Genomic DNA, 144,179 nt, shown 5'->3' on the forward strand with positions numbered 1-144,179 from the left:
CCTTGAATAATACTGTGAGCTGTGAAACCACGTCTCCTCAAGGTCTACTGTCTTCGTTCAGAATCTCATCACTTGTTATTCAGATTATTGTTTCTATATTTCTCTTTCTACTGCCATTAATTCATTATCCAAATGTCTAATCTCATGATGACTTCTGTTTTGGTTTTTGTATTTAATATTCAAGAATTGAAAAAACATATCTACAGGGTTCAAAGAAGACTGTACAAGTTACTCATATTCCTAACTTCAGAATCAACTGTCTTAAACAGTTTGATATATTTGCTTCTAACACTGTTTATTTTAATCCTGATTTGAACAGTATTATGAGTAATATTCAAAGACGATGTCTTTTTTTAAGAATTAGAACATTACAAATAAAGATGATTTTTGGTTTTTAACTGCCTTAATATTTCTAATTTGTTTTTAAGTTTATTTATTTTTGAAAGAGACAGAGAGACAGAAAGAGAGAGAGAGAGCACAAGGGAGAGGCAGAGAGAAAGACAGAGACACAGAATCCATCAGAAGCAGGCTCTAGGCTCTGAGCTGTCAGCATAGAGCACAACATAGGGCTCAGACTCACAAACAAGTTCATGAACTGAGCCTAAATAGGACACTTAACTGACTGAGCCACCTAGGTGCAACTCGTTTCTTTACTTAGCACTTTTCAGAGGCAAAGTAGGTTATCCAAGACTGTTAGCTGACACAGAGCACACATCAGCTTGCGTTCTTTATGTCCAGGCAGATTCTTAGTTTTATGCATTGCGCTATGATCCCATATACCTAAACTGCTCTCACCTTCTAAAAACTTGCTGCGTTCACAATGCTGAACATACCTCTGTTTGGACAGTTGGATTTTCTCCTTCTTTGCTGACAAAACCATGGTCAATTTATGTCCCTGGGCCTCAGAGATGCCCTATTATAGTGCCAAAGGATATGGGATGAGGTCAGCAAAAGTTTCCAATTTGATATGTGTTAACAATATTTTGTAAGATATTTTTAGATAAAATAATAGAAAGTAAAGATTAAAAATGTAAAAACACCTTTCAGGTTTTCTTCAGTGTTTGTCTAATTCAGTTGCTTTCCTGAAGTAAATGACTTGTTTAATAGATGAAATTAAGTTTCTAGCACTAGAAAAATATCCTATTGGGCAACATGATATTTTAGAATATCTTGAAAAGAAAGTATCTATTCAAATCTTGAAACTAATATTTGCCTTTACCAGAAGAAAAAAATAATAAGTGAATTGTCTATTTCTGTAAACAATTTGGCTTGGACAGTTCTGAACCCTGATCAAGTTATGCAGACTATTTTTTGTGTTCTCAGTTTTACGTAGCTCCTGTTGAATCTTTCAGTTTCCTTAAAGTGCAGATAAATATAATTTGTTGGTAGGCAATTAATCATTTGTGTTTTATATATACCCAGAATTAATCTGAAAAACTTACAAGCAGTCATGTTTCTAGAATTATAATGATTACTCTGGGAAATAATTTCAGGGTATACCAATGATTAGCAATACTATAGTAATTCACTTGCATGAAGAAAATTGACAGCAATCCAATAAAAGAAGATGCTATTAATTATTTTGTACTTCTAGCTCTTTAGAACTAATTAAACTACACTCATAGATCAATTAGATAAATATTGAAGGGATGGAATTGACTAATAACAAACTAAACAGATTAATAGGAATTTGTTTTGGCATTCTGTGTATGGATATAGTGAAATACTGGTTGATGTCTCTTTGGATAGACAGACCATCTTATCAACAGCAAAGTTACCCTGCAAAGTATCAGCTGACCAGCAATTTGGACCAACCTCATCCAAACCAGAAGTTTCCTTGAAGAGTTATTTGGAGATCTTACTTAGATCTTTAGCACATTAAATGATGAAAGTAATCTTATTGAACTTGCCTGTGGTCTCATTTTGATTGAAAGGGCTTTAGGAATTCAATGTGCATTACAGCCTTGCCAGTCACAATCTCACTAGGTATTGACTAATCTAGAAGATAAAGCACAAGCAGAAATGTCTAATTCAGATAGGAGAATTTTGATGAAAAAAATCCCAAAGATAGAATTGCTTACTATCTCTAAAATGGAGGTACTAATCAAAATGAAAATCTATTAAGTTGAATGAGATAGAGGTAACAGTGTGTACCTGTTAGCTTTTCTATACAACAAACAAACTCAGAAATCTCATAACCACAATATGTATTTATTTCTTGCTCATGGATCTCTGAGCTAGTGAAGTGTGATTGAGACTGTGGTTATGTTTTAGGCTGTGGGTTGAGTTTAGGCCTTTCAGTTATTCTTCATGCTGGGGACTTGGCAGAAAGCAGCTAAACCATTTTCTTCATGTTGCTGAACTGGGTCCTTGGGCTCTCCAAGCAATAGAAACTGACAAGAGCCCAAACTAAGGAAGAAGGAGAAAAAGACTAAAGAGATAGATTGACAAAAGTAGGGCTATTTTGGTTTTAGGCTAATCCTTAACATAAAAGTCAGTGAGTCATAAAAAGAGTCACAAGATCTGACATATGGAAAACCACAAGACCCTCTAGCAGTAAAAGGCATATAGGCTGACACTAGAAAACAGTAAGAAGTTTCCTCAAAAAGTTAAAAATAGAACTACCCTACAACCCAGCAATTGCACTATTAGATATTTATCCAAAGGATACAAAAATACTGATTCAGAGGGATACATGCACCCCAATGTTTAGAGCAGCACTATTGACAATAGCCAAACAATGGAAAGAACCCAAATATCCATCTACTGATGAATGGATAAAGATGTATATATACAATGGAATATTACTCAGCCATGAGAATAATGAGATCTCGCCATTTGAAATGTTGTGGATATCACTAGAATATTATGCTAAGAGAAATCTGTCAGTCAGAGAAAATTAACCTATAATTTCACTCATTAGTGTAATTTAAGAAACAAAATACATGAACATAGGGAGAGGAGAGAAAAAGAGAGCAAGAAGCAAACCATAAGAGACTCTTACCTATGGGGCACTTGGGTGGCTCAGTCGGTTAAGCATCCGACTTTGGCTCAGGTCACGATCTCATGGTTTGTGGGTTCGAGCCCCGCATCGGGTTCTGTGCTGGCAGCTCAGAGCCTGGAGCCTGTTTCAGATTCTGTGTCTCCCTCTCTCTCTGCCCCTCCCCTGCTCATGCTCTGTCTCTCTCTGTCTCAAAAATAAATAAACTATTAAAAACATTTATTAAAAAAATAGATTCTTAACTATAAAGAATAAACTGAAGATTGATGGAGGGAAGTAGGTGGGGATGGGCTAAATGGAAGATGAGTATTAAGGAGGCCACTTGCTGTGATGATCACTGAGTGTTATACAGAAGTGATAAATCACTAAATTTGACAACTGAAACCAATTTTACTATACATGTTAACTAACTAGAATTTAAATAAAAATTGGGTGGGGGGGAGGCAAATAGCTTGGATACTCTTTAAATTTCTCCCTGTGGGTAATTTTATAACCCTAAGACAAAGGAAGAACTCTCCCAATATGCATGATAAACCCAAAGTTAAAGAATAAGCCCTTCCTTATATAGTTAGCTAATTTTCAAAAACTTATAAAATCCTTCTTTAAAGGCAAAGTGAGGTTCTCTTTCTCACTTGAGAGGAGAGACTATTACTTTGTGTAGAAGCTCCTTTCCTACTTCTATGTACTTAATAAATGTTTGTCCCTTTTTCTAAATGGCTTGCCCTTGAATACTTTCTTACACAAAGCCAAGAACCTTCTTGGTAAGGGTCTGAGGTCCTCCGTCTTGGGATATCAGCCCCTCCCTCTTGGGGTATCATCCTGTCTGGCATCAAGTGGGAGTTTCAGGCAAGGCTTTATGAGGTGTATGCTGGAGCACAAAGGAAAGAAACCTCAGGCAGACTCCCTGAGGAGAGAGGTTGGGGAGTTTTAAAAGGCCTGGGCAGGAACAAGGGTGATGTTCAAGTATGTAAAAGCAGAGATTTATTAGCACCACTGCAATTAAAGGACATGTTTCCTCATGCACTGCATGTGTATTTAGCATGTTAAATCTCTACCTTGGGCATGATTTTTAGTATCATAATGGGGGAAAAGTCGGCAAAAGGCGAGCCAAGGGTCCGCCTTGGCACAACCTGGTTTGGTTCAGTCTTTGTTTGCCTCTGGAGTTGAATCCCTCCTTTGGTAAACTTCCTGCCTCCACATTCCCCAAGATATGGTCCTCAAGAGGCATAGGGTTTCAGCTATCACAGAATGCTGGATATTAGGTCAGGGGACCAGGGTATAGTCCCTGCTCTGTCTCACTTTCATGGCAGATTGGAACACCAAAGCTGAGCACAATTTGGGTCTCTCTTTCTGACAGTTCTACTACCACTATCATAGCCAAAACAAATCACAAACAAAAGTCAATATCCATGAAGTGAACAAGTAAATTCTACCCATAATGGGAGGGGAAAATGAATGAATATTGAGTAGTGCAATGTGTTAATGCATTTAGTAAATGGACTGAAAATAGTAAACTGTTTTTTTTTTTCAATGCCAATTTATACAAAAACTTACACAAACACTAGCTCAACTGCCCTACATGAGACCATTATTGCCTGGAAACAAATTTTAAGAGTAGGGTAGATAAGAAAAAAGAGTGCTTCTTACTCATTGAAGTAATAAAACTGTCTCTGATTTCACACACAAAAAATGGAACTGATCACTTGGAATAGTTTATAAGTATAAATTATGAGAGTGCGTGGCTGGCTCATTTGGAAGAGTGTGTGACTCTTAATCTCGGGATCATCAGTCCAAACCCCATATAGGGTGTAGAAATTAACTAAAAATGAATAAACTTTAAAAAACAAGTACAATTTATGTCTGTTTTAGTATTTTTTTCTGTTCTATTCATATTAATATTATTACTGATTATTCTGTGGAGAAAAACACTAGATGTATCCAAATAATTAATATTTACTTTCAGAATAAGAGAAACCTGAATTATTGCTTGGGAATACGACACACCTGCATAGACTGCACTGCCCAAACTTCCTTGCAGACAGCTATGGACAAGTGCCAAGTTCCCGTCATTGAGATGTAAGCAGTAAAGATGTTTGGGAGTTCCCAGAAGTTTTCTCAAAATATAGCAGATACATGAAGGCAGAAGAATATGGTAAAGCTAGGGCTCCCGAGAATTATGTTGAGGAAAGCCCTGGGCAACATCACATATGAATTTTATCGGAAGAGGAATCAAACATACCATAAGTAATTGAGTTGCCAAATGTCAGGACCAGAACTCAGGAGGTCTGACTCCTAAATTTTTATTCTTTCCTCTCTACTTCTTTAATAAACTAGAGATGTGTTGCAGTATATTTTAGAGCTTTAAAACTTTTAATTTTTTATTATTTTTTTAAAATTTTTACGTGTATTTATTTTTGAGAGACAAAGATAGAGCACACGTGGGGAGGAGGCATTGAGCGAGGCAGACACAGAAACTGAAGCAGGCTCCAGGCTCTGAGCTGTCAGCAGAGAACCCGACTTGGAGCTCAAACCCACAAACCGCGAGATCATGACCTGAGGCAGAGTCGGCCACTTAACGGACTGAGCCACCCAGGAGCCCCAACTTGTGAAACTTTCAAGCTTTTCTTGCTCACTTATTGCCTTTAGCATGTAAAGACTGTACCTATAACCCCATGTTGATGGATTTTAACATATATGTATATATGTATGTATATATATATATGTAATATGTATAAAATTATGTTGGCCTCTGAATGTGTTATATTTAGATTTTAAAAAAGAGAACAAAAGCATTCTATTTTCTTGTAGTATAATTGAGGGAATATATTAGATAGTATTTGTTTTGGGAAGTAATTAATTACATTTCTCATGGTCAATATGTAATGGAAATGACTAAAAGATTTATGTGTGGTGGCTCCCTAAAATCATATACAACAGTTTCTTGCAAATCTTGTAACACTTCTACTTTGCTGCCTTCCCTTTTCACCCAGCTAACTAACTTAGTTTTAGTGACCTCTGGAAAGGCTACCTAGATTTCCCAAATCTAGGTTAGACGGCTCTACTATTTGCTCTCATGGCTCATTGTACTGCTGCTATCAGTACTCACTCTACTGTGAGAGTATCTTCCACCTTTTGTTTCATATGGGTAGAAATTTCCTTCCATCTATTTAAAATAGTATCATCGAGGGGCACCTGGGTGGCTCAGACAGTTAAACATCTGACTTGGACTCAGGACATGATTTCGAGGATGTGGGTTCCAGCCCCACGTAGGGCTTTGTGCTGAAGGCTCGAGACTAGAGCCTGCTCCAGATTCTGTGTCTCATTCTCTCTCTGCTCCTTCCCCACTCACACTCTGTCTCTCTTCCCTTCAAAAATAAAAACTAGAAAAATAATAAAATAAAATGTATCACTGGGAATGACATAGAATAAGTGCTTAATAATACTTTGCAGAATGAATAAGCCTTATATAAATAAAAGTTAACTCCAAAAAAAAAGAAAATTAAAAAGAATTATGTATAGAATACCAGTAAGTTCTATAAACTAACTAGAGGCAAAATTATTTACCTTCATTTCGCACACGAGGAATTGAAATTTAAAGAGATTGAGTAACCTGACCAAATGGCAGTACTATGGAGTAGTAGATATAATCACAATTTTAACCACTAAATTTTAGACTTCCATTAATTTTTTTTCTCTCTCCACATTATCTACCAAATATATGCTTCAGCTTATACCATCATGTTCTTTTCACGCCTAGTTTTGCTCTTCTCCTTGATTGTTAGTGCTGTATTTTCAATTTCATGCTAGAAATTTCAATTTAGATGCTTCACATCATCTCAGGCAACATTTAAAATAAAATTTATAAAGTCAGTTTTTAAATGATGGAAGAGGGTGCAGATAATGAAAGGATGGGTTCTTTAGTCATTGTATTTGGAGAATATTAGTCAAAGAAAAAAATTTATCTTTAAGTTAGATGGGTCCTCTTTCACAGCCAGTATGACTAAGATCCTGCTAGATTGATATCTCTACACATATCAGTTAGAAAACATGGAAGGAATACGCAGAGCACATGCTGGGAAGCAATGGAGAATAATGAGAGGCATACCGATTCTTATGGCAAGCACACACACTAAGAGAAGTTATCTGGACTAAGATTCCATTTTTGTGGTGTTTAGGCTGAGGACCCAGAAGCTGGAGGAAAAGAGTAGTTTTCCTGGCCTTTGAGGAGAGTAGTGAGTCACAGCAATCATAGTTGCTAGAAAGAGGGGGTAATCTGAGAAGAAAAAGAATTAGGGAATTCCTAAATTCTATCTGCCCATACTTCTCATTTATGGCAGAAAAATGTGTGCTTGGAAGAGACATAAATACAATAATGGAGGGGTGTCTGGGTTGTTCAGTCGGGTGAGTGTCTGACTTTGGCTCAGGTCATGATCTCTCGGTTCATGAGTTTGAGCCCCGCACATGGCTCTGTGCTGACAGCTGGGAGCCTGGAGCCTACTTCAGATTCTGTGTCTCCCTCTCTCTCTCTGCCCCTCCCTTCCTTATGTTCTGTCTGTCTGTCTGTCTCTAAAAAATACATGAAAGTTTAAAAAATATATATAATAATGGAATAAGCTATGTGATTCTCCCAGGGAACAGAATTCCGGTCAAATAAAAAAGACCAGAGAGAAGACTAGAATTTGCTTATTTTGAGTTTCAGAAAGGTTAGCATGGTTATTTCACAGTGAAAGAGGAAAAGAGAGATACAGAGTAAGGTGAGAGTCAAAAAGTCATATCACTGTGTATAACAGGAGGCCATTGGATGATCTTGAGCAGGGTAGAATGTAATTTGATTTATGTTTTACACATCAGGATGAAGTTTGAAATATTTAATATAGAAGGTTAAATCTGAAAACAGGAAGGCTTTTAGGAATCTGTTCTCATGTTCCAGGCTGCAAGCTAAAAAGAAACTTATGGGGTGAACATCAGACTTCAGTTCAGGTCATCTCACAGTTCTGAGTTTGAGCCCCATGTCAGGCTCTGTGCTGACAGCTTGGAGCCTGGAGCCTGCTTTAGATTCTGTGTCTCCCTCTCTCTCTGGCCCTCTCCAACTTGTGCTCCTTCTCTCTCTCAAAAATAAGTAAATATTAAAGAAATTAAAAAGAAAGAAAAGAAACTGTTGAAAGCAATGATAACTTGTTGAATTTAGGATATTCTTTTCAATTTCTAATATATAAACATAACTTCAGAATGTGTTGCAGTAAGTAACTTCAATGGAGAGATTACCCTGCTGGTGCTCTGATATTTCACCAATATTTTAGCAGACTAAAGTGCATTCCAATCCAAAGTCAGCTTTCTCTTTAACACTCATTAACTCTAGAGTGCCATCTTGGGAGACGTTCAATAAATGCTCATTTCTGAATGCTGTTTTCATTGTACAAGTATGCAGGCTACGTTACAGGAATCCAAATCCCTACTTATGTTACTAGCTCTATAATTTGGAGCAAATTAAATAACTTTTCTTTTTCTAATGTGTAAAATGGGGAAAATATCATATACGTCAGTCATTGTCATAAGCATTGATTGGAACCACGCATGTGAAACACGTGACATAGGCACTGGGTAGACATTCAACAGTCAATGGGTGATTATTTTTAGTCATTGGATACTGTAAGAATTGTTATTGAATATTCATGACACAAATCACTTCCAAGACTTTAATATAAAACATTTTATGAAGGAAAGTGGCTCAGTGATGTGCCCAGTGGTTAAATCACTTGAAAATTATCTTTTAAGCAATTGATAGGAGGGCTGGAACAAGAAGAGATGGATATGAAAGAAAAGAAAAACTTAATTTCTGCCATTTTGCTTTTTTTTTTTTATTAAACACAAACTCCAAAGGACACAAGATCCAGACTACACAAAAACCCCACATCACTCCTAGATACCACAATAAACAATTTTTACAAGTTCTCTGCTAAAAGTAGTCATCCATGGGGTGCTTGTATGGCTCAGTCGGTTGAGCGTCCGACTCCGGCTCAGGACACCATCTCATGGTTTGTAGGTTCGAGCCCTGCGTTGGCCTCTGTGCTGACAGCTAGCTCAGAGCCCAGAGCCTGTTTCAGATTCTGTGTCTCCCTCTCTCTCTGACCCTTCCCTGCTCACTCTCTCTCTCTCTCAGAAATAAATAAAAAACATTAAAAAATTTTAAGTAGTTATCCTTATTTTGAATCTTTGAAGAAAGTTTTATGAAACTTGACTCTTGTATACACTTGAGGCATTACTGGAAAGATATGTGTTAAGGCTTAGGGCAACTCAGAGCCTCAAGGCAGAAGCTGGTAAAGTGACAATGATGTGGTTAGAGGTGGCAAGGTGAGAATCCCAGAGCACCTGCGCATGATGTATTTGGGAAAATCAATGGCAATATTTGTATCTCCTTGCTTTTAGAAATTTCATTAAGAATAGTTTGCTGAATTCAGTTAAATAATAACAAATTCCCCACATTCTTGTTTTCATTTTCTTCCCACAAGTTTGGGTATCAATAAAAAATATAAATCTGAGACTCATAAAATTTGTAACAAAGTCGGGATGCTGGGTGGCTCATTCGGTTGAATGTCTGACTTCCACTCAGGCCATAAATCCTATGGTTTGTAAGTTCATGCCCCACATTGGGCTCACTGCTGTCAGTGCAGAACCCACTTCAGATCCTTTGTTGCCCTTCCTTTCTGCCCCTCCCCAGGCTTGCAGTCTCCTGTCAAAAATAAAATAAAATAGTTAAAACAAATTGAAATTTATTTTACATTATAATAAAGTCTAGCTCATAGTTATAACTGAAATGAATCTTGAGAGGAATAAGTGTCTTAGTGTCAAGCCAATTGATTATTTTTCTTTTCAACAAGCTAAAGAGGAAATTCAGGGATCTTTACTTTGGATTACTATAGACATGAAGACTGTTGGAGACCAGTCAGGTGAGGCAAAGGTTGTATTTAAGTGAAAGCATGGATGATCTTTTTCTTGTTGTCATGATAGTTCATCTTAACTACAAAACTTCATCTAATCCTTAGAGAATATAAATAAATAATCTGTAACTTCAAGGTTAATGCAGAACACAAATCTTGTGAGCATATGTATTATAGGAAATGTATCTCTTTATCTGCCAAAATCATACTTGCTTCAGGAAGGTGAGTTTATACTCTTCAGCTGGAATAAAGAATTTTTCAAGAAAACTCTTATCCAAACCCAATATGAAATGTCATGTTTAAGAAACAGCAGCAGTTTAAATCGTATACAGCATAACTTTCATAAGGCAAAATTTTACATAGTATTAGAGGGAAGACTGGTAGAAACAGGCAGTCTCAAGGAGAATTGAATCCCTGATTTACAAACTTCCTTTAAATTATTTCTGTACATTACTCAGTGCTCATCATGGTAAGTGCACTCTTTAATCCCCGTCACCTATTACACCCATCCCCTGCCCCTCACCTCCCCTCTGGTAACCATCAGTCTGTTCGCTGTAGTTAAGAATCTGTTTTCTGGGTTTCTCTCTCTCTCTCTCTCTCTCCCTCCCTCAATGGACACTTGAGCAGTTTCCCTAATTCGGCAATTGTAAGTAATGCTGCTATATATATAGGAGTGCATGTATCCTTTTGAATTAGTGCTTTTGTAGTTTTTATGTAAATACTCAGTTGTATGATTACTGGATCATAGGGTTGTACCTTTTACTTTTTGAAGAAACTCCATACTGTTTTCTAAAATGGCTGTACCAGTTTGCATTCCTGTCAACAAGGCACAAGCATGTTTATTTTGCCACATCTGCACCACCTCTTGTTTCTTTCTTTCTTTCTTTTTAATTTAGCCATTATGACTTCTGTGAGGTGATATCTCATTGTACTTTTTTTTGTTTTGTTTTTAGAAATAGTTTATTGTCAAATTAGTTTCCACATAACACCCAGTGCTCATCCCCACAAGTGCCCTCCTCCCTGCCCATCCCTCCTCCCCCCACATCCATCAGTCCTCAGTTTTTGTCAGCAATCAAGAGTCTCATGATTTGCCTCTCTCCCTTTCCCCCACCATTTCCCCCCTTCTTCTCCCCCGCGGTCCTCCGTTAATTTCCTCCTAATCCTCCTATACGTGCAAACACATGATATTTGTCCTTCTTTGCCTCAAGGACAATTTCGCAAAGCATAACACCCTCAAAGTCCATCCATGTTGCTACACATGGCCAGATTTCATTCTTTCTCATTGCCATGGAGTATTCCATGGTATAGATAAACCACATCTTCTTGATCCATTCATCTGTTGATGGACACTTAGGCTCTTTCCATGTTTTAGCTATTGTGGAGAGTGCTGCTATGAACATTGGGGTACATGTGCTCCTATGCCTCAGCATTTCTGTATCCCTTGGGTAAATTCCTAGCAGTGCTATTGCTGGGTCATAAGGGAGTTCTATTGTTAGTTTCCTGAGGAACCTCCACACTGTTTTCCAGAGGGGCTGTACCAGTTTACATTCCCACCAACAGTGTAGGAGGGTGCCCGTTTCTCCACATCCTCGCCAGCATCTAGAGTTCTCTGATTTGCTCATTTTAGCCACTCTGACTGGCGTGAGGTGGTATCTCAGTGTGGTTTTGATTTGTATTTCCCTGATGAGGAGGGATGCTGAGCATCGTTTCATGTGTCTGTTGGCCATCTGGATGTCCTCTTTGGAGAAGTGTCTGTTCATGTCTTCTGCCCATTTCTTCACTGGGTTGTTTGTTTTTCGGGCGTGTAGTTTGGTGAGTTCCTTATAGATTCTGGATATTAACCCTTTATCTGATATGTCATTTGCAACTATCTTTTCCCATTCCGTTGGTTGCCTATTAATTTTCTGGGTTGTTTCCTTGGCTGTGCAGAAGCTTTTAATCTTGATGAGGTCCCAACAGTTTATTTTTGCTCTTGATTCCCTTGCTTTTGGGGATGTGTCAAGTAAGAAGTTGCTGCGGTGGAGGTCAAGGAGGTTGTTTCCTGCTTTCTCCTCTAGGGTGTTGATAGTTTCCTGTCTCACGTTCAGGTCCTTTATCCATTTTGAGTTGATTTTTGTGCATGGTGTGAGAAAATGATCTAGTTTCATTCTTCTGCATGTTGCTGTCCAGTTCTCCCAACACCATCTGTTAAAAAGGCTGTCTTTTTTCCATTGGATATTCTTTCCTGCTTTGTCAAAGATCAGTTGGCTGTATACTTTTGGGTCCACTTCTGAGTTCTCAATTCTGTTCCATTGGTCTATGTGTCTGTTTTTGTGCCAATACCATACTGTCTTGAGGATGACAGCTTTGTAGTAGAGGCTGAAGTCTGGGATGGTGATACCTCCCGTTTTGGTTTTATTTTTCAGTATTACTTTGGCTATTCGGGGTCTTTTGTGGTTCCATACAAATTTTTGGATAGTTTGTTCTAGTTTTGAGAAGTATGCTGGTGCAATTTTGATTGGAATTGCATTGAATGTGTAGAGTGCTTTAGGTAGTAATGACATCTTAACTATATTTATTCTTCCTATCCATGAGCATGGAATGTTTTTCCATTTCTTTGTGTCTTCTTCAATTTCCTTCATAAGTTTTCTATAGTTTTCATCATACAGATCTCTTGTATCCTTGGTTAGGTTTATTCCGAGGTATTTTATGGTTTTTTGTGCAATTGTGAATGGGATCAGTTTCTTGATTTCTCTTTCTGTTGCTTCATTATTGGTGTATAAAAATGCAACCGATTTCTGTACGTTGATTTTGTACCCTGCAACTTGGCTGAATTCTTGGATCAGTTCTAGTAGGCTTCTGGTGGAGTCTGTCGGGTTTTCTATGTAGAGTATCATGTCATCTGCGAAGAGTGAAAGTTTGACTTCCTCTTTGCCAATTCTGATGCCTTTGATTTCCTTTTGTTGTCTGATGGCTGATGCTAGGACTTCCAGCACTATGTTAAACAACAGTGGTGAGAGTGGACATCCCTGTCGTGTTCCTGATCTCAGGGGGAAAGCTCTCAGTTTTTCCCCGTTGAGGATGATGTTAGCTGAAGGCTTCTCATAGATGGCTTTGATGATGTTTAAGTAGGTTCCTTCTATCCCAACTTTCTCGAGAGTCTTTATTAAGAAGGGATGCTGTATTTTGTCAAATGCTTTTTCTGCATCTATTGACAGGATCATATGGTTTTTATCTTTTCTTTTATTGATATGATGGATCACATTGATTGATTTGCGAATGTTGAACCAGCCCTGTAACCCAGGAATGAATCCCACTTGATCTTGGTGGATGATTCTTTTGATATGCTGCTGGATTCGATTTGCAAGGATCTTGTTGAGAATTTTTGCATCCGTATTCATCAAGGATATTGGCCTATAGTTCTCTTTTTTTGCTGGATCTCTGTCTGGCTTGGGAATCAGAGTGATGCTGGCTTCATAAAATGAGTCCGGGAGTTTTCCTTCGACTTCTATTTTTTGGAATAGCTTGAGAAGAATTGGGATTAATTCTGTTTTAAATGTCTGGTAGAATTCCCCAGGGAAACCATCAGGTCCAGGGCTCTTATTTGTTGGGAGATTTTTGATCACTGATTCGATTTCTTCACTCGTTATGGGTCTGTTCAGGTTTTCTATTTCTTCCCGTGTGAATTTTGGTAGTGAGTGTGTGTTTAGGAATTTGTCCATTTCTTCTAAGTTGTCCAATTTGTTGGCATATAATTTTTCATAGTATTCCCTGATAATTGCTTGTATTTCTGAGGGGTTGGTTGTAATAAGTCCATTTTCATTCATAATTTTGTCTATTTGGGTGCTCTCTCTTTTCTTTTTGATAAGCCTGGCTAGAGGTTTGTCAATTTTGTTTACTTTTTCAAAAAACCAACTCTTGGTTTCATTGATCTGTTCAATTGTTTCTTTGGTCTCTATGTTGTTTATTTCTGCTCTAATTTTTACTATTTCTCTTCTTCTACTGGGTTTAGGGCGTTCTTGTTGCTCTGCCTCTAGCTCCTTTAGGTGAGCTGTTAGATTTTGGACTTGTGCTTTTTCTAATCTCTTGAAATAGGCCTGGAGAGCAATGTACTTTCCTCTTAGGACTGCCTTGGCCGCATCCCATAGATTTTGAATTGTTGTGTTTTCATTTTCATTTGTTTCCATATATTTTTTAATTTCCTCTCTAATTGCCTGATTGGCCCATTCATTCTTTAGAAGGGTGTTCTTTAACCTCCATGTTTTTGGCGGTTTTCCAGACTTCTTCCTGTAATTGATTTCAAGTTTCAAAGCATTGTGATCTGACAGTGTGCATGGTATGATCTCTATTCTTTTATATTTATTGAGGGCTGCTTTATGTCCCAGTATGTGATCTATCTTGGAGAATGTGCCATGCGCACTTGAGAAGAAAGTAAATTCCCTGGCCTCAGGATGTAAAGTTCTAAATATATCCGTCAGATCCATCTGGTCCAATGTGTCTTTCAAGTCCATTATTTCTTTAGTGATTTTCTGTCTGGTTGACCTATCCATTGCTGTAAGCGGAGTATTAAAGTCCCCTGCTATTAGCACATTCTTATCTATAAGCTTGTTTCTGTTTGTGATTAATTGTTTTAGATATTTAGGTGCTCCCATATTCGGTGCGTAGACATTTATGATTGTTAGTTCTTCCTGATGGATGGACCCTGTAATTATTATGTAGTGCCCTTCTTCATCTCTTGTGATTGTCTTTAATTTAAAGTCCAGTTTGTCTGATATAAGTATCGCTACTCCGGCTTTCTTTTGATTTCCTGTAGCATGATATATATTTCTCCATCCCCTTACTTTTAATCTGAAGGTATCTTCCCGTCTAAAATGAGTTTCTTGTAGACAGCATATTGATGGATTTTGTTTTTTAATCCATTCTGCTACCCTATGTCTTTTGATTGGAGCATTCAGCCCATTTACATTCAGTGTTATTATTGAAATATGTGGGTTTAGAGTCTTTGTATCTTTTGTAGGGTTCATGTTTGTGGTGGTGTCTCTGGTATCTTTGTTCCTTGCAACCTTTCCTTCAGAGCATCCCCCTCAGGATTTCTTGTAGGGCTGGCTTCGTGGTGACAAATTCTTTCAATTTCTGTTTATTTGGAAAGGTTTTTATCTCTCCTTCTATTTTGAATGACAGGCTTGCTGGATAGAGGATTCTTGGCTGCATATTTTTACTGTTCATCACATTGAAGATTTCCTGCCATTCCTTTCTAGCCTGCCAAGTTTCAGTAGATAGGTCTGTCACCACTCTGATAGGTTTCCCTTTGTATGTTAGGGCCCTTTTCTCCCTAGCTGCTTTCAAAATTCTCTCTTTGTCCTTGTATTTGGCCATTTTCACTATGATATGTCGTGCAGAAGATCGATTCAGGTTACGTCTGAGGGGAGTCCTCTGAGCCTCTTGTACTTCCACATTTACTTCCTTCCCCAGGTCGGGGAAGTTCTCTGCTATAATTTGTTCCAGGACTCCTTCAGCACCTTTCCCTCTCTCTTCCTCTTCTGGGATTCCTATGATACGGATATTGTTGCGTTTGACCGTATCGCTGAGCTCTCGAATTCTTCTTTCCTGTTCCTGGATCAGTTTGTCTCTTTTTTTGTCAGCTTCTTGTTTTTCTATAATGGTGTCTTCTAGATCACTTATTCTCCTTTCTGCCTCTTCAATCCGTGCATTGGAGGCCTCTAATTTATTATGGATCTCATTTATCGCATTTTTTAATTCTTCATGCCTATTTTTATTTTCCATTCTATCTGTAGCCATAGTTTCTTTGATGTCCCCTATGTTTTTTTCAAGCCCAGCTATTCATTTTACCATTATTATTCTAAAATTTTGTTCACTTATGCTGCTGATATCTGTTTTGAGCAGTTCATTAGCTGCCATTTCTTCTTGGAGTTTCTTTGGAGAAGAGCTCTTTCATTTCGTCATTTTAGTTAGTTTTCCGGCTCTTGTTGGTTTTAAAGACCTGTTATGCTCTCTGTTTCAATGAGTGATGCTCTATCCAAGAAGACTCTTTGACTTTCCAGGGCCTATCCTTTCAGAGAGTGTTTTTTGAATGGTATCTCCTGGTCTCTCTTGTTGGGACCTTGGTTATTTTATTTTCCTGTTCGTAGTGATATTTGGGACTCTCCACCTTGTGTACTCTGGCTTGTTTCTTGAGGTAGCCCTGGAAAAGAAAAGGCAAACACACAGGGAGCAGGAGCACACAAATGCACAGGCTAATTCAACTAACATTCAAAGCGAGAGGGAAAACGAAAAAGTTAAGAGAAAAGATGGAGGAGGGAGGGCGAATAATATGGAGTATAAAATACATAAAAGCGTCAAAAAGGGGAAAAGAAAAGGAAAAAAGAAGAAAAGCGATGGACAAAGAATGCTTTAAAGCATATACCTGGATTTCCCAGCTACAGTTAAATAGCCGTGTGTATACAGTGCTGGTTGAAGAGCATAGAGAAAGAGAGAGAAGGCAGGGTTGGATGAGTCAGAATTGGAAATAGAATGAACAGGCAGAAGGGATAAGAAGCTTTTTTCAAAGAGGTAAAGGGTAGAATATGGTTGGATAGGTGAGAGAAGGATGCTGGAATTATCCAGAGAAACTATATAGTCTAATTAGTCTTGAGAGAAGGAGATGAAAATGTCGGTAAGTGTAGAATTTACATTTACAGAATGGACTCGTGATTGTTTAAGCAAGCTGGCGACCAGAGTTAATCAGGTCAGTGTTTTGGGGAAAAAAGAGAGAAAAGAGAAAGAAGAAGAAAAAAAGAAAGAAAAAAAGGGGAAAAAAAAGGAAAAAAAAAGGGGGGGAGGTGGGCAGCTCTCAGGCAGGGATGGGCGTGGCGTGTTCCAATGCCTCAGGCAGGAGCTCTGCCTTGGAGGTTGTGGGGAGGAGAGTGACGGTGCTCCAGTCCCTTCTTGAACGAAGCGCTGCACCTCGCTTTTTTGGGCGTGTAAACTCCCTGTACCGGGGGCGCAGCCGAAGTTGGTTGCACTCTTCATCCCAGGCCAGTTCCAATCTCCAAATCCCAGTCCGCGGGCCCCGCTGAAATTGCCTTGGACACAGCTTCCCAGGCAATCCCCTCGGGCAATTCCAGGCCCCCTGCCGAGCTCTGGGGCGGAGTCAGAATCACTACTTCCCTCTCTGGGTTGGGCTGGCGCGCATGGGCGGGGGGTTGCCTGCCGGGTGTTCTGAGCCCGAGCCCGCTGGAGTGAGGAAAACCGGGTCCCTCTATGGCTCGTCACCCAAAACACGAACTCACAGGCTAATTTCCCAGTTTTTGGTTCTTTGCCTTCCCTCTCGAGTTCCAGCCAGGAGCGCGGACACCCGGTGTCCGCGCGGCTCTTTCAGGGGCCCCAGCCGCCCGGGAGCTACAATGGCGGCAGGCGCCCCGCCACTCTGAAGTCCAGCCGCCAGGAGGCAGCACAAAGAAGCAGTCTGTGCGCTCAGCCCCCCCGGGACCAGTTGGTGCGAGGGGACCTGGTGTGCAGGTATTTGGCAAGTACAGTCTTTCTATGCATCGAGCAGAGGTTTTTTTCCCCCCGAGCGGAGGTTTTTCTGTTTCGGACTCTCTCCTTTTCCCCTCTCACTCCCCGTAGAGGGTAGAGGGGGATTGCCTCCAACCCTGGAGTCTCCGATCCCGGCCCAATTTTATTTCCCCAGTTCACACTCACGTTAGAGGTCTCTCTCAGTGGATTCTGCGTCCTTTTTCTCCCAATCTCTCAGGTTTTGTAAGGTTTCCAATGGCTTCAGATCTTTTCTGTGTGATGTATGGGCAGGAGTGCAAGTACGGAGCTCCTTACTTCTCTGCCATCTCGCCCCCTCCTTCTTCATTGTACTTTTGATTTGCATTTCCCTGATGATGAGTGATATTGAGCATCTTTTCATGTGTTTGTTGGCTGTCTGAATGTCATCTTTGGAGAAATGTCTGTTCATGTCTTCTGCACAATAATGGGCTAACTTGAATGACTGTGGCAGGTAACTTCGTGTCAATACTGTTTTGTAAAATGATGACAATAAAGTCTGGAAGGTCATGAAGATTTCATGAGAATGTATATAGTGTTTGGAATAAAGAGAGTAATAGAGGGGGTCTATCTCAATCAAGAATAGATTATTCACACAGATATGAAAGGTAGCAAACCAGGAAGGAAATTATTTTCTTTTATGTCACACAAGAAATCTAGAGACAAGTGATCTAAGATTGAAAATTGTCCCCAATCCCTGACAACCACTGACCTATTTTCCACCACCATAGATATGTTTCGCATGTTCTAGAATTTCAATAGGTGGGATCATACAGTAAGTTTTGTATATGGTGTAAGATAGTGCTCCAATTTCATTTTTTTACATGTGACTGTACAGTTTTACCAACACCATTTGTTGAAGAGGACGTCTTTTCCTCATTGTATATTTTTGGCTTCTCTGTTGTAAATCATCTGACCACATACAGGTTTATTTCTGCACTCTCTATAAACTGTTGTTCCATTAACCAAGGTGTCTGTTCTTATGCCAATGCCATACTATTTCAGTTACTGTCACTTTGTGAAAAAGCTTGAAATCCAGAAGCTTTATTCTTCTTTCTCAAGATTGCTTTGGCTATTTGGGTCTTTTCATTCTATACAAATTCTAGGGTTGTTTTTTTTACTTCTGTGAAAAATACCTTTGGAATTTTGATAAGGATTGCATTGCATCTGCAGATTGCTTTGGAGAGGATGGATATTTTAACAATATTAGTATTCATATCCATGAGCATGGAATATCTTTTCATTTATTTCCATCATCTTCAAATTCTCTTACTAATGTCTTATAGTTTTTAGTGCACAGGTCTTTCATCTCCTTGGTTAAATTTATGCTTAGATATTTTATAGTTTTTAATACAATTGTAAATGGGATTTTTAAAAATTTCTCTTTCTGATAATTTATTATTATTGTATAGAAAAGCAACACATTGTTCTATATTGATTTTGTATCCTGTCGCATAACTGAGTTGGTCTATTAGTTTTAACTTTTTGGGGGGATGGATCTTTAGAGTTTTCTCGATATAATATAATGTGATCTGCAATTTAGATACCTTTTATTTATTTTTCTAGCCTACTTGTTCATCGTAAGACTTCTAATACCATGTTGAATAAATGTGGGTATCCTTGTCTTGTTTCTGATTTTAGAAGAAAAACTTTTAGCTTTTCACTGTTGACTGTGATATTAGCTATAGGCTTATCATATATGGCCTTTATTATGTTAAGGTGCAATCTTTCTATACCCATCTTGAGAGTTTTTATCAATAATGATGCTGAATTTTGTCCACTACATTTTCTGCATCTAATCAAAATGATGATATGATTTTTATTTTTCATTTGTTAATGTGGAGTATCACATTGATTTGAGAATGTTGAACCATCCTTGCCTCCCTGGAATTAATCCCACTTGATCATGATATATGATTACTTTAATGTATTGCTGCGTATGGATTGCTAATATTTTGTTGAGGATCTTTGAACCTATATTCACCATCGATATTGGCCTGTAATTTCTTTTCTTGTGGCACCCTTGTCTGATTTAGATATCAGGGTTATCCTAGCCTTGTAAAATGAGTTTGGAAGTGTTCTCTTCTCTTCTATTTTTCGCAAGAGTTGGAGAAGAATGGGCATTAATTATTCTTTGAATGTTTCAGTAGAACTCACCAGTGAAGCCATATGGCCCTGAACTTCTGTAATCAGTCTGTTAAGATTTGCTGTTTCTTCATGATTCAGTCTTGGTAGGTTGTATGTTTCTAGAAATTTATCCATTTCTTTTAGATTGTCCAATATTTGGCATATAACTGTTCATTGTAGTCATTTATGATCTTTCTTTGTATTTCTGTGGTATCAGTCATAATGTTTTCTCTTTCATTTCTAGTTTTCTTCATTTGAGTCCTCTTTCCTTTTTTTCTTGGTGAATCTTGGTGAATTTCTTGTCAATTTTGTTTATTTTTTTTTAAAGAACTAGATACTACTTTTATTGATCTGTCCTACTGTCTTGGTAGCCTCATTTCATTTATTTCTGCTCTAATCTCTGTTATTTCCTTTTTGCTACTAACTTTGGGCTTTGTTTGGATTTTTAAAAATATAAACTAAAATAAAATATTTCCTTGAGCCAATGGCTAATTACCTGGATTGTAAAATGGACTCTTTATCCAAATATGAATTTGAGGTGGTAAAGCAGACTTTGAGTAAATAAAGAATATCTATATAGTTAGTGCAAAAGTGGAAAATGATACAAAGTTAGAATTACAAAGATGTCTTTATAACATGGACAAATAATTTCAAGGGCTATGACATTGGGCATGATAGATTATTTAATTAACATCTAGTCTCCACTCTCAAATTAACTAATGGAAAACCTGAGGTTCAGAAAAAATTTATCACTTTCAGTTTCAACCAGTCAGATGTTTGCAGAAATGGGATTATTTCCACTGACTCTAATGTCAGTACACACCTCTTTGCATCATACAATGTATTCTTAAATTCCAGAATTATAAGATTTGTTATGAGTTTGTCTACAACAAGAAAATCTAGTAATTCCTATTTTAAAAAATCAACTTATTATGGATGTTACACCAGAAAAGTTTGAGAATGTAGCTGTTCTGTGATAATTCTAATGTTTCATCTTTTTTAAGTTTAAAAAGTAAAGTTCTTCTTATTTATCCTCTCTCTTTACATGGCCTCTGCTCTGAAACTTGTATATTTTAAAGCTGAAAAAAAAGTGTAATTAGATATTAAAACTAAATAGAATGGCATTTATTTTATGTCTTGATTATTAGCAATGACTATCATTTTAGAAACAGTATAAAGGAAAATGAGTTGTTTAAAAGTTTCTGACATTATGGGCCCTATACATTTCTTTGTTTTTGCAATTTGTATTCAAATCAATAGCAGTAGATAATACAAAGTAAATGATGTCACTTACCACAACCTAAACTCAAGAATATGATAAATTTCTTTTAAATTTTTTTAATGTTTATTTATTTATTTTGAAAAAGAGAGCACAAGCATTGGAGGAACAAAGAGAAAGGGAGACAGAGAATCCAAAGCAGCCTCCACGCTGTCAGCGCAGAGCCCAATGCAGGGCTCAAAGTCATGAACCATGAGATCATAACTTGAGCCAAAATCAAGAGTCATTCAACTGACTGAGCCACCCTGGTTCCCTGAAAATGCTAAACTTCTTTAATGACCCAACAAATTTATGTTCATAGAACAAGTTTCTAATATTTGTGCCCATAGTTAACTTGTGAAATTGCATTTTCACATCAAAGGCTCTCTAGACCATTAGTTCTGAGGAACAATCACTTTGTTTTTTCACAGCATCATAAGACATAAAAGTATTATTGCAATGGGGAACTGAAACACAATTTTCAGAGTGTTTGATGTCAATAGCAGGCAAAATACAATATTTGTGATTTACCTGAGACTATTACTAAAGATATAATTTCATAGTATTTCCTTATCATCTTATATTTTATATTAATTCAAAATTTAGATCTATGTCAATAATGATTGCTATTTATCTAAGTCACAGGAAATACTGTGTTGGTAGAAAATTAGGTACCTTCAAATTTGGAACAGATGAAATGAATCTAACACTTGTTTACTGTAATAGAATGAATTGACTCTTAAGTTGGACCCATGAAATGTTCCAAGAATTTTAATTTGTTTGTTTTGCTGGTATGGCAATTGTATAAACATTCACATGTGTGGGGATACTTTTATAACTTATAAAATATATGCATAAACTCTCTCTAGAATGTTACAAATTGAAAATTTTTCACCTGCCTTCAATGTAAGCAATGAATTCTAAAGGTAGCAGTTGAGCCCTGGACTAGAAGCCCTTCACTCTTCTGTTCAGATAAACCTCCTACCCTTTTCTGCTCTGCATGGTGCCCAGAGTGGAGTCCATTAATTACTTACAGGTTTCTAGCTTCCCTTTGGTTTAGACAATGAAGAGGAATAGTAGATAGGACAGAGAGAAAATAACAAGGCCAGGGTATTTATTCTCATGATTTTCTCCCCTGCAGGGTTTTCCCAGGAATCTGCATTTCTTTGGCCAAAGACCATAATCCCTCTTTATACATATCTGAATCTCCATGCAGGTAAATGTTTCATCCCTCACTTCTAGGAGTGGTCATGTGTCCTGTACTAGCCCTTTGGGTTTATCTTCATCCTTCACACACCTTTGAAAATAGTTTTTTTACTATAAACTCTGAAAATTACCTCATTTTCATGTGCCCTCTGTTTTTTGCCATATTTGTGGCTAATCCAACCCATTTTCATTGTTTTCTTATTGTTTAAACACAAACAGCATTCACCTTATTGCCCTTTTCCAGATACCGTTCAACTTCCTATTATACATCCACATCCTATCTTGAAATATAGCACTATGCAGGTTAAACATCTAAATTTTGGGAATCATTGTAGATTCCTTCCTCTCTCTTATCCCTTAAAACCAGCATCTAATTTTTGGTGGTTTATTGAATATACCTTTGCAAATGTGGTTCTTTATCTTAAATGTCCTTTTCTTGTTTTCTTGGAGAGCTCATTTCCCTCCCCCTGTGAATAAAGAGCCCTGTCTTCTAAGTTGGGTTACCACTTGAGCTGGAAAGGAGAGAGTCATAATTGGCACTATCACTCTGCCACACTATGATTTTTAATAGATTTTTGTACCACAAATGAAAAATGGCATCTTTCAAAATTACAGCCTTATTCACATTCATGAAAATGTAAATATTACTGGGGAAAAATAAATGAATCATACATTACTAATGTCCAAAGATTTCAATGTGTTATTTGAAGCATTCATAATTACATTTCAGTTGGTACTCACGTTGTGCAGAACAGCAATATTGTATAAAAAGAAATAAAACAGAATAAGAAACAACAAAGCCTCTGTAGGTTAGCACATAGAAGTCTAAGAAAATAAAAAGATAAAAATAGAACAAAGAAAGACACATTACTTTTATTTAAATAGCAGATGAGAAAGGATCACTCAGAGACAGCTCAATATCTTGAACCAGGTCAAGATGCTTTAAGTTGAGAGTGTGGTCTGCTCTATATATTTTGCAATTTGGAAAACTAAATTCTAACCAACTGGGGTCTTGGTTTTCTGTTATTTAAAAATAAAGAATATAGGGGCGCCTGAGTGGCTCAGTTGGTTAAGTGTCTAACTTTGGCTAAGGTCATGATCTCATGGTTCTTGAGTTCGAGTCCCACATCAGGTTCTGTGCTGACAGTTTTGAGCCTGGAGCCTGCTTCAGAGTCTGTGTGTGTGTGTCTCTCTCTGTGCATTCCCTACTTGTGCTCTGTCTCTCTCAAAAATAAATAAACATTAAAAAATAAAGAATATAATCTGTGCCATTAAAATCTCACTCATTTGATACTATAGCAGATAGTAGCAATTTGTAAAACTCCTGTGCAAAACTAGATAGTGCTACATTTACATAAAGTTTCAGCATTGAGACTGAGGGGAAACATGACAAAACAATTCTGTAGGTGGTTTTTGTTCAGCTCCCTTCAAATAACCTGAGATCTCATCCTTTTGACCCCACAGAAAAAATATAACTTGAAGAAAGAAAATCTGATGATCATCTTTATTCCATCTTTTTGGTTACACAGGTTAGAAATGTGTAATTTAGGCCCAGAAATGTGTAATGTTTGTCCAGAGTTGTTATAATGATGAGTATCAAAACTGCAATGTGGGGCACCTTGGTGGCTTAGTTTGTTATGTGTCCGACTCTTGGTTTCAGCTCAGGTCATGATCTCATGGTTCGTGAGTTTCAGCCTGGAGTCATCTAGCTCTGTGTTGACAGTGCAGAGCCTGCTTGGGGTTTTCTCCCTCTCTCTTCCCCTCTCCTCTCGCTCTCTCCCACTCTGTCTCAGTCTCAAAACAGATAAATAAACTTAAAAATAACTGTGATGATTAATTTTATATATCAACTTGACAGGGCCGTGAGGTACTCAGATATTTGGCCAACCTTACTTCTCTTGAAATTCCTAGCCACTCACTCTCTTGCAGCTAAACAAAAACTGCCAAAGTACCTAAAGACCAATTAGAACATCTTGCCTGCTTCTAGCACTCTCACTTGAATAGGACAGTTTTATGTTCAAATTTACATTGATTCAGTATTTTAAAAATATTTTTTATACACTATATCTCTCACTTTCTGAGATTCCTATTGTAAACATATTAACTTGTTTGACATTGTAGGCCAATTTTAGATGTTGTCTTATGGTTTTCATACACATTTTTCTCTTTGTGTTTTGATTTGGAAATTTTTCTTTGAACTTTCTTTAAGCTTAATGACCCTTTCCTTGTCATCATTATTTAGTACATTCTCTTTTTCCCCATGCTTAGCAGAATACTAGGAGCACAAAAAGATGTTCAAAAGCTTTCAAGAACAAATGAATAGTGGGAGAGAAAATGAATTTGAAACAACTTGTAAGAAGATTACAAGCTTTAAAATTATTCTTTTATAAGAGGTTTCCTAGTCCCTCTATAGATAGATCTTACAGACTACTGTATTGATTATATATATTTGCTTTCTGGCATTTTGCATCTTTCTCTAGGAACTACAGTTATGAATTTTGATTATGCTTTTTTTTGCCCTGAGACAGTCTTCTAATAGATAATCCAGTTACATATTATATCTTTCTACAAAAGACTGGTATTTCTTTTAAAAATATCTATCACCACTAACATAAATCCAATTTAATATATTACACAATGGACAAACATTTAATTAATTTATAGTACTTATGAAGTCAAACATCATATTTTTCAAATGTATCTATTATAGATACCAGTTCCTTAAAATGATGAGTGTTAAGGATTTTATAGTCAAGTTTGAAAAGGCAAAATTATTATACCCTCCAAACCTTCTCTCATCCCAACTTGCACCCTCTGTGACAAAAGCCACCTCTCCCTTTTCCCCTCCCCCACCAACTGTCTTTATGTGTGTTAGCTTATTAAAGCTCTGAAAAATCTATAAGGAAGAAGCTTGTTTAATGGAATTTAAGCAAGATTTTCCAAACTGACTTAACTCTTAAATGTCTTCCTGATAGAATATTTATTATTATCTCATAGAATATATTCTTTAACAATCTACTACTCAGTGTGTGGGTTGGGACCTGCAGTGGAGCCATCATCAGGAAGCTAGTTAGAAATGCACATCTACGTCCGACCCTGGGTTTACTATATCATAATCGACATTTTAGTTAGATCTCTACTTGAGAAGCACTGTCGATTTACCGTATGTCTTCCCAAATACCAGTTTGTAACAACTGCTTATGTTACCTGTTTTTCATTGCTAAACCCAACCCATTAAGCTGGGTGACTTCTACAGCTTTTAATCTGATCCCAAAGGCTACAACCTCTGAATTTTGTCAACTTTGGACTCATATAAACAAGGCAGCAACTTATACTTCAACCTTAAATTAGTTCTTATTTGTAGGGAAAAAAAAAGCTAGAATTTCTAAACTTCTTACACCTCCAAAATCTCTGTACATATCTAACACTTTTCTAACTTGAGGTGAACTCTGAAATGTCTGTTCTCTAGTGACTCGACCTGAAAATTACTTCTGTGTTGCCTATTCACCTTGTATACTGGGAAAAAACAATGTAAAGAAACAGGGGTTTTGATGAATCCATTTATCCATTGGGGGTGGTGGTGAAGACATTCAGTTTGGGGCAGAGCACTGAAGCACTTTTGTGCCCAGGGCTCCATGGCAGGTGCTGCGTCTCTACTCTGACTGGTTAAGACGGTCTTGGTTGCCACATTTTCTTGTTTAGTTTGAGGGTTTTCGATGAGTGTACACGTCGTAGCCTGGACCTTAACCTCAACCCCTCAGAGAACTATGGTGAGCTATTTGACATCTTCTAATAAACTCCTTTTATGTTTAAACTAACAGTATAGAAAGTGCTGTTTGAAAACAGAAAATATGACTGGTACAGAAGTCAACATCTTTCCTTCCTATTTTCAAAGTCAATTAAATTTCCCCTTTAAGTAAGGTTTATAGTAGTTTTTGTGTGTTAAAGTATGTATTAGAACAGTGCTAGACATGAAATCAATGATAAATCCATAATTATAGATTGACTGATATTAATATTACTAATTATAGACTGTTTATAAATACTATCTGCTGAGAATAATGAAAAATTTCTCACCAAGTGACCAAGATCTGTAATATGTTTTAAAGTGTGTTTAGTTAGGTGTTTTATCCTCCAAACTCTTTTTTTTTTATCATGACTCCCTTATGTCTTCAAGAAATTAAGGCATCTGATATAATAAGAGACTGTGCAGAGCCTTATCTCTGACAGTTCATTTCTAATTCGTTGCCTATACAGTAGTTCCCATATCCATAACATTTCAGTGATTTGATGTAATTTTAGTTTCCAACTGGCCAATTTGCTTTTCAAGAAAGAAAGAACAAAACAGAGTTACTTTCAAATGATTCCAAAGCTTGCTTATCATTCTGCAAAACAGGTCATAAGGAATGTATGTGATACTGCAGATCAGTTAAGCAATATCTAGGCTGAGATACGTAAACTTCAAGTTTCAGAGCTTGAGAACAAATGAGCAGTAGTGGGTTTGATTCAATATATCTGAAGCTTTGGGACATTAAATTCATAGATGCCACATCCTTTTGGTCGATACTGCCGAATGTACAATTATATGCATGGGAAAGAAAAATGACAGTCCTGCACATATACTATATGCCATTTTAGGTCCTTTTTCCATTCTTCTCTACCTTATTCTGATTTGATGCAGTGCAATTTTATGAAACATATCCTTGGGATGCTTTGCACTTGCTCTGTGCTTGAATTTTAGCGGGGGGAAGGCAACAACAAAAGATTAGAAGGTTGGAAATGAGAGAGAGATTTAGGTCCTGATTCTGTCCTTTCTGAGTTATGGGTCGGCAGTAGGTGAGTTCCTTTCCTGGGGGCCACAGCTCCTGAAGACTGGTCCTTATCTCCAACTAGAGCTTCTTCACAATAACTCCATTTACCTCCACCTTTGCTGATTCAGATGTAGTGTTGGGGGCTGCTTCCCACAGCTTTAGTGGGGATAGTCTCTTCATTATGCTCTACTCTACTCTTTTTGAGAGTGCATCTATTTTTTTGTCTGAGATCCTAATCAATGTAGTAATTGGTACCAGGAATTAACCTGGGAAAACAGACCCTAAAGACAGGAATCTGGAATCGGGTTAGTTGTATATTTGATCGGCTCATGTGTATCTTTCTTGATAAAGTTATTAATAACCCATGGCTTGTGTTGGCATCATGATTACTCACATTTTTATCAGGGGATGGAGGGAAATGGTAGGAGTAGAGGACAAATTGTTGGCAAGTGAGATGACCGTGGTGCCTGGATGCTGTTATGACTAGGGTGATTGAAGAGAAATGTGGTATAGCCTGTGGCTTCTAGAAAAAGTAGAAATACATATACAAAGGAAAGGACAAAATAAAAATGTTTAATGTCCAACTTAAGGCACAGAGGAAAATCAGAGTTTATAACAGAAAAGTAAAAAATTCCTGATTTCGTGTAGATACAGAGCAGACATGACCTAGCAGTTCCAAAGTCCCAAATGTAAAGCTTTTCAGGATTGCAAAAAACAATTCAGTGCTCAGAAATACAAGTTCTCTTCTTAAAAGGGTGGCAGTGGTGGGGAAGGAGCTGGAGTCTGAGAAATGAAATGGGACATTTGTGTAAATGCAGACAAAATTGGGAACCGTGATGCCAAACCCCATGAAACTTCTTTTCCAGAAAAGACATGCTTCTATTCATCCCTAATTATGACCAAGCCCTTAAACAGGGCTAGATCCAGCCTAGCTAAGGCCATAAGAGAAGGTCTTATCTAACAGGGCCTAAGCTAAGGAGGGAAGAATGGCATGGCCTTGGCAATTTGAATATGAAGGGTGTTTGGGACACACATGAGAGTGAACTCTAAGGGTGCTGGAATGAAGAGGACAAAATTCAATCTGGCAAAAGGAAAGATAAACCAAAACAATTTGATAAGGGCTGAGTTTACCAACATCCTTGTGCTTGCCTGAGAATTAATAGTTGGTTCAGGCATGTGGAGTTGCCTTAACTGTCTTTATTCATGCCTTACCAGTCAGAAGAAGCTGGCTTGATGCAGCTGTGGAATCGTTTCCTAATCTTCATTATTATCGACAGGGAGAAAATACTAAGCAAGAGAGGGGCCCTGCCTGGTGGGATGCAACATGTGCTTTCAACATACAGACAATATATGGCATGGTCTTTCTTGTGGCTACAGTACACGTGTCCAGAAGTCAAGAATTGCAAACAAGGTGGTCACTGCCACCATTCACCTAAGAAGTCATCTCAGGAATTTGCTTCTGGTTTTTAAAGCTTGAGCTGGCTGAATTTGGAAGATCTAGCACTCTAAACAGGAATACTTCCATAGCCATGCTCACGTGGTGTTCCGTATGTATGCTGCTCACCCAGCTTGCAGAAAAAGCAATCCTTCTGGTCTGAGTGATTGGCCCTGACTGCCAAACAGAAGACAGAATGCTGTGAGCCTACTACAGGCACTGTATTAGAAAACCAGTAGGTTCAGTGGGTGCTTTTTGTGGGTTATTTCCTTGTTGCTATAGCTTCCCACTGTCTATAATCCCAGGATGTGTCTATAATCCCTTAAAATTTTAAACAAATGAGGACTTTGTGTGCTAGCATACTACAATTGATTACATGTGAGTATATAAAAGCACATAAAACCTATGAACTATATAAAGTAAAATTTATAAATTAGAACTTGCTGGCTCAAACAAAATAAAGAAAAAAATATTCATTTTTCATATCCTATTTTATGGCAATATCACCCACTGAGTTGGCCAGTCTAGAAACCTTGATTCCTTTCTCTCTCTCTTCCTTCAATTTCATTAGCCACACTTGTTGACCTTTTGCTTCTGCCTTAAAAATATATTCTAAATCCGATCACTTCTCATTAGCCTGTTGCTATTGATGACCACCTAAGTTTATTCTTTTTTAAAAAATTTTTAACATTTATTTTTTATTTTTTGAGAGACAGAGAGAGAGACAGAGCATGAGCAGGGAGGGTCAGAGAGAGAGGGAGACACAGGGTGTGAAGCAGGCTCCAGGCTCTGAGCTGTCAGCACAGAGCCGGATGGAGGCTCGAACCCAAAGACTGCGAGATCATGACCAGAACAGAAGTCAGACGCTAAACCAACTGAGCCACCCAGGCACCCCCACCTACGTTTATTCTTCACACCATATCAGAAGCAATGCTTTTTATAATAAAATCATATTATGTCAACCCTATGCTCACACCATCTGAAGTCCCTGCAAAACCAGGTGTGATCACACTCCTCTTTCTCTGACTTTCTTTGCTATTACTCTTCTCCTTTCTCATTCTGGTCCAGCCATTCTGATCTTCTTGCAATTTTTAGAGCATCTCAAGCTCATTTCCAACACAAAGTCTTGGACTAAAAGACCTGCTGCAACCCTTTGAATAAATTTGCTCCTTGACATCATTCAGGTAATGCTCATATTTCACTTGTGAAACCTAGGACCTAACTATCTAAAATGCAAGCACTTTCCTCATCACACTCCATTCTGTTTTACTGCTTTATTTATTTTATAGCTATTGCTTTTAGAAGTACAATCGTTATTTATGTGTTGCCTTGCTTTATTTCCTGCCTTCCTCACTAAAATATAAGCTCTGTGAATTCAAGAAATTTGTCTTGTTCACTTCTGTATCTCCAGCAGTTAAGATGGTGCCTGGCAATTTGAGACGTGCAATGTCGCTATCATGGATAATTTATTGTCTCTTCTTGGCTTGACAGGCATTAGAAATTTTAAGGCTTATATTCATTCTATGTTACTTTCTTCAGAGCATTAAATCTTCTCTGAACCTATTTTCTCCCCTGTAACAATGAGAAAAATTATCTTCCTTCGATATCTGAGTTGATACATGTGACAGCAAATAAATAATAAAAGTTTCATTTTACATATTTCAGCTTTCTCAATGCCACACATGAATACATAGCCCTTTAATTAAACCATACCATTTATAGCTGTAGACTTATTTACCAATTCACTCCACTCAATAACCAGAATGATTTTCACTATGTGCACTAAGCAATTTTTAGGGCAAGTGGTAATTTTTTTTTTAATTTTAAATCACCTGTTAGAAGTGGGAGTATATGTTGTTGCAAAGAGTCGTTCTATCTTCTACAGCTTATTTCAACTCTGAACTTTTTTTTGCCTAATCTTTATTAAAGCGAATTGATAAGAAACAAGATTTCATATCTCATAGTGATAGTTAATGTTCTATCGCTATTGGACTTTTTAATGATACAAGATTACCAATGAGAATCAAGATTAAAATAACTGCAGATTTAATCACCTGCTGAGATGATTAACCTTGTCTCAGGTAACTACTATAGTGATTGCATTAGTGTATCCAAATAAATATAATTGATTAAGAAATCCTATAAAATTAGCCATGTTTTATAATATATGCAATTTGTAATCAGTGAAAAATGAAGTAATTGATTATAGTTAAGAAAGAAGCTAGATGTAATGTAAAAATCCAGGGCTTTTTTGAATTTATAAATCTGAGCTTGAATCCTGGTGGTCTCATTTGCTAAAATGAAATGGTTAGGTGGATATTAGAGATTATATGAGATAATATTATAAGTTTTGGTACAATAAACAGTAGCTGATTTTAAAAATTTTTAAATTTACATCCTAGTTAGTTAGCACATAGTACAACAATGATTTCAAGATTTCCTTAATGCTCCTTACACATTTAGCCCATCTCCTCCCCCACAACCCCTCCAGTAACCCTCTGTTTGTTCTCTTTATGAGAGTTTCTTATGTTTTGTCCCTCTCCCTCTTTTTATTTTATTTTTGCTTCCCTTCTCTTATGTTCATCTGTTCTGTATCTTAAAGTCCTCATATGAGTGAAGTCATAGGATATTTGTCTTTCTCTGATTGACGAATTTCGCTTAGCATGATACTTTCTAGTTCCATCCATGTAGTAGGTTAAGTGCCTGACTTTGGCTCAGGTCATAATCTCATGGTTCATGAGTTCGAGTCCCACATCAGGTTCTGTGCTAACAGCTCAGAGGCTGGAGTCTGCTGCAGATTCTGAGTCATTATTTTTATTATTAAACCTAAATATAGCATATGACTTTTAAAACTGAAAGGCTATTTTTTAAAGAGTTTTTTAAATGTTTATTTATTTATTTTGAGAAAGAGAGAGAGAGAGAGAGAGAGAGAGAGAGAGAGAGAGAGATAGCAAGCCTGAGCAGGGCAATGACAGAGAGAAAGGGAGAGAAAGAATTGCAAGCAGGGTCTGCACTGTCAAGGCAGAGCCTAAAGTGGGGCTCAAACCATGAGATCATGACCTGAGTCAAATTCAAGAGTCAGATGCTTAATTGACTGAACTATGCAGGTGCCCTTGAAAGGCTAATTTTAGATGTTTTGGCATTTGTTACAATCAATATACCTAGAACCCACATAAAAATAAATATGTTGATTGAAATAACAGTATAGATTCAAGTACTGAATTGGCCGTTGGTTATTTTCTTTAGATTTATAAGTATTAATCTACATTGTACAGTAACTTTTCTTTATTTTTAACTTCTGCCACATACTTCATGATACTCTTTGCCATGAAAATTTCTTCATTTGATGCGTATTTTCCATGCTACCAGTATTTTGTCATGTATTATTATTAATATAAATACATCAAAATTGAGTGTCACCCATTGCATTCTTGAGCTCAATAGAATAAAAAAGAGTTAATTCATGATTCTCCATGATCCCTTATATTATTCTTAGGCAAGCCATGATAAGAAACCCCTCTCAAGCCTTTCAGATATAAAATCTAGGAGAATTATACTCATATGCTTTTATATCTGGAAGGCTTGACAAGGGTTTCTTATGACAGTGGACATAAATCAGTGTTTGCCATTTTTGAACTATTTTGTTTTCTTTATATATATTTCTCTATATTATATATAAAGGAGAAAAGCCCTTTCTGAGTTGTCTTAATGCCACAGGATCCATTTATTGTGATGAAGAAGAATAATAACCTATGAAACTTATATGCCACTTATTGTTTCCAAAGAAGGTTTACCAAATTATCTCACATGATTCTTGAAGGCTCATGGATAGATTTGATAAACATTTACTGGGGCACATATGTCTGCCCTTAAGAATCTCAAGTTAGTAGGGAAAACAAAGAGGTTAAACATAGTGTGATGAGTTCTGTTAAATGGTGCTCTTTAGCAGTACTCACAAGTGGCTTTGTATCCAATTAGGAGTCAGAAAAACATGATTCTCTGCAAAGATTCTACTTAGAAGTTGCAGGAGAAATCTCTCCAGCAAGGAGAAAACTATTGCAAATTCATGGGTATACAAAGACATGTAGGATAGTTAAGACAGCCTTGAACCAGAAGGTACAAGTGCATAAATATGTGTTAGGTTCATACTAGTTGTACGACCTTCCTCAAATACTTGCCTCCCTGTGATACAGTCACCATCTATAAAATGGAGATAGTCGTAGCATATACTCCCTAGGACTGTTACAAGTATTTAATGGGTCAGTATGTGGAAAGTACTTAGAAATGAACTGGCACAGAGGAAGCACTCAGTAAAGATTGTTAACATGTCTAGAGTAAGAGGAGGCATTATGGAAGTGGAGAAACATGAAACTCGAGCAGGGCAGCTTTTGTCTCTATCTTACACATAAGGATAAAAAAGAAATGATTTCTCGTATTTAGGTAATCCTTTGTCTTTTTGATATATATTATTGTTTTAGTCGATTTTAGGTTACTATTTTAGTAAAACATAACATAATAAACTTTTTTGTACCATAATTTCCTAAGAGAAAACCACTCACTAAATAACACTGTAGTTGCAAATATTCATTTATAAATGCAAAGCAGGTTACCTCTCTACAGCTGTTTGGCAATGAAGAAAAGAGAAATTCAGTCTTGGCTCAGATCTGCTCTAGCAGTTATAGGCTCCTTTAGATGAATTTGAGAATTACTAAAAATGTGACCTAGTTGAATATTTCAGACATCCTATGACTTGCATATGAGGATTTCCAAATAAGGACCTCTAAAGATAGGGCTCTGTTTCATGAGTAACACATTTTCATTAAAAAATGTATGCTTCCTTACATGTGGGAGTCCAAAATGACCTAGAAACTCCCTCATTGTTTTAATTCTATCCTTGGTTGAATACCACCTTTAAATCAAAATAGTTACTATTTTATGCTTTACCAATTTATCTAACCCTTGTCTTTCCATGCATAATATGATTATATTTTGTGATAAATCCCTGATTCTCAGAATAATTGGAATTCAATTAAATACATTTAAACATTGGATCATCCAGGTTACTACATCAGTGTAAATCTGTGAGAGACTTCATTAATGCTAAATTTTTGACAATATCATACAATGACCAGGTCTATATTAGCCATGGTGAAGACTATGAACTAAGTATACAATTTAGTTCTATTTCTTGAATACAATGTTGTGGGGGGGGGGTTGTTTTTGTTTTTGTTTTTTCTTTGTTTTTTTTTTTTTTCTTTTGAGATAGCTCTCAAATGTTCCATTCTGTAGTTACAAAGAGATAAGAGGAAATGTGAACATTCAAGATAAAAATTCATAGTGTTAGAGGCTCAGGGCAGGCTGCCCCAAGATGGGCCACTTTTGTCATAAAGGTTTTTTTCAGTTAAAAGTAATCAAAACTCAAGCAGATGAAGGGAAAATTCTCTGCCTAAATCTACATTGGAAAGAAGAGACTGCACCAGGAAGAGAGTTATTAACAGAGACTCCCCTTTACCTAAGGAACTTATCTGCATAATAAGGCAACACTGTTTTTCCAAACATCTCCTTCTTGCTAATGGTCTTCCTTCCCTTTGTGTCGAAGGCCCCTTCCCCTCTCATGTTTCCTCATTACCTTTGGAATCTCATGTCTGTGCAGATTCCCCACAAGTACACCTATTAAATTTGATTTTCTCCTGTTAATATGCCGCATGTCATTTTGATTCTGTCTAGCTACAATGACCATAATACAGAGGAATTTCTTCTGTAAATTAGTCTGTCAGCACAGTTGCACCAGAAAGATACAGGGTAGCTATTCCAATCAGCATCCAAAACATATATTATTAGGTCAGCTCCATTCAGGATGACTTTCTCTCAGAAAGCATCATAACATTCTGGACATCCTTTGGTCCGAATCATTCTGTTACAATTGCATTTATGTTATTATTTGTGGAATTATTAATGTCCATGTTTTACAACTAAACCAAATGACTTGAGATTAGGAATTCTAATAGTCAAATTTATTGTCATTTAGGTATAGGACTCAATTGCATAATAAACATTTGTTGGATGAATGAATGAATGAATGAATTTACTCAGCCTCTTGTCAATAGGTCTTGGTCTTCTCTTCAGAGTATGAGCACATAGTCATTGTCTAAATTTGTTTTTGTCAGCTTCTTTTACTTCTTTCAAAGAACCTTACAAAATCAACCATCTACAAAATCCTGCCATTCACATCCACTTATCTACGTTTTTCTTTTTGTTTGTTCTCTGAATCACTTTTACTATTCTTCCTAAGGCTGTTCAAATTGTGAGCACAAGATTGATAAAATAACTGGTTCACAATCTAATCTAGAATTTATTATATATATGAAAGTCTTCAAAGAGGCTTAGCAGGTTCTCACAAGGGAGGTATGTTGTTATTTGGAAAATTTTCTGTGATAGTTGGAAATGAGGGTTGCAGTTTAAATGATGGGCTTTGCATCATAATAACCCTTATCCACCCCTTAAGATTTATTGCATTAAGGTCAGAATCATCTAGTACCATTGTGGGTACAAAGTATATCCATCTCCCGATCTTTGAATGAAAAACAAGATGAGTCACTAGGCACTGCAGTGAACCCAAATGAATTCTTCATTGTTGATTAAAAACAAAGGGCGCAGATGTTTTAACTGCACAGACAGAATAAGATTTGGGAACATAAAAGCCAAGAGGACAGAGTCATCATTCAAAAACACAATTGTAGCAGATAATATCAAAGTTTAAGAACAGCTCTGCAAAATAAGATTTGTTAGCTGGGGTAAGTAAGGGTGACTGTTTCTCTCCCAGATTTTCTCTTTTGTGCTACAAGCAGAGAAACCTAGGCCTGTCGATGATATTAACAATCCTTCTGTGAACAAATCTACATTCTTCAGAGAGAAAAGGATGCAGTTCACATTATATGTACTGAGTACCTAAAATGTATTCTACATAGACAATTTCTGTACTTGAGAGTGAGAATGCACAATAAGCCTATGACATATCATAACCCAAGGCATAAAGTTTCCAATTGTTCTCACTAGATTAAAATGAGGCTTAACAATCCTGTGATTTATGCAAGCCATTTGTGTTTGGGAATAACTGATCTCTTATTTTTCTTAAGAAAAAACATTTACACTGGCCTTGCCACAATCTTGAATTATTTTTCCCCAAATAAAGCCTTTATTGTTAATTCTCAACATTTGGCCTGAATTCCCTCTCCACCCCTCTCCCCATATGTATAGAGAGAAGGGATTCATTCTCAACTAACAGACTTGGGTTAAGAGTTGGTAGGTTTTGCTTATCCCTCTTAGAGTTTTATCTGAGGAACTTTCTCCTTGTTATTACTAATGGAAACAAATTACTGGAGGATTACTGTCACCTCTATTCTTTATCACATCTGATCTTTCACAAACTTTTTCTTAGTTCATTTCTTAACATTAATTGCATTAATATTTATGGACAAGCCCACTGTATCATTCATTCATCAGAGTTTTTCCTTGAATCTCTAGAGCAGCATTTCTATCATTATTGGGTGTGAATCTACCTTGGATATGAAGACGCAGCTGGCCTGACAAAATGATGAAATCTTCAAACCCTTAAATGGAGTTTATGCATTTGCCTGACAGCCTAATTTGCTTTTCTCTTTATTTTTATACAAAAAGAGAAATAAATTTTTCTTTGGAGTCTTTGAATTCTCCTGAAGCTTTTTCTGATGATATAATCAACATTAGCTTAAGGATCAATTATCTTTTTAAATTAATTCTATTCTCATTCTATTCCCCATGATAAATAGGAGTAAATATTGAAGCAAAGGTATTTGGAGTCAAACTTTCAAGCCAGTCCTTGGCTAATTCCTGAATGTAGTAAAGACTAATAGCAAAGCCTTGAGGGAGGCTTTGTATGAGTATTCAAGGGAAGGCTTCATAGGCAGAGTAAAAACCCTAGAAGGGGATTAATGCTTCCCATGTGTAAAGAACACCAAGAAGAGAGTGAAACTGAAGAAAAACAAAAGATGAGAAAGTTGTCAAGAGTGGTCAGCAAGACACAGTCTTGTTGGTCATTATAGTGAGTTTGGCATGCCCTGAATGTTTAAAGTCCATTGTTGACCACATCTTTTAATTTTTGTGGTAAGCTCATTGATTTCTCTCCATCCATCCTGTCTTGAGGATGATACAAAGGACACATTGAAGATTCAATACTGATGTCAGTTTTGAAGGAGTAAACATTTCCCTTTTACTTGTTCCTTGCTCCTGTGGCTAATGTATTAGAGTTATATGGCTGTAGTTAAGAAAGAATGGTTTCCCTTGGTAATTAGGTTTATTTTTCATGAGAAAAAAAAAAAAAGAATGCGATCATCATATGATATTTGCTTATATGAAAAAAGCTAATAAATAAACAAATAAAAGTGAAAGTAATGAGACAATGGGAATCTAGGCTGGAGCGCCAACTAGAGCCAATTCATTTGATTTCAAGTGTAAGGATCACCCCAATGCATCAAGGAATGTCATCTCTTAATCTTGATCCTGATGACCTGCCTTCCAATTCAGTGGTCTTGCAGTCATTTATCCAATGCTTATACAAAAATCTACTACGTACTAGATAGTGTCTTAGGCTATGGCTCACATGTTTACCCACACAAAAGTGTACAATTGTAACTACATTGAGGCAAGTACATTTTCCACTTCTTTCTTTAGCTACTGACACCCTTCTAAATTTGATAAAGAATGAATAGAGTTGCAAATTAGAGGTCAAACTCAGGTTTCTATGAAAATAAAATATTTAGTTAGATATCACTGTTAAGTAATCAAAAGTTAAGTAAACTAAAAATAAGAAATGTTTTGAGACAATTTAGGAGAGATGGTCTGAGAAGTGGAGAGAAAAATATTTTTGTCCCATAATTTCTAAGAAATAATATATATTGTATATCTAACCACCTGAAACATCTCTAAGTGTCAATGTACTACAACATTTCTTGGATAAATTGGTTGTAATCATGCATTTAATATGATTAAGGAACTGACATTTTAGCCCCTTAACTATTGGATAGAAACTAGGGGATGATAAGCTAACACATTAATTGGTAGATTCTCCACATGGATGCCAAAACACCTATCCCCACTAAAATTGATAGAGGGATGGGTATAGTTAACAGGGAAAAAATAGATGTTAAGATATGAAGAAAGATTTATGTTTGGAGAAAAAAGTGTTAGAAACATCCTTTTCTGTAAGCATGCCTATATTACATTTGACTAGGCTGGTACTGGGAGATGGGTTCAGGTAGGAGTTATCCAACTAGTAGAAACAGAGCCTCGATGCTTCTGGGTTGCAATCATCATGAACTCTAATCATATTCTTCAAGACTTCCCAAGCCTAGAAAATTATTCCTCAAATGTATAATATTTGTGTTTCTAATGGACTTTGGCTTCTAGGGATTCACACCTAGAAATATGTGATTTGGTATTAATCTAAAAAAAAAATCACAGCACTTCAGTAGACTTCAAACTAATTCTGAAATTATTCATACAATTCTTCATTTATTCAACAAATACTTATTGTACATCTGCAGTAAGTCAAGCACTATGATAACACATCAAGGAATAACCAAGTTGGCAAAATTACAATATAAAACCTCATAGAATCTAACATGTATGTGGAACCATATCTGTATTATTCAAAAAACATAAACATATATAAATTTAAATCATAAAAATCTCATGAAAAATGCAATGTGTTAATAGACTATTTAGAGGGAGACCCACCCAGAGATGAAGGTGAGTCAGAGCTCAATGAAAGAGCTGAACAGGTTGAAGTAGAGAAAACATATGTAACTCCTGCTGTGGAAAAAAGCAAGAAATTTAAAAGTCAGTTTAACTAGAGTAGAAAAAGAAAGCGGAGTGGTGTAGAGAGAACATCCATTAGATAACACTTCTGGCCTCACTCTTTTTTAAATTTTTAATGTTTATTTATTTTTGAGAGATAGAGCATGAGCAGGGGAAGGACCGAGAGAGAGGGAGATACAGAATCCAAAGCAGGCTGCAAGTTCTGAGCTGTCAGCACAGAGCCTGACAGGGGGCTCCAACTCACAGTGGTGAGATCATGATCTGAGCCAAAGTTGCCTGCTTGATCAACTGAGTCACCCAGGTGCCCCAAACCTCTCTTTGTTTTTACAATATGCAAGTGGACTAAATTATCTAATTGTGATTTTTGAGAGTAGGAAATAAGTTTATGTGAACCAACCCTTTCCTGTCTGTTTTGGAAGCCAACTGGTCCTCAAGGAGTGCATGTGTTATTATACTTCTCCTTGTTATAAATTTCAAAGATCCAATCTCCCATGAGTAGGTCTGCCATTGTGAATAAATCCAATTTTGAGATGAATATTTGCAAGACCAACTGGAGAGTATATACATGCCACAAATACAAACCAATCTTAATGTTACTAATAATAAGATATTTTAATTGTCTTATTCTTGGCTCTTGTCTATCTCTTAATTATTCCAAATCTTAGTTCAGGGAAAAGAAATGTTATGTATTTACCCACATAAAATATTATGAAATAATAAATAAGAACTAGTTTATGAAAAACCTTGTAGACAATAGTAAGAGTCTAAGTTTTAATTCTAAAGGTAATGAGAAGCCATCAAAGGCTTTGAAAATATGGATTCAAGGGGAGCCTGGGTGGCTTAGTTGGTTAAGTGTCCGACTTTCTCTTAGGTCATGATCTCGCGGTTCGTGGGTTCGAGCCCCGCGTCGGGCTCTGTGCTGACTGCCAGTTCAGAGCCTGGAGCCTGTTTCAGAGTCTGTGACTCCCTCTCTCTCTGACTCTCCCATGCTCACGCTGTCTCTCTCTCTCTCTCTTAGAAATAAATAAAATATTAAAAAAAAATAAAAAGAAAATATGGATTCAAATGTTTGGTTCTCTATATATTAATGATTGCTCTGGCTGCTCGGTGGAGAATAGATTACAATTCAGGGATTAAATAAATTCAGAAAAGTTAATGAGAGGGATATCAGAATAGGTTAGGCAGACCATAATTACTGTGTAGGTACATGTAAATACTCCTGCTCTAGGTTCTGGACACATGTAAGAAATATATAAAAGTAGTTCTGTACCTAGCAGACCTGACTATAAGACATTTTTAATCCAATGTCCAACACAATTTCTGACACATAAAAAATTCACAATAGCTATTTGGTAAATGAAGATAAAAAGAAGGAAGCACTACTGGGAAAAGTTATACACACTATAAAGTCTTTAATTGAGATTATATATTTAAAAATACATTAATGTGCTTCTCTTCTCCATAATTGTATAAAACATTTCCCCCACTTAGCTAGAGACACCAAAGGAATATGGTAAATAGAAATAATCAGTCAATGTTTAAGTTTCAAATTAGAATATATACTGCCAGTCTTTAGTGTACATTTGCCTTGAAATCTCAATATATTTGAGACAAATGATTCCTAATTTGCAAAAGCTCTATTTTACATAGCAAGAGTTATTTAAATCATAGAAATTTACCATAAGCCATAATATAGGGAAAACAGAATTGGTTCAAGGAAAGTTTTCATCACTGAAAGGAAATAGGAAGTTACCACGGGAACAAGGGAAGACATTTGAGTGAGAAGGTGTGTCAGGGTGGGTCCAGGATTCTGATTACTTTGGCCTTGGTTAATGATGAAGATGAAGTTATTGAGACTCCAAAGTTAATTCCTATATGTGTAGAAGGAAACAGAGGCATCAAGATGCTCCACTTTTGTGCATTACTTGCCATTTGTAGAGGAAAAATTTTTAAGAAAAAAAATCTAGAAAAACGGTCATAAGGTAGCACCAAAATTCCTATAGCCTGTTCATGGTATAAAGGGGACCCCTCCTGGGGTAACTGCACTGAAGGATGGGAGAAGGTAAAAGTAATGAGGAGACATATATAATAGAGATTTGGTGCTGGATGAAGTCAAAGAGCCAAGGAGTCTCAGAACTATATATAAAATAAAGGAATCATAAACTTAATCCAGTGAAAACCACACTATGAACCCGAGAGAGAGGTGACATTACCAAACACTTGGCAATTATATCTCAAGACCTTGGAATCAACCATGTTACTGTTATCAAGTTTGTAATGTCCAGTTCTGGATCAGAGATCTTTCCTTCCATCTCCATGAAGATTTATATCCTCTCCATGCTTCTACACTATCTTGAGAAAGGGTAAGAGGAGAGAAAATCTTTGAGAAAACAAAGAAAGGGGCCCTGCAAAGGAATTTGATTTAGCTGGGATTTACCCCAAAGAGACTGGAATAGCCAGAAAGAACTTATTTAATACCTAAATAATCTGAATTTATCTTTTTTCAGCTAGATTTTTAAAATAAGTTATTCAATTGAAATGACCACCCTAGAGGAAGAAAAAGATCAGTTTCTTTTCCCCCCTCTTAATTGAGTTGTAATATAGATATTACATATTCAAATCTTTATCAAAATGCAATAATAGAATTATAATTAAGCTATACACTTGTAGAAATAAATACCACATAATTTCAGAGTAAAATTTCTCATTCAGGGTTAGAGTGATTTATGAAGGTATCCTCAGGAGGAAGGGACTTCAACTAAAGCTTGAATTTGGGGTTAGAGGCCAAAACAAATATTCATGTGCCACAATGAGTGAACTTATAAAAGCTCAGATAGAAGTGAAGACTTGTGCATGTCTAAGGCAGAGGACATTGGATAGTTCACTGGATCAGATTATATAGATACTTGAATTTCAATTTGAAAATTTTAGATTTCATATAATTATAAAGTAAAAACAGTGGTGTGTGGGGGTGAGTGGAAGGAGCAGAAGACATTCTAATTCTATTTAGTGAGATTTTGTGATTTTCAGAAGACTCATTATTTATTCTATATAAACCAAGGTTGAAATCTCTACCATTATTCATTTGCTTTCTCACTTGATAAAGTTAATTTTAGCCTTCTTTTTTCCATTTGTGGAAGAGGGATATTAATATATGTCCCCAAAACTTTTTGTGAGAATTAACTGCACACATTGCTTTATATAGTACATTGATTAATAAGCATTCCAAATCAATAGGTGCGAGTTACAGAGGGCTGTTTCTTACATCAATTCATTATACAGTATTTTGGGCTTCAGATTCTTCTAAATGGAAATTTCTTTCTTTTTTTTAGTGGATGTCTTTTTAAAATTGATTCCCTGGTCTTTTCCAGTTATCAGCTCTTTTACAATAACCTATAGTTGCTTTAGAAAACAATAGTACAAACTGCAAAAAACAGTGAGACAATTTTAAAAGACTGGAAAATATGGGAGTAAAGATTAAAATACTCATTTTTCTGTTATCTCACCCCTAAAATGTCAATGTGCATAACATTAAGGAATGCACTGTTTAAAGAGTCAAATGTTTGACCACTGAAAGAAACCATTTCCAACTGAAAAAATATATATTATTTGACTGTAATGGAGTTTATAAAGAATAGAATAATTGATGACTTAATGTTGGGTGTTCAGAAAATGTTACTTTATTTATCCACGTAGAAATATAACAAGAGACAGATTTAATTAGTTAGATTCTGGATCATTCAAAATAAATTGCACCCTTATCACCTATTACCTTTTGGCTTTGAATAATCAGTTCACTTCTGCATCACTGTTCACTAACTTTATTTATCAACGTCACATACTTTATGAAGATTTTCAGATTAATCACGAAGTCAATTTCTAAGAATATAATAGATGGACAGGGTTACTCAAATTTTTTATTCAGAAACAGGCTTACCTGTCAGATATATAGATCTAATCCACCAATATGAGCCACCAGTAAAGAAGTCTCATTTCACAAATTAATTTTGCCACTCATTTGACATGATTTGCACTGTGGTACAATTTAAGAATTTTAAAAGAAAGCATTTTCCCACTGTTTTTAAATAAAAAGAAAACTGTAATAAAGGAAATAAAGTAAACATTTCCAGACCTCACAGATTTACTTAGAGGCACAAAGGATTTTTATTGAAAAGCTAGATAATCTATGTCTCTTCATGGAAACTTTAATACTGTCCAGCCTAGACCACCAGGAACACACCTATAGTTGAACAAGTTGCAGTGAAGGTGAACACAAACCTTGGGGAAACAACTGGGTGCCTCTGGAAGAGGGCATTAGAAAGAATCTATTATAGGATATTCAGCTGGGGAATTTGAGGGATGGTCTAAGGAAGTGGAGTTTGCTTTAGATTGGATGCTATCAGCAAGTGATGGATGGTGTAGGGTAGAATATCACAATAAATCTCATTTATAGGAAGGACAGATTAGAGGGATAATAAATCTGTCATTGATAAAGAAATAATAGCCACTCATTTTAGCCAAGAGAGGGATGTGCAGTATTAGGTATGTAGCAAGTACCACAGATGCCTTGTTTTTATTTGTGCTTAAAATTATAAAATGACTCGGGCGCCTGGTTGGCTCAGTCGATTAAGCGTCCAGCTTTGGCTCAGGTAATGATCTCACGGGTCGTGGGTTCGAGCCCCGCATCGGGCTCTGTGCTGACAGCTCAGAGCCTGGAGCCTGCTTCAGATTCTGTATCTCCCCCTCTCTCTAACCCTCCCCTGCTCATGCTGTGTGTGTGTGTGTCTCAGAAATAAATAAAAACATTTAAAAATTATAAAATGACTTTGCTTTGTCTCATTTTATCATATTCTTAGAGCAACCTCGTCTAAAGTTGGTATTCTCTGAGATTGTTTATATCAAATGTGTGTGTGTGTGTGTGTGTGTGTGTGTGTGTGTTTGGCATTTATCCTGTTTAGTCTTTATCTCTGAGCTTCCTGAATATGTAGTTGGTATCTGATAATAATTTAAGGACAGCCTCAGTCATTACGGTCTCAAATATTTCTTCTTGTTCTTTGCTCTCTTTCTTATTCCTTCTGACTTTCCCATTATGTGTATGTTACACATTTTGTGTTTTATTGTTCTTGGGTGCCCTATTCTTTCCTTTATCAGTCTTTTCTTCTCTTCACTTTTCAGTTTTGAAAGTTTCTAGTGAGATATCTTCAAGGTCGGAGCTTCTATTCCCATTTATGCCCAGTCCACTAATAAGGTTGTCAGAAACATTTCTGGTACAATGTTTTCAGCATGTAGCACCTCATTCTCATTCTTTCTTCTACATTTCCATCTCTCTTTGGACACTGTCCACCTGTTCTTGCACATTGCTTACCTAATTCGTTAGAGTACTTGCCATATTTTAGCAATTGTTTTAATTTCCCTGTCTAATAATGCTAACATTCCTGGTAAATCTGGGTCTGGCTTTAATGTTTGTGCTGGGTCTTCAAACTGTGTTTTTAACCTTTTTGTAGGTCTTGTATTTTTCTTCTTAATAACTGGATATGATGTACTGGGTAGAACAAACACATGTAAATGAGCCTTTAGTAATGTGGTGGTAAGATGTCTGTGTGAGGGACACACTCAATAGTGCCCTGATTGGGTTTCAGTCTTTTAGTGAGCCTGTCCTTTTGAATTATGAACTTTACATGTGTTTCTTAGTCATACTAACCTCCCCTTAAGTGGGACAGAATGACTACAGTCACTGCAGTTCAGTATTTTCCTCCTTTAATGTAGAAACCTAGAGGAAGCTGAAGTTAGCTATTTCCCTTCCCCCAAGGTCAGCTAGGCTCTGATAATATCCTAGGAGGCTAGATAATGCTTAGTTAGCTTCTTCTGAGGACAGGCTTCTTAGGAATGGATGCTCTGTAGCATTTCTTCCACTTCTTGCTGGAATCACGAGATCATTCTTCTCCAATATTGGCTGTGAGGACCCGGTAGAGCTCTTGGATACACATCACAAACTCATAAGAACCCTGCTGTAACTAGTTCCCTTGGAATTTTTAACTCTCACAACTGTCCATATTGAGTCTCTATAATTCATGGATTACAGTTCAGGTTTCCCTACCATGACACAAGTTCCTGCAGAGGTTGCTTATAGGTTTTCAGTTCCTGTAAATTGTATTTTCTTATTGTACACTCCAATTTTTAAATTTTTAAAAATGTTTATTTATTTTTGAGAGAGACAGAGTGCGAGCAGAGGAGAAGCAGAAAGAGAGAAGGAGATACAGGATCCAAAGCAGGCTCCAGTCTCCGAGCTGCCAGCACAAAGCCCCACGCAGGGCTGTAACCTACGAACCGAGAGATCATGACCGGAGCCAAAGTCAGACTCGGAACCACTGAACCACGCAGCAGCCCAGCCCTGGACTCCAATTTTAAAGAAGCAGCTTACCCTGTGACCACATTTCTTTTACAGATTTAAGAAGCGTTGTTGGTTTTTCTGTTTGGTCAGTGTTTTACTTGTTTTCTAGATGGAGTGGCAACATCTAAGCATCTAACATGTTGGACGCAAACCGAAAGTCTCATTATTCAATTTTAATTCTGTGTTCTCTAATGGGCAAAGTGCTGTCTCTCATGAGGGAGAAGGTAACCAAAGGGGTTATCAGGCACTATTCTTTAAAGAGTTAGTTGTGCATGAAATCCTAATGATACTGCTTGCTCATGACACTTCTCTAAGTCATCACATCCATGGACATTCAAGGAATATTCTTCTGCTTAGAAATGTTGTTAATGTTATTTATTTCTCATAATAATTATCACTTTCGGGGAGCCTGAGTGGCTCAGTCGGTTAAGCATTCGACTTCGGCTCAGGCCATGATCTCACAGTTCGTGGGTTCGAACCCCGCATCGGGCTCTGTGCCGACAGCTCAGAGTCTGGAGCCTGTTTCGGATTCTGTGTCTCCCTCTCTGACTCTCCCCTGCTCATGCTGTCTCTCTCTCTCTCAGAAATAAAACATAACAAAAAATTTTTAAAAATTATCACTATCTTTTACTTAAGCACCCATTTCAAACATACAGAGTAAATTTTCAGCATTTAGGAAAGTGTGAGATATCACTTCTCACAATGAACAGAATCTCCCGCTTACTTCCTATTAGCTCTGTAATTTATCATGTTGGGACAACTCTGCCGCAGTGGCCCATGACCGTCTAGTGAGCATGGTTCACTATTTATACCTGGCAGCCGCTACCAGGATGCCATGCACTGGAGGACCGGGCTGTGGCAGGGGGAGTGAATGTTGTGTTAAATCTTTACCACCAGTAATTGAGTAGGTCAAACACCTGTATTCTTTGGTTTTTAAACTGATTTTATCTCTGGACCCTTTTGGCACCCGAGACTGTTTATTTTTAATGTTCAGAATGTTTCTGATGATTTGCTTTAAAAAGTCTTTTGGGAATGTGTGGGTGGCTCAGTCAGTTAAGTGTCTGACTTTGGCTCAGGTCATGATCTCACAGTTGATGAGTTTGGTTTGTGAGGTCGAGTCCTTTGTGGTGACCCACGTCCAGCTCTTTGCTAACAGCACGAGCCTGCTTTGGATTCTCTGTCTCTGTCTCTCTCTGACCCTCCTTTCTCCCTCTGTCTCTCTCTGTCTCTCTCTCTAAAATAAATAAATATTTAAAAAATGTCTTTTTACCATTCTTTGAGTTGGGAAATTGTTGGGAACTTTCAATTTAAATGTGCAAACAAGACCTGGAAAAGCCCTTTATTCATTAAATATTCTTAAGTGCTTATTTGTCAAGCTTCCTTTCAAGCACTGGGAATAAAAGAGCAAAAATGTTTTAATTTGCTAAATTGTATATTTTCTTATATATTATTTCCTTTAATTGTTTAGTACTTGTTCCTCTCCATTATTTTAACCTATCCAGAATACACATAGTAGTCAGAAGTTAGTTCTTTGGGATTAATTTCTTAAATTAAAAAAAAAATCTATTTCCTTCATCATTAAATTTCTGAAAGACTACTTTCTTACATTGCTGTTGATTTTATTTTTATGTATACATTATTAATCTCTAAATAATACTTTACTTTGGATATTCTTTTTAATTATGTTGATAATTTCTCATAGTTTTAATGGATATAATTCCTTATTTCTCTTTAATGTTATAAATTACAATGCTCCATTTTATTAAGAGAAAATCTTGCCAAATGTTTTTTTGTAGTTTCATTTCTTTTACGTTTTTGATTTAATTACTGTGCTGGTGTTACCCATCTGTCACAGCCGCTAACTGGGGGAAAAAATGGGTGAGCCCTGCTCTGCTGTGATGGTCAACCGCTCCATCCCAGGAATCCCCAGGGGGCGAACCAATGCCAAAACTGTTGCAGAACAAACTCAAACTCATCACAAGAGAAGCCAGTAATTCAAAAGACAAGGGTTTGGAAAAGAGAAAGAGAGATTTATTTTGGGTACTGGCAGCCAGGAAGCTGACAGCCTCAAGCCGTAACAACTGATCTCTCTGCTGACCAGATGTACTGCTAGAGTTTTATAGGAAGTGGTGGTTCAGAGGCGTATGTGAAAAAGAGCAGGCAGGGAGCGTGTGATAACGGGTAGGGGTTGGTATGCGTTCAGCATACGATTATGGGCACGGGGGAGAATGTGATTGTCTATCATTCCATGTCAGACATTGCATTGCTATCAGGCCTTTTCTGGACTGGCAGCTGGAATGTTCCAGTCATCGGAAATCACCTTCCTCAATGCCTCAAGAAGTAAGAACAATGAGTTTCAGTTAAAGCATAAGTTAAGCATTCTTGTCTGTTTCTAGTTTTCACTGTTAGTTGAGCAAGAGGGCTCTTTGGTATTAGCATTAAAATTTGTCCTAAAATATCTCATTGATTTTTACCTGCTGTCAACTCATAGTTTAGAACCACTGAGGTAGTAACATATATGCAATAAAGTGTACAAATCTTGAGTGTACTTCTCATTATACTTTTGCATTTGTAGATACCCATATAACTATCATCCATATCAATGTGTGAAATACCCCCAAGGTCCTAAATGCTTCTTTCTGAATATACACTAAAAATATAGCTACTCTCTATAGACAGATATATAATATTTACTTATAAGATATGATATAATAAGATATAATAATAATAAAAGATAATTATAATACATACTATAAGATATAAATAATTATGATAGATATAATAAGATATAATAATATAATTATAATTATATGTATGTATAATTATAATATTATGGATGTATGATATTATATATACATATATATACTGTTATGAGTTTACTTTGACATACATTTTGAAATGGAATTTATGTGGATAGTATACTTATTTTTGCAGATAAGGCCAGCAATATATGAGTTTCTACTTGCTGTATATTCTTACTCATTTGTTTAAATCTTTAAATACTCTAGCGGATAAGTAATAGTATCTTTTGTGATTGCAGTTTACATTTTTCTGATGACCAAGTAATGATGTTATGCACCTCTTTTTATGCTTATTGATCACTTCAATACCGTGTTTTGTGATGTCTGATGAAGATCATTGTCCTTTTTCTATTGAAGTGTCTCACTCCTATTTATTGATAGGAGATGCTCTCTTAGTACTTTCCAGGACACCATGTCAGGACCTGGCTGTTAGCTCTAGTTTGGTTCTTAGCGTATGATCTTAAACAAGTTATGTACATTTTTTAATTATCAGGTTTGTTTACACTTAACAATGGTATCAGAAGGTCAGTTCTGGGGCACCTGGGTGGCTCAGTCAGGTAATCAATCGGCCAACTTGGGCTCAGGTCATGATCTCCTGGCCTGTGAGTTCCATTCCCATGCTGGGCTCTTTGCTGACAGCTCTGAGACTGAAGCCTGCTTGGGATTCTGTGCCCACTTGCGCTCTGTCTCTCTCTCTCTCAAAAATAAATAAATATTAAAAATTAAAAAAATAAGGTCAGTTCTTCTTTCCATATAAAGTTTTTGTTAGACTTAGAATCAAAATAAGATAATGCATATGTAAGGTTAGAAAGCTGTAAATTCCTCTAAAAGTATAGGGGATAACTATGAATAAAAAGAATCACAAAATTTTTATTTCAATTTTAAAATGTGTGTTATTATTTTAAGTCTTGCAATCCTTACCCTAAAAAAATTTAAAATGTCAATAAAAGGTGATCTAGAGAATATACTCTATTTTAGTTTAATTGAAATATTGTCATTGTTCAGACACACTAATGCCTACTGCTTTACAAACTAACGGAAAGACATGCATTTTATTCAGACAGCCCATTTCTTGATATAGAGAAGGATGAAAGGCAGTCGGTATAGGTGGCCAGTTATATCAATGTGTTGGGTTTCAAAAGATAATTACCCAGAGCATGCTGTGAGCTACTGCTAAAATAAAATGCATACTGTGTGAAGCCCAAGCCTTTGCAGTATGGCTTCTTATGATGATGTTTAAGTTCCCACGTTTATGGGAAAGTCAGTTTCTGTAGTCACTTTAATTTGGTGTAGTGTAAGCCCTGAAGGTTGGTTCGTTCTCTCTTTCTCTCTGTAATGCAAGTTCCTGACTTTTGATTGCAGAAGCATCTACATCAAAGAAGCATCCACTTCAAAGAAATATTTACTTCAAAGATGGCTATTTTGAATAAACACATTGCCAGTGACAACAAGGTCAGGCGACTTTCTACTCCCTGCTCCCACAGCAGGATCTTTTGCTTTAAAGATCTTGGTTGATTCTGATAATTGACCATTTGGACCACTTTTTTTGTCCTCCTCCTGTGCTTTAAATTCCCAATTTTATATTTTAAATTCACCAGTGAAGAGTGAGCTCCAAAACCCTATGCCCCCACTCTAGACCCCAATATAAAAGCAGAACACGGGTCAATGCTCTTTCTCTCTCTTTCTACCTGTGACCTCATTGTGTGGCCCCAGGGATACCATGAAATTTCTAGGACTTGTAGGTATTAAACCTTTTAAAAAAATTTTTTTTAAATCTTTTATTTATTTCTGAGAGAGAGAGAGAGACAGCATGAGCAGGGGAGGGTCAGAGAGAGAGGGAGATACAGAATCTGAAGCAGGTTCCAGGCTCTGAGCTAGCTGTCAGCACAGAGCCCGACGCGGGGCTTGAACCCACGAACCATGAGATCATGACCTGAGCAGAAGTTGGATACTTAACCGACTGAGCCAGTCAGGCGCCCCGGTATTAAACTTTTATTTGTCAAAGTTTCTTGGTGATTATTTTTGAAGGGTGCCTTGCAATCATATTAAGAATCATGAGGGCTGGTCCAGTCACAGCATTGGTTATCGAGAGGCTGAGATCTGCTCAAAACATTTGGGAGGGTGCATGTTCATATCTTGAACACATTTAAAGCTTAAAAAGTTAAAATAACAGGACCACATTATTTATTTTATTTTCTGTATTTAAATTCATGTTAGTTAACATACAGCGTCATCTTGGTTTCAAGAACAGAACCTAGTAATTCATTTCTTACATAAGACACTCAGTGCTCATCCCAGGAAGTGTCCTCCTTAATGCCTATCACCCATTGAGCCTATTGCTCATCCACCTGCACTACAGCAACCCTCAGTTTGTTCTCTATATTTAAAACTATCTTATGATTTGCCTCCCTTTCTGTTTTTATCTTGTTTTTCCTTCCCTTCCCATATATTCATCTGTTGTGTTTCTCAAATTCCACACATGAGTGAAATCATATATTTGTCTTTCTCTGACTTATTTTCGTTAGCAAATACACTCTAGTTCCATCCATGTTGTTGCAAATAGCAAGATATCATTCTTTTTCATCACCAAGTAGTATTCCATTGTATATACATACCGCATCTTCTTTATCCATTCATCAGTTGATAGACATTTGGGCTCTTCCCATAATATGCTATTGTTGATAGCACTTCTACAAACATCAGGGTGCATGTGCCCCTTCAAATCAGCATTTTTGGATGCTTTGGATAAATACCTAGTAGTGCAATTGCTGGTTCATAGGGTAGTTCTGTTTTTAATTTCTTGAATAACTTCCATACTGTTTTCCACAGTGGCTATCCCAATTTGCATTCCCAGCAGCAGTGCAAAAGGTCTCCATTTTCTCTGTATCCTTGACAATATCTGTTGTTTCCTGAGTTGTTAATTGTAGCCATTCTGACAGGTATGAGGTGATAATCTCATTGTGGTTTTGATTTGTGTTTCCCTGATGATGAGTAATGTTGAATATCTTTTCATCTGTCTATCAGCCATCTGTATGTCTTCTTTGGAAAAATGTCTATTCATGTCTTCTGCACATTTTCACTTGATCGAATACACATTCTTCTCAAGTGCACATGGAACATTTTCCAGAATAGATCACACACTGAATCACATATCAACCCTCAACAGATACAAAAATATTGAGATCATACCATGCATATTTTCATATCACAACACTATGAAACTTGAAATCGACTACAACAAATTTTGGAAGGCCCCCAAATACATGGAGGTTAAAGGACATCCTACTAAAGAATGAATGGGTTAATGAGGAAATGAAATAAGAAGTTAAAAAATACATGGAAGTAAATGAAAATAAAAACACTATAGTTCAAACCCTTTGGGATGCAATAAAGGCAGTCCTAAAAGGAAAGTACATTGCATTTCAAGCCTATATCAAGAAGCAAGAAAGATCCCAAATATACAACCTAATCTTACATCTAAAAAAACACTAGAAAAGGAAAGGCAAATAAAGCCAAAAGCTAGCAGAAGAAGGGAGATAATAAAGAGTAGAGCAGAAATAAATCATATAGAATCCAAAAAACAAAACAAACAAAAAACAAAAAGAGTAGAACAGATCAATGAAACTAAGAGCTGATTTTTGAAAGAATAAACAAAATTGATAACCCGCTAGCCAGACTTTTCTAAAAGAAAAGAGGGAGGATCCAAAGAGATAAAATCATGAATAAAAGAGAAGAGATCACAACCAACACCACAGATATACAAACAATTATAAGAGAATACTTTCCTGAGAGACAAAAACCAAAGTATATGAGTAAATGAATAAGTATACCATGTGCTGTGTTAGTCAGTGAGACTGAACACCATTAACATGTTGACTCTCTCATGTTTATTTATTGTTTAGTTTACTACAATTCCAAACAAAATGCCAGTGAAATGTTTTTGCAAGCAAAAAATGATTTGTTTTGAAAGTTGATACAGAAAAATTATTTTTTAAAAATAGATTGGAAGTTAAGAGAATGCTGTTGTGGTAGCAGAACAATTCTAAATTCCATCAGTTAAAATTGGTTTTAGGGGCACCTGGGTGGCTCAGTAGGTTAAGCGTCTGACTTCGGCTCAGGTCATGATCTCGAGGTTCGTAGGTTCGAGCCCCGCATTGGGTTCTGTGCTGACAGCTAGCTCAGAGCCTGGAGCCTGCTTCAGATTCTGTATCTCCGTCTCCCTCTGACCCTCCCCTGCTCACGCTGTCTTTCTCTGACTTTCAAAAATAAATGAAAAACATTAAAAAAAAAAAACATTGGCTTTAGCTGAACATATTAGGACTCAAACAATAAGTTAAACACATTTTCTAGCATCTCTGTTTCAAGAACAAACTGACTGATTCTTCACTGGAGAAATCCCATCTCTGTTCCTGATGAGGGCATGAAAAACAGGAATACTGCTGCCAGAATCTGTCTCAATTTTTCAAGAAAACTGTAGCGATCATTGGAACTCTTTCTATTCCATAGTCCATAATATGATCACATGGCTACACCTAATAGCAAGCATGAATAACACAAGGCCATCCCAAATAAAGTTGGACTTTTGTTATCAAAATGTTTATTTATATTCCTGTATATGTATATGTGTATATAATCTATATGTTTTTCTATATATCTCACTATTTTACATTTACCTAACTAAAAGTGTTTATCTAAGAAATGATAAAAATTTCAAGTTTGGAAAAGACCTTATATATGTATTTATTCCAAGGATAGGTGATAGATACATGTATATAGATAGATAATAGAAATAAATATGTAGATTGATAGATATATAGAGGATGGTGATAGATAAATGATGGATATGATAGATGATAAACAGATAGATGATAGATGATAGATGATAGATGATAGATAGATAGATAGATAGATAGATAGATATAGATAGATGATAGACAAATCCTTGGGAGACAGATTGATACAGGCATTACACTCATACTATATGTTAGAACAGGAGTTAGTTAAATAAGTATTTTGTATTAGTTTTTTAGTGATGTTGTGACAAAATATCAGAAACGTAGTGACATGAAACAACACACTTATTGTGAAAACTCTTTTGAGATCAGAAGTCTGAACCTAGTCTAATAAGGCTAAAATAAAGGTGTCAGTGGGACTGCATTGCTTGCTCCAGGATAGAATCTGTTTCCTTGCCTTTTCTGGTTTTAAAAGTTGCCCACATTGGGGTGCCTGGGTGGCTCAGTCGGTAAGGTGTCAATGCTTGATTTCCACTCAGGTCATGAACCCATGATGGTTGTCAAGGTTCCACTCTGGGCCTGGAGCCTCCTTAAAATTCTCTCTCACTCTCTCTCTCTCACTCTCTGTCTTTCTCCAAAAAAAAAAAAAAAAAAAAAAAAGTCACCTACATTTCTCTGTCTGTGATCCCATCCTCTGTTCCAAAATCAGTGGCAGCCTACCATCTTCCAATCTCTCTCTGACCTCTGTTATCACATATCCTTCTGGGACCCTGACTCTTCTACCTTTGACTTATAAGGACCCTTGTGATCATATTGAGCCTATCTAGACAATTCAAGATTTCCTCTTGACAAAATCTTTAACTTAATCACACAAGGAAAGCCCATTGTCCCAGGCAAGGGGTTATTCATAAGTTTTAAGGATAAAGACATGGACACTTTGGGAGAAAACGTTACTCTGCTTACCATACATTTCAAACCAATGGAGAATATATGAATCATTTATCAACTGTTATAAGAGTATTCCAAATATTGATACTTAATAGAAAATAAGTCATTACCATGCACTATATACCAAAATAAATTTTAGAAAGACGAAACAGTTTTATGTAAAAACTGAAGTCATAAACATGTGGAAGAAGATATCACCAGTAACTCATCTCAGGTAGCCCAAGATTTTGCAAGCCCAAAGATTAAGTTAAAAGCTATACTATATGACTATATAAATATGTAAAATATTATCTCATAAAATATATAAATAAAAGAAAATGATGAGCAAATAGTTGCAGAATCTTTGACAGCTAATTGGTAACCATTCTTTGCAATCAATACCTGTTTGTCAAATAGTGAGCACTTACAATATACTCCATATTGTGCCCAGATCCCTGTTCCTCTCCTCAGGGGGCTTTCCTTCTACTAAGATAAGAGCTATAAAATAAATAAGTAAACCCACTGATGCAATGGAAAGCAGCTTGGGATAGTGACTTTTAGAGAAGGTGACATAGGAAAGTCTCTCATGCAAGTGATATTTAAATTGAGATATGAAGGAAGTGATCAGGATAAGAATGCAATATCCAGGCAAGAGCAGGCCCCCCAGACGTGAGATGAGAAAAACCCTAATTTGTTAAGGAACAAATGAAGACAAGCATGGCTGAAGGAAAGTGAGGAGGTGGGAGTGTGGTTTGGGACAAGGATAGGGAAGTACACAGAAGCCAAATCATACAGAACTCTGGATTATGTTTAAGATTGTGCATTTTGTGTAAGGTATAGTGACTATCGTAAATGACACTGTACTATATATTTCAAAGTTTCTAATAGAGTCGATCTTAAAAGTTCTCATCACAAGAAGAAATGTTTGTAACTATGTGCAATGGTAGATGTTAACTAAACTTATTTTGGTAATCATTTTGCAATTTATACATATATCAGATCAATATGTTGCACACCTAAAACTAGTACAATGTTAGACACCAACTGCACATCTCAATAGGAAAACAATGGTATGTTTTATTCTGAGAGTAATGGAAATTCATTGAATTATTTAAACTGAAAAGTTTCAAAAATGCTATTTACCTTTTATGAATACTTCTATGGTGGCTGCATGTAGAATATAGTTTACTGTAAGGTGATTTGGTCATGCAATACTGTTAATTGAATAAATTTCTATCCATAGAGATAATAATTCTTCTATAAATCTATCCTAGAGAAACAACAGACAAGCAATTTACTAAAGATTATTGCAAATATCATCGTCCCAATGTTATTAATCATGAAATCCAGAGGAAATCAAAATGTATTTTAATAAATGAATTATTACAAACATGATACATTCAAAATTCTATATTCTATAGCCATAAAAAAAGCTGTGTTTAAGGAATATGCAAAAAACAAAATTGGAAATTTTTCATAAATCAGTGTTACGAAGAGGAAGTCAGATCATACTGTTATATATGTATGTTGTAAATTCATTTTCTGAGTATGTTTACGTGAGAATATACACACATATATATATAATATCTATCTATAAATATGCTATATATATAGATATATATAATATATATATACAATATCTATCTATCATCTATCTATCTATCATCTATCTATCTACGTATCTATCTGATCTGTTAGTCTCTGTATTATGTTTAGCCATGTTTGACCTCCAACAAACTGACCTATTTCTAAGATTAATTGTTTCCAAATCTTTCCAAAACTGTTAAAATCATTAGCCAGGTTTCCAAATGTAGGTGTGTTTGCATAGTCAAAGTCAATTGAATACTTATGCAATTATCCAGAAAACACAGGTAAGTGGCGAGGGCAAATGAGATGCCTTGGGCAGTAAATGTAGATCAGCTGAAGTATCGCCAGCTAAAATACAAATACAAGGAAAGAAAACATATCACTTGTAGGGCCACTTTCCTCCCAGGGGCAATGTTTTCTGTTTCTTTCTTTCTTGTTTGTGGTTGTTTTTGTTTTTTTTTTTTTTAAAAAAAGAGCATTCCTAAAAGAGCATTCTTTGTAATCCTCCCAACGATGTCACACACCATTTTATCTAAATTTTACCCTTGGGGAAAAAAAGAGACCCAGAAAGATTAAGTCATTTGTCAGCTGAGGTGGTGGTAGATTCGGAGTGTGGACGTGGTTCTGCCTGACGGGGGTGCACTACAAATCTGGATCATCTGGAAGGACAAGTGAATTCCCAGAATAACAGCCTCAGTTCTGCTTCAAAAAATTATCGCAAGAAAAATTTCCAGGACACACGCTGACTCACACTAGAACTATTTTTCCCAACCATACGAAAAATGTATTAAAGGTCCTGTTTTGAAGGCCTGGGGACAGAAGACATCTTTACTTACCCATGTTGGATAGATAGCAAAATAGTTCTAATGCAGATGGCCTTGGGGTCCTAAGTGATGGGATTCAGCCTCACTGCAGAAGTCAAACACAGGGAGTGTTTTATCAGCCAAAGCTGGAGACACAATTGCGAGGGAATTCTGTACTCTTTCAGAACCTTTCTTCAGCATTTATACATGGTTTTCTATTATAAACCAGAGGGTGTTTAATTATGGCCAAATAAAAATAATTACTGCAGAATTGTCTGTTCCAAAGAACCCGTAGCCCAGGCATATTTGTCATATTCCCATCCTAGTGTTAATCGTTTTAACCGTCAGTATCTAGGAAACAATGGAAATAAAAATGAATGGCTTGTAATTTTCTTAACAACTCAGGATCTCTGTTCATCATTCTTAAGCCATAGTTCCATACTCTGTTTCTTTAGATATGTCCCACCCTTGTTTTGCATGTCTCTTGATTTATGTTTTCCTGTAAACAGCACAATCAATTATACTTTAAAGCCAAGTTCCATGGTATTTACATTATGTAGTTCAGACGAATTACAGTCTGTCTTTTAAAACATGGTTTCAAGGGAAAGGTTACCTGTTTATACCCTTGACTTTGCTTTCCAAATGCTCATTTATCATACTTTTTCTCTTCAATTTTGTTTTGCCTGTTAGGCATTTCAAATTCAGTCAATAAGGCAGCTTTAGGAAAAGAGCACCTGGCAGTGTTGAAGCTATAAACATGGTTTAAGGAGTTTTGTTCTCCAACCTTCCCAGTCATTTATCAAATATCACTCACTATGACATGATGTGTCATTCATCCTAATGGATGTAGCAGTGTTGCAAATGGAAATGCTAAATGAAACATTTATTTTCTCTTTTGCCTTGCAAGCAATTCATAACTACCAAAAGAAGAAAACACCTAAATTTGAACGTCTACATTTGGGAGTGTAATTTTCAAAGTTAAACGAATACAAAAAGACAAATGGCACATGAAGAAAAGCAAGAGTAAACATACATATGAGAAAATGCTTATGCTTAGAAATAATCAAAGAAATGTTTATTAAAGTCACCCTGAGTTACTATTATTAGAAAAAATCAATTAAAATATGTATTGCTAACAAAGTTTCAGTAAAACTGAAACATAGGTACAGATTCATTAGTACTCAAATAACTCAAATTAGCACTCATAAACTTCTTAAAAGTAACAAGATAAGATATTACAGTACTTACACAAACATACGTGTGTAAAGGCCTAGTGATCTGACCCTAGGAATTAATCTGAGGATATAACTCAACAAACATAATGTATTATGTTATAATGGGGCGCCTGGGTGGCTCAGTCAGTTGAGTGTCCAACATCAGCTCAGGTCATGACCTCGTGGTGTGGTTCAAGAGTCGGAGCCCCATGTCGGGCTCTGTGCTGACAACTCAGAGACTGGAGTCTGTGTCAAATTCTGTGTCTCCCTCTTCCTCTGCCCCTTCCCTGCTCATGCTCTTTCTCTCTCTGCCTCTCAATTATAAATAAGCATTAAAAACAAATTTAAAAATATATAATGTTATAAAAAATGCTTCCTGGGGTCCCTGGGTGGCTCAGTCAATTCAGCGTCCAACTTGTGGTTTTGGCTCAGGTCATGATCTCACGGTTCTTGAGTTGGAGCCACACATGGGATTCTGCACTGATACTGTGGAGCCAACTTGGGATTCTGTATCTCCCTCTCTCTCTGCCCTTCCTCTGCTCACTCTCTATCTCTCTCTCAAGATAAATAAACAGTTTTAAAAATGCTCATTGATGTAACAAGCCTGATATAACTGAAATGCAAAGTCATATTGAAACAGTATATTAATATCACTGATATTTACATAGCCATTAAATGTGTACTCACTATGAAGACAAAGAAGGACCATAGAGGAAACTTTTATAATGCTACATAAAATCATAAAATATAATTATATATCCATAATTATCACATGTGTAGACATACATGTTTTCTCAAAGGATATACAAAGTGAGGACCAAAAGAATTAGGGGTTATATATAAAAGGCTTTAGTTTACTATATCAAGGCTGTCCACAATGTGTGCACATTTTGAAATTTGGGGAGAGAGTAGGAGAGATACTCGTGTATATTTTTATTTCTTTTAAATGTTTATTTATTTTTGAGAGAGGGAGAAAGAGAGAGAGAGCGTGCAGGGCTGTGCATGAGCAGGGGAGGGGCAGAGAGAAAGGGAAACAGAGAATTTGAAGGGGGTTCTTACACTGAGAGTGAGCCCAATGCAGGGCTCACAAACCATGAGATTATGACCTGAGCTGAGTTCAGCCACTTATGCCACTGAGCCACTCGAGCGCCTCTACCTGACTATTTTCTAATTTGAAATGTGAGCACTAAATAAATCCAACTCTCCTTGGGTTCTGAAAAACACCTCAGTATCCTTCCAATAGATTTCTCTTTGTATTTAACTAGTCAAATAGTTTTCTCTAATCTGCAACCTGAAAAAGTTGGTATAACACAATCTAACACAACATTTACTTATTATAAATTAATGAAGAAGAGACTCAACACTACCAAGAAGGTCAAAGAAAATTAGTCAGTCGTCTTATGTGTTCACATAGGAATATCTTTACTCACATAACAGTGGGAGAAATTACAAAGAGGAATAGTATTAAACATGAGTATGTGAGTGATTGTGTCAGGAAATTTACATTTAAACATTTCTAAAATATGCAAAATGAGTTATTATGATCCTTGCTTTAGATATGTGGAAACTGAGGCTCACAGTAATCTATTCATTTTATTTAATGTTCATGTGTAGACATTGGTATTAAGTGCATCATTTCAAGTTTACTTAAATATTAGAAATATTTAAAATTTATAACATTGGCTTTCTAAACCCCTCTTGCCCAAAAAGACAGTAATAGCAATAAAATTGTAAATATAGCCCATCATGTAATTCAGGAACCCAATATAGACACATCTTATGATTAACCAACAGGGATCTGAGGTTCTTAGCCTTATGGAAAAAATAGTATTCAGATTATGGACTCAGACACATTTGAATTTGTAACCTATTTCTGACATATACAAGCTGTGTAACTTTGAACACATTAACCTCTTTAAGGCTATATTTCCTTGCCTATATAATAGGGAAAAGAAGTGCATAAAGTTCACAGATTTATTGTGAGAATTAAAATGAGCAGGTAATAATCTGTGCTCAACAAATATTAACAAAGTAAAAAAGAAATAAATTCCAATATTATAATTATGATGATAAAGTTAAATATATATATATATTACTGGTAGCATATGCATGCATAACATGAAATATATAATACATAGTAAAATTCTTACATGTGTCTGTGTGTGTATATTCTTTGTGAGTGTGTATATATGTGTATTCTTTATTTAACTTAATTTTTTTAATGTTTTATTTACTTCTGAGAGAGAGAGAGACAGCGTGAGCAGGGGAGGGTCAGAGAAAGAGGGAGACACAGAATCCAAAGCAGGCTCCAGGCTCTGAGCTGGCTGTCAGCACAGAGCCTGAAGCGGGACTCGAACCCATGAACCGTGAGATCATACCCTGCGCCGAAGTCGGATGCTTAACTGACTGAGCCACCCAGGCACCTCTCTTTATTTAACTTAGACTTGGAAAAGACTTTGAGGTAAAGTCACTGCTCAAATACAGTAGCCATATGGGCCTCGTTTTCAGAGATAACAGCTCCCTCATAATCTCTGTCCAACTGGTTCTGTCCATTTGTAAATTTCCTCAAGTTCCTTATTGGGAAGATTCAGTTTAAATTCTCAATAGAGAAATATTGCATATGGCATTACTTTTTCCTAGATAATTTATAACTTTTAGTATGGTAGAGATATTATTTTGAAATCAAAACATTAGCTGTCTCCTTATCTCTCTGAACCACATAAAATACGATGGATTATTTTTTTCATAAAACCAAGAACAATTTTTTAGAAATCTCTCACTAAGCTGTTTTTAATAATATTTCATGTGCCCTCCTCGATGTCATTCAGGCAAATTGACCATATTAAAATTTATGCAATCCCGCCAAGAACCTCTCTTTGAACAAGTTCAACTAAACCTCTAAGAGATCCCTGATGATCTATAGTCATGTTGAGGATTGCTTTCATTAAAGCTAATATAGACAATGCCTAGCAGTATTGGCTTAATTCACTATAATCAAAGGAACTTTTTGTCTGAAGTTTTCTACCAAATTGTACAGAGACTCTGTCTTTTAATGATGCAAGAGGATGGAAAACCTAGTCATAAAATTTCATGGCTGAGTTCTACAAAACTATTGTGCCTAATAGAGTATTGATTGAACCAAGTAGAAATATGGAGAAACAGTTGGAAATATTCCCAGGACATCTGAAAACTCAAGTAGCATTACATTTAAGAATTTAGCAAAACATGCAGGCAATTCTCTTAAGAATTGCTGTCTCCTCATTTCAGGCTGTTCCCAGGGAAGGCAAATGTTGCCATGCGATATGTGAAAAACAGCTCATGGGAACAGAAGTTACTCTGTTTAACAGAGTTAAGAGAGTATCAAATGACTGTTTGGACCATATTCATTTTCTTTTCTTTTGTTTGTTTTCCTTGCAATTCGTGGATGAAATTATGAGGCTTACGTGTATGACATTTCCTATGACATACACTAAACAGCTATTCTCTCTGAGTATAAGCTTTCACAAGAGCTCATTTTTTCCCCTACGTCGATGTGTCCACAAGGACTGCTACATGGTACCATATTAGCAATTAATTGAGCTAAAATTTATCATGTAACAATACTTAGTAAGTGCTTAATAAGGGATAACAGGGGTGCCTGGGTGGCTCAGTAGGTTGGGCTCCGACTTCAGCATAGGTCATGATCTCCTGGTTTGTGGGTTCGAGCCCCACGTCGAGCTGTGTTGACTGCCAGCTCAGAGTCTGGAGCCTGCTTCGGATTCTGTGTCTCCCTCTCTCTCTGACCCTCCCCTGCTCACACACTCTCTCTCTCTCTCTCAAAAATAAATAAAACATAAAAAAATGAAGGATAATAATTTTTGTTTAATTTAAATCATTTTGAGAATGTTTTAACACCTAAGTCTAAAGTTACTGCTTTTCTACTACTGACTCCAGGAAAACTTAGATCAGGCCTGTACACAAATTTAGAATTCAATGAAAAAAAGAAGAGCTAATGATTATTTATTTTTCAAGGCTCTCTTACACCATAGTTGGTAATGATTTTGTGGTGTTTATAGTTCTCATATTTTAGAGTCAGATGGGAAGTTAGACATACTACTTTGCAGATCTGGAGATTAAACAATTTATCTAAATCATGCAGTGAGTTGGTATTAGAAGCAAAAATTAAAGCCATATTTTCTGATTCCCAAGGATTATTCTATGAAATTGTATGTGTACTTCATCATAGTTTCTGCCAAGATTTTTATAGATATTCTCCTAATCTTTAAAATTTTAATATTAGCATCCCTAGATTTCAGAACATTGTGTTCACAAGCCATTGTAGATTACCATTTCCTTTGCTATAAAGCCCTTGAGACTTATTCTGACATTATGGGAAATGGAGACCTCACAAAATGATTAAATCTATGTTCAATTTCCTCTTACTTTGAATTTTGGAAATCATTCTATCTTGACACCTGTGGATTTGCTTCTGTCTCTAACTGGATGTAACCCAAGTATATATTTTCTTTTAATGACCCCAAATGTCATTACATCAAAGAATGTGTAAACTGTTAATTTTATTGAAGGTTTTAGGTACTGCCTTAATAGGGGGTAGATTTCATAATTATTAAGTCATATGTAGCACAACAGATAACACTAAAGAATATAAGATCAATTATTATATATTCCTCTCTTAAGTCCCCCAGTCATCATCCTAGCCATTGACAATTTCTATTTGCAACTCTGTCTGATACATTTTCTAAACCTCCTTCTGTTATGTTTGTGAGTCTTTATAGTTTTTTAATGCTTTATTATAATAAAGTCTCCTAACCAATAAATATTTACCCTTTTTATTGCACCTTTGATAAATACTACACTATGATGTTGGTCTTAATTTTAACATGTATATTTAATTTAACTATACCCAAGAGGAAGACTCAAATATTAATGGATAAAAAAGTTATATAGTACCAAAGAAGATAAAGTTTATACTTGACATATAAACAAAACAATTTGTTTGACATATAAAAAAAACATTATGACATGCAAAAAATCAGGGAAATATAAGCCATAAGAGGGAAAAAGCAATAGAATCAGAGACTTAACATATGGTAGAATTAAAAGAAATAATGTCTAAACAGTTAATATAATTATAATCAATATGGTCAAAAATGTAGAAGACAGCAAGAGTGTGATAAAGAGAGACACAAAAAGTATTAAAAACCAATTTAAATTAAATTTCTAGAGACAAAAAATGGGATGTCTGAGTTTTACAAAATAGACATGGAATGTCATTACAATAGATTAGACGCAGAAGAATAGAATATTTGTAATGCACATGAAGAAACAATAGAAAATACTTAAAATTTCGAAAAGAGAGATAAGACTTTTATAACCATAAACAAAATATTATTGAGCTGTAGGATATTTTTTATGTTTATTTATTTTTGAGAGAGAGAAAAAAAAAACATAAGTGAGGAAAAGGCAGAGAGAGGCGGGGAGCAGAGGAGCTGAAGCGGGCTCTGCACTGACAGCAGAGAACCCGATGTGGGCTCAAACTGATGAATGATGAGATCACAACCTGAGCTGAAGTCTGACACTTAACCACTGAGCCACCCAGGTGCCTCATAGGATATTTCTAAGCAGCCTAATAAACATGAAGTGTGAGTCTCCAAAATAGGGGGTGGGGGGTAAAAGGGAGGGCAGAATAAAACATTTTAAGAAATATTGGTTGAAAATTTTTCCAAACCCCATTAAAACTATAAATTCACACATCATCATCCAAGAGAAACTCAGTTAAAATCTCAACAGAGTTTGATTGAGAACTTTACCAACTGATTATAAAATGTGTGGTGAAGTGCAAAGGACCTACAATGAAACAAATTTTTAAAAAAAGACAGAATGGAGGAATTGCATTACTGTTCTCAAAATTTTAATAAAGAAAATAGCAATAGCATTTTTGTAATAAGCCAGACCAGAAAAAGACAAATACTGGATGGTATCACTTATGTGTGGAATCTTAAAAAAAAAGAAGATCCAACTAATAGAAACAGAGAATAGGATTATGCTTGACGGGGACAGGGGAGTGGAGAAATAGGAAGAGATTGGGAAAGGGTACAAGCTTTCACTTATAAGATAAACACGTTCTGAGGCTCTTATATATAACACAGTCACCATAGTCAATTATACTGTGTTGTGTACCTGAAAATTTTTAAGTATTTTCACCCAAATAAAAACATAAATTAAAAAGAAACTGTGAGGTAATGGATGTGCTAATTAATTATTTAAATTATCTATATATAAATAAATATATGTACATATATATTTGAAATGTATATACTTGTTTTGATCATGGTAAGTTTTTGCTTACATGAAAAATAAGTTATTTCCACGTAGATTATGAAGAACAAGAATTGTGAATAATCTAAAAAACCACCTTGGCATTATCTGAAAAGAGTATTTAGCCCAGATGAAAACGGAGGCCATTCTCTTTATAACCCGGCAGATTCTGAACACTATTGCAGACTATCATATAAGGTAGATAGAGGGTAGGTAGGTGATGTATAAAACATATGCAGCTTGGGGCGCCTGGGTTGCTCAGTCGGTTAAGCATTTGACTTTGGCTCAGGTCATGATCTCACAGTTCATGGGCTCCAGCCCCATGTTGGGCTCTGTGCTGACAGCTCAGAGCCTGGAGCCTACTTCAGATTCTGTGTCTCCCTTTCTCTCTCTCTTTGCCCCTCCCCTGCTCTGTCTTGTGCTCTGTCTCTCTTTCTCTCAAAAATATATAAACAACTTAACAACAAATTTTAATCTGCTTAAATATTTCCAAGAAGGAGATCATCTATGACCCTAAATCATTATATTGAAATAAGCTCCTAATTATAACGGGCAAATTAACTGTGATACATCAATGGCCAAAGACTATGAAAAAACAGGACTTTCTGTAACAGGGCAGCTTGTGGGTTTTGGGAGGGGTGAAGAAAGGAGTGGGTGGGATAGGATAATGCAATGCCTGATACATAGTAGGCATTCAATGAATTGGTATCTATAGAAACTGTATTTATAGCTCGTTTTAAGAACTTCTTGGAAATTCAAGCTTATACATCTACATTTTACTCCCTTCCTATCACTCATAATTCTCCAGCTCCTAATTTCAACTTTAAACTTGTTTTCATCTATTTTGTTGAATATATTTCTTTGAAAGTCTCAAATGCTTTACTATATGAAATAACAGTACGCAAATACATATATATACACAAAAAGATATAGGGAGAAGGGTAATAAACTAAAATTATACCTTTGAATATTACAAAAGAAAAGATATTCTAAAAATCACAGATTACCATACAGAAACCCAAAAAAGAAAGTAAGGGAAAAATCAGCCTTAATGGAAGAGGAGAGGAGTAGAAAGTGGATGGATATTTTCCATACACCTCTGACAAATCATCTCACACAAAGAAAGTTTCTCAGTAGCTGTATCAGCAGAGCTCATTTAAGTTCAAAGAAATATCATAGATCTATACAGATTCAAGATGAGAATGGCCTCCGGGGCCACATGGTCCATTTGATATGTGTAGTTTTTTTAGTTTGAGAGAGGGAGGGAGAGAGAGAGAGAAAGAGAAAGAAAGAAAAAGAGAGGGAAAGAGAGAAATAGAAGGAAAGACAGAGAATCCCAAGCGGGCTCAATACTCAGCACAGAACCAGTCTCCAGTCTCAGAGCTCAATTCCATGACCCTGGGATCATGACCTGAGCCAAAATCAAGAGTCAGACTCTCCACCGACTGAGGCATCCAGACAACCCCATTTCTTTATGGCCTGAACATTGTGTTCTACTTGCTTCACCATATATTTGCCCTTCTGTTTTTAAATGTCGAATAATAAGAACAAGCTAACTAAAATGGTCATCATAGAACATAATCAGCAACTCAGGGCTCAGCTGCAACCAGGGCTTACTCTCTGAAGAATCCATATAAATTTTCTGCATAATAATGTACATTACTGATTGACCCCAAAAGTGATTAAAAAATGCTTCTCACATAAATTTCTAGTTGCCTTCATAAAAAAAGAGCAAAATTTGTATCCAAGTTTTAAAAAATATTTAGTCACTAAGAAAAATTGCTTACCTTTGGCAAATTAAGAGAGATATGCTATGCACATTTCTGTTATTTCTAATGTGCTTTTTAAAATATTAAAAAATATTTTTTTCTAAATCCTGCTGGATGGTGAAGATTGTGCCCTAACTAAATATCTTCTTATACCAAAAACATTCTAAAAATGAACATTATCATTTACTAGAAGATGGTCCACACCGTATTCTCTCTGAGTATCATTCCTTGGTCTGCTGTACTTGACATAATACTTTTTGCCTTTATTTTCTTCTAGCTTAATACCTACAATAAATGAGCCTGAATTCTGAAGTCAGCTCAGTTCTCAGGCTCTTCACTTAGGGTCTCATAGCCTCTGTAAACTACATACTACCAATGAGATAAATGTTTATTTGTTAGAAATGTGTTTAGGTACATGTAACAAAATGAAATAGCTACTTAAACAAATATAGGTGTTTTTTTCTCACTAGAAATCCTTATAATTATTGATTCAACTATTCTATATTGCCAGCAGGAATACAACCTCTTTCATTGTTTCTTCTCTGTCATCTGTAGTGAAAGGGAGTTTTACCTCATGTTTGTTCTTAGCATAAAATGGCTGCTGCAGCTCCATATTTCACATCAGCATTCAAGGTATCAGTTAAGGCTTTGCTCCCTTATTAGAAACAAAAATTCCAAGACTCCAACTAACTTCTACTACCAGGTTTACAGTCAGATATCACTTCAACAGAGGCTGCAAAATTAGAAAGCATGGTTGACATTGGCATTAAACATTCATTCATGGGGGGGGGGCGAGTGGTAGGTTCAAAAATGTATAGAGCATAGTAGCACTTACTTTACAGAGTTATTCTGATTCTTATGTGAGAATGTGAGCAATTATATGTCACAAATTTGAGTATTAAATGTTTTTTAGTGCTATGATATCTGCTATAGTCATTTACTTGATTTGATCTTTCATATTATATTCTACTTGGGAGTAGAATTTAACTCATATATGTATATTTGGATACTTCTCACTATTTACAACAATGAGGATGAAACCAATATTTTGGCAATTGTAACTTTTACCCATAAATATTTTTCTTTGTTTCCCTTTTCTGTCTTTTAACTTATAAACTATCACTTTATATCAATCATTAACACTTTTTGAAAATGTATAAATAATCTGTAACCTTTGTAAGGCTTAGCATTAGGGGTATTCTTGTCTCAATTAACCCTTCAGATAATCAGTATTTTGTTTGTTTTTTGTTTGTCTATTTGTTTGTTTTTAAGGCAAAAGAGTTGGCCAGGTATGTCATATTATCTGGCAGAAGTTAAACTTAACATCTTGAAACAAAAATTTGTTTATTTGGATTCTCCAATTTTATATCAGCTTTATTTTTTTTTTATATTTTTATTTATTTCTAGGAGAGAGAGAGAGAGAAAGAGAGACAGTGTGAGCAGGGGAGGGTCGAGAGAGAGGGAGTCACAGACTCTGGAACAGGCTCCAGGCTCTGAGCTGTCAGTCAGCACAGAGCCCGACGCGGGGCTCAAACCCACGAACCGCGAGATCATGACCTAAGCGAAAGTCGGACGCTTAACCGACTAAGCCACCCAGGCGCCCCTATATCAGCTTTATTTTTAAGAAGGCAAAGATTTTAATTTCTTCCTGGCCGCATAGAAAATCTATTTGACTTATTAATTTCTTCAAACGTGTTCTTTCTCTGGTCACCAGAAAAAAACGTTTGCATGTGTGACACAGAAGGTGAGAAGGTGAGGAGTTAATTACAAGAAAAAGTAACATTTTTGTTGGATACCTGCCAGGTGACTAAAAGCTACATTTAGAAAATATTTCTAAGAATAAATCAAAGGAGGGAATATTAACAAAGTACATGCAGAATGAAAGGAATTTTTGATGAAAAAGAAGTGGTTAAGTATGTCAAGTCATAATAAAGCACACCCAGCATAATCAGAACTCTTCCAAGAATTCTGGCTGCATGAATTGCTCTATACCCTCTCTCTTTATTTATTTTGAGAGAGTGAGAGCAGGGAAGGAGCAGAGAGTGAGGGAGAGAGAGACAATCCCAAGTAAACTCAACACTGATATATCAGTGCAGAGTCCAATGCAGGGCTTTATCTCACAAACTCTGAGATCATGGCCTGACTGGAGCCGAAACCAATAGTCAAATGCTGAACGAACTGAGCCACCCAGGCACCCAAAAAATGATTAGAAGGCTTAAAATCCCTTCCCATTTTGATCTGTTAAATTGATTAATACATCAACTATAAGAACATAGAAAGTTTTGAGGCACCCAAAATAGTCACTTTTGGTGACTCATTTGGTTAAGTGTCTGACTTTGGCTCAGCTCCTGATCTCATGGTTTGTGAGCTCAAGCCCTGCGTCGGGCTGTGCTGGCAACTCAGAGCCTGGAACCTGCTTCGGATTCTCTGTCCCCCTCTCTCTCTGCTTCTCCCCAGCTCACACTCTGTCACTCTGTCTCTCTGTCAAAAATAAAATAATTTAAAAAATAATAAAAAGAACATAGACAGTTTTAAATTTATTTTTTGGCAGAGAGTAGGCATTTAAAAATATTGAATGTATTAATAAAATTTAAATGTAAAAAAAATCTAAATAAAACAGAGAAAAACTCTTACTTCTAGAGAGCTGTGTGATTTATATTTTAGTCCTTGAAGTATGCACGCCCAAACAAATATGTCAAACGCTTAAGCATTGCTATTTGCAAACTTCTTCATCTATGGGAATATTTCCAAATATATTTAGTGATACAACTGTATCTATCCTGAAATCACATTCTCCATATTTGCTTTTCTCTAAGCTTAGGTAATCACCAGTAATTATCATAGATCTAGATAAGATTCTGATACACACAAAAGGTAATTAAAATGCTAAGTAGTAAACTGAAGGCACACATTATAAAGGTAGAAACTCAATACAAGGGGCTCAAATCCCCATGTCTTAAAAAAGTGATCTTCATGTTTATCAATTCAGAATTAGCATTAAAAGAAGTACATGAGATTTTAGGCAATTACTGAGTTTAAGCTTCTCACTCTTGGTTGGGGCTAAACAGATCATTTAAATTGAACCCAAAACCTATGTACTTCATTAAACAGTTGTCAATTCTCTGAAAAATGAACACATAGCTTCTGCCCAAACACTATGCTTGAGAGATTTAATAATGGTCAAAATCACTATTATTAAAAAGTTTAAATCTGCCCATCTTTGGAAAGACTTGATTATTAGAGTCCAGGTTTTAAAGACTAGTGAAAGCAAAATCCAATAAGCAGCCCCATGACCTAATTCTGAGTTTGTGACACATCCCACTCCACCTCTCTAGATAGTTCTTTTTCATGAGAAAATTCAATTGTTTAATCAAACTGCTCTTAAAATCCTTTAGTTCAATGATGTCTCATCTATAAAAAGTGAGGAAAACAAGAAACTCTTGAAGACTGAGAGTTTTATTGAGCAACAGAGAAATCCACATCTTAAAAATGCTTTTTTTAATGAAAATTTTAACACTGGTATTTGTAGACCTTTAAATCTCTGGAAACAAACTTCAAACACAATTTACACAATGTTTTATTTGACTTTATAAGTAAAACCCTTTCCATATTTGCTCATTTTAATCTTAATTAATCATGAATGATCCCCAACCATCTGGGTAAGAGCCCAGGACACAAGGAGGTAATTAATAAACACAAATTCGTAAACTAGTGATTCTTATCAAGAAGCTGGGAGTCTATTATCAAAAAATAGATTCCAAATCCCCCATGGACCTTAACAATCAGACTCAGCAGATTTTACAGATTCACTGAATTACAGAATCTCCTAAGTACAAGGAAACTTAGTTATTACCTAATCCACTCACGATGGAATGCTTAAACCCTGCTTCCATCATCTCTACGCAAAGCGTCACCCAGTCATTATACAAGCACTTAACATCTATACTACAGACATTAGGTGCTTGTGGTGAAAATGGGCCGTATGGCAAAGTACTTATTAAGGGCCAATGGAGGGTAATGGGCTAAAGAACAGTAGAAACAGGGAATGTTTCAATTAATTTTCCTTGGAGATTTAGATTTTGAACTCATGCCACAACAACGACTTTATCTCTCTTTATTCAAGAAAATAACCTACAATTTCTTTATACTTTTAAAGAATGGCTTTCATCTACCAATATTCATTTGAGTATATATCATACATAAAATATTTTGGAGAACTCATTGTGTGGTATGAAATAGCAATAGATCATTTTAGCTACTGGCATTAGTTTCATATCCATAGAAAAATAGATTTTCAATTTTTTAAATGTTTATTTTGTTTTTGAGACAGACAGAATTTGAGTGGGGGAAGGGCAGAGAGAGAGGGAATCACAGAATCTAAAGCAGTCTCCAGGCTCTAAGCTGTCAGCATAGGCGAGCCTGAAGGGGGGTTCGAACCCATGGACTGCGAAGTCATGACCTGAGCTGAAGTTGGCTGCCCAACCTACTAAGCCACCCAGATGCCCCTAAATTTTGATTTTAAAATGAATGCTAAAAGTAGTGGAAAAGATGCTGTATAAACTCGCGATTTTATTAAGAAACTATTTTCCAAGTATTAAAGAAAAACCACTTAGAGGTACTTTCTCAACCAAGAAATGATTCAGTATTCCCTAACACATTCATATAGACAGAAATCCCACATATATTTTGAGAATTACACATAATCACATAATTGGGAACTTAAAATATCATATCCCAAATTGCTAATTAAAACATTTACTATAAAGACTAAAAATATACAGTATTCATGGACTTGTACTTAATGTAAAAGTTCTAGTAGATTTTTCCCCAATAACAGGCCCCTGGATCTTTATTAGATGAATGATGATTAGAAAGAATTAAAAGACAGGGTGTTATATACAGTGAGTGGGTCTAACATAAGTGATTTAAGTCCAAGTAAACAAGGAAGTGATCATGGGGATAGGAAATACACAAAGCAAGACATATGCTGAAAACTTCCTGAATCTGATGTAAAATAGAAAACCACAGAATAAAGATTATAAATAAAAATAAAATTACAAATAAAAAAATAATGCAAATTACAAAGAAAAACAAATCCAATGCATAATCCATTAAAAAATCATAGTGATATTTCGATAAATACAATGACAAACTATTCTTAAAAGCAATCAGAAAATAAATGGAGATTGTTTTCAAAGCAGCAACAGGTAGAATTGTAGATGATTTTATAACATAATCAAGGGGTCTGATAGTAACTTAATAATGCTGAAAGGAAAGATCTACCTACTAGAATTTCATACTTAGTGAAAATTTCTTTAAAAAACAAAATAGATGTTTAGAAAACAAAACAAAGCATATAGAGATTTTGAAATTAGCAAACCTGCACCAAGTTAGATACTAAAGAATATTCCTTCAGTGAAGGAACATGATGTCAGATGAGAATTCAGAGATATAGAAAACAACAACAAACAATGATGAGATCCTAAGAATATGGGGTTGGTTAATCTAAATGACTGTTGACTACTATGTTACTAGTAATATCTAGTAGTGTTTAAGTAATATGGATACAGGTCAGAGTCCAAGTGGGAGCCAGCATGGAGGGGTGTGGCACGAGGTCACCACAGCATAGCTGCAGCAGGTCCAGGTGCAGGAGGCAGTGGACTCCATGGTGACGAGTCTAGAGAGGAAGAACACCTGGAAGATGCAGGACCTCACGTTCCAGTGTAGTGCCAGCTGCTGTGAGAACAGCCAGGCGTCCATGCATCAGGTGCACCAGTGCACTGAGCGCAGCCGTGTGCCTCTGGTTTCAGCCCAGGCACTGGTGACCAGTGAGTTGGAGAAGCTCCAGAACCGCCTGGCCAGGTGTACCATGTATTACAATGACAAAGCCAAAGATTCAATAGATTAGGAAGTAAAGAGCTTCAGGTGAAGCAGCAGCTGGAGAGTTGACCAGGTGTGTGGATGACCACATGCACCTCATCATGACCATGACCAAGAAGATGAAGGAGTCTCTCTTGTCCATTGGGAAATAGAAGTGTTTGTAATTGGCCATCAGGGCTGATGGCAGGAATCTATTTAAGAAGAGAATTGGGAGTTTTGGTCTTTTAAGTGAAATTTATGAAGAAATTAAGGATGGCAGCAAGTCTGAGGCATGTGTCACCTCCCTCTGGACACTGGTTCCTTGATGTTTCAACCCCAAAAAGTGAAATGGAAAAAACTGGTGCTGAAATTTGGGTCAGAGTGCAGGAGAGTTTTTGATAGCCTTAATTTCATGTATCTGTGCTGTCACTAAGGCTCTCCCTTGTATCAGCCAGAGCCCTCCAAGGTACCAGATTCTTTTTTGGGCATAGGCATCAACAGGCTGGCTGGTTTCTCTAACCTGCTATAATCCGATGGAGTGCAAGCAAAGGTATTTCTGTTTGTTGCCCACCACCTGTTGACCAGAAGGATCACCAAATCATTTTCCATATGATGCAACACAAAATCTACAAGGTCACCAATTTACAAAAGAAAAGAAAAAGGTTTCTGGGCCTTTGTTTTGCTTTGTTTTGTTTGATATACAAGGGCATGACCTTGATTTAAGATGTAGAGTTTGGAGAGGTTGTTTAAACTTTCAACAGTTCCTTGTGGGTATGTTTCTGGTTATCATCAAGATGTGGAGATTCATTTCTTAAAATACGCATTACATCTTTCAGCTAGAAAACCCTGCAGAAACATGGGAGGTAACACTGGGAATGGGAGGCAGACCTTCCCTCCCATGGCTGCCATGATGGGCCCTGAAGCTATCTGCTACAGGACAATCTTACAGTGACACCCTCTCCTGAAGGGAAAGGGGGTTTGATTGCAATATATACCGGTATCCACAAATGAAAATTGAAGGAGGAACTGTTACTTTCTTAATTAAGGGAGTTATTAAGTACTGAATTTGGAAAAACCTGGTTTTTATAGGATAAAATGAAAGGAAAGCCTAAACTCAGCATTGCTTATTTAGCTCCCTGAAATCAGCATCCTACTGACACAATCCCTTGACAACATGAAGGCCAAAAGAGAAAAAGTAAGCAACTCAGGGGTGAGTTTAAGCAACTCACTTAAAACACAAGAGGGTAACCCCCACTTTACCGAATACCACGTCTGACTGGGAGCTTTGTAGCAAGGAGTATTCCTGCCCCAGCTCTGCACCTTATCATTTTGATAAAGACCATGTTGTCTTTTTAACCAAGAATTGCTTGAAATGATAATATAGCCTGTGTTTAGTGTTTCAAGACTGTGAAATATTTTCCTAGTGGTTCAGTTATAAAAAATAAATATGATTTAGTTTTTTCTCCTTAATAAATAGTAAGTGAATAAAAAATAAATAAATACAATAGATGCTATAAAATTACATCAAAAATAGCATATATTTTAGGATTTGGATAAATAAAGATCTTTTCCTTATTCAGGAAGAGAGGGTAAGTATCACTTAACATTAGTTTCATAAGATAACGATAGACCTTTGAAACTGTAGGCATTCCTGAGCTAAAATTATAAATGAGTGTATAATATTTGAATATAGAGAAAATAAAATTTTGTAAAGTGATTAATCAGAAATAAAGAGAGAAAGATAGGATAAATAGAAAACATAATTAGATGGTAGATTTAAACCCAAACATATCAGTGATTAAATTTAAATCATCTAAATTCTCTTATGAAAAATGAAGAATGTTAGATGAATTAAAAAAAACATCATATAGATGGTTATTATTATTATTATTATTGTACCAGAAAATGGAAAGGATTTGTTTTGAAAATTTTTTTAATGTTTATTTAATTTTGAGAGAAAGAGAGAGAAATAGAGCACGAGCAGAGGAGGGGCAGAGAGAGAGGGAGACAGAATCCTCCAAAGCAGGCTCCGGGCTCCCAGCTGTCAGCACAGAGCTCGACGCAGCCTGAACCCACAAACTGTGAGATCATGACCTGAGTGGAAGTCAGCCACATAACCTACTGGCACCCTGAAAAGGTTTTGTTTCATTTTGCTTTTTGTTTCAAGTTTTTATTTGTTTAAACATTTTTTATTGTTTTATTTATTTTTGCGAGAGAAGGAGAAACAGAGTGTGAGCAAGGCAGCAGCAGAGAGGGAGACACTGAATCTGAAGGAGGCTCCAAACTCTGAACTGTCAGCACAGAGCCAGATGTGGGGCTCGAACTCGGGAGTCATGAGATCATGACCTGAGCCAAAGTTGGACTCTTAACTGACTAAGCCACCCAGGCACCCCTCAAGTTTTTATTTAGATTCTAGTAAGTTAACAGATAGTGTAATATTGCTTTCAAAAGTAGAATTTAGTGATTCATCATTTATATCTAACACCCAGTCCTCATCACATGTGCCCTCCTTAATGTCCATCACCCATCTAGACCGTCCCACACCCACCTCCCCTCCATCAACCCTCAGTTAACTTCACTTAAGAGCTTTTTACAGATTGCCTCCTTCTCTTTTCTTCCCTTCCCCTTCATTCATCTGCTTTGTTTCTTAAATTCCACATATGAGTGAAATCATATGGTATTTGTCTTCTCTGACTTATTTCACTGAGCCCAATACACTCTATCTCCATCCACATTGTTGCAAATGAAATGATTTCATTCTTTTTGATGGGTGAATAATATACCACCATATATACATACCACAGATTCTTTATCCATTTATCAGTGGATGGATATTTAGGCTCTTTCCATAATTTGGCTATTGCTGATAGTGCTGCTGTAAACATCAGAGTGTGTGTGTTCCTTCGAATCCATATTTTTATATCCTTTGGATAAATACTTAGTGCAAGTGCTGGGTCGAACACTGTATAGATTAAAAGATTCAGCTGCCAGCTAAAGGATAAAGGATAAAGAAAGGCTGAGAAAGAAATGATGAAAAAATATATATCATGCAATGTTTATATATTATATGTATTATATTAATGTAAGATAAAGTAGACCTTCATATACCAGGGATATAAAACAATTTTAAATAGTATGCCTAAATTTGTCAAATCTAAATGAAAGCAAAGTGGTGGATTTTTAAATTCAAAAACAGAGAATTCTGAATCATTCCTGAATATCATTCTCCTACTCCTACATTTATTATCTTCCTGGCCTTGGTGGATCTCATTTTTGTTCCTTTCTTATCTGTCAAATGGGGACAGCAATGCTTATCTCATTAGGAAGCCAAAATAATTAAATGAAACATGTGAAAGCATCTAATAATTTAATATTGCACATGATATAGTCTAGAAGTAAACATTTCACAGCATGAAATAGATTTTTTAAATTGAAAACATAAGGAGTGCTTTCGGTTGTTGATCTTGGGGAGAGATCAAGACTGAGAAGACAGGGACCTGGCCTGTTGTCTTGGCTTTGCCTTGGCCTTGCCTGGTTGGAACATAAAATGCCACACTGGGTCAGCCAATCTGCTCAAAGAGCCCCAGGCTCCCCATTGTTAAATGTCATTTACACTTGTGAGTATCACCTTCTAGGCTGCCTCCTTCCTGCTACCTCCAGCTGAAAATGTTTCAGAGATTGAATGAGGGCATCTCAGTACAGAAAGACATGCGTCTCTATTACTTGCCTTAACATCATCCCCTTCCCTGCTACAGCCAGTGACTGCCCAGGCAAGCCTGTATGTGACATGTCGTGGGAGGCCGTCCACACCACCCTATGGGAGTCTCATATCAGCCCTTGAAGCTCACCATTTCTTTAGCAAGAATAACTTCCTATAGATGGATTATTTTATTACTACTAGGTTTGACTTTTCTGAATTATTTTCACTTGACTCTTTGTGATAAAAGCAGAAGATAAACACCTGCCAGGACATCTCTCTCTAGAGAATTTTCCCTGTTTTTGGAGGTCGGAATTTCCCTCAATCATTGTCAATTATGTTTGTGTTATATCTAAGTATTATGTCAATGCTCTTGAGAGGGTATCTAGAGATTCCTTCAACTTAAATATAGCCTCCCACATTCAAATCTCAATGAAGCACACTACGTTCTTATTTATAGGGTTAATAGTTCAGAAAAGTGAAAGAACAGAAAATGATTGAATAATTAGAAGATACATTTCTTCAATCATCAATAGTTTGGTATGTTTGCTTCTTTTAATGCCTGTTATCACAGTGCTACATCACTGAAACACATTCTAAATTAAAATTCTTAGTATGCTGATTAAAAATTAATGTTTATTATAGTGATTATTACATTCTTTAGGAAAATACATAAATTATAATATTTATATAAAAAGATGTATATACACACAGTAGTTTTAAAGTTTTAATTATTATTTTTTAAGTTTTAATTATTTTTAAATGGAGATTTTGAATAAGCATATTTAAATCTTTAAAGCGGTAATATAAGACAATTGATGCATATGTGTGCAAGTGATCTTTTGTTGGAAACCTATTTCAGAGTCAGTCACAGCTGGAGCAGTCAGAGATGAATAATTACTGAGTCCAGGAGGCCACAGGGCATTAGGGTGACTGTCAGATTCTGAGATATTTTGGGATAGCTTCAATTATATAATGAATACAATTTGCATACTTTTCTGTAACTTGTTAATAAAATTACAAAGAAATTAGCCTCTGGTATTCTCATACATATGAAAGCAAATTCAGTGTTAATTTAAGCCAGAAAATGCTTCCAAAATGCTTCATGGCCACACCTCAAAATATTGTAGAGCATTTTCTTCATTCATTAAAAAAATTAAGTACTTCAATGGATAAAAATAATGTAAATAATAATCATGTATTAAACATCTATACTGGACATTCCTGAAGGAGGCTTACTCATCTTTCCTTTTTACTTTTGTCTCCCGCCATGGCAATTTCATCCTCAATGTTCCATTTGCATGCAGTATTCATAAGTATATTTTTAATTGATTTGAACACACAAAGAGCAACTGTTCAACTGTTTAAATTTTTGTCATGTCATTTCTGATGTAGTTAGATGGCCAGGACTGTAAAAAAATAATAATAATAGCTGCTTCCATCATATATGGCAGTGAGTAAACTTCTTAGTTGTATACCACTTTGGCAATTAAATGCAATTATGGATTCTCTCTTGTGAATATACTTGCATTCTCTCCCTGAAAAAAAAAAAGTAGCAGTACACACACACATCATCACATAAACCCAAACATGCACTGTCTGCTTCAAATATCTTAGGGTTTTCTGACCCTCCATGCAACCATGGTCCCAAGTTTAACAACCGCTACTCTATGGGGGATATGTATGTTTCTATTTCTTTCAGCAGGAGATTAGACATCCCGTTTATTTAAAAGACATAGCAAATATGTTCTAAATGTGTGTTCCAGAGTCTAATAATTAGATGGAGATTGGATATAAGATGTTTAGTACGTGCTAATTCTACAAAGATTATGGAAACAGGGTCAAACAGAAGTTGAACTGTGATACAGACAGCCAAGCCATGGCCAGCCAAGAAAGGATCTCTGAAGTGAATACTGCCTGCTAGAGTTACCTTGCAATAGCCTAAAATTGCTAGGATTTTATGCTTCTGTCTCTCAATCACTATAGGCAAGATGCTCTGGGAAGTACATGATGTCAAGTGAAGTGACTCTTTCCTGATGAGAATGATCCTGAGGAACTGATACCTAGGTACTATCTACTTCTTACCCTCCCCACCACTGGACAAATACTTTCTTGAGAGGGGTAAGGTCAGTTTATTCTTTGTGCCATTGAGATCCACTTCTTTCTGTGCATTTGAATAGATGACCCTCCAGTATTCTGGAGGGCCTCTCTTCCAGAGGGAAAATAGAAAAGTTCTATTAGTACGACTCTACCTCTGACCAGACTCGTTCTCAGTGGTTTATTTGACATTCATCTTCTCCCTCCATCTTTTACTCTCTATCCTATCCCTCTCAAAGTCAACTACTACCTTTTCAGTTTCTTATCCCTGAGGGACTTAAACCCCTACTCACCCTGTCTTTCCTAGCCTGGGGTGACTGTGTCTGTTCATTTATGGTCAAATTGGACACACAGGGACCAAAAGACAGCTCAGTCTCACATGTATTCCTGCTTGCCTTATTGTAAAATTGCAGCTCTGCCTCTTCCCTATTACCGTGATCAATTACTCTTGCTAAGAAATAATTCCTCTTCTTGCCTATTACTCCTTTTATACAAAATGCCCTAGTAACAGTCACAGCTCGTAATTCAATACTTATTATATCATTTAGAAAAATTCTTCTCCCATTAAGGAATGGAACTTGTAGCATTACAGAAGCTAACAATGCAGGGATGGGAGGCACAGTGTTCCCAAATGGCTCTTTGAGAATTATGGAATGTGTGGGGCACTACTTCTTAAATCTGTTAGTTCCAGGATTCGTATATTCTCCCTATTACAGAAATAGTGACATAGAAAGGTCTTTGATTTAATATGTATATGTATCCTGTGCAGTGTCAACCCATCCTTATAAAGTACTACCTCTGAGCTAGTGGTTCGGCTAAGACTGTAATAGACAATTGCAATGTTGTATCTGGTCAGCTGATTTGGGGTGAAGCAACATATGATGTGATATGACCAATGGATTCCATGATCCTGGACTTTCTCACATATCTCCTTTGCTTCAAAATGTCCACCTGACCTGATGTGGTGTTATATGGAACCTCAGGCTAGTGGATCAAATACTCAATAAACCCTCAGATATTAGTGCTGCCTAAAAGCCCATGAGTAATTGTATCTACTCCTGGAAGAAAACAAAACCAAAACCAAAAACTTTTGATCTTTCATGGCTGGCAGAGGACCTGTATAATCAATGTGATACAAGGTGACTAATTAGTCACACCAAAGAGAAGTTTCATATTATGGCCTCTCTGGGCTGGGTGGTTAGACATTTGACAATATTAATAACTAAATTAGCTTTGGTAGTAGCACTGTATGCTGTTAGGCTAATGAAAAACCTTAATCTCTCCCATTTTGTTCAAATGGTTTACTTTGCCATTGTGCTGTTAATGGACTGACCACTGATAGTATCAATGATGTCTCTCCATCAGACAATTGTGTCTACTAGGATATTTAGTGCCTCTTTTATGTTAGATTCTCTCTGATGGGCATTACCATATGACATCTTTACACTTTATGCTAGTGTCCACATATCAGTCCACATGCCAATTTTCTATACTTTCTGGTCCATGACTTACAAGTCATTTTGCTTAGCCCCCTAAACAGCCAGACAAGCTATCTGCCAATCTTATGAGTGGGCATGTACTCTAAACTTGGGCCAGTTCTCTTTCCACGTAAGGTAGATTTACTACCTTTTGGGCTGATTTTTCTTTACTACAGTCTTTCTAGGCCATTAATTGTGGATATTTGTTTTTCAGCTTGTACCCAGATATAGAGAGTTAACTTATCCATAAAATGAGCTCAGGCTTTTTTCCTCTCCAGGTGGATGCATAGGATCCCATGTATATTATAGGCATAAATTCATGAAGTGCATTGGTAAAGAAGCAGTAAGCCCCATGGGGTCCTGGGCTACCTGCTTATGTCATTTGTTGGAATCCTCTGGTCTCATTCATGCTCAGTCACAGATGTATCATTTCTATCTTATAGTGGTTTGTTGCCCAGCTTAAAAAAACTTATGAAAAAAAAAACTTATGATATGGTAGGTCTAAGATATGGTAGTTTATGATGGATAGTTCTGGACACATGGCCAAGATCTAGAGTTATATTTCTATAAGGGCTTTAAAGCATATCAGGAGCTGTTTCCCACAATGTGCATTATCCTTTGCACATTAATCCAAATCCATATGACACCTGTCAGCTTGTATGGCATAACCATTAGGGCTGCTTACATCACATGCTGGACACACTGTGGATTATTTCCATATTCTTAGCCATGCGCAAAGTTGACAACATACAGGCCCCAATAGTATCCCAGTATGTGGAATATGTTTCCCACAAAATGTGAAAAAAACTTATGGAATTCTGTGTTTCTTTCTTTTTGGTGGAAGTTGCAAAATACAATAATACAAGTGATACTTAAACGTCTCATTTGTAGAGGATACCCTGACAAGAATCTGACCTTTGGGCTTTTAAAAATATGAATAGGGTTTATTTCATAACTTCATGACTACTTGAGTCTTAGTAAGGCCTTCAGCTCGGTAGTCATATTCTTCTTATCTGGCCAAATGAACACAGTATTAACAATGTAATGAATCAATGTGATATGTTGCTGAATATCCAAACAACTCTCACCTTTCAAAGTATCTTGTGAGAGAAGATAAAAGAATCATTATAGCCAAGAGGAAAAGTAAATGTATATTGCTTTCCATTTCATGAGAAAATATTCTGTGTCTCATTATTGATTTGGGTTGAAAAAAATGAATTTTTCATATCAATGACTGTGTACCATATATTTGAACTCACATGAATATGTCCTAGCATAGATACTATATCTTGTAAGGATGTTGAAAGTAGGGTTACTACTTTATTGAATTTGAAATATTCTACATTTGGGGGGCCTTGGTGGCTCAGTCGGTTAAGCATCTGACTTTGGCTCAGGTCATGATCTCAGGTTCGTGGGTTAGAGCCCTGCATCGGGCTCTGTGCTGACAGCCAGCTCAGAGCCTGGAGCCTGTTTCAGATTCTGTGTCTCCCTCTCTCTCTGACTCTCCCCTGTTCATGCTCTCTCACTCTCAGAAATAAGTAAAAAACATTTAAAAAAATTTTTAAAGTGAAATATTCTACATTTATATTCCAATATTACTCTTGTTTCTGTAGGAGCCTGACTGGTGAATTAAGAGAAGAGACAATGGGGCCACTGCACCTGGATCTTTCATATCTTGAATAGCAGTACAAATCCCTGTCATGTTCCCAGAGATACAATGTTGCATTTGATTTTCTAGCTTTGTAGTGTGTGTGGGCTGGGGGAGAAAGTGTTAATTTCTGAGACTTCTACTTGGTCTTCCCTTTTAGGATAATTCTAATCCCCACAGAAAGAGAATCCAATATTTTGGTTGCATTATCTACCAAATACGTCGAATCCAATTATAAATTATATGTCAAATCCAATGCACTTCATAAATCTATGCTATGTCAAATCACTGATTAGACTTACAAACCTAGTAAGCTCATTGCAAGCCACAATTTTTCTAGGATGCCAGAATTTTTCTAGGATTTTTCTAGGATTTTTTACCTGACTCCCATGTCATCTCACTTTAATGGGAAGGCCATAATGACACACTGGTCTCTTGGTTTCAAATTCAATTCATACCTGTGTTCAAAGATCCTGAAAATACTTGAGTATTTCCCTTTCCCTATCATGCAATTAACTGAAAAATGGCCTAGTTCCTTGGGGAAGAACTGGGAGGATGATTACATACACTTGCTGTGGTGTTGCCAGTTCCTACCTCCAACACAAACATATATCACTTCCATCATTGAATTATGGGCATAAAAACCATCTGAGGCCTGAATACTAGAAAAGAAATTATACTGATATCATTTTTATTGAGTTGACCATTATTAGGCTACCTGTCATGGATCCTTGATTTCTTCTTCAGGTACATCTGGATATCTGCAGGTAAACTTTACATCTGCAGGTAAACTTGATATCTGTTTATCAATTTTTGCTTCAGAATTCTGTGTCCATTTAACCTTCATCATAATCTCTGGGCTGAGCCCCCATGGCTACCACTCTATGTTGACAAGCATAATAATTGAAATCATCTGGCATCTGTGACTAAGTGCTACCACCTAGTCTCTATATATGAGGGAACTTGTTTTATCACCATGGCATCTTAATACCACAACTTGATCAATGAATGTGGGCTGCCTTGTGAAGTGCATGACCTTGGGCAAGGTGGCTATCTTCAGTTGAAGTCAGTCTTGAAAGTGCTTTCCATATCTGCCCAGATCACAACAGTTTATTTTAAACAGAAGGATTCTTCTTCTTCTTTTTTTAATGTTTGTTTATTTTTGAGAGAGAGAGAAAGTACAAGCAGGGAAAGGCAGAGAGAAGGAAACACAGAATCCAAACCAAGCTCCAGGCTCTGAGCTGTCAGTACAGAACCCAACTTGGGGCTCCAACTCACTAACCACAAGATCATGACCTGAGCCAAGTTGGACACTCAACCAACAAAGCCATCCAGGCACCCCTTTAAATGAAAGATTCTAAACCAGATAATACTTACTGAAATGACTGTCTTGGAAATTTAGAGATGTGTTCAATTTAATATCTTATTTAAATAGCTCTAAACTCATATGGAAATGAAATAACTTTGTCAGACATTGCAGGAGGTGCAGGGGATATAATCATGAAAAACCAAACCCCGTCATTGTTTCCATGAACTTTGAATTCCAGTGGTAGTAGAAGGAAATATATATTGAAAAGAAAATCAAGTATGTAGATAAATTAGATCTTTTAGATAATCATAAATTCAGTAAACAAAACAAAGGAATATCAAATGGCTTTAATCGAGTTACAAGATCAAGGGTTCAGAAGGTGTAGTTTTGGAGAAAAGTGTTGGTCCTCTAATTAAAAGCAGAAGGCTATTCCAGACACAAGAAACAGCAGATACAAAGGCTGTAAGAGGGGGACAAGTCCAGGGCATTTGATGAATGGAAATTAAGGTGATGTAACAGGCTACAGTGAGCATAGCATTACATAACTCACCATGAGGTTAGAGATGAAAGCAGTGGTTAGATCATAGAGAATGTCATATGTCACAAAAAAGTATTTACTGTCTTAGAATAGACTAGTTAACAGATAGGTTACAGAACAGGTAACAGAATAAATTGTGTTGCAATGGAGGCAATACAAAAGTACAGAAACAACAAAATAGAATAGGTAGAGGGATCTAACCACCATAGAAAGGTGAATATGTAGACGCATTGAGAATGAAAGGTACAATGAATGAGAAGGTGTGTGATGCATGAAGGAGAGAGTTAGTACTAAATAAATCTACACCATGTCCTTCAATATCCGGAGTCCCAATTCTAATTTTCAAGTGTTTTTCTTACCAGGATAAATCTAGGCTTTCCTGTTACAATGTGAATAAATGTGTGGAGAAGTTAGAGTCCAATCCAGAAGGGAGAATTCCAACATTTAGGGAGGCAGTGCAGAAGAGGAAGAATTAGTGAGAAAGATGAAAAATACAGTCAGAGAGATAGGAATAAAACTGGGAGAATGTATTATCATAGAACCCAAGAGAAAAAAATCTTTGAAACCAAAAAGACCTAAATTAAAAGTATAAATTCTTTAAAGACTCAAATAAGAGGAGGAAAATGTCTAAAATCACCCAGGGAGGCTCCTGTAGAAGATAAAGAGTTTGATGGTGGATACTAAAGGAAGGAATATAAACCATAGCCAGAATGCTGAACCTTTTCAGCATCCAACTAGCTACAAAGGACCATGGATTATTAAAATGCAATGAAAAGAACTTTAATATGCATCCTAAAATTAATGTATTATCTGGTATGTGAGTGAAGTCAGTGGAAAAGAGAGCATCAAATATTTAATGGCCACGAGCTTATGCCAAGCATTTTTCATAGCATAGGGAGTAAAAGCACAGAATCCTGAAACAATCTGTCTGATTGGAAGCGCAGGTCTGTCAATAACTGCTGTGTGATCTTGGGTAATTTAAATATTCTCTCAATTTCTTTATTATAAATTGGGGATAAGAACAATATTCACTGCATAGGTGTATTGTGAGGTTCAAATGTGCACTATATGGAGCTCATACATGTTATTATCCCTATAGTTTTTAATCTTTATAGTAAATCTCTAAGATGAGGAGTTTCATCTCCAGTTGACCATGAGGGGAAGGAGGCTCAGGGCAGTGACTTTTGAAAGATCTTCTGCTGATATATGGTAGTATAAATATTCATGTCTGGGTCTTATCACAAAACTTGAGTTTTCCTATTTTTACTGTCAGTCTAAGAAGAAAGACAGCATATATCCAAGCCATACTGACACAGGAGGTGTACACAATGTCAATGAGGCTTATATGTGAACAAATATTTCATCCAGGAAAGGCTACCAAGAACTTCTCTAGAAACAGTTCTGATACAGTCAAATTAAATCATACTTTCTGAGCAGCTACCGTATGCACAGCTATATGGAGCTTCGGCAAAGATGATACAAGGCAGTAACTGAATGTGGCCCATAATGATTAAAATTCAAAGAAAATCTGAAGAGTAGAGAAGAGTTGTTCACTTCCAGCGACATTATCGTGATAAATTCATTGCAATCCAAAATTTGTCCCACAGCCCTTCAAAGTTTGTATATAAAACTTTTATGGTATATCAAGAGTAGTAGTGGTTCTCAGGGGCAAAGTTGTCAAGATCTGAAAACATACAGAGCATCTCTATACACAAAAATTGTTTTGTGTGTTACTAGACCCCCAAGACCAGGTTCTTGAGTCTCAATGTCATAGAAATGACCACTGAACTTGAGAGAAAGAAATCAGGCAGAGTTTATTAGAGATACCTGTATACAGTGAGATGACAAGAAAGACAAATGTCATTCTCTGAAAGGGTAGTGTGCCGGTTTCTAAAAGCACTTTCCAAAGGGTGAGAGGCTGGTAGTGGGGAACCATCGTTCAGTCTCACAGTCATTAGTTTGTGGTCGTTACTTTTTAGTAGACACAAAACAATGACAGGATACCTTCCATCATGGTTGAAATTCTTTTAGGGCTCCTGGAAAACAGAAATAACTTGTGCAAGCAGGCTTTAAATTGTTATTTCTAGTTTTGCCAGACAACCATTACTCACCGTTGGCTGTTATCTCTGCTTTGTTCCCTGTCCCAGAAGAAGGTATTTGTCTCTAAATATATGGAAACTTTTAATCCTTGCCTGAGATCTGTGGCTTTACAGGAGTTAAGTCTCTTGCTTTCCCTGTACTTTCTCATTTGTACCAAATGCTTGCTTAGCAGTAGAAAAAAAGAAAGAGAGAGGAAAATGCTAGTGTTACCAGTTTTATATAATCCTCCAGCAATTCCCATTCTTTAATGACAAGAAGTTCTTTCAAGCTTTACAGAAGGAGTAGACAGCTAAATAGAATGCCTATATTTTTGTCTTGTGTTTATAATTTATGTATCAAGACATTTTAAGAAAAAATTCTCCTGTGATAAGGGAGGTCAGGCATAAGCAAATAAATAAACCTTGGTTGTGTTTCCATCTCAGACATTGAAGAACTTAGAGCAATTTGCATGCTGACTTGGGATCTAAAGTGTCCTCATGGTCATAAGATCCACCATGCACCTGGAGTGGCTCCCTTTCAGGATAGTTGAAAGATGTGTCATGAAAAATATCCTTTAGAAACCCAACAATATATAATACCTAAATAATTATCACTAGAAGAATGAAAAGAATTTGCTACCTTTGTGAAAAGAGAAGTATGAAAAATCATATTCTTATAATGACATTTAGTTGAGAATTAATACAGAGAGAAAGTAAAGCAAAAAATACATAAAGGCATACATTAACCATTAATTTTTCACAAAAAAATAATGATCTTTCTTTGCTAAAGGCAAGAACCGCTGTAGAAATGTTGACATAATTTTAAAAGTAATAGTGTGATATAGTCTCACAAAATGACTGTTTCTATCCAAGCAGCAAAAGTAGGAGACATAGACATACATCCATGCTTCATCAATCATTATGAAAATCAAGTAGACACACACATACACACACACACACACACACACACACACACACTTTTCAAGTATGAATATTATCATTTTGGGTGCCTGTGTGTGAAAAGAAAATGGCTTATAAGAAGCAGAAATGTACTAGGTATTATGCAAAATCTTGTGCAATTCAAATACATTTCATTACTCCTCATAAGGAGGAAATATGATCAGTTCAACAGAGAACTAGAGTCGGAGTGGTTCCTTCTAAAATAAAAGATGAAATGAAACGTGACATTATTTGAATTTGCGGTACAGATATTTCCATAAACTAAAATCTCAGCTTTTGGGAGCCTGGGTGGCTCAGTTGGTTGAGTGTCTGACTTTGGCCAAGGTCACAATCTACTAGTTTGTGAGTTCAAGCCCCACATTGGGATCTGTGCTGACAGTGCACAGCCCCCTTCAGGTCCTCTCTTTCTCTCTGACCCTCTTTCACTCTCTCTTTCTTAAAAATAAATAACATAAAAAAATAAAATTCCAGCTGTGAAAAAGCATACTTTTATCCTGAACTGATTTCAATTGTTCTTAGGTCTCAGCTAAAAAGAAAGAAATAACAATTGTTAAGAAATAATTTCTTAAAGAAACCAGACTTCAATCAGTGGCCAGAAAGGAAAAAAAAAATCATGAGGTATATCAGTAAGGTATATCAAAGTACCTCAAAAGTCTTAAAGGCTGTTTTTGGATTTCATAACAATTATTTTCAGGATTTCTTTTTTTTTATACTTTTTAAAAAATATTTTTTATGTCTTCGTATTTTAAATTATTTTGAGAGACAGAGACAGAGAGCCAGCTGGGCAGGGGCAGAGAGAGAAGGAGACAGAATCTGAAGCAGGCTCCAGGCTCTGAGTTGTCAGTACAGAGCTCGAGATGGGGCTTGAACCCACAAACTGTGAGATCATGACCTGAGCTGAAGTCAGACGCTTAACCGACTGAGCCACCCAAGCGCCCATGGATTTCTAAAATTTTAAATAGTTTACATGACATAAACTTATTTTTCAAACCGTTTTCCTATTTCACTGGTCCTATTGACTGGGAAATAGAATGAAGATGAATTAGATATTCTTTAAATTTTCTTATTGCAAGATTGCTTACATTTTCTTCTAATATTCATGGATCTAGTTACATTAAATGTCCTCTGTGTTTAGGGGATGCAAATTGCTATCTTTGCATCTCCAAAGGAAGCATCAGTGGGAAACTTTGCGAAATGAGACATGCTCTAGAAAACTCAAAACATTATTAAAGTTATGTGTTAACAAAAATTAAATCACATGAAAACAACATTAATTTGAAAATGTTTCTACTAGTTTCCAATTGAAATATACCAATGCATTTGATTTTTCTGACATCCTTAAGAAATAAGGGACTACAACCCAAAACAAGTAACATCAGCTTCTTTTCTCCCCTGACTTTGTAGTATAATGGAGACCAGTGAGCTGTATTGACAGTGATTGCAGTCATGAACTATAAAGATGCTTTATATTTAGTAAAGAGGATTTTGTCCAATGGTACTGGGATGAGCAGTTAATAGGAAAAAAAAAAACGGTTAAATCAGAGAACGATGATCAGATTCAGATCATATCAGAACATTCTGGGAGGAAATTAAGAAAATGATCCCATTTACAAAAGCAACAAAAAGGACAAATTATTTAAGAATAAACTTAAAGGAGGCAAAAGACTTGTACTCTGAAAAACTACAAAGCATTGCTTCAAGAATTAAGGAAAACACAAACAAATAGAAAGACATTTCGTGTTCATGGATTGGAAGACTTAATTTGTTAAAGTATTCATTCCACTCAAAGCAATCTATAGATTCAGGGCAATCTCTAGCCAAATCCCAATAGAAAAAAAATCTTTTTTTTTTTAAACATTTATTTATTTTTGGGAGACAGAGAGAGAAAGAGCGTGAGCCAGGGTGGGGGCGTGGGGGGACAGAGAGAGAGAGACACAGAATCTGAAGCAGGCTCCAGGCTCGGAGCCATCAGCACAGAGCTGGACATGGGGCTTGAACTCACAGACTGCAAGATCATGACCTGAGCCGAAGTCGGATGTTTAACCAACTGAGCCACACAGGCACCCCAGAAAAACAATCTTAACATACACATGGAACTACAAAGGATCTCAAATAGTCAAAACCACATTTTGAAAAAAGAGAAAAACCAGAGGCCTCACACTTCCTCCCTTCAAGACATAGTACAAAGCCACAGTTATCAAATGAATATTGTACTAGCATAAATACTCACATTATGGACCAATAGAACAGAGTAGAAAGCCCAGAAATAAATCTCTGCACATAAAGTCATATAATCTTCATAAGAGTGCCAAGAACACAAAATGGAGAAAAAATAATGTCTTCAAAAACTGGTGCTGGAAAAACTGGATATTCACATGCAAAAGAATGAAATTAGAACCTTATCTATCACCATACAAAAACAAATCAACTCAAAATGGATTAAGAATTTAAATGTAAGACCTAAAATCATAAATTCTTAGCAGAAAGCATGGAGAAAAATCCTCATGATGTTGATCATAGCAATAATTTCTTGGGTATGATACCAAAAGTACATTCAACCAAAACAGAAGTAGGCAAGTGGGAGTACATCACGCTGAAGTATTTCTACACATCAAAGGAAATCAACAGTGTAGAAGGGGAGCCTATGGAACAGGAAAACTTTTGCAAGCCATTTATATGATACTGGGTTAATAATCAAAATATATGAAGAATTCATGCAACTCAATATTAAAAAAAAAAATCTCATTTTTTAAATGGACAAAGAACTTGAGTAGATATTTTTCCAAAGAAGATATACAAATGGTCAACAGGTATATAAAAACATGCTCTGGGGGCCTCCTGGGTGGCTCAGTCAGTTAAGCGACTGACTTCGGCTCAGGTCATGATCTCACTTTTGTGGGTTCGAGCCCCACGTTGGGCTCTGTGCTGACTGCCAGCTCTCAGAGCCTGGAGCCTGCTTCGGATTCTGTGTCTCACTCTCTCACTGACTCTCTCTCTCTCAGAAATAAATAAACCATAAAAAAAATTGTTTAAACATGCTCTGTATCACTAATCATCAGAGAAATGCAGATAAAGAACACAACAAAATATCACTCCACACAATGAATTATCACACTGGCTGTTATCAAACAGACACAGACAAAGAAAATTTTTAGTTTTTTTTTTTAATATCTTTATTTCATTTTGAGAGACAGAGAGCGAGTGAGGGAGAGGCAGAGAGAAAGGGAGACACAAAATCTGAAGCAGGCTCCAGGCTCTGAGCTGTCAACATAGAGCCCAACACGGGGCTCGAACCAACGGACTGTGAGATCACGACCTGAGCCGAAATCTGTCGCCCAACTGACTGAGCCACCCAGGCACCCCAGAAAATTTTTTAAAATATTAGTAAGAATGTGTAGAAATTGGAACCCTGTGCACTAATAATGGGAATGCAAAATGGTGTAACTGCTATTGAAAACAGTATAGAGCCTCCCTCCCCTCCCCCCAAAATAGAACTATCATATTATCCAGCAGTCCTACTTCTGAGTATTTATCCAAAATAATTGAAAACAGAATCTAGAAGTGATATGTGCATTCTTATATGTTTTGAAGCATTATTCAGAATAGCCAAGAAATGGAAACAACTTAAATGTCCATTGGAGGATAATGGATAAGGAAGTACGGTAGAGGCATGCAGTGGAATATTGGTCTGTCTTATAAAAAAGAAAACAAGGAAATCCTGTCATGCTACATGTGAATAAACCTTGAGGACATTACGATAAATGAAATAAGCCAGTAACCGAAGGAAAAATACTCCATAATTCTACTCCCATGAGGTATATAAAGTAGTTTAACATAAAAGCACAAAGTTAGAATGGTGGTTGCCAGGTGCTGGGGAATGAAAGGTGGAAATGTAGAGTCTTTGTTTAATGGGTATAGAGTTACAGTCACGTGGGGAAAAATGTTCTAGAGATCTGTGGTACAACCACACGCATATATTTAACAGTATTGTACTGCACATTTAAAAAAATTAAGGGGGAGATTTCATGTTTATTTCTACTAAAATTTAAAAAAAAGGTTTATGAAAGAGTTCAATTTCACATTTCAACTCTCTAAACATTAAGAAATTAGTGAATCGTTGACATGCCTGGGTGGCTCAGTTGGTTGAACATCTGACTCTTGATTTTGGCCCAGGTTGTGGTTTCACCGTTTGTGGAACTGAGCTCTGCCTTGGGCTCTGCACTGACAGCATGGAGTCTTTTTGGGATTCTTTCCCCTCTCTCTCTTAAAATGAATAAATAAACTTAAAAATAAAGAGAGAGAGAGAAATAACTGAACTCTTGAAAAATCCAAAATAAGAGAATATAAGAGGATATTCAAAATATAAGAGCTATCCAAACTAATACAAGTCATTCTTGGTAGAAAGGTAAAGCTTAATTCTGAGTCTATAACATATATTACAGATTTTTGTCTTTCATTATATTTACTTGAGATACTGAAATATGTATTAGTTTAGAGTACATACCTTCTTATTTTCCAGGAAGACCTTTCTCTCCTCTTCAATCTCCCTCCGTAACTTTAGTAGCTTAGCTTTTTATGAGATCTCTGTTCCAAGTAAGGCTCACTTGGAAAGTAAGGTTTCCTTTGAAGAAGAAAAAAAAATCCATTAAAAAATGATTGAAAGTTAGTGGATTCTACTACTTTCTCTTACAGATGAGAAATACAAAGTCCAGACAGGCTTAAAAGTCATGCAAAGTCACATAACCAGTGATATAAAGCTGGTCTGTAACTCAGAATCTCCATTCTTGCCAATGTTCACAATGCATGTGATTTTTACCTCTATAAATCAAAGGTAGACCAAAAAAAACAAAAAAAAGGAAAATCAATGTCTTAAACCTAATATGTACTAGAGATTATGGCAGTTAGTAAGAATGAAAAGTAAGACTTGTGTCCTTTCTCATGAAGTTCCCAACAACATAATCTAATGGAGTTTGCTTAGTGTTAAAAAAAAAAAAAAAAAGATATGATATGCACAATTACTTAAAAAGCAATATAAAATGTTTATAGTATATTTTCCGAAGCGGTATAAGAATATAGTATTTAGTGTTTATTGTGACCTATATAGTGTATGTGTATATATTATGTAATTTTCATTAATAGAATGTGCAGAATGTAGGAGACAACATTTACTCAACTCTGCATTGATCGAAGGAGTATTGCTTTTAAATTGAGAGATCATACGTAGATTACCAAGTCATCAAGATGCATTTCATATAGAGCATCCAACATGACTGGGGAAATAACTACTTTGTAATGTGAGCACTGACTAAAGGAGCTGGAGAAAATAAAGGAAATGAGCAAGAAGGAAATTTAAGTAACAGGCTATCCTGAAAGAGAACCAAACCTTATTGTGATTGGCCCTTGAAGAATTTGGACCAAGTAGATATATATAACAGAGAAGCAGAGTTTTGCTTTAATGTAAGGAAGATCTTCAGAATCACTGAAGTTACCCAATAGAAATCAGGTACCTGGTGTATTGATTACCCAGTAAATGAAGATGTTGGATCTGGATAAGCATTTGGAAGAGATATTGTCAAGCAGAGTTTCTTAGACTAATATGTACTTGTATCACCTGGTGGTCTTGTTTAAATGAAGAATTCTGAAAAAGTCTACGAAGGTAGAAGTGTGATCTTACATTCCTAACAACTGTCTAGGCAATGCCCATGCTTCTGGCATATTGCTCACACTTTGAGTAGCAAACTTATAGAATAATTAAACATTTAATTTGTACCTTGAAATAGGTGATTTAAATTTTATTTGAGGACTGAGGATTTATTAGACTTTATTGCTGAGGAGGCTATAAATAAAGCTGCTGCCTGGTTAGGAATTATCTACTTCACCATGACAAAAAAGAAAAATCTTTGGAGGAATCAGCCAAGGAAAGTGAATTGCCTTGTCTAAAGAGAAGGCAATCCCAAATGCAGGGTGTGTTAACACAAACGTGCTGCCTAATTCCTGCCCCCCGTAATGATGCTTATGATGCACACACAATGGTTAATACAGACCTTTTGCTTGCAGCCTTTTCGTGGCATTCTTTCATTCTGTATTAGTCCTCTGTTGTCTTCCTTAATATTGTTAGAAGTAAAACCTATTCCTGAGATACTTGCATTAGAGACATGCTGAATTGTTATATGGATGTCAGCAAACTGCATGTGGCAGCTGAAATGCTTAAACATTTTTGACATCCAAAGTCTTCAGTCAGGATATTTTTTTCTTTTATGCCCAAGTTATAATAAAGACCAATTAAAACTCTGGCCATTTGGCTAGAGAGCAGCTGAGTTGTATAATTCTTCTAAATGAGACTGTCTGAGCACAATATCTTCTCTTAAACATGAAAAATTTTGAACACTATTTAGTTTGAGTATAATTAAATCTTTCAGTCCCTCAAGGAAGTGAAGGTTGTTTTTTCTCTACATGATTGATTTTGGTTATTTTACCTTCATATAAGGAATGTTAAAGAATAAAAGAGTAAACACTTCAAAATAGTTTTCAAAGTCTGTCACAGAATTGACATAACAACCAATTATTCTTCTTTCTCTCATTCTAAGAATTCAGATAATAGCGGGCAAAAAGTTATTTTCTCTGTAGTTCAACCTTCAGCTGTGGGTGCTAGTATCCAAGCAAAGAATTCTAGTTACCTTCAAAGAAAAAAGTTGTACCATCATTTACAAAAAGCAAAAAGAAGAAATTTAAAAAAAAAATCTAAGAGATGTTCTCATTCTGATGGAAGTATCTAGAATTTTTCTAATTAATAGCAAAAATATAAAGCACATTAGTGGGTTTCCTCTTATTTATATACAAATCATGATACATTGGAATAAGGAACTAAGTAAGCTTCAGGCTTTGTGCTCAGGGTAATGGAAACCATTCTACTGTTTTTGGAATGATAAAAAGAGTTCTTGACTTGGGAGAATTTAGGTGACAGTTAATCTTGATTCACCCTGTTGGTGGAAAATGAAACAATATTTCCTCTGGATTCAAATGTCAATCAATGAAAACACAATCCTCGTAAATAAATAAGGTTGCGTTATCTCATCTATTTCCTTATCTGCTTCAGAAGGAGCCTGTCACAAAACCATCATAGAAGATCAATTATGGAGAAGGCTTGTGAATCAGAAGTGCAAAATGGTCTCTCAAAAACAGATTCGGAATCAAAAAAGATTTAAGCATTTATGGCTGGGAAAATATTTCTCACAGAAACAAGTGGGGAAAAAAGTAGATACTTTGAAAAATAAATAAGACACTCTTTCTCTCATAAATTATATATATGTAAAAATTGATAATTTATAATATATAGTTACGTATTTTGTTATATATAATGTACATATGTACATAAATGATTATATATGTATAAATAAACATACATATGCATTGATGCATACGTATTTGTGTATTACCTACGTATAAGAACATATGTGTGGTTTGTTTATATGCATATGCATACAGGTGTATGTGCGTGTATATATTTGCATATACATATCACCCTCTGTGCATACAGGTGCATATTTACATCCAAATATATATATATGTATATATATATACATATTATATATAGGTATATATGATTATCATAGGAATTTTAACTTGAAGTTTTTAACAAAAAATTCAAAAAGCAGAACATGAAAATTAGGCAAACCAGATGCCACAGAAATTAGTCAGGAGTAGCACAATTCATGTTTTTAGGTTATGTGTGCTAGGATCAAAGACAGCAACAACACACTTAAATATCAATTTTATTTTCAAGAGTCTCCACTTTATTTAAAGAAATGCTATCTGAAAATGTTTCAGATCTGGCACCACTTTGTAATGACTTCACTTTACTGAAGATAGCATCCAGTGTATAATGTATTGCCTAATCCCTACTTCTACTGTGTAAGGCCAGCTAAAAAAAAAAAAAAAAAAAAAAAAAACACTTATTAAAAGGGAGACACCCATGGGGCAGAATGGCTTGCTTGGAACTATCCCTAAGGCCTTATGCTAACGGTAAATCCTCCTCTTAGCAGGCCCTTAAAGACAGCTATCAGCTATATGTTACTTGATTTGGCACTGGTATCAAATAGAAGTTGGTGATCTATACTGAAGAGCTTCAGAAATATGAACTTTATAGGCCGATTCTCATTTCATGTGTTTTTTTCTGCTAGTTTTTATTCTCCTCTTAAAAAACACAGAGTTGTCACAAAAGACTCTAATGAGATGAGAGTACATGGTTTGTTAACTACATAAGCTTTTGTAATTTTTATGTTATCACTTATTTTCTTTTATGAAGCTTATGTCTCTTTTTGGAATACCCTATTTGCCTCAAGACTACATTCATATACATAATTTTCTAACAATGCTTTAATTTTGGATATTTAATTAATGACTTATTTATTTACATTTTTAAAAAGGTAATTAATTGAATTCTAAGCACTTTTAATATAATTATAAATTTATTGCATTTAATTCTTATTTATTATTCTCAATCACAGGGCTTAAGCTCCTTTTACTGCCATTTCTCATTTTTAATTCTTGGGATTTTCTATGCATTTGGTTTAATATTTAGATTATCTTCATGCTTTTAAGAGCTGTATATTTTGGAATCTCTAGCTTTGAGTAGCGTTTTATTTGTTCCTTTTCCTGTGCAGTATCTATTTTGTCTCTCTCTGGTAAGAACATCATCGGCACATTGATTTTGTTCTACCTATCCACCTTTCTTTCCCCAACCCGCTATTGCATTCAGTTGTATTGCTTCTCTCAATGTCCCCAGCCAGCCCTTCACTCACAGGTGTCACAGTCCACACAATCAGTCTTTAACCTAGGAATTTGAACTTTCAAGGTTGAAATTGGATTGAAAACTGGGGGATCCGATCCATTCCACTTGTCACATCTTGAAGATCCTCTCATTAATTATGTCCATTTTTCTAGATTTATTTTTTTAATGTTTTATTCATTTCTGAGAGAGAGAGAGAGAGAGAGAGAGAAGAGAGATGGTGTGAGCAGGGGAGGATCAGAGAGAGAGGGAGACACAGAATCTGAAGCAGTTTCCAGGCTCTGAACTAGCTGTCAGCACAAAGCCTGATGCGGGGCTCGAACCCACAAACCATGAGATCATGACCTGGACGCTTAACCGACTGAGCCACCCAGGTGCCCAGCCATTTGTCTGGATTTCTGATCTTGCTCTGACATATTTCTCTGATGCAAGGATCTTGACGTTTTTCTTTGAGCATTTCCTCTTTTTTTCCTGATTAGTTGTCTCTTTTTTCTTCCCCTCCCCCTTCTTCTACTTCTCCTTTTTTGCTTGTAACCAAATAATTCTCTTAGGCATGAAAGATATGTAAGTAGTGATCATGTCTTTAGTTCTATTTCAGCTGTGATTTTTTTTTCATAAAAAGTGTGATTGAGATCCCTATGCATCGTGTAACAACTACCTACACTTCCTTTCTCACTAGTAGAAATCTGGATATAGTCTGACATGTACAGTCATTTGACTAAGTTCTACTCAGTAAAATGTAAGTATCACTAGTATGTGCAACTATAGAGAAATATCATTAAATGGAAAATATTAAGGGTGAATCACATACTCCAAAATTTATATGTTGAAGTGCTTATCCCTCATATCTCAAAATGTAACCACACTTGAAAAAAAGGTGTTTAAAGAGGTAATTAAGGTAAAATGAAGATTTTAGGTTGTTCCTATTTCAGTATGGCTAGTGTCCTCATAAGTAGAGAAGATGAACATTGAGGAAAAACTATCTGAAGTCAGAGAAATAAGAGGTCCATCTACAAGGCAGAGAGAGAGACCTCAGAATGAAATCAACCTAGCCATCACCTTGATATTGCACTTCCAGCCTCCACAACTGTGAGAAAAATAGTTTTTATTGTTTAAGCCACTCCGTCTGTGGTATTTGGTTACGACCCCCTAACCACACTCATAAGAAGGGGTGTGTCCTTGGTGACTTTTCATCCCTGTTTCCTAAAACGTGGAAACAATGTCTGCAGCTTGTGCAGCCCTCCTGAACCGAAAGGTGGTAGTTACGTATACAGGATGTACAAGGGGGAAGTGATGGTAAATTCACCATAACAGACTTGTTTATCTTTAACTTTTGTTTCATGAGAGTGAAATAAAATGATATGTTGTTAGAAGTCCTGTTATTTTATATTTCTACACACTGTTTGTGATTGCCTTAACCTAATATTAAGTTGAATCAAATGCCTATTAATATATACTTATTTTTTCATCTCTAAAAGGGAGATAACATTGAACATGCAAAAAACTTATAACTTTCTCTATAATATCTATACTATTGATTGTCCAGGATAGGACCACAAACACTACTCTTAACTTATTACTTACTTAGCAAATCTTAGTATTCTCCCCAAATTCAGGACTCTGCTACTCCACAAAGTTTTTATCCTGACAAATGTTGCCAAACTATTGATCCCAGGGAATACTGGGCAGTTACAGTAATAATAAAGACAGTAGGGAAGAAGTGTTGGGTCAAAGCATACGTAAGCAAGGTAACTACTGACAGTCCCTCACGTGACTCATTTATGATGCTAGTGAACTAACCCAAGTGCAGATCTGAGAGCATTTTCCTGAGCTCAGTTCTTCTAGTTTGTGGACAGGATGAGTCAAGCTTTTGTTTGAGCCTCCTCAGAAACAATGACAAACGGCGGGCAAATTGATGTCAAGCCATAGAATCTTGCACATATTTCAACCAAATCAGAGGCTCAAATTAGCAATCTACTGTGTAGAGAGAGAGCATTTATTTACCCAAATTTAGAATCAGAATTATGCAGTGGTGAACTCATCAGTGTAAATGCTGATTTATCAGCAATGTAGATTCGACTAATTTTTTCCTTAATTTTTATCATTGTGAGTATATCATCACAAGTGAATAAATTTGGTTAGTTATTGAGAAGTGATAACATTACACTTAGCGTAACTTAGTTAGTTACATAAGTGATAAATGTAAGGCAGTGGCAACAGGTACAGAATGGGAATTAGGATCCTGGGTTCTAGGATTTGTGGCAATTCAGATCCACACATCTGGCTCAGATGTGTTTTTTCTTTCTTTAAAAAACTATTTTAATTAGTTAACACGCAGTGTAATATTAGCTTCAGCTGTAGAATTTAGTTATTCAACACTTACATACAACATCCGGTGTTCATCACAACTGTCCTCCTGAATAGCCATCACCCATTTAACCCATACCTTGGCAATCATCAACTTGTTCTCCATAGTTAGGAGTCTGTTTCTTGGTGTGCCTCTCTTTCTCCCCACCCTATATTCGTCTGCTTAGTTTCTTAAAATCCCACATCTGAGTGAAATCATATGACATTTGTCTTTCTCTGACTGACTTATTCTGAATTATACTTTCTAGATCCATCCACGTCATTGCAAATGACAAGATTTTATTCTTTTTTCTGGCTGAGTAGTTGTGTTATTTCTGATGTAATCTGTAAAGCCCTTTTTAGCTCTGGAAGCTGTTTATAGTATCCTTAAGAGGAAGGAGTCCTATAAAATTATCTAAGGAGATGAAAATCACATTATTGTTCAGAGGGTATCTGGAAGTGGAAACCGTTAAAAATACACAGCTCTCAGCTGACTTTTTCTCTTGTTTTCCTGTCATCTGATAACATTTTACCATATTTACAGAGAAGAGGATTAAGTGTGTAAATGGAGGTATTTGGGAAAGCCACAGTCAAAGTTTAGGTTTTATTGATACACATGAAGAAATACAAATATAGCAAAGAAACAAAGCCTTCCGATGAGTGATTCAGTTTTAGAGCTATTACGGACACCCTCATACTTGTACACTAGCTTATGAGCAATCTATGTAAGAGGAATGGACAAAAATACTGCATATCATTGATTTTGGAAGCATCATTTATTTCTAGAGAAAATTGAAAGCAACGATTATCAAATGACCTGAGATATAATACAGATATTATTTTACAAGCAATATAAATAGCTAACTATGTTGTTGGGGGTGATTATTCTATTGGTCTCTCTTCCCTGCTCTTATGTGCCTTAGATGCCACTTCTTGAAAGTTATATCCTAGTTTCCTAGTTTTAGGTAGTCTTCTTTGACACTTACTATGACATATTCTTTGAAATAAAATTCTTTTCCTTTCTTTCTTTCTTTCTTTCTTTCTTTCTTTCTTTCTTTCTTTCTTTCTTTCTTTCTTTCTTTCTCTTCCTTGCCTGCTGTCCATTCTTCTATATTTCCACTACTCTTTACTTGTCCAAACAAAAGACTCAAACATCATTTTAATATGTGATAAGACAACTAAAGAAGATGGTTTGTCCAAGAAACAAATTGGAAAATTGCCATTTTTATCCTCCTATTTTCAAAGCCTTTTGTTATAGCATAATTAGGGCTCAAGTCCCAGGAGGGGACTGTAATCTTATCTTTGTTTTAAGATTACTGGCAGTCAGCACAAGGAATGTAAAAAAATTGCTTTTGTTCAACTTGAGAAATGCCATCCTGTCTCTACAAAATAATGATCCTGAAACACCATGTAAATATAGTTTTATTATAAAATTGTTCTCTTAAAATGAGGGAAAATATGTTCATATTAAAGATACAGGTGTACGTGATTGATATTAATAACATGAAATGTTTACCATATGCTTTATGTATTATATGAACTACCTCAGGTAATTATCACAACAATCCTATCAGGTAGTTACTATTATAAAATCCTCATTTTACATATAAAAGAAACGAGAAATAAAGATAAGTTGTCAAAGGTCACAGCTCATAAGAGAAAGAACCACAATTTGGCTCAAGGCCATCTAGCTCTAGCTTTTGCTCTTTTAACCACTGTATTTCACTGACTAACTGACATGGGATATTTAATCCTGCTTTTCTTTGTACATATGATAACATTTCTGAACTATGTTCGTGAAGCTGCAATACACAGGAAATTTTGAGAAGTTGACATTGATGAACTATATTAGATAGTACTCTACTGTGAGTAAAAATGAGTTGATAAATGATTTCCTGATTATTGCCTGTGTTATGTTGTTATTTGGAGGAATTTAAATATGGAGACCATATTAGTTAGGGCATTTTTAATAGAAATCATCCCAAGTTAGCTTAGGCACAGCAGGTGAGTTCATGGAGGTGTGGTGGGACAGTGGTTTTACACTATAGCTAAGAAAGAAATGAACCAAAGAAAATTAAATTAGTGACTAAAAAGTGTTGAGGAATATTTCTTTTTCTCCATACTCCACATCACACAGTAAATCAGTTTTAGATTTACTTTTCTCACTCCAGGACAGATTGATTCACTTTGCTTCTCTAGGTAGATCAGGATATCTTACCTCTCCTGAGTTTGAAATTCACTTTAGAAGGACACAATTCCCTATTCATCCTAACTCCAGTCTTCCAGAAGAAAGAATGTCATTGGCTCTAATTAGGTGCATATAATCAGGTTATTATCAGAGGAGACCTTATAAAGTGAAAATAACCTACAGAATGTGATTCCTATAAATCAGGAATTTATAAAGTATTTGCAGACTTGTGGGTATGATCAGAATAGCAGTAAGCATTGCAACGACTTCAATGCAGAGACTATTTCACACTAGGGAGCACAGATTTATCGCATATCAGTGTTATTAAAGAAAAATATCGTTAGTAGTTTTTAACATCATACACTAACTTTCTGTCCTCAGATCTCATCAACTATGGTCAATTATTCATTAAAACTCTGAGACAGATATTGTTTTGGCTATATTATTGGTAATGCATGAGTTACATATTCAAATTGGGAAGTGTGCTGGTTTTAACTAATGTCAACAAAGACAGAAGTTGCATTTTCCTGAACTATGACCCTGTAAATTCTCAGGTTAGAAGTGACCAAAAGAGAAGTCCCAATGATTTTTGAAAGATGTAAATAAAGTAGTCATCGTTAATCTTAGGTTTTCATCATCAGATATGGTGATAGGCAGTTGGAGAGGACCCAAGAAATCTTACCTCATCCTTTCTGTCTTCTTGAATTTGTTAATGTCTATTTATTTTTGAGAAAGAGAGCATGAGAGGGGAAGGGACAGAGAGAGAGGGGGATAAATGATCCAAAGTGGGCTCTGCACTGACAGCAATGGGCTCCAATTCATGACCTGAGCTGAAGTAGGCCGCTTAATTGTCTGAGCCACCCAGATACCCCCATCCTTTCTCTCTTCTGCTCATGTCCTCCTCATCTTCTCATTGTTTGCCTTGCTGGTGAATAGCGGCTCTCATTACACCACTGGACACTTGTCTGCAGATCCTCAGAGGTGACAACTAGCCAGTCAACAGCTTTCCACAGATGAATCCAAAGGCTACCCTTCATGATCATTCAACACATGAATGTGCTTGGCTCCTCAGATTTCCTGGCAAGCTCAATGCATCCAAGTGAGTGCTTAAGGAAGTCAGATTAATTATTCTTTTTCTAATTCTGCAACTCTCCCTTCCAGAACTTTTCAAATAACTTTAAGGTATAATTGCTAAACCTAAATCCCTTACTATATAATACACATAGTGATGCTGTATCTCGGCTTCTTTGACTGGAGCTTGACTAAAACAGGTGTTAGCACCAGGAGTGTTTCCTGGGAAACAGGACCTAAAAGCTAGAAATCTGGAATTGGCTCCTTGATTTGACAAGATTAAAAGGCATAATGGATTCTAAGGTTGCTAAGTCAAGATGAACGTAATTTTGAGTCAAACAGATATTGTTGATAGGAGTGCACTAATCAGAGAGTCTGACATCAGTGTGTTTGCTCAGACAGTTGGGAGTCTGCTTGGTTGGTTGCCTGAAACATGGACTCAGACAGAACATATACCCAACAAAGTTGAGATACCAGAGCTTCCTTTCTATACTATGAAGCTGTGCTTTCCAATGTGACAGTATTAGACACATTTGCTTACTAAAATAACATTACGCTACAATATTACAGGTGATTGCTATGTTAGAAAATAAAATAGAGGTGGATAGATACCAAAAATTGGATAAAATAATGAATAATAAATAAATATTATGGCCACAAAAAAGGTAAGGCACCAAAACAGATTGAACTTAGACCAGCATTTCACATATCTCTACCACAAAGAGTAAACTATGGGGTCTTTAAAACAACATAAATTCCATAACATTGTTTTCAAAATAAACACACATAAATCATATATAGTAATAGGATTTATTACTACTTTAATTTCATATTAGGAAGCACAATTATTTACTGTTAATAAAATAAATTTTAAAAGAAATAAAAAAATAAGGTTAATTAGAATTAGTAAAATTAAAGTTCTATTTTATAGTTGTTTGAACTATATTGCAAGAGTCCAATAGCCAAATATAGCTAGTGGCTACTGTGTTTGATAACACATATTTAGACTATCCCCATCACTGCAGGAAGTTTTATTAAACAGTCCTACTCTAGAGAAGAACATCCCAAAGCATGTAGAGATTGGGATACTAGAGCAGGTATGTCACATGACATCTGCTTACCCAACCCCTAACTTTGTCTCTTAGAGGAGGATAAGCCCTTAATCAAGGCTTGAAAGTATACATTGCAAGCAAGTGGAACACCAGTATTCTTAATGAGTTCTGCAATGACTAGTTTCTACAGGTCACCAGTGATCATGGAAATTGTTGTTATCAGTTGAATTACCAGAATTTAATGCAGCTGATAAGTATTGGAATTGTAGGAGGAAAGCGACTTACACTTAACTGCCCCAGACAGGTTGTGTAATGGTTACTGGGGGGCAGAAGCCTAAGGAGATCTATAATTCTGACAACTTATCATGGTATCCCTGGGACTGAAAGAGATGGGCAGCATATTAAATTTTTACTTGAAATTTCAAAGTTCAATGAATAGAAGTCCTACTTAAAAGATCACGGTAGAGGGGAACCTGGGTGGTTTGGCTCAGCCAGTTAAGTGTCTGACTCATGATTTCAGTTCAGGTCATGATCTCATGGTTCATGGAATCGAGTCTCAAGTCAGGCTTTGTGCTAACAGTGCAGAACCTGCTTGGGAGTCTCTCTCTCCCTCTCTCTGCCACTCCCCTGCTTGCATGTGTGTGTGTTTACCCTCTCTCTCTCAAAGTAAATAAACATTCTTAAAAAAATGTTTTTAAATGATCAGGGTAGAGACTTCTGGCTTCTGTTCCATTTTCTAGGCTTGAATCAGTTTACAAGTCATAACACTTAGAAAGAAAGGAAGATTGAAGGGCTCCTGGGTGGCTCATTCAGTTAAGTGTCTGACTTTGGCTCAGGTCATGATCTCACGGTTCTTGGGTTTGGGCTCCGTGTCGGGCTCTGTGCTGACAGCTCAGAGCCTGGAGCCTGCTTCAGATTCTGTGTCTCCCTCTCTCTCTGACCCTCCCCTGCTCATGTTGCCTCTATCTCTCTCTCAAAAACAAATAAAACATTAAAAAAATTTTAAAAAGGAAAGGAAGATTGAGCAACTGTGGAGGAAAGAAAACTGCCCTACCAAAAAAGATAATCTATAAATCTTTTGTTAGTCTCTCCCCAGTGAATCTTTATCATGTATCATAGTGGTTGTACTTTAGGAAAGGACAAATAACTAGAATTCAGAGATAAGTGGACATTGACTATGAACTGACACTAATTCCTGTAATCAAAGTGCTGCTGAGGTCCACCAGTCAGCATAAGGTGTTGTGGGAATCATGTGGTTTACAGAGTCACCTCAGACCCAACTCAGAGTGGATGCAGTGAGACCCCAACCTCATGCTATACTTATTTTCTTAATTCTGATACGCATAGTTGAAACCCATATACCCAGCAAATAGCAGAAACCTTAATTTGTTATGTGACCTGTGGAATTAAGCCACTATGAAAGAAAAGGAAATGTGGAAGACCCTAGATTTGCTTTTCTAGAGGGATTGATTAGTTTCGCTAAGGTAAACTTGAATTATGCAAGGTTGGGGATTCCAATCACGTTCCAATTTCCCTTGCTTATTTTTCTGTGCCAACAAGAAATGGATCTTGGAGAAAGAGTGGGTCATTGTAAACCTAATCAGGTGGTGACTTCAATTTCAACTGCTGCTCCAGATGTAATTTCTTTGCTGGAGCAAATCAACACATCCTGGCACCTGATATTCAGGTATTGATTTGGTGAATGTGTTTTATTTTCCTGTGCCTATTAGTAAGCACACCAGAATCAGTTGCATACAGCTAGCAGATCCAATAACAAAGCTTCATTTTCTTGCCTCAGAGCTGTATCAATTATGTCATAATCTAGCCACAGGGGCATTGATCCCTTATCTATTCCATATATCATGTGTTCCATTATATTGGTGCTATCATGGCAATTGTATTGATGAGCAGAGGCAATAACAAGCTTAAATACCTTGATAAGAAGCGCCAGGATGGCTCCATCAGTTAAGCATCTAACTATTGGTTTCAGCTCAAGTCATGATTTCATGGTTGTGAGCCCACATCAGGCTCTGTACTGACAGTGTGGAGCCACTTCAGATTCTCTCTCTCTCCCTCTCTCTCTGCCTCTCCCCCACTCACTCTTTCTGCCTCTCTCTCAAAATTAAATAAATAAACTTGAAAAATAAAAAAGAAAACTTACTAGGATGAATGTGTATGGGTAGGAAATAAATATGGAGAAATTCAATGGCCGTTTACATTGAAAACGTTTATAAATATAATATACATAGTATATTATATATACACTTATATATACATATATACTTATATATGGATATATTTATTATATTATAGATATATCTGTTCTAAGTGAAGAGTAACATACTCCTTAGCAAGCCTCTTTGAATTTTGGAGGATCATATGCCCTTTCTGGGCATTTGCTAAGTAACAACTCATTTGCTAAGTAACCCAAAAGTGGGACTCAACACAAAAAGTCTTATTAATGGATCTTGGCTTCTAGGCAAATAATTCTGCTACATGGGCCAAATGAACTTTGCAGATAATGAGGATTTTTGAAGTCTATATATTGAATAGGGATGCTGCATGGAGGCTTTGGAAGGGCCCTATGGGGGCAATCATAGCACAGGTTTTTAGGATTTGGGAACAATGTTATTATATTCTCTCAATATATCTGTCCTATGAAAAAGCATTTTTTGGTTCATATGGTCGTAGGAACCATGGAAAGTCTTAGTGCATTAAATTATCACGTGACTTGACCTCCTTATCTGGTTGATGTCTGATTTACAAAGATACAATGTTGGGCATGCACAGCAACATTCCATCTAGTGTAGCAGTATGCATGAGATGAGGTTCAAGCAAATTCTAAATGCATGAGCATCTAGCTCCGTGTCTTTGGCTACTGTTTTTGTTGTATTATATCCCCTTTTGTAATTGGTCCCTATGGCACCTGTCTTCCTTTCCCAGTTGTAGCTGTAGCTATCACTAGTCTAACCTAAATTATCAATCACATCTGGATGATAACTGTGAAGGGCAAGTATAGAGAATTACAAAGGAAGCCGGCACACACACTGTATTTATAAAGAAATATATAATTAATAAGATGAATATACAAATGCATGCATGTTTCTTTACTGGTGTTTTAAAAAAGTCAACATATCCTTACTGTTTCAAAATAGTCAATATATCCTTATTCTTCCAAGTTTGGCAAAATTGTCAGAAAAAAACAACAGTCCTCCCTTCTTGTAGAATCTATCTTCCTCCTCCCAGCCTCCAGAATTTTCTAGTTCTACATTATTTAGTAAAGACTTTGTAATATGGGTCAATTCTTATATTGTTGAAACAACACACACACACACACACACACACACACACATACAGTAAATGTCCAAAACATAAAAGAGTTTGAAATACAAAGTATGACAGATTATAACATATGACACATAATATGTCAAAACAAAAGCTATTATTCTTTCTTTTCTGTGAAAATATAATATCTAACGTTTTTGTTCAAGATAGAAAATCTATAAACAAAGATAAGCAGTGTGCACCATCTTGTGGATGAATTTCCATCAACCCAGCAGATTGTACTTCCATTCTCCACATTCTGAACAAAGGTTCAGTCCATCTTTACTGAGATATAATCTATGTCCTGCATCTTTTCTTCCTCCTACCTCTCAGCCAAATGTAAGCTTACAAGGCCTCATTTTTCAGAATTCCCATCTCTTACCAACATGGTCACTATGATAAAGTTTGGGATAAGTTTGGGATAAAGGAAACGGCTCAGTCATTTCCTTCAAAGCAATCACAACTGGGCTACTAAGGTATTGGGTATAGCCCAGGTATCAAAAAGTAAAGCAATGCAGATATAAGTTTGATTATAATTTGGGGTCAGAGTTGCTGAGATCAGAATCTGAATTAATGCTATAGTATAGACTTATGAGGTTAAAAACACTGGGAAGAAGAATTTGGAAGTCACATAAATCCCCCAAATGCATGAATTGCTATTAATATGAGTACAGGAAGCTGAAATTAAATGGAGTAACTTAAAGACTCCATTAGTATACGCTTCCAAAGGTGTAAGGAGAATACATATGATTATTACTTAACTTTCTATACTTAATACTTTCTTCTCATAAAATTAGTCCACTTCATCCAACCATCAATCCTTCAATTAAACACTATTCTTTTTTTTTTAATTTATTTGAGACAGAGAACCCACAATGGAGGGAGACGGGTAGGGGGATAGAGAGAAAGAATCCCAAGAAGTCCTCATGCTCAGCATGGAGCCATGGTGGGACTTGATCTCATGACCGTGAGATCATGACCCGAGCTAAAATGAAGAGTAAGATGCCTAACTGACTGAGCCACCCAGGCACCCCTAAGCACTATTCTTCATACTCATACTCTATCAGCAAGAAAATTAAAACATAGGGAATCTACATAACTTGCACAGACTACAAACCAAATAAGGCCTTGGAAACTATATTCAGACAGAAACATGTGCATTCCATAGTGTGTGCACTTAACCACTCTGCTATTTCACATTTCACTACCTTTTAGTGATTAAGTGGTATAAGGCCAACAAAGCTTTTGCTTTCTACCAGGTGTTACAAAGTTGGTGAGAGTGTCCTGGAAGATAAAAATGTGTAATAAAAGATGGAAAATAAAGAACTTAGAGGCAAAAGGGGGAGATGGATGGAATAGAAGGCCTCGCCCAGATCAGATACAGTCAAGAATTTAAAGGATATGTAATTGACCCTGATTCATAATACAGAAATACTATGATACAATATAGACTTGAGTCCATACAGATCTGGGTTGAAGTCATAAATATATCCAAATACTTCAGTATCTTAGACATCTAACAGTTTTTTAAGTTTATTTATTTTGAGAAAGAGAGAGAATTAGAGAGAGAGAGAGAGCAAGTGCGGGAGGGGCAGAAAGAGAGAGAGAGAGAATCCCAAACAGGCTCTGCACTGAGTGATGTGGGTCTCAAACCTATGAACCCTGAGATCATGACCTGAGCCAAAGTGAGACGCTTAACTGACTGAACTACTCAGGCACCCCCATCCAACAATTCTTAAAAAAAATTTATGTGATAAAAAGAACATAATATAAACCTAACAACTCTTTACAATCATTTTTCTCATTTGCAACAAACTGAGAACAAAACCACCTAGCTTGCTTAATTAAAATATAGATAAAATGTATGGTAAATTCAATTATTTCAATAAATGATCATTTTTCTTTTTTCTTTTTCAAAAATGTTATAATTGAAATCACTGTATAAACAAGTCTAATTAGAAATCTATCTCAACATGCGTTCAGATTTTTATTAACATTCAAAGAGGCTAATACAGACATCAGAGGGAAATACACAAAGCAGTAACAAAGCTTCCTATATTCCACTGTTTTAAAAGTACGGGGACTGGTAACTGGGAAACTTTTTAATTGAATATCAGTTTGGCCTGCAAAGAACGTGAGGTAATAATCACTTTGATTCAGGCAGTCAGAGGAGTCATTGACTCAAACCCTCAATTTATACAAATGAGGACACTGAGGCCCAGTGAGTTGAAGGATTGCCTGGTCTCTCACAGCTAGTTACTGATAGAAGATTTGTATAGCAATCTCTGGGATGTATGCAATGTGATTTTATTTTTCCTTAAGTACTAAGAATATACATCAGATGATAACCTCTTTAAAATAAGTAGAGGGCTAACAAATAAATGCATTAAATACATAAAAAGGGAACAAACAAAAACCAAAAATCTTCACAATATGAAAATATTTTCAGTGGGGTGGGGAATTAGCTACATAATCTCCATGGATACTCATTTGCTCCATGGTGTCACATAATTAAGTTCATTTTTATTCACAAATGTCCTCTATGTGACTAACAGTCTTTATACAGGTATATGTCAGTAACAATAATAACAGAATTATTCCAAGAAAAATAACTAAATAGGCAGATAAAACAAAGACAATCTGATTCCATATATTTATGAGAGAGAGAGAGAGAAAGAATTTTGAGTATTACTAATCTACTTATAATTCCAAAAATAGGGGCGCCTGGGTGGCTTAGTCGGTTGAGCGTCCGACTTTCGCTTAGGTCATGATCTCGCGGTTCGTGGGTTCGAGCCCCGCGTCGGGCTCTGTGCTGACTGCCAGCTCAGAGCCTGGAGCCTGTTTCAGTCTGTGTCTCCCTCTCTCTCTGACCCTCCCCTGCTCACGCTGTCTCTCTCTCTCTCCTAGAAATAAATAAAACATTAAAAAAAATTTTTATAATTCCAAAAATATGTATGTGTTTCTTACCTGAGTACTCGGTACTGTTTCCATTGCTGTTTGTCTTTGTTGGAATAAATGGTCAACAATGCAGTACTCCTACCTGATTTACCACAGATACTTAAAAATTACTGTCTCTATGTAGCTTTCACTCTTAACACCCAAATAACACCTGTAGTTCAGAATCCTTATCAATTAATCTCCCTTCATTCTCCCTGCAACTAATAAGAACAATGTCTAGAACCCAGTATATACAAAAGTCTTTTCTTCTTTTTTAATTTTTTAAATGTTTATTTATTTATTTTAAGAGAGAGAGACAGAGACAGAGAGAGAGTTCATGAGCAGAGGAGGGACAGAGAGACTGGGAGAGAGAGAAAAAATCACAAGTAGGCTCTGCATTGCCAGCACAGAGCCTGATGTGGGGCTCAAACTCACAAACCATGAGATCATGGCCTGAACCAAAATCAAGAGTCAGATGCTTAACTGACTGAGCCACCCAGGTATACCTACAAAAGTCTTTTCTAATTGAGAAGCACTTTATATAAGCTGAGCAACATGTTATCCATAAAATAATTTATTTTTAGGGTAAAGTTGATATGGTATTTGTTTCACAGTCAATTTGATTATAATTTAACTGATACAAAAATCTATCATAAACTATAAACCAATATTAAAAAATTAGACTAAGAATATACAGGTGATTAGATTCAAATAGAAATACCAAAAGAAATGGATGTACTAGTTTGTTTAAATGTGCAATTTGCCACACACATATATACATGTACAGTATATATTAATATGTATATGCATAAATGTGCATATATTTATAATTCCATAAAATGACAATAGTTTCTTCAAAATGCACATGTATATTTCATGCACAATACCTTTCTTATTTTCCTAGAAAATATTTGTAGCTACATAAATTATTTACAACAGATCAAATCTAGATATAAAGAAAAATATCTTTTGAGGAAGTAAAATAGACATTATGAGGGCTATACACTGAAATTCATGCACAGGGATGCCTGGGTGGCTCCACTGGTTAAGCGTCCAACTTTGGCTCCATGTCATGATTTCATGGTTTGTTGGTTCGAGCCCCACATCGGGTTCTGTGCCCACAACTCAGAGCCTGGTGCTTGCTTTGAATTCTGTGTCTCCTTCTCTCTCTGCCCCTTCCCTGCTCATTCTCTCAATTTCTCTCCCTCTCTCTCTCTCTCTCTCAAAAATAAACATTACAAAAATTTTTAATCCATGCATGTTACTTACAGGAGACCTTTAGTCTTCAGTTAAAAGCTGTTCAGTCTGCTTCTAGAAATAATTATAAAACATATGGCCATGTAGTTTCTCTTCTCATGGAAGATTAGAGTGGAGGAATTATACCGTTAGTGGCAAGAAGTAAAACTGACTATGGAAGACAAAATAGAAGCTTAATGGGAAAGAAAGAGACACAGGGACAGAGAAAGAGACAGAAAATGAAAACTGAAGAATAGAAGGATGGAAGGAAGGAAGGAAGGAAGGAAGGAAGGAAGGAAGGAAGGAAGGAAGGAAGGAAGGAAGGAAACAAAAAAGAAACAACTAAGGAATCAACAGAGTAAGACCTTAAATGAAACCAGTGAAGTCATCTGGGCCATGTAGAGAATGGCCAGTAGGAGGTATAGGAAAGGAAAAACTTTTCCTTGACCTTTTAGGTTCAGTACCTAAGGGCCTGTGAACTAAACTGACTACAGACCAAGTAACAGAGGTAAAAACATACAAATTTATAAAATTTTACTTCATTTTTTTAATGTTTACTTATTTTTGAGAGAGAGAGAGAGAGAGAGTGCCTGAGCCTGAGCAGGGGAGGGGCAAAGATGGAGAGGGGGACAGAGGATCTGAGGCAGGCTTTGTGCTGACATCAGCAAGTCCGAAGTGGGGCTCAAACTCACCAACCCGGAGATCATGACCTGAACTGACCGACTGAGCCACCCAGATGCCCCAAATTTATAAATTGTTAATTTTACAGGTACAAGGACATCACAAAAAGAGTTGAACATCCAAAGAAATGGTGACATTTGAGAACTGATAGGACATTTTAAAAAGACAAAGAAATGGGGAGAAAGGCCACTGAAGGGAGAACAAATGAATTTTAGAAAAGATAAATCAGTTCTTAAAAGAGCAAATGGAATATATGATAGCTTGTGTCCACGTCTGTCGGAGCGTGGCACCTCCTTCTCTCCTCTCCTGTAATGAGCCAGTCTCCCCCTGGTGGATGAAACTTTTCTGGAGAAGATTTATGATAACTGAGGTTTTCTTGAGGAAAGATCTGTTTTTAGGTGGATAAGGAGATCTTAGAGGAAAGCCTTTCCTTGTGTTTGTGGATTCTCAGCTATCTTCAAATCAGAATAATCCTTATGTCACTGTGACACATTTTGGACCCTTTCATTTGGCATTGTGCATGACATTGCCATTTGATACAGCATACGTGGACGTTGATGATGAGCCTGCATCAAACAGTCAAGACAGATCTGCTATTAATGTGTTTTGCTTAGGAAAGTAACGTATATTGTTATAATTAAAGAGTAATTTTCAAAACCAAATTGATCAGATATTTTAGTGATTAAATATTTAAACATGAAATCACTATCTAATAATACGTGGGTGCTAATGTAGTGGTTATCAATGCACATATGTGTATTCAGCAAATATGTTACTTATTGATTATTTGCACATGAATGAAAGTATTTACTATAATTGCAACCCTTTCACAGTAAGTTTTTGATGACACATAAAAGCTCTTAAATATTACATATTTAATGATATGCCCATAAAAGAAAAAAAAGGCCATATATAATTAATAAGATGATAGGAGTCCATAAAAGCAAACGTTTCCTGGATGACTTAATAAAGCAAACTGCTCATGGTTACGAATCTACTAAGGCCTTTCCATTAGTGACAGGCCAAACTCAGGACCCATCAATCCTTCCTCGTGGTGAAATGGAAGCTAAAACTGGCAAAAAAAACAAAAACAAAAAACAACAACCAAAAACCAGAAAACAAACAAAAAAACCTTTGTCTGGTTTACAAGGGTTTTCCATATTTTGGAGCTTGTTAAAAACCAGAGCATTTTTGAGAACAAGCAGATGTTTACTTCTTTTGCTAGAAACTGACTGCTTTTCTCCTCATTTTCTTCAGATATCTTTCCTTTATCTTTAAATAAATATTTCACAGTATTAGCACAAACCCACAGATTATAAAACTATGGACGGTAGCAAGAATTCAAAATGGAGTTCTGGATTGAAGATCCACACAGTTCTAACAGGGGTATTATTTAGAATAGAGTTGTTTTACATGACAAGTTCCGCCTCATCACCATTTGAGTGTATGTGTTGGGTCTACTTCTGTGGTAGGGTCCCCTCCCTAAGGAAAGAAAATTAAAAAACCTCAAGGTAACCTGGCTATGCACGAATGTGACAACATCCCCCATGACCTTGTAACATGAAACCATGTAATAAGACTACATATTTGTGTATGTTACCTTATATGGTTGACAAAGAAGTAGAAAATATATAAAACTACATCACGTGGCATCAGGGCCCAGTTCCTTGGGTACGAACCCAATGGAGCCATGCCAGAATGGATAAAGTTGCTTCCTGGAAAGAAAAGCCTCAGCGTCGATTCTCTGTGCAAGAATGTTTTGTTCATTTAACTCCTAAGAATCATCCACCATGGTTCTCTGAATGATTCATATTTCTTTTTCAGGAAAAGAAAATACTTCATAGTCTCTATACTCAACAAATTCTTTTACTAAATTCCCTGGGGGCTTTGCCTCTTTATTTGAAGCTGAGCATGCACCTTGAAAGCCTACTATACTCACCCCTTCACCATGAAGGTATAATTGTACTATAGCACTTTTTAAATAAAAATAACAATCAATGAGGAACGAGCCAGGGATAATTTTGTCCCAAATATCTAGAAAGACAGAGAGACTGATAATTGTTGTTTTGGCACCTGGAATCCAGCTGTTACATACACTCAGGAAAACTTTCTGAGCATGTCCCTATGTTAATTTCTTTGTTATGCCCTGGAGTTGTAGCAAAAGGTGGATAACATCCTAGACCCCCAGCGCTTGCACTACCAAGGGAACTGACAAAATTAACTGTTTCACAAGTCACCAGCTAATTACATGCAGCTTTAGTAGCGTCTCTGATAAAGAAGAGAAAGTTATAAGATTATAAAACAAAGTTGCTGGATTCTGGGAAATCTTACAGTAGACAGTGAAATTTAAAGTAAGATACGAGTTAGCCAGGGAAAATATTCCGGGCAGAGGTGTGAAGGTGAGAGGAAGCTTGTGGAGATGGAAGAATGATGTTAAGATGGATGTGATTGGGCTCCCAAGAATATAGTGTCAGTGGCTACATCAGGAGAAGTGGTAAAGATTTTGGCCTTAGAAGGAAAGCAATAGGAAGTCGCAGGATTTGAGCAGAGGATTCCAGGGCTCATTTTTGTTTGTGGTGTTGAAAATGGACTGGAGGGGCGTCTGGGTGATTCAGTCGATTAAGGGTCTTGACTCTTGACTTTGGCTCAGGTGGAGGTCCACGTCAGGCTCTGTGTTGACAGTGTGAGGACTGCTAGGATTCTCTCTCTCTCTCTCTCCTTCTCCCTCTCTCTCTGCTCTTCTCCTGTGCACATGCCTGCATGCTCTCTTTCTCTAAAATAAATAAATTAACTTAAAAAAAAAGTGGATTGGAGACAGCAGTGGAGATAGTGAGACAAAATGAGATGATGGTATCTTAGCCTTACACTATAGCAGAGGTAAATAATGCATTTATGACAAAATTACAAGTGCTTTTGGTAGGATATGATTATTGATTAAATATTGTAGTGAAAATGTGAAAAAAGTAATATCAACGATGATTCCCAGGTTTCTAGGTTGAGCAAATGAGCTGATGGTAGTGATTTTAAAAACAATTTTTTACAAATCTTGTGAGGGCACAAGTAACTAAATTGCCATTATCAGTCAGACTCACAAGAATTAAAATATCTTACTGTGTATCAATATTTATCCTAATTTCAAAGGTACAACTAAATGGAAGAGGCACACATAAAGCAGAGAATGTATGGGATCTCACCACTGCTCATACTTCATCTCTTAGCAAATTAAGACATTAATTAAGACATCTTTGATGCTTATTTAACAACTGTGTGTGTGTGTGTGTGTGTGTGTGTGTGTGTATTCACAGTAAAAGGAAAAGATTTTGGCCATGAAATAATACTTATTTTTATTCTGATATTTAAATAGCATGCATGTCCCAGGTTACAGGGCTTAGTTTTTGTTTTTATCAGCCATAAGTAATTCTATTTTTATATTTTTTACCATTTATTTATTTTTGAGAGAGAGAGAGAGAGAGAGAGAGAGAGAGAGAGAACATAAGTGGGGGAAGGACAGAGAAAGAGGAAGACAGAATCTGAAGCTGGCTCCAGGCTCTGAGCTGTCCGTCAGTACAGAGCCTGGTGTGGGGCTTGATTTCACAACCCATGAGATCATGACCTCGGCCAGAGTTGGATGCTTAACTGACTGAGCCACAAGCAATTTTAAAATTTTTTTAATGTTTTATTTATTTGTAGGAGAGAGAGAGAGACAGCGTGAGCAGGGGAGGGTCAGAGAGAGAGGGAGTCACAGACTGAAACAGGCTCCAGGCTCCGAGCTGGCAGTCAGCACAGAGCCCGACGCGGGGCTCGAACCCACGAACCGCGAGATCATGACCTAAGCGAAAGTCGGATGCTTAACCGACTAAGCCACCCAGGCGCCCCAATTTTAAATGAACCAGACATTTCATAGATGTGGACTCTTCTAATGGTACATACCATTTGTGTCTTTGCCAAGAGGTCTGCTATTAGCATTTACAAGAAGAACTGGTGGATTTATTTTTCTTCCTTGAGCATTTCCCATAAATGATGGTAGTCAATTGCAGGCCTGCTAATTCTTTCTCACCTACTGTGCATAAAAGCCTTAGAAAATATGTACTGCTTTCTTAAAGAATATACTGGAAATAAAACGAAGACTTTTTTTAAAACTTGCTATAGCTCTAAAGTATTCTTATATGCTTTCAGAGGCATTATCATTGATTGTTACAATAACCTTGTGCAAAACATAGTATTATCATTTTAAGAGGAATGACACCCAGAAAGGTTAAGTAATCCAAAGTACGTAAGGCATACAGTTCCTCAATCCATTTCTGAATCTTGATTCAATATCATTTTCTCATATTACATTGCCTTCATGCTTGTTGGTAACTTGTAAATTTAAACACTCACTAGATAAATGTAAATATATTATTTTTTGAAGGTTGATTTAGATGTATTTGAAAGAAAACAAACCCCTTAACTGCCTGGTTTTAATTGTCATTTTAAGAATCAAGAACCTGTGACTGATGTGTGCACTAAATGGTTCATTCACAATTATTTTCAACTTGCATGAAAACAGTGATGAATTTAGGACACCTTCTGTAAACTGCTGAAAAAGATGAGAACATAAATGGTGTTCTTAGGTTTCAAAAAAAAGGATGGGAAAATATAAAAATGGAATCTCATGTGCTAAAGACTACATTATTATGTTTTTTTGCTGATTGTATAATTGTAAATTCACTTGAAAAGTGTCTCTAACTTTTCCATATATCTTCTGAGGCTCCTTCTAAGTTTTTAATAGATAATTATTAGATACCATGGAACTCCAGAGTTTTATATAGTTATTTTACTGAAGTGAGCTCTTTAGACCAATATAATCACCAGCAATTTTATAGAAAAAAGAGGAATAATGTCTCAGAAAGACAGATTTTGTATGGTGTTTGGATTTATATCAAAAATCTGGAAGGTTCAAAGGATGTTTCAGCTCATCCCGGAGCCTCCTAGGAACAATTTAAGACTTCACTCAGCCACATTATTATTAGTCAAGGGAACCCACAGAGACTTCAAGCCAAACAAAAATCTTCAGAATAGATCCCTTTCTTCTTCTTATCTTGAGGGAGGGAGAGCACAAATGGGGATGGGACAGAGAGAGAGAGGGAGAACAAGGAGAGAGACAGAATCCAAAGCAAGCTTCATGCCCCACACTGAGCCCACATGGAGCTCCAACCCATGAACCATGAGATTATGACCTGAGTCAATACCAAGCATTGGAGGCTTAACCGAGTCACCCAGAAGTCCAAATTTCCTTCTTCTTTATAGAAGCGCCTTTATAGTACCTTTCCCTGTACCTCATATATGCATATGTGGTATATCCTCTGACAAGACTGCCCTTAACAAGAATATACACACACAACACACACACACACACACACACACAGTTTCTAATTCTGCTTGTGGGAAGACCATATCTACCTTCACTATACAAATAAGGATGTATCTGCAGAGTTAATTCTAAGAGTCATTTTGAATTACAATTCAAAAACCTAGAGCCACCACCAACTGATGGAAGGTAACAACATCTGTAGTTATAAACATGTAAACATTATGTATCTCCTGATATGATCCACAAAGAAGGCACACAATATCAGTCCTGTGGTATTTTTTTGCAAAAACACATTTTTTAAATACCTTTATTCTTTTTTTAATTTTTCACCGTTTTCTATATTTTAGAGAAAGAGAGAGGGAGGGAGAAAGAGCATTTAAGGGATGCTTAATGCACTTAAGGGAAGGAGAGAGGGAGATAGAGGCTCCGAAGCAGGGACTCCACTCTGCAGCAGACAGCCCAATGTGGGGCTTGAACTCTTGAACCATGAGATCATGACCTGATCCAAAATTGGACACTTAACCAACTGGGCCACCCAGGTGCCCCACAAAAACTTTATTTTTAAATATGAATAAATACCAGACAAACCCAAACTGAGTGGTATTCTAGGAAACAATAGACCACTACTTTTCAAAATGGTCAGTATATAGACAAATAAAGATGGTCACATTTTCCAGGATGAAAGGAGACTAAAAGAGACAGAAAAGCTACACTCAAGATGTTGGGACTCTAGATCATTGGCATTTATTCTGTTTACGTGAGATGTAATATTTGAGAAGTAGGTTGAAGGTCAGACAGAAGTGTATGATGTTTGCAATTTTTCTTATAAGCTTAAGTAATTTTAAAAGGAAAAAATGTCATTTTGGGGTTTTCTTAGTTCCTAGAGACAAATGATAGTATGAAAACATTATAATACATACTATTAGGTTATGAACTCAAACATTAGCTTAATAGACATGAGAATGTGTTGATATTTATGGGAAGAGAAATAAAACTCAAAGCAGTAATGTGCATAATTTTTGGACAAAATAAAAAACCTAAATATATCTTTAAAAGGGGTTAAAATTTCTTACATAATACGGTATTTGTCTATTAAATTATTATTCTCTAATGATCTTTAAAACCCACTAGAACATATATCTCTATAGTAGAATTGTCTATTTTATTTTCTCTTTCTTTTTACTCTAGGTAACCTCAAGATCTTAGCTTAACAATAGCTCTCTAGATCTACACCAAATACTTCTTTCCCATTTCCATGGAATATGTTACTCTCATGGAAGAATTAGAAGAATGTACTAAGTATCAAGAAAGGCAAATAAACCACTAATATATTGCTTATTACAAGGACCCTAACACTAACATGTACTTCATATATGTGTAAGATATTTTAGATTCTATAAAGGGCAATTTTCACAACTGTTGAATTTTTATAAAATTTTAAAGTAATCTCTACACCCAACATAGGGCTCAAACTCACAACTCCAAGATCAAGAGTCACATACTCTACCCATTGAGCCAGCCAGGCACCCCCACAGCTATTTGTTAAGAAAACTATGCTATTTTGCTAGCAATAGTAATCCCCATGAAGTGTTAGATTTGCCAAATACAAACAGTGTGCTGGTGACACGTAATTATTAATGGTGTGTGCTGTTTGGGAATGGTAGGACAATGGAGCAAATAGACTTTTTACAACATTTTTATATACTTTAAGAACAGTTGACCTAATGCAATTTTTACTTAAGATGAATTAATTGTCACCCACACTGACTCTTAAGGAGTAATACAATTAATTTTTTAAAAAAACTTAAAAAGAGAATTGGGGCGCCTGGGTGACTCAGTCGTTTAAGCATCTGACTTCGGCTCAGGTCATGATCTCCCGGTTCCTGAGTTTGAGCCCTGCGTCAGATTCCGTGTTGACAGCTCAGAGCCTGGAGCCTGCTTCAGATTCTGTGTCTCCCTCTCTTTCTGCCCCTACCCTGCTCATGCTCCCCCCCCCTCTCTTTCTCTCTCTCAAAAATAAACATTTAATTTTTTTTTAGTTTAAAAAAAATTGAATTAGAAAATACTTTCTGCTCTGAAGGAGGGCTTAGATATGATCTTACCAAGGAAAAAGTGCTTAGGCCAAGTGCAAAAATTACTACCTTAAAATCTTTCCTAATAAACAAGAAGTGTTTTTTGCCATAGGGCAAACTACTTATTACGGTAATAAATTAGGTTGTCTTAATAGTCATAGCATTCAGAGCTGAAAGCAAGCTTATATGTCATCCCACCCAGTTGTTTGGTTGTATAGATAAGAAACAGCCTCTGACAGATTAACTAATTTTCTCAGCTAGGCATCAAAATCTTTGGACTGTCATATCACACAAAATAAAAATGTTTCTAGTTATAATGATGCCTTATAATAATGCTTTTCAAACATTTTCAGAGTGCCCTCATCCATACTTTAGTCAGTGGCTATTTAAACTGTACAGCATGGGTCAGAACTCATTTTACATATTTTAAATAACTGGTATGAAAGTGAGGTTTGAAATTTAAGGTGGCAAATGTTAACTATGCTATTTTGATTTATGGAAATGAGATAGAGCCTAAGGCTGAGAGAGGTAAAACCTTTTTATTCATAAAGTTGAACAGTAGGGTTAACTCTCAGCTTTGACCTTCCTAATACTATTGTATTTAAGATATTCTGTACTATTAGGGGAGACTCATTTGTAAAATTCCAGTTACAATTCTTTGCCTAAATTTTCTGAAATCTTTTAATCTGTCAATCAACACCAAAAGATATTTTAAGCATCTATTTTTGTGCCCAGAATAGTGCTAACTGCCAGAGTTATAACAGAAAACAATTTAAACATGACCCCTGCTCTCTCAGAGTGTACAGTCTAGTAGGGGATCATAAAATCACAAAAGGCCATTGCTACATAGTTTTATTGGGGATATGATATGCAAAGGACATTATATATTGTGGTAGTGTATAGGAGTGTATAAAATCTTCCTAAAATGTTGATGCATAGCAAGCCATCACAAAACTCTATGGCCTGATTTCTATTCCATCTATAATGGAATGGCTGATTTTAGAATCGGTGGCCCACTTTAAGTACCCACAAAACTTTATTAAAAACATAATGAGGGACTTCTGGGGAGAAGAGCAGAGGTGGAAGATCCTAAGCTCGCATCTTCCCATGGATACAACTGCATAATACACACATCATGTAAATAACGCAGAAAATGACCCAAAGACTGGCAGAACACACTCCACAACTAAATATAGAGAAGAGACCACATAGAGAAAGGTATGAAGGGTGGAGATATGGTAGGGAGCCAAACGGACTCACAGGACTCTCCTGGGAGGGAGGGACATAGCAGGCTTGGAGAAGGGAGAAGAGCAGAGCCCCATGCCAGGCATTCCAGGCATGGGGGACCTACATGGAGGAGATATAACCCAGTAACATTTGGCTTTGAAAACCAGAGGGACCTAACAATCAGTGGAGCCTAACACCTAGAACTTTAAAAGTTAACTGGCTCATTTCTGGGAGAATTAGGAGGGCAGAGTCCCCACCTTAAAAAGAAAGCACAACAAAGAACCCCAACTAAGGTACAGCATAGAAGCAGCAGTTTTAAAAACACCTGGGGTACATAAAAGGAGATTTATTTACTAGTTTCAGAACATGTGCTGGAGGGGCTGGGATCTTTGAGGGACTTCTCCAAGAACAAAAGAGCTGGCAGGTGCCATTTCCCTCCCGCTCCCAACAAGTGTGGATGAGGATGTGGAGGAAAAGGAACGCTCATGCACTGCTGGTGGGAATGCAAAGTGGTGCAGTCACTCTGGAAAACAGTACGGAGGTTCCTTAAAAATAGAATTAATGGATCCAGTAATTGCACTACTGGACATTTACCTAAAAAATACGAAAAAAAAAAAAACCCACCTAATTTGAAAAGATATATGCACCTGTATGTCTATTGCAGCATTATTTACAATTGCCAAATTATAGAAGGAGTTTAAGTGACCTAGGATCAGTGATTGGGTACAGAAGAAGTGGTATGTATGTGTACACACATACATATATAATAGAATATTCCTTAGCTATCAAAAAAAAAAAGAAATCTTGCCATTTGCAACAATGTGGATGGATCTTGAGGGTGCAATGTTAAGTGAAATAAGTCAGTCAAAGAAGAATATTTAAATACCCTATGATTGGGGCACCTGGGTGGCTCAATCGGTTAAGCCTCCGACTTCGGCTCAGGTCATGATCTCACAGTTTGTGGGTTCGAGCCCCACATCGGGCTCTGTGCTGACAGGTAGCTCAGAGCCTGGAGCCTGTTTCAGATTCTGTGTCTCCCTCTCTCTCTGATCCTCCCCTGTTCACACTGTCTCTCTCTGTCTCTCAGAAATAATTAAAAATATTTAAAAAATTAAAGAAAAATAATTACCCTATGATTTCACTCATGTGTGGAAATTAAGAAACAAAACGAAGAAAAAAAGAGACAAACCAAAAAACTTAACTATAGAGAACAAACTGATGGTTATTAGGGGGGAGGTGGCGGGAGGAGTGACACAGGTGACGGGGGCCAAGGGCACCCTTATGATGAGCACTGAGTAATGTATAGACTTGTTGAATCGCTATATTGTATATCTGAAACTAACATAATAATCTATGTTAACCATAATAGAATTAAAATTTTAAAAACAGGATAAAGCAATGTTTTCAAAGAATTAGACGTTAAAACCAGACCCTGATAAGATCCAAGGAATCAAATAATATTTTGAAATTGTATCCTTCACATGTAGAAGGACTTGGGTAACATCCTAGCCTTTCAGAAATATACCCTTATGTTCTGCAGTGCAAATGAACTGCATACCATAATAAAACCTGACCCTTTTCTGAGGAATCAAAAAGACTGTAAAATCTGTATAATATAAATCGAACATTCCCAATGCACATTAAATAAAAGTTAAATGTGACAAAATAACAAATATAAGACATGGGCTGCCATCGTAAACAGTTAAAATAATTAGACAAAATATATGAAATTTCCGTTTTTAGATATTAGACAATAGGTAGCATTGACTGAAATCTTTAAAAAAAATTTTATTTATGTTTATTTATTTTTGAGGGAGACAGAGTGTGAGTGGGGGAGGGGCAGAAAGAGAGGGAGACACAGAATCTGAAGCAGGCTCCAGGCTCTGAGCTGTCCACACAGAGCCTAATGTGGGGCTTGAACTCACAAACTGTGAGATCATGACCTGAGCTGAAGTTGGACGCTTAACCGACTGAGCCACCCAGGTACCCCTGAAATCTTTGAACTAACAAATGAGATGACTTCTATTATTGTCGTATCTTTCTGTATGGAGGCACTCTGTGGCTTAAGGGGAGGTAGGTAAGAGCTAACTAAGGCATTGAAATCTTTCTGAAGTAAGAGGACAGATATCAGAGTTAGAGGGAGCTAGGATTTATAGAGAAAAATATCAAGGAAGAGAAAGCTGTAAGGAGAAATCTCCAGAAATTTTCATGAATGTCCACTTAAGTTTTGGCTCTAAAGGTGGAAAATAATGCCCCCTCACAATACACCATTTGGCTTGAAGACTTTTTTAAGTTGAAAGCATTTGATAAGATGCAGATACAAGAATAGTTCCTTGTCTTCCCCATATTTGCCTAAAATCAGGGTATAAATTTACAAAGCTATCCCTCTTTCCCTCTCTACCAGGAAGAGTAAAGGCTACTTACCAGAGATACTTTAGGGCCTCATCAATGGAGAAGGTACAGATGTAAGTGTGCATAACAAAATTTACTCTTGCTTCCCAAGTTTTTCCTCATTTTTCCATAGGTTTCTCCTATGTATACATGCACTATTAATAACCTTGTGTTTGTTCTCCTCTTGCTTATCTTTCTTTTGTTATAAAGGTTCCAGTCAAGATATCAGAAGAGTAAAAGAAAAGTATGTTCCCCTTACAGCTAAATAAGAGCTATGCATTTGTAGACTAAGATCACACAAGGTCAGATAAATAACTACTGGGTCATTCTACAAGATGACAAATTTTTAGCATTCACCCAGGGCTGTGACATGTTCAAATTCTGACTAGCTGGAGTGGTAGTTCAAATTCCAGAACCGTCACATCTTAATTATAGGGTGTATCCATCCCACATACTTTAATCAAGGTAGTATAATGATGCACAGGAATGTAAAGAGATAAATGAACATACACAAGAGAGAAATGGAAGCTACAAAAATGTAGAAAATAGAATTTCTTAAAAAGTACTTTTAAAAAATCATTGGATGAGTTTACCAATACTTAGGATCCCCCAGACCAAAAGATTAGTAACCCTGAAGTTAGAAAAATGAGAATAAAAATAAGATACATTTGTGAGATAATATCAAGCATTCTCATACATGTGTACCTGGAATCATAGAAGGAAATAAGTGAAGGTAGGTAGATACTTGAAGAAATATTGCTCATTTACTTTGTCAATGTTCATGAAAACAATAAATCCATAAATCCAAAAATCCTCAATAAAAGTGAAGCAGGATAAGCATAAATAAAAAATACAAGGTCATTCATATTCAAATCGATGAAATACAGTCATAAAAAGAAAATCATATGATTAGCTAGAAAAAGAGACAAATTATTTGCAGAGAAAGAAATTTTAAGAATTTTTGCTTACTTAGCAGAAACAATGCAAAGACAAAGAAAATGACATATCTTTAACTTGCTAAAAATAATCTGTCAATGTTGAATTCTTTATCCAATGAAAGTAACATTTATAAATGAAGGTGAAATAAAGACCCATTGCAGACCAAAAACTACCTAAAGAATGTTTGAAACATTTAAATGAAGCACCTTAGACTGAAAGAAATGAGCCAGTTGGAAACTTTGTAGTATATAAAGAAATAAACAGTACTAGAAATGGTAAAAATACATATGAAATATAAATATATAATTTCTTCATCTTTCTTTAAAAATCTTCAAATTCTAATTCAAAGATAAATAATTTAAATATATTTTGGGGCTTATATGCATAAAATTTTAATGTTTTGATAAATACAGCCCTAAGGTTGGAAGGGACAAATGGAATTAATTACACTGTTGTTAGTTTCCTACAATGATATCTTAAAAAGTAAACTGATATGATAAAAATATATGTTTCAAATTCTAGAGCAGCAGTATAAAGTATAGCAAAAGTAATATAACAGTGGAGATAAAATAGAAGTTAAAAATCTTAATGTAAATATTTTAAAATAAGGCATGAGAATAGGGAAAATGGAACGAGGAATTACTGAAGCAATTAGAATACAAAAAATAAGACTAAGAGTTTAACAGATCTATATCAATATTTAAATTAACTGTAAATGGTCTAAATATACCTTATTTACAAATTGGATAAAAAGCAAAATGAAAGTGTATGTTTTCTAAAAAAGAAACACCTAAATATAAATTCAAAGAAGAGTTAGAAAAACGTCATGCAAATAATCCTCATAAGAAATCCTTAATGACCATATAAATATCAAATACAAATTAGATACATGTATGTTTCAAAGGACAATGTTAGAAAATAAAAGGGCAGAGAATGGGTGAAAATATTATAGTACTGATAAGATACTTGTATCTAGAATATTCAAAGAACTCTTAAAATTCAATAGTAACATTACAAATAATCCAGTCTTTGGAAGTGGCCAAAGGATCTGAATAGACATTTCTTGAAAAAGATATACAGATTGCTAACAAACTCACGGAAAGAAGTTCAACATCATTAGTCATTGTGTATATGCAAATCAAAACCACAGGGAGGTCCAACTTCACACCACTATGGTGACTATAATGGAAAAGCCACATATTAGCCACTGTTGGCAAGGATGTGGAAACATTGGAACACTTACACATTGTTGGTGGAAACACAATGATGCAGAAACTTCGGAGAATAGTCTGGCACTTCCTCAAATAAACACTGAGGATCATGTAACATAGCAATTCTCCTCTTAGGTGAATATTTAAGAGAAATAAAAAATATATGACTGCACAAAAACATGTATGTGATATTGATAGTAACATTACACATAAGAGTCAAAAGATAGAAACAAATGAATTGTCCATTAAGTGATGAATGGATATATAACCCTGCAATAGAAATTATGTGCTCCTAAAAAGAAAGAGGTACTGAAATATTTTATAACATGGATGAAATTTGAAAATTTTATGATGTGAAAGAAAACCAGTCCCCAAAGACCATGGATTGTATGAGTCCACCTAAGTGAATAACTAATACTATAGGCACATAAAGTAAGTAAGTAATTGCTTAGGGCTACGGTCATGATAAAAGTTAAAAGAGTAATAGCTAAAGACTAAAGTCTTTTTTGAGGAAGTTGTACAGGACAACTTTGCTACAATTGCAAATTCCTATAGGAATTGTTGCTTCCTGTAGGAAGTTCTGCCAAAAAATGAAGCTAATAGAAAAGGGGGAAAAAGTGGAATGATATATACAGAAAAAGAAGAAGTGAGAATTTTACTGAAATTCTTTATATAGAAGTACCTGAGGCCAGGTATATCCTTGTTGACTCCTGGAAATTCCCAGTCACGTGAATTAACACTTTTGTCACTATTTGCAGAAGTTATTATTTTTAAAAAAGTTTATTAATGTTTATTTTTATTTTTCAGAGAGAGAGATTGACAGAATGAGAGCAGGGGAGGGGCAGAGAGAGAGGGAGACAGAATCCAAAGCAAGCTCCAGGTTCTGAGCTGTCAGCACAGAGCCCGATGCAGGGCTTGAACCCACTAACCCTGAGGTCATGACTTGAGCTGAAGTCGGATGCTAAACTGACTGAGCCACCCAGGTGTCCCTACAGAAGTAATTTTGAGTTGAAGTTTGTCACCTGTAACCAAATGTCCTGATATCACATTTGATTGATGTTCATTTTATCTGGTTAACAACAATTACAATGTGGTCACTTTCAAGAGAAACACACCGGGCTTCTGTCTGACCTGCATGGCATAGAGGGTGTCCCACTTCATGAGCTAAGCTTCACTTCCATCTTCCTTATTTTCTACTTATTTCTTCATGCAGAACAAAACCAACACTATTAAATTCCCATTACTTATATTGCTAAGCATAAAATCTAAGTTTACTCAAGCCAATTAGCCAAAATTATAGGATATCTAGGCTATAATCATTCCTAAACATTATCTTATAAGTAATACAGGTAGTTTTTGGTAAGCAGCAAAATGACTAAAGAATCCTTCACGGTTTTGAAACCTACAGTTTTTATTACAACTCTGCAATCACTCAAAGATGAAGAGGTCGCTTCCTTCTTTATGCATAGTTAGCTTTGGAGTTAATAGTCTTTATAGACCTTTATAGAAATGAACCACTTACCCATAAGGTTAGGGAACCCTCCAGGCACATATCAGAAAAAAATATCTGTACAATTATAAGGAATAAGAAATACTTTTCATAGTTATACGAATATATATGAGTCATAGTTTCTGTGACTTTACAATGAGTAACTATAAGAATCAAATGAGATACTTTGTAGAACTGTATATAAAACTGCAATTCATATCAAAAGAAAGGGACCATTAGGTATGTCAAAAACAAAAACTAAACAAGTATGGGAGCTAATGTCATAAAGTCTATTGCCATAGGGTGAGGGTATGTATCCGAAGATTAGAATGTCTTGGTGAGGTGGTTTTACCTTATCTTTTTATAGGAAGGAGTACACAAATGGTTACAAGAGAGTGACTCATAAGGGAATCCTTAGTCACATGAAAAGAAAATGTTTATCATTATGTCTAGCTGGTTAAAGGGGATCAAAACGCTCAGCTAGTCTTCTAAGAATCCCTTTCATGGGGTGTTAGAATTGCACTGTGCCTGGAGCATTGAGATCATTTAATATGATTTCTCCTTAATTATCATTGGTGTATCGTACCATAACTTTAGTAAATCAGCTCCTAAGTGAGAGTCTCTTCTTCTTCTTTTTTTTTTTTTTCTCCTAACTGACAGAGCATAGAATAAACTCGTTGTCTACTTTGTATGAATGGAGTAATGTCCTCCTCATGGATTCACTCCCAGGGTTTCCATGACATGCTATTGCTTGGCTAATCCTTATCTCCTAAATATGTGTCACCAGGGAGGTAGTTGCATATAAGCCTTGTTTCTCTTGGATACTCAAAGCATTTGGATAAGTGTCAGAATTGTCCCAAGATACACTTTCATTAATCACTGACCTGGTAATCTATCTATGCTTATTTCTCTGGGTGATTCTGTCAGTGAATTAGGAAATATAGGTGTGATAAGACAGCTTAACTGCCTACAATCAATGCAATAAATAAGTAAATTCAGCTCACTCTATAGATGTAAATCATTGCCATGATTCTATTTGAATGCACCTTGTTTGCCTTAAGTTGTTTAATCTAGCATAGACATGATTCAACCAGCCGGTTGCTCTTAAATAGCATAGAAATGCAGGCTCAAATTACTCTGCAGCATAAATTTCTCTTGATGTCTTTTATCCTAAGTAATATTCATTTTTACAACTTCCATTTTAAAAAATGGAAAATGTAATGTCACATACATACCATTTTCTCAGCTGTAATTTTCAGAAGAATGAGTTCTACAAAAAAAATTCCTCAAAGGGGTAACTATAGTTTGTTTAAATTAGTTTTAAAATAGATTTTAAATTATAGTTTTGAATCATTACCTGTCTCTCCATTGGCTCACATCTAGAATGACATTTAAAACACATCCCACATTAGTATAAATCAATTTTCTGCTTGTCTTTGGGGAATTATCATGGTTGAAGACACATTCTGACATGACCCTCATTCACAACAAAACAAAATTTATTAGCCCAAGTTTCTTCACTAAATCTTTAAATCACTTTACAAGTAGAATCAAAATTTGTATTTAAATAAAATTTCCTTTAGATATAAAGTTGTATTATGAACATAACTTAGTGAAATAAAAGCCAACAATGGTTCTATAATTAAGAAATTATGGGGGCGCCTGGGTGGCTTAGTTGGTTAAGCGTCCGACTTTTGCTTAGGTCATGATCTCGCGGTTCGTGGGTTCGAGCCCCGCGTCGGGCTCTGTGCTGACTGCCAGCTCGGAGCCTGAGGCCTGTTTCGGTCTGTGACTCCCTCTCTCTCTGACCCTCCCCTGCTCGCGCTGTCTCTCTCTCTTAGAAATAAATAAAAAAAAAAAACATTAAAAAAAAAAAAGAAATTATGAGTTCCATTGAAAGTAACATGAAAATTGGAATAAGATGTTTTCATTACAGTTCTGTTGTTTCCAGGTATTATAGCATTGGACATGTTAGTCATTTTTTTTTGTATTTCAATTTTTGGATGAAACATAAGAATATTGCAGTATAGGATACAAAAGTAAAATTCTCTTGGTAATGCAACATAATTGTAATATGAGTTGCACAAATAATGCTTGCTATTATCTCTCTTTCACTCTCTCTTTATATAGTACATATATAATATCTGTATATATAGTGTGTACAGTATATATAGTACATATAGTATGTGTGTGTGTGTGTGTGTATATATATATATAACAGCAACTCTTCTGTATATAAGTTATATGTAACAGTATGAGTAATATGAGTAACAAATCATGTTAAATGATTACTATGCACTAGGCACAATTCAATCTTATATATATTTATATATATATAACACATATAACATATATAGTTATTATAGTATATATAAGTAGCTATTATAAATTATATATATATATATATGATGTATATAAAACTTATCTTGCTTTTAGGGGGTCATATAATGTAACATTGGCTATTTGGGTGAAGTTATAAAAATTACTACTCTTATAAAACATTAGTACAGTGCCTCACAATCATATATATTCTGAACGTTTTTAGAAATAGACTAATTTGGCAATAAATATAACAAAGAAAATGGGTATTGTAAAGAAAATACAGCAGGTAGGTTAGATAATTTCTACTGGATGCATAAAGAGCTAAAAAAAACCAGTGAAACACAGACCTTTGCTTGGAATTCAAAAAATTTGAATTAAATCAAAGCATGTTAAGAGATGTAAATTTACACTTGTCAAAGAGAGAAAATTCTATTAGGTCACAGTATTTTATTTAAGCACTTGTGAGCTCTGACTTGAAGTTTCCCTGAAGACAGTGATGTTTATATCCCTATACATTTTGAGGGGAATCGGATTTCTGGCTGCTATTTATCAACAGACACTCATTCATTTACACATGGCAACTGTGGTAGACAAGATTTTTGATGTATAGGTCAATTTTAGGAGAATTCATATCTTTATCATTTTTAGACATCCAACGGAACACAATATGTTTCTCCATTTTCCTATGTTCTGTTTAATTTCTTTGATCAGTATTCGTATTTCTCAGCATACAGGCTTTACATGTTTTTTCTATGATTTTACCTAATATTGCTTTTTTTAGATATTTTAGCTGTTACTTTAAAATGTAAATACATTGCCAGTATATAGAAATACAATTGAATTTTCTCTGTGTTAACATTGTATCTATAATCTTCCTTAACTCACATTAAATTTAGGAGTGGTTTTTGTTTTTGTTTTTTGGTTGGTATTGGTTGAAATTGCCTAAGTATACATTCATAATATAGAAAATGTGAATAGAAAAAAATAATTTCTAATCTGTTTAACTTGTGTTTCTTTTTCTTGTCTTCTTGCATTGACTTCCAGTATGATGTTAAATGGGAGTGAAGTGGACATTTTTGCCTTCTTCCCAATTTATGGGTAAAGCAGTCACTCTTTAATTATGAAATATGATGTTAGCTGCAGGATTTTATAATGACTTTATCTACAAAGCGATGATTTCTTTGTATTCTTAGTTGCTCAGAATTTTTATCATAAATGAATATTGTTTTATGAAATGCCTTTTCAATATCAAAAGGATTGTGTATTTTTTCCTTCTTTTTCACACTATTATTACACAGGTTTTCATCGACTAAATTTTCACACATTCAATAACTGTTGCATTTCGGGGGTCAATTTTACTTGATCATAGGATATTTTTCTCTTCATATATTGCTAGGTGTGTTATTGTTGTTGTATTTACATATTGTTGAAGTCTTTGTGGCTATAATAACAAGAGATATTGGTCTGTAGTTTTCTTTTTTTTCCGCCTTTATCTAGTTTTGATATCTGTTATTCTGAACTCATATAATGAAATGGGAAGTTTTTATTTTTTATTCTTCAATTTTCTGGAAGAAAGTGTTTACAATTAGTGTTATCTTTAAATGTGTGATACAGTTTTCCAGTGAAATCATCTGGGTCTTGCTTTTAATCTGAAGGATTAAATATTAATTCATTTTTAGGAGCTATATGAATATTAATGCTGTCTATTGTTTCTTCAGTGAATTTTGATATTTTACAGTTTTTGAGGCTTAGGTACATTAGTAAGTTGTAAAATTTGTGTATGTAGAGTTGTTTATAGTTTCCTGTATTATCCTTTACATATCCTAAGGGTCTGTGGGAATATCCCTTCTTTCAGTAGACATAAATAATTTATGTCTGCTCTCCTTTCTATTTACTAGTTTTCCTAAATGTTTATCATTTTTACTTTATCTTCACAATAAACTGACTTTATCTTTTCAGTTATTTTCTCTTTTGTTTCTTTCTGCTTCCACCTTCATTGATGTCTACTATCTTGATCATTGTCTTCAATTTGTGCTTCTCTTCTAATTTGTGTTCCTTTTGCTCTTCTTTAGAGCCTTAGATTCTAGAAGCAGCTTTTAGAAATGGGCCCTTTTCTTTTTTATTTATTTTTTTTATTTCTAAGAGTGAGAGAATGAGACAGCGTGAGAAGGGGAGGGTCAGAGAGAGAGGGAGTCACAGACTGAAACAGGCTCCAGGCTCTGAGCTGGCAGTCAGCACAGAGCCCGACTCGGGCTCGAACCCACGAACCGCGAGATCATGACCTAAGCGAGAGTCGGACGCTCAACCGACTAAGCCACCCAGGCGCCCCTGAAATAGGCCCTTTTCTTTATCCTTGCTGATTTCCTCACCACGATTTTTATCTGTTACTGAAAAAGGGGTTTTCATCTCTTAACTATAATTATAGATTCATTTTTAATGCTTTTCTTTGCTATCTTACTTGAAGAATTCTGATAGTGGGTTGCTTTACAATTTAAATTCCAGTTGGCAGTATATCTGAATTGATGCCATCCTTCCATGAATACTGGGACTGGGTTCAAGGTGTAAGTTTCTTCTTAGCACAGACAAGAATAGATGCTAAGTGAAAACAATGAGTTGGTTGTGTTGGTATTCTCTGCTGATCTCCATATTATTTCACCTCTTCTGTGATGCAGAAAACTGAATTCTGTGGGCTGCATCATCTGTGCTCTCTTGCCCTCGGCCTTCCAGGGTGACTAATGGGAGAATGTGGAAGAATAATAATCTATGTAGGAGGAGAGATCTTGGGATATTGATTTCTGCACTGTTTTTGATGTTCCCTTCCTGCCTTGCTGAGGGCCTGATAGTTACTACATATTAAGATACCAGCTTCTGCGGGATACCTCCTGCTTCATTGTTCCCTACATTAACCCTGTTACCTTTCTTTTCTCCTTCAGACGTAGATTATGATCATAACAAGGCACAAGAAAGTTGCAAGAAATGCATTAAGTGAATGATTAATTAATGGAAGGCTGATATCACATATACAACATACTGATATTGAAACACAACTGATCAAGGAAAAATTTCTGCAAAGGTACAGAAGATTCCCTAAGATTTGGGAGTGTTCTTTGATAGTATTATAATATTAAAGTGGGTAATTAATGGTTAGGTTTAAAAATAATGATTTGTTTTTACCCTCTATTTCTCTCTCTCCCTCTGTCCCATAATCATACACTAAAAAATCGATGATTTTTATTGTCACTGCTTATTTTTCCCACCAATGAAGTTTTCTAACAGAGACAGCTGAGGTCATCCAGAGTTCCTGCAATATAAGATCATTTCATTTTTCTTTCTGTGTAATAAATCTCACTTCTCTGTGTGAACCGATAAGTGACTTTTTATACAGAAGTTATCACTCAAGCCAGGGATAGTCATTCTAGAGGTATTATAGTTAGAGAACTTAAAAAAAAATCAGTTTGGTTGTGAGCAAATGGAATTTTATTCTTGTAGTATAGCTGTGTGCAAAGTATTTACTTTTTTAGGTGTTTAATTACTTTATGTATAATAAATGAAATTCCCCCAACTGAAAAATTCAAACCTGCTAAAGAAAAAAGTATGGGAAACTGACTCTCAAATACATATAGTTTTTCAAAGCAGATACTGAAGTCATATTTAATTGGGCTATAAATTTGATTTCACCATTAAACCTGCTTTCTATATGGTACATAATAGTTTCTTATAATGTAATTTTACTTGCAATGCATTAATTATTTTTGAAATATAGTCTCCCAGTATCCTAATCACATTTGAGGTCTACAAATGTGCCTTTTCTACAAATCACCTTTTCACCTTTTCTGTTCTCATTCCCTCCAAGAACTTGAACGTCCAGTCCAGCTGTTGGCTACCATTCATGGATCAGTATACATTCAAACCTTTTTCTTTCCATGTAAAATGAATCACTAGATATATTGGTCAAGTTCTCACCGCGAGATGAATTTCTCTTCAAGATTTTCCTACAGGAGTGTCCCAGAAAATTCCATGATTCCCCTATTGGGATCTGCCAAAGCTTCCAAGAGAACCTCTGTCTGTCATTGACACTTTATGCTCCATTCTGTCAGTTATATCATATTGTTCAAGTGACAGAACAGTGAACCTGCTGTAGAGCCTTCCTTTACTCTGACTCATTCAAAACTAGCACTTTTTTGGTCACTTGTAAATGGGTCAGAGTTAGAACACCCAGATGACAAATATATTGCCTCTATAAGCCAAAGGGCCCCACTAGTTGTTGTGCTTTGGTTTTGTTTTTAAAAGCAGCTAGATGCAACAACTTATTTTTCACCTTACAAGGGATTCCCCACACCACTGGACTCCTAGAAATTCCACTAGGGTAGGGTAGAAGTCCTATGAATTTTTTTGAATTTATTTCTCAGTCTCTGACATGCAAATGTTTTGTCACTGAATCTAGAGAGTTGTTACTCCTTAATCACTACATAAAGTCAACCTACATAGGCCAGTATGATGTCCTGTGGATGATAAGGGCATTTAAGTTTCCTGTGGAACCAGTTATGATATAGGGCAGAAAAGCTGATATACCTCTCTGGCAAAACAGTGAAGCTGTTTGCCAGCCTTGCCTACTAAAAGGAAGCTGGTTTTGGTGGTCTTTACCAGCAAGTATTGAGAGAAAAGAACTTGACAACTCTATAGCTGCGTATCAAGTACAAGGAAAAACATTAATTTACTCAGGCTATGAAACCACATTTGGAAGAGCAGATGAAATTAGAGTTTACACCTAGTAAGGTTTACTATAACCCACTGTCAATTTCCAAGATACATCTGTTTTCTAAACAAGACAAATTGGCAGATTTGAATGAGGATGTAATGGAAATGCACCCTTCAAGTCCTTGATGGTGCCATTAATCTCAACATTTCTTCCAGGTACATAGTATTGCTTTTGATTTACTCTTTACCTAGGTAGAGGATTTCTAATGGCTCACACATGGCCTTTCCTAATGTAATAGCACTTACACTGCAGGTGAGAGAACCTATGTGGAAATTCTTACAATTGCTAAGTATGTCTATTCTAATTATGCCTCCTGGCACCAAGAAAATAACCACATGAGAGATTTGTGAACACGCTGGACTCATATTGAGATAAACTTTAGTGACATTTTGGATCTTCTGGATTTAGCTTCACTTCAGAGCCTGTGTCCAGTAATCCTTTAAAAATCTGATTATCTCTTCTTTTCCCCAGCACACAGTCACCTAGTAAAAGGCCATAGGTCTCTTTGGAAATGCTTGGAGAAAGATTAACAGTGTAAAATTTGGCAGGATCCTTCCTGAAGGGGACCTGACCTCCCTTCATTCAGGGGATTAAAGGTCTATAAACTGGCTCAACTCTGGAACTATCTGGATCCCATTCTTCCCCAGTGATCTGTACCTCTCAGAGTTCTTCAAAGAAGAACCAATAAGATATACATTTTTTATTTTAAATCTTTTTCTCTTTTTTAATATAAGCATTTACATGTACACATTTTTTTTGTTTTTATTTAAATTACAGTTAGTTAACATACAGTGTGATATTAGTTTCAGGTGTACAATATAGTGATTCAACACTTCCATACAATACCCAGTGCTCATCCCATATTCCCATCTACCTTCCCTTTGGTAACCATCAATTTGTTCTCTAGAGCTAAGAGTCTGTTTCTTGATTTGTCTCTCTTATGATTTTTTCCCTATGCTCGTTTGCTTTGTTTCTTAAATTCTACACATGAGTGAAATCAATCATATAGTGTTTGACTTTCTATGACTGATTTATTTCACTTATCTCTATGCATTCTTTTAGCTGGATCCCATTAGCTTTAGTATGTTGTTTTTTCATCTTAATCCATCTTAGCATATTTTCTATTTTTTCTTATGATTTTTTCCTTGATCTCAAGGTTATTTAAGAGTGTGTTGTTTAATTTTTACATTTTTTTTGAACTTGCCAATTTTTTTAGCTAATTCTTTTTTTTAATATTTTTAACATTTTATTTTATTTTTTGACAGACAGAGAGAGATAGACCACGAGCAGGAAGTGGGCAGAAAGAGAGGGAGACACAGAATCCAAAGCAGGCTCAAGGCTTTGCGATGTCAGCACAGGGCCTAATGTGGGGCTCAAACGCATGGATGCAAGATCATGACCTGAGCAGAAGTTGGGCCCTCAACCAATTGAGTCACCCATGCACCCCCTTTGCTATTTCCTTATTATATTATTCTATCATAGTTATAGAACTTTGTGTAATCTAACCCATTTTTAATTTATTTATTCTTATTTTATGGTTTAGCAAGCAGTCTAGCTACACTGACTGATTGATGTGCACTTGAGAAAAATGTATATTTTGCTTTTGGTAGTCAAGTGCTATATAGATACCTGTTAAATTGACCTGTTTTATAGGGCTGTTCAAATCTTCTATTGTCTTGTTGATATTCATTCTAGTTATACTATCAATTGTTGAAAATGTGGTACTGAGGTCTCCAATGACTATTATTTTTAATGACATAAATCTTCTATTACATTTTTCCTTTAAATTTTTTACTGTGGTAAAATACACATAAAATTTCCCATCTTTATCATTTTTAAATGAACGGCCCAGTGATACATTTATATTGTGCAAACATTACTACCATCAATCTACAGAACTCTTTTTCATTTTGCAAAACTGAAACTCTGACCATTAATAATGCCCCACTCTTTCTTCCACCTAAAACCTGGTAAGCTCTATTCAACTTTGTATCTCTGGGAATAATGGAATTATACATTATCTGTCCTTGTATGTGTGGCTTATTATGCTTAACATAATGTTTGCAAGGTTCACACCCTGTTGGATTATGTCAGAATTTCCCTCTTTTTAGGGGATGAATAAAATATTTCATTGTATGGATACACCACATTTTGCTCATCCAATTTTTGTCAATGAATACCTGAGTTGTTTCCACCTTTTAGCTACTGTTAAGAATGCTGTTATGAATGTGAATGTACAAATATGCCTCTGAGATCCTGTTTTCATATGTCTTGGATATATGCAGAGGTGGAATTTCTGTATCATTTGAATTCTATCTTTAGCTTTTTGAGGGCCCACCAAACTCTTTTCCATAGCAGATACATCATTTAACATTCCCACCAATAGTGCAAAGAGATTCCAATTTCTTTGCATCATTGTCAAAACTTATTTTCAGGTTTTTTTTTTTTTTATAGTAGCCATCCTAATGGGTATGAGATGATATTTCATGGTGGTTTGAATATGTCCAGTGATTATTTTTGAACTAACTATGCCTTCCTTCATTTATGTCCATTTTTGCTCTATGCATCATGGAGCTCTGATGTTAGATGCATGTATGTTTACAATTATTGTATTTTTCTGATGGCTTAACCATTTTATCTCATTCTAAAATGTCCTTATTTCCTATGGGGCACCTGGGTGGCTCAGTCTGTTGTGTCTGACTTTGGCTCAGGTCATAATCAACAGTTTGTGAGTTCGAGCCTTGCGTAGGGCTCTGTGCTGACAGTTCAGAGCCTGGAGCCTGCTTCGGATTCTGTGTCACTCTCTCTCTGCCCCTCCCCCACTCATGCTCTGTCTCTTTCTCTCAAGAATAAACATTAAAAAAATAATAAAATGTCTTTACTATTATTATTATTTTGCTTTACAGTCTATTTTGTCTGATATTAGTATAGCAACTTCAGATTTCTCATGTTTGTGTTTTGCATGATATAATCTTTTCCATCATATTATTTTCAAACTGTCTTTTAATCTAAAGTTCATCTCCAATAAACATACAGTTGGGTTACAGTTTATTTTATCCAATCTGTTGATCTTTGCCTTTTGGAGTGTTTAATCCATTTACATTTAGGGTCATTACTTATAATGTAGGATTTATGTGTAATTTTGCTAACTGTTTTCCATATGTCTCAGGTCCTTCTGTTTCTCCCTCTCTGAGTGCATTTTTTCATGTTAGATTTTTTCTAATGTACCATTTTAATTCAGTTGTCATTTCTTTTAGTTTTTTTTTTTTTACTTATTTTTCTTAGTGGTTTATCTAGATGCTGCAGTTAACATTGTAATTTGTAATAATCTAGATAAGACTAATAATTTTATGTCAATGATATACCAAACCGCTCCTGTATTGTTCCATTGCCTCCTCCTTCCTTTGAGCTACTGTTGTCATACAAATTACACCTTTATTCATTGATTTTCCATCAACGCAGACTTCTAATTATTACTCTATGCTATTGTATTTTAAGTCCGATAGGAGAAAATAAAGAATTATAAGAATAAATATATTTATATTTTTTACATTTAGTGTGGCATTTTATTTCTTTATGTGGATTTGAGTTACTATTTACTGCCTGTCCATTTCAGGTTAAATGTCTTCTTGCAGCTTTTTTTTCCCCTTGTAGGGCAGGTCTGCTGGCAACAAGTTTCCCAGTGTTATTTATATGCTAATATTTTAATTAATCCCTTTATAGCCATTTTTTGCTGGATATGAAATCCTTGGTTGACAGACTTTCCTTTTGGTGCATTGAATATGTAATCCACAGCCTTCTGAGTGTTGTGGTTTTGATGAAAAATATGTTGCCAATGCTATTGAAAATTCTTTGAATGTGTTGAGTCACTTTTATCTCTTTATTTTTGCTTTCCACAGTTTGATTATGAAGCGTTTAGGTCTGGATTTCTTTGACTTTAAATTCAAGAGAGTTCACTGAGCTTTTTACATGGCAAGATTAATTATTTTTAAGTCGAATTTGAAAATGATTTATGTCACTCCATTCTCAAAAGTTCTTTCTGCCCCTGTGTCACTCTCCTTTACTTCTAGAATTGCCACCACACCTATCTTGGCATACTTGATATTGTTCTGTACGTCTTTGAGATTGCAGATGCCAAGACTTCTCAGCAAGATCTGCAAGTGTAGAGACCCCGGGCAGAAGCCATTTGGAGTAATCAAGGAGCATCCAGAAGAACAGCATATTTGGAGCTCAGTGAATAAAGGAATGATGGGAGACAAGCGTCACCTTTAAAGTTAAGGGCCTGCATCTCAGCAAGGCTACTGCCTCCCACATGGTTTGATACTCTCCTGCCACTGTCATGAAACCATTCACAATTTTTTAACAGTTGCTCTACATTTTCATTCTGCTTTGGGCCCTGCAGATAATGTAGCTGATTTTATGGGAGAGGACAGGCTTAAAGGGATAGGACAGGAACTGGAACTCAAAGAACCCTTACACTGGATTCTGTTTTAAGTGTGACAGCCAGACATTGGTGTACATGAAGCAAGGGAGAGTTGTGGTTGTTGAGAGGCACAGTGGTTGAGAACAGCAACTCTGAAATCAGACTGCTTGGGTTCAAACTCATCTTTGCTAACTTCCTAGGTATGTGATCTTGGATGATTTATTTAAATTCTCTGTACTTCAGTGTCCTCAGGCATAAAATGGGAAATTGATACAAACTTATCTCACTGGTTGTGGTGAACATACGTATGATGTGGTTAGAACTGCTGGAACATTATAAGAACCATGTATTTGCTATTGTGATTAGGAGCACTGGTAGGGTTTTCCTAGTATATGTAGGCATGTTGTCAGCCATTTTGCCAGAGAGCAGTGAGAGAAGCAGTGAGCCAGTGGCAGGGGATGTGGTCAAATTTGAAATAACCAGAGGCCAGATCTTGTAGGGCTTTGTGGTTCTCGGTGAGAAGTTTGCACTCTAAGTAATGGACACTTGAGAATAAAGAGTTACATACACACACACACACACACACACACACACAATCATATTTCTGTATTTTGGAGAGAGAAAGAGTGTGAGTGGGGGAAGGGCAGAGAGAGAGGGAGACACAGAATCCGAAGTAGGCTCCAGGCTCTGAGCTGGCAGCACAGAACCCATGTGGGGCTCAAACTCACAAGTGATGAGATCACGACCTGAAATGAAGCCAGGTGCTTAATGGACTGAGCCACCCAGGTGCCCCAAGAGTGATGTGTTTGATTTGCATTTTATTCCCTTTGATCCCATCTTTTTACTAAAGATATAGGCTACTAACTTGACTCAAAGTCCACTCAAGAAAAAATAAAAGTTTTGGAATTTTTGCTGCTTCTTGAAGGATACAAAATAGCTTCTTCATTGAATTCAAAGCCAGCTGCACTTCCTAATCTTATTTAAAGGTGTGGAAGGGCCTGAGGCCAGCATTATAATATATTCAAGAAACAGTCTAAGTTCAGGTCCCTTAATGACCTACCCACCAGCAAACTTGCTGGAAATTGTCACATTATAATTCCTCTTACACTCATCAGTAATGACCAATTTGTTACTTTACTGACAATGGTGAAGGCAAACTTCTAGCTCCTACAAGTTATTTCTCTCTCTAATCTCTCTTTTCCTGGTTATGTATTCAGCTTTTGTTCCACCTCTAAAATCTGTAGTTCCCTGCAATACCTAACATCTATGGCCAAATACAAAAACCCTTTATCCTGAAGGGGGAAATAAAATCACAGTTCGAAACCATTTTCAGTTCCATAAAAATAATGAAATCAGCTGCTTCCAAAGGGACTGTTGCTATGGAAATCCCACTACAGTCCTCCTCCATGGAAGTCAATTAGATAATTGCTATTGGAATAATTATTAGTATTATCAGCTATCAGTGACCATGTTCAATATTTTAATATATCCAAGCAGGAAGGTGGAACAAAGCCATTGCCTTGCCAACTGGGTGACATCATCTGGCATGCTCGTTGCTGTATCAAGGAGACCAGAAATGGGGAGACAAGCAACTTGCTTCACCACTGGCTGAAAAGCTGCAGTATTTGAAAGGTGATGGGACATATTTTCCATCATAAAGAGTTTGTAAATGTAGTGCAAGGAAAAAACCTTTAGATTAGGGGAGATTCATGTAGCCAGGCCAATGTCAAAATGGGAAAGTGAGCCAACTCTGGAATTTAAAGAATAGAAATGATATAGGTGGCATGTCACACACAGTTCAGTGCTTTAAACTTCCGTTCACAAAAGTTCATTTTGAGTACAAATAAAAATTCAGAGTCCTCTGGGGCGCCTGGGTGGCTTAGTCGGTTAAGCGTCCGACTTTCGTTTACGTCATAATCTCGCGGTTCGTGGGTTCGAGCCCTGAGTCGGGCTCTGTGCTGACTGCCAGCTCAGAGCCTGAAGCCTGTTTCAGTCTGTGACTCCCTCTTTCTCTGACCCTCCCCTGCTCATGCTGTCTCTCTCTCTCTCTCTCCTAGAAAAAAAAAAAAAATTCAGAGTCCTCAGCTCCAGCACAAGAAAATCTGTTTCAGTACATCTAGAGTATGGACCAGGATTGAGCTTTTGCAATGCTAATGCTAAGGCTGGGTGCAGGGGTACATCATATGCTAAATAGGTATGGAAATACTTTCTCTGTTCTGGTTTTCTATGGCTTGAGCAAGTCACCTAAAGTATTTTAAACTGATAAGATTCAAATAATCTTATTTAAGATGATAAGATGATCTGATAAGATGGTAAGACAATTTCTTATAAAAATGAAGTTTTGCTAACATCTAGCCTTGGTTCGAATGCTTTTTTTCTATGTTGGAAATGCTACATCTATTCTCTTTCTATATTAAGTTTATAGTCAAGCTCTTTATTGTGTTCTTTTTTTAGTGCTTAATTCTATCACGGATTTTAGTAAGTGCCAGTACTCATAGCTCCATAAAACATAAACACATAAACCACTCTTCTACTATCTTGAGTGACTAATACAAGGCCAATAGGCTGAATATCCTCCAAGTCACAGCCTATGGACTGGACTAAGGTTTTTTTTTTTCTTTGAAGTTTTATAGTCAGTCTCACCTCACTGCCCCTGACAAGGAAGCTTTAAAGCTCTTTGAGAAAGACTTTCAGCCAATGTCCATTGAACACCTACACATGTCAGATTCTGGGGATAGGCAATGGAGAAAACAGACAAAGCCCTACTTCCTGAAGATAACATTTTAGAAGTAGGCACTGACAAAATGTATATCCAAACACAGATGTAATATAATGTCATGCAGTGGTGCAATTTATGCAGAGGGGACAGCAAAGCTGGGGACAGACAGCAATGGCAGCAGGGTGGTGATAACAGTGGTCCTTATTTTAGTAGGAAAATCAAGGATAATCTTTCATATACAGAAATAATTGAGCAGAGCAATAGACTCGAGTCAGCTGAATAAATATTTAGAGAAACAACATCTCAGTCGGAGAAATTGGCAGTTACTAAATACACACCAAGTTCAGCGCACAGCAAAGAGGCTGGTATAAATGCTAAGTAAGCCATGAGGAGAGTGATGGGAAATGATGCCGAAGGAGGTCCAGCCAGCCCTGCTGGGCCTAGTCAGCCATGATGAGGGTCATGTTTCTTAAAACAGACTTCTCAGTGATACTGAAAACAATTGGATAGTTTTAAGGAGAGGAATGTCATGATGTAATTTTTTTTTTTTTTTTTAAAGAATCCGTAAGGACCCTATGTGGCGAATAGGTCATGGGGTCAAGGGTGATATAGAAGGACAATTTAGAGAATGTTTGAATAGTTTAGAAGTATAAAAACTTCGTTTTTAATGAGTGTGTTGGTTGTAAGATTTCTAAACTTTTCAAGGGGCTTTTAGGTCCACAGAGACCTTATCTCATTTACTCCCTCAAAAGAAATTTCAGGGCACACCAGGAAGGAGTCTGTTCACATACTTTGCTTTAATAAAAGAGAGAATTGGAAAGAGGGAGGGTATAAAGAAGTCCACTAGGCTTTAAAGCTTTGAAGTGGGAATGAAGAAAGATTGAAAAGGAAAGTTGATGCTTCTATTTCCCAAATGAGAATAAAAATCTAATTTCAAAAAAGTAATGAATGTGCGTTGAATCATTTCTACCATGAAATCTGAAATGAGGCTTGGTTTTGATTAATGTTTTATTGGTTTTTTAAAAGCCCCAGAAAAACTAGGACTGGGTCTCTGCTAGTTTAAAACTGGAAAGCAAAAGACAATCTGGAATGCATTTATTTTTCTTCTCCTACAAAAAATACCATTGGAACATGTAAATATTCTATTCATATACCTGCTCATTTAATTTTTAAAAAGAACTTCCTCATGTCTCCTTGGATTATAGGCAATGACATATACATCTTACTAAAAGTATTATGGTTGCAAGTTAGGGTAAATTACTTCTCATTTTCCTCCAGATGTTATTCATTACCTATTAAGATAAATAATAAAAACACAATCTAAGAAATATTTCACACCAGATGAGTAAAAAAAATAATTATATTCTTATAAAATTTTTAGGAAGCAAATAAACAGAATCCCTTAATTAGTATTTTAGACTCTCAATAGGAGACAGAATTAGATGGTTTGAAGAGAAAAGCTATGTGGTGATATTATGTGAACAAATGGAGAGGCAATTGATGAAACACTACCCACAAATTTTAAAAGGAAGATCATATCTTCACTCATTCATCTAGCACTATCTGGACAAATCCAGTCTTTTTCTTCAGATAAGCACAATTAGTAGAGTTTCTTTGGAAACAAGGTGCGTGCGCGCACACACACAAACACACACACACACACACACACACACACTGGGGGGCGGGTACCATACATGTATCCAGCTCCATATACAAAATAATTTTCCTTTCTGGCATTTATGAATGAATTTAGGTATGTGTAGATACCCTTAAAATAGGAATAGGTCGTATTTATAAAATGTTTATTATTTGTCTTATCTATGTGTTCTCATTTAATATTTAATGAAAATAGCTGTTAATGGTATTACTACTTGGAAAGAGCTATTATTATCACGAGATATGCCATCTCATAATTCCCAATTTACCTGTGAAGACTCTGAAACACACAGAGGTTAGCTACTTGTTTGAGGTCACATAGTTAACAAGCTGAATGAAGAATTTAATACAGAAGTTTGACTCCAAAGTCTATTCTTATAATCATGTTGTACCAGTTCTAGTGTAGTAATGTATACATGTCTAAAAGGTTTAGATACATGCATGTGTCACAGACTTTCAGTCTGGAACTCTCTCTTGTCCAGCAAGAGAGCAGACACAGAATTGAACATGAGAGAAGCTAATGTCCAGGAGGAGACAAGAGCCCTGCGTAAGGGTCCTGGCTCTGTATTTATTAGGATTATAAGGTTTACATACGTCTTGGACTTTCAGAAAGAGACAATAGGGGCTACGACATATAGAGCATGCTACTTCAGGGTTAACAAGACATTTTTCTTGCTAATTAGCTCTGGGCACTTTGGGCCTCTATGCTGGGCGATTTTGCCCTGTGGCAGCTTTCCACACTAAGCCTTATTAACCCATTGGTGCAAGCTCAGAGAATTCTTAAACCTACTCCCCACACATATGTAGCAAAGCAAGTTTTGGAAAAGCTGACCTGGAAGTAGTGCATTCCAAGAAACAAAATTGAGACCCAATCTAAGGAAGACTTCAGAAGATGTCTTTTAAAAATCTATCACCACCATCATGTCTGTCTAACCCTTGTCCTAAACAAAGCACACAGATCAACTGCTAGAGAGAACCAGTCAGTTTGAACTGTATGTGACTGTCTAAGGGGATAATAGGAAATATTAAATTCTATGATGTGTCAAAGAATAATAATTACCCACCAGATCAACTGGTGAAGTGGGAGTTCCTAGAAATCATGCATTATAAGTCAATCAGGCAAATCTGTTTTCAGATTTGTCTGAGTAAAGAAATTATACAAAGCATACCAGAATTTAAGTAAAAGCCAATTAACCTTGGCAGTTGCAGCATGGAATAATATATTTCATTCTGCAAAATATAGCCATGAATTTAACTGTACTTAACCCAAATTTCAAATAAAACACTTAGGGAACAAAGTAGCTGTGTAACTTTATTAAAAACAAAACAAAACAAACCTTCGGCAAACTATTTTCTTATAAACAGATACTCATTTTCAAATGTGTAGTGATTTCTACAACAGTTCCTGGAAATTTCTACAACAATTTCCTGTTGTTGAGGAGATTCTCTTATTATCATTTGAGAGAAATGAACTGCCTCTCTTTCCTTGATCTTATGACATCATTCTTATTTCTCTAACAGTATACCCTTGCTTTAATATAGTCAAAGTGCATAGTGTAATTACTTACCTCATTTTCTCTAAATAAAAAATATTTTGGTTACTATCAGGATAGTTGTTAAATTTATTTGATTCTCCACGCATACAAAATCATGCTGAAAAGAATTCCCCTTTTTAGAACACCCAGCAAGTAACTGCAGATGTAATTTCCTAGTCTAGGTCAAACTTTAGATAAATCAATAGATGTGAAGAGGTATATGAGCCACACCTGTGTATATGGGGGATAGGGATGACTGTCTGTATCTAATGGCTGATTTGAGATGCTAATTTGTTGTGTCCATTTGTATAGACTAAATTAGCCTACTGTATTCATTGCAACTGTATTAGATGTTTACTTCACTACACATACACAATCATATATTTTGCTTTTAAAATTCTTGTGTTAATCTGAAACAAGATGTATGTTAACTAACTGGAATTTAAATAAAAACTTGGAAAGAAAAAAAGATTAGAAAAAAAGAAAATTCCTGTGTTAAAGCAACATGAAAGATGTAAACAGGAATGAAATTAGGGCAGCAAAAAAGGGCATCTAACTGATATATGCATATGTTACGAAATTTATATCCATGAATACATGAATACAGACACGTACATACATGGAGAAGAAAACAAATGGAGTATTCATATGCTAAATGTATGCAACCACCAGTTAGGATGTTAAAAAATGCCAGTAAGCATAAATGTGTGTGGCTATCACTATAATGATGCTTGCAATGTGCATTGCAAACAGGAGCGTACATAAAGATGTACAGCGCATATACAATACATGAGAAGATATGTGATTGTTAGGTTTCAGTTACTAGATGGTATGTCCACAGAAACCTAGAAATGTAATGTAACCTAGAAATCTCTAAATTTATTTGTGAATTACAATACACAACAACAACTGAACTTTAAATGCATACCCTGAAACTCACCACCAAAAAAAGTAAAATGAAAGAGACAGTAGGGTTAGTGCTGTAGGGAAGGAAGATTTGTCCCACTTCTTCATTCAAAAAACTAGTCTGTGTCTCATTATGGAAAGAAAGAGGAGAGTTCTTATAGGGTTCATATTTCCCCTACCCTCTTATCTCTTTAATTATATCAAGGTGGAAATGCATAAACCCATAAAACACATAAACAGGCCGCTTACTTTACAACCTGGGGGATAAAATGAGAGAAGGTGTATTCTTTGTCAAGGATGGTAAGAGTTCATTCCATCAACTTGATAAACGGTCTAATTTACTTTTTTCAACACTCCTAGCTGGTTCTCAGTTCCACTGATTCAGAGGATATTTATTCTTTATCTCATAACTTTCTCAAATTTGCAAACATTAATTGTTCTGATATGCAATAAATCATTTACTTATTTTCTGTGTAACAACCAGAAACACATGCAGTAAATACATTCAATTTTATTTATGCCACATCTACTTAAGGAGGATCTATGTCAGGGACTTAAAGAGTAGATTTAAAACGTATTCTTCATTACCTGTTTCTCTTACCCATATTGCGTTGTTCTTTCCTCATGGAGTCAGAAACACCTGAAGTCATTCCCAGGGGCTTTCATAAGCAAACCGTCAGCAGCTCATTTTACTCATGTTGGAAACATGACCATTTAAAAAGTGGTGAACTCTCTGCCAAGTAGACACTAAGATTTACATACTTGACACATTATTCCAAGGAAACACTTGAGGAGCAGCTTTGGGGATTTCTAGCCCCAAATCTTTAAATTTGGGGATCAAGACTGAAGAAGCATAAAGAGGTGAAACAGAAATGTGCAGGGTAAAGATATCAACTTATCATTTTGAACATGCTGCTAATTTAACAGGAACTCATCAGGAATGTTATCTTCTGCTCAATTCTGCTGCCTCTTCTAAATTTCTGCTGGGCCTTTCTGCTGCATATCTATCTCTTGATTTACTTTCGATGGGCACTTTATCATGAAAAAGTAGTAAAGATAAGCCAGAATCAGAAAAAGGACAAGACCCACTACAGATTACTCTTTCTTCTTCTCAGCCTTGGTGGAAATACTGCCTGTGAATGTATGTTCATTTGGCAGTTAGTCAAGTGCAGAGGTTAACTGCGTCTTCCAGGAGCCTCAGATAGAACCTGCTTTTCTAGGAACAAGTAACTTGCATTATATGACCTTCCCAAGATGTCAGTGTCTGTATGACATGAAGTGAAATGGTGTTTTCAAAGTAATTAAGGAACTTAGGAGCGAGGAAAGGGGGAAAACATACACACCACAATTACTTCTTGATGCAAATGCTATTGTAGCACTAGGGATGTAAAACACCCTGGGTCAATCACTGTGCTACCAACTATATGGTTCTTCTGAAGGGGACAGGGTGGAGAGAGATACTACCTCAAGTAGAAGGCTGGGAAATAAATTTTTTATTTTTGTGAAAGAAAATAGAAGAAATCTCTTTGGAAGTTTTCCATGAAAGAAACCCCCATTTCATTGTCATCTATACCTAAAAGACTTCTATGTCTTAGGCTTTTAGAAAATAGAAAGCAATGGAAATTTTCCCATCTGCTGCTTTTGTTTTTTGAAAAGTACTAACTCACAACTATCCAGTTATTTGAATTCAAATATCCTCTTTAAAATATTGTTAGCTAGTATCTGTGAACAATAAAAAGTTATTGTTTGAAGCTTTGGACATCCATGCAAAATATTATATACTCCTTAACCTCAGTTTAATATAATTTTTTTAGTGAAGACTTCACACATACAAGATATCTTCACATGTGGCTCCCTGCCTTGTGGTATGCGGTCAGAAGGAGCCTGTCTTGTTTTGTTTTGGTAGCAGTTTTAGGGGCCAAGTGCTGGCTACTCCAAAATGTGCCATTTTTGCATACTGATGATTTTAAATAAAAGTTCTTAAGAAAAACAGAAATGCAAACTGCATCCTGTGACCTTCCCCCCTCCCTATGTCCAAAAAACAAGATATAAATCTCTCATGTGAAAGTTACCATCCTTGTACCAGGAGGTAAAGAAAATCCTTATAACCAGAGATAGGAAATTCAAACCCTTAAAGGTTATTATAAACAACAGTTATTTTATTTTATTTTATTATTTTATTTTATTTATTTATTTTTTACTAATTTACTACTCCAGTTCAAATTCTGTTTAAAATTCTGTATTAACTGAAGCTTTCAAAAAATTTTTTTAATGTTTTATTTATTTCTGAGAGAAAAAGAGAGTGCGTGAGCAAGGGAGGGTTAGAGAGAGAGGGAGGCACAGAATCTGAAAAAGGTTCCAGGCTCTGAGCTGGCTGTCAGCACAGAGCCCGACATGGGGCTCAAACCCACGAACTGTGAGATCATGACCTGAGCTAAAGTCGGATGCTTAACCAACTGAACCACCCAGGTACCCTTAACTAAAGCTTTCAAAATTAATTTTTCCTTGTCCTGCCAATTTCTCACAGATTTATTGTCCCTTTGTCTAAAAAAGTATAAAAACTGCTTGCTTTGGTGATTTCTTTAAGTTTCAATTTCATTATGCACATGTAATAAGTTTTTTTTTCCTGTGAATCTGTCTTGTGTCAATTTACTTCTTAAACCAGATGAAAAAAACTTGAAGGGAAAAAGGAAGAACGTTTCCTGTCCTAGGCAGTCATGCATTTATCTGTGTGTTTCCTTCATTTGTGGTCTCTTCCTCTAAACTGTAAACTCCAGGAAGGCAGGATTCTGGCCTTTGAGGAGAGGCAATGTGGTCATGGGGTGAATCACATGGATTCCAGCAACTCATGTCAGGTCTATATGCAACCTCTCCTTCTTCCTGTGAGATCTCGGGTAAAGTAATGAACATTTTTCTACCTCAATTTCCTCTGTGAAATAAAGATAACTGTAATATTGGTCTCAAATAAGCCTAGAATATTTAGTAATTTATTGAAAAAGATCTAAAAACAGTGGCTGGCACCTTATACGTGCAATATTAGTATTCGTAATTACTACTTTCTCTTGCCATTGTTTTTTTTAACCAAAAAAGGAAAAAAGGAATAGGCATATTTTAAAATCTCAAAGAATATTTTTTGAGTAACTGAATGACTGGCTGACTGAAGGAATAAATGGAGTAAAGGGATCA

At 36.1% G+C, this 144,179-nt stretch overlaps 1 pseudogene; it reads left to right on the plus strand.

Annotated features, from left to right (window-relative positions):
- The first annotated feature begins 68,571 nt into the window (after positions 1-68,571).
- Positions 68,572-70,736, plus strand: LOC120249253 (annotated as a pseudogene).
- Positions 70,737-144,179: the final 73,443 nt, after the last annotated feature.

The sequence above is a fragment of the Hyaena hyaena genome, unplaced genomic scaffold, assembly GCF_003009895.1.
Source record: "Hyaena hyaena isolate Hyena2069 unplaced genomic scaffold, ASM300989v1 scaffold_630, whole genome shotgun sequence".
Classification (NCBI taxonomy): domain Eukaryota; kingdom Metazoa; phylum Chordata; class Mammalia; order Carnivora; family Hyaenidae; genus Hyaena; species Hyaena hyaena.